Here is a 133,836-nt window from a genome sequence, read left to right as displayed (position 1 = left end):
CCACAGCATAATAATAAATTACATCCCAAATATTATAGTGGTTGAATTTTTGCTCTAATGGAAGAATAATTAACTAGGTAAATAAAAGCTTATAAATTTATCATAGGTGAATTAGGTTAGTTTAACCTTTAACATAAAGTTATGTAATTCTATATTTATCTTTTAAGGTTAAAACAAATTGTATTAACTGTAAAAATGTTTCTTGTGTTATATATAGATTTTTTTTTTATCCATTTATATAAGTATAGTTAAGCTTTCTGATAACTTTTAAAATTGCTATTAATTGCTAATTGTATTTGTGTAAAATAATGAGTTTGTAATAAAAACCATTAAAGAGTTATAAATGAGATCTAAAAAGTAACAATATTAAAACTAAAATTAATTTTAAATGAATATAAAGAATTTGGTTATTATTCTTAGTGTAGGTAAACTATAATCAGTGCATTCATTTAAAATAGTTTCAAGATGTTATTATTGTAATTCAGATTTTTGTGTGTATATCTAATTCATTTTTAACGAATTAACTGTTTTAGTGAATAAAGAAAATAATTTAAATTCATTAGGGGTTAAATACATATTCTAATAATATTATAGTAATAGGTATATAGTTAAAAATAACAATATATAAATATAATTTATATAATGCCTATACTATTTATTATAAGTACTGATGTTAATGTAATATTTCATATTAATTAATAGCCATTTTAAAAATATTAAAATTAAATGTCTTTCTCCCACATATTGTTTAACAATTATAACAATTATTGATGTAGTAATGTAATATAATATTTATGACTTATTTTGTTTTCAAGTACGATGCTATATATAATTTATACTAATGCCGTAGCCAGGAGGAGGGGGCTTTCAGGCTCAACTCCCCTCCCAAAAAAAAAAAAAATGTCAGACGACAATAATTTAATTAATTTAATTACCGTTTGTGGTGATAAAGCAACGCCGCTCTTATCACACTTACTTGATCTTGATTTAATAATATGTATAATTAATATTATATGAATTATATATTTTCAGAAATACAGTGCAAACTTAATTTGTTGTTATAATTGACCTCATGATCATCGAAAATCAATAATAATTGTTTTTTTCTGTATTATTATTTTTTTTTTACTTGTATTTTGTATTATTTTATGTACCATCTTTGTCCGACTGGCCGATATTACTAAAACTAAAGAAATAATTAAAAATATGTTGTTATTATTGCTATATTGTAAACCATAGAGCGTTGAAATATAAAATGTTCGTCGTGTACCTAATATCTGCCAATTGATTTTCGGTATTGTTTCAAAAACCACACATCGAATAATTCGTTAGAGAGTGAACTCGCTTCTTTTGACGTTAATCTTTCAATAATATATTATACGCGTATTCGAAATAAATCATGCAAGATAATATTATGATCGATTGCAAAATCACACCGGTCTCGATGGGAAACATTATGAAAAAATCGCAAAACACTCAGACCACGAAGATTTCGGAAAGCTCGGAATTCTCGGGTTTAATCGCAAAAGCCGTACTTTAAATCGATGCCCAACATATAAATAATGACGTCTGGCGGCGATGGCGATTCAGATGAACCGTGACAGAAACCTAGCTGGCGAGTCACTCCAATATCGTCCATCGCCAGTCCTGCTGGCCAATTGCGCAGGACCGCAGATGCGGCGAATGATCGCGATCGTAAACGCTGCTGTGATGGCGCCAGCCGTAGAAGCTAAAACGCCGGCTCCCTCGTCGTCGTTACGCCAGCATTCTGACGATAATACGCAAATGGATGTTGTGGTGAGCCCCGTTGAAGTCGCTGCAGGTCCTCCAGCGAGGCGCTATGTTTCATTGCCGAATATTTCTATAAGCGTTGCGCCTATCGAAATAGAAATGCAAATTTCGGCCGACGATTCGTATAACGTGGCATATAACAATAGTTAAAAATAAACGCGGATCTTTTTGGAAACGGATAAAAAGATTTTTCCGACGTTTTATTTGCTGCTGCGCTCAATAAATATACGACGTAGCTTAGAATGTTGTATTTGTTCCTATTTTAATAAACATATAGCTTATACAGCTATATTCAGTGTACTAAAAATTATGTTTGATGTGAATAGAGGTTTTGTTAAGTTATTTAATTGTTTATTATTTTATAATTTTTTTTTTTTTTCATTGTAAAATTAGTTTATGTACGGCTTGTGAAAATTGTACATAATATATTGTAGATAGATACTTTTGTATTTTTTTTTTTTTTTTGTACCCAACTGGTTTAAAACTTTAACTAAAACTAACCTGCTGGTAGTTTATGATGACATGGTAACGCTCTCGGATTCTCCGTGTAGCACACATTTATAGAAAGACCCCAACCATGAGACATAAACATAACAAGGCACGAGTGAGAGTAATAACATTTAAATTATTATTAAAAACCCAGTTTGTGGGTTTATTAGAAAAAGTAATAGTTAGGAATTTATTAATATTTGAGGAAAGGCCGTTTGGTTAGCACCTGTTGTTAAAGCTTATTAAATCACTCTGGAGATTTATAAAAGATTTACTAATTATAATTTTAACGAGTATTGTCAAAGTTAAAAGTTCAACGTTTATAAGAAGTTCTGTGACCATACATTTTTTAAATTGCTAAAAGAACAACTTATATGAATTTTTTGTACCGTTTGTTATATACCCATCCAAAACAAGCGATGATTTTTTTTATTAAAAACAAAAATATTTACATCAAATTTCTAATGCATTTTGAGTTGGGTTGGCCAAATGGGTCATATGTGTGTCGAATTTTGGATCTTTTTTCAAGTACTGTAGCATCACGTGGAAAATGACCGCATCGTGCACAGTCGGATCAACTGCAAGGGTTTACCACACCGTTATTATTACAACGGATATACTCGAATGAGCCATCGAACACGGTGGCAATGTGTATAGTACGTCAGTCTGACTCGAGCGACTCGATCGACTCGGACAGCCGTACTGGTGTGCCGTCGCCACGTCGAGGATCATGACACAACGAGGCCCGTCGGTCACGTTTTCGCCATCGACCACCGCGGTCACGGACCCGTCGTCGTCGTCCCTCGTCGCCTCAATCAAACGCCTTTTAACCTCTTGAACGTGTCGATCACGTTCAGGCTACCGGGCGATCTTGACGTCAGTTATTTTGGCGACGCAGCCAAACAGGTCCAGCCATCACACGTATAGGTCGGTGTCCGGTAATCCGCCGAGCACGTCAACTTCATTCAGCGCGCCCTTGAAGAACACGGACAGCAGCGATAAGATCGCGCCGGCTAGCAGTCATCATATTTCCGGAAAGTTCAACACCTGCATCAGGAGCCCTTTGAGCGCATCACGATGATGCTGGACGGCACGCACCTGCGGGGCAACGGTTCGAAGGCGACGCCGGTCCAAACAGCGTCACGACCACTACGATGGCCGTGGACACGATGCTGACGTCTACGTGCCGCTGAGCAGACACGAGAAGAACGGACCGACGACGGCCCAGGCCCTTTGACCAGCAGCAGCTGCTCTTGGTTGGCCGCCAACGGGTACTTGAGTTTTTCCGACACTGGCAGCGCCGGCGACATGGTGCAGATCGTCAAGCGTCCACTAACACGGACGAGAACAGTTTGACGGGAGACACACCCGATTTTCTAGTAAAAATCCCATCTGTAGTATATGATTATCGAATAAAAACGATTATATTTAAGTGTTTCAGGTACGACGATGACATATTTTAACTACCGTGTATACGAAAATGCCGACACGGTAAAGTACTACGCTATTTACACGTTATCGTTAATGCATCTGAACCTATTTCAAGTTTGCATTTACCTATAACCTATTTATTTATTTATTTGCATATTTAAACGGAGTTACAATTATTATAGACGTACGTCTAGGATTTGCGTAATGTTTTGTTATTACATAACTGATTAATCTTAAATATAATACGACAGTACAGTACAGTACAGATAGTAATATAATTGATATGTGTACAGGTTTATGTACAATAAATGTGATGTTGTGACAGTTATGATTAAAATAATTCACCGAAAGAAAAACATTAAAAATACAAAAATAAAAATATATATCAATAAAATTTTAACTTGATAAAATAATAACATAATAATATATGTGGAGATTTTTTTTTTCCCTATTATGTATCTATAAAACGATAATATGTCGAAAAGAATAAACGATAGTGTGAATTATTTTTAAGGTATATTTTATCAGTACCTATATATTAATTAGACTAATATAATATTTTAAATTTAATTGATTTGGTTTTTTAAATCTTTATAATAATAAATAAATAATAAATAGAATATACGCATGAAATGAAATAGTGGATTTTCGATGTATACTATTGAAACGATGTTTAATAGTTTTGTCTTATAAAAACGACTGAATTTTTTTTTCCCCTAATAGACAATAGTGTTTATGAAGCCTTTTTCACTTCACCTATTACATTAAGAGTTGTACTTATAATAAAATGCGACGTATGTACTAATAACGTTTTAAGTTATTATAAAATATCGAAAAAATTAATTTTAATGAGTTCTTGTTGTTATTTACTACAATATTCAATATTAGCATTCTGTTTTTAAAACAAAAATTTATTTTCAAAACAATTTAAATACATGACGAGTGACAACTATACTCGTTATGGTCCAGGAATATAACTATTAAAAGATTTTTATTTCATAATATGAATCCACGAAGGAAGCGTTTTATTTGTTTGTGTCCATTACTTTTATTTGGGGTTATAAATATGGAATGAATTATTAACTGTGCTACTTTTAATTGTATACATAAAACAATATATTATCATAATTTAGTTTTTATTTAAAAATTTTGTTACGGTGTGTACAAGAAATATCTGAGTACGAACAGTACGACGTACGCGCGGTAACCTTGCCGGTCCCCACGGCAATAAATTGTCGCGCGTTGGAAGGGCGATAACAAACAAGTACCATGATTTATGTTATAAACATGAACATACTTGTGTTTTTTTTTATGAATTTTAACAAATTGAGAATTAATTAATTTTGTTACCCTGTAAATGTTTACGACATGGGAAAAGTGATAATTTGTGTAATCCTCTAGTTCTAAATAAAAATAAACCAAAAGTTTTACATTTATTGTTATAATTTTAATTTTTATAGTATTAATTTTTAATTAACAATCACCAAATATGAGAATACGATAGACATTTTTAGGTGGTATTATTTTATTAAAACATACAAATACTTCTTAAATGTATTATTATAATACTACATTATTTTGTATTTACATTATGATAATATTTATGTTCTACAATTTTTTTTTGTAAAGCGATTCAAATAAGTAATCCCATCTGAGCTACGAACACAATAACTGACCAATTACAAAACTAAAAACTATTGAAATGTACGTACTATAAAAGGTAGATAACCCATCGACCACAAGAAACCATTAAATGTTAATTATTTAAAAATATATATATCATTTATAATTTTAAAAAAACATTAGCTTAACTCAATAATATATATTTTTATTCATCAGCATTCAGCAATGATGAATGTGTCATGCTGATACCTTGAGTGTAATATGGTATTAATTATAATTAGAACATAACATTTACAACTATTCGCGACATCATCCTGATTAACTTAATCCATATGGTACGCGCGGCAAAATAAAAGTTACTGTTCAGATGGTTATTAATTTATTATATTGTATAGATTTAAAGCAAACACAAATTTATCAAATTTTATTATTATAATCTTATTAGTTATTAGTCATAGTTGTATCTTCGCATTTATGTATTTATGAAGTAATAAAATCATATTTAAATGATAGGTAATAAATTTTAAATATATAGGTAGAAAATATTATAAATGAGTGGTTAGGTATTTAAAAATATACTAAGTATGTTTACATACTTATTTATGAATTAATATCTTAATTTGAGATTACATCGAATGTTTTGGTTTTGTGTAGTATAGAGTCCCGAAATTAAATTAAATTGTGTTAAAAAGGGAATTAAATCACTATTTATTAAATTACTTCAATATATCTTCTAGATATTTTATTTTTATTTTTCAATAAAATACATATCAATGCCTGCGATACGTCTATATCTGTCTAGCGTCTCCACATATTAGTTTATAATTGAATAGGTACTTAGTTATTTATTCATCCAGTTCATTTAGCTAAATATTAAAATATGATCTAAATTTTCAAAATCATATTTATACATTATGCATGACTTACTTTACTGAATATGTTGGTTGGTCGATGTTAGTTTCTGCATAGTCAGCGATCGTTATAAATATGTTACCAGATTTTGGCCAATTAAATATTATACCTACATATTTTACTAAATTATGTTATAAGGAAACTGTCTACTATGATTTGTTTATGAAGAAGTATATATTTTTAGGGTCAGAATATCTAACAACCCACAAAATTATATAGGAATGGTGTACAATATTAATGAAGTAATTATGCTAACATATAGCCATACAACTATACAAGCACATCATAATCTCGTCGATGATACTTGGTATAAAGACGGTATAAAATTAGTTTTTCTGAAAATCAAAATAATCACTTTTTTAAGGTATTTTTTTATGCACGCACTTATCTTACATAAATCTATTTGTAGTGATTTAATGGATTGGAAATACCCAAATAATATAATATCTTAATATGCTCGCTACATTAATATTTCTATTATGGTATTTTAAACTTTTACTAACTAAAATTCTTTAAATTTATTCAACAAATTTCGATGTTCATAAAAAATACTTGCTTAAATTAACAAACTATAAAAATTATAGTAATAGTTTTTTTTTAATTAAAAAGCATACTTCAAATAATAAGTATTTTTTTTACATATATTTTTGTTGTGATAGATTATATTATCCTCAAAATTTATATTTGTGTTTATTATTTTGCGTTTGTGACCATGGTCATATACTTTAAAAGTTGGCCGATAAAAAATAGGAACTTTAAAATAGCAATGATATAATATATGTTAGTTAATAATATATAAAAATATTATGTTATAATACAGGTATATTATACTTAGTTAACCACCTAGGTAATTTAGGTATTGTAATATTATGTACTTCGTAGAAGTTCGTTGCAGCTAGAGCAGTCGCGCAGTGGTAATAAATGTTTTCAATAGGAAAATTAGTCAAATGGACTTACCAAAATGGATGGGTTGGAGCTGACAAAACGATAACTCAATACTTTAATAGACACGTCTAGTGTCGAAGAACGGTTAGATAAGTTGATATTCTTGTTTGTATTTGTATTTTTTATTTTCTCTCCAATCCCAACCTTTCCCTCCCCGGGCAGGTCACACTAAACAAACACCACATCGCTGGAATAATTTATTAATTATACTTTAAGGTATATAGAAGCGATTGGTTCGAGGAAATAATTTATTCGGAGTTTTGTATTCACCGCATTCATGCGGGTCCCAAACCAATAAACCATTATAATATTGTAGCTATATAGCCTATATCCACTATGCTAACAACTAATACTAACTAGACCGACCAGGGGGACAACAACCACGATACAGTGGCATATTTATGATTATGACACGCGGGCACAGAAGTCGGCGTGCCGTTAGTATAATTCAAACAAGAAAAGTCAATTACCGAATGACGACGACGTGCGTTTGTTTGAACGTATATTAGTTGTATTTAAATTTTCGGTTCCGTTTGTATGTTTATAATAATATATTTTGTATGCAGATAAAAGAGCTTAACACGCGAGCACGTCGATAGTTGTTTTTTACTTTTGTTACTCATTATATAATAATATGTCCAGCCATATTTGTACTATTTATTGATATAGATAACTATAAAATGTACCTAAGTCCTACATATATTATAATATTTACAATCCAACGTGTAGAAATTAATAACAATATATTATAATAATATGCATACGGTGAATATACTAAATAGTGTAGGTACGCATACAGTATATTATCATTATACTCATATTAAATAGGCACGTTTATGGTAATTATTGGTAAAGTAGTGGTCGTCGCGCCCCGGGTTATCTATGTGTCGATACTCGGTTAGTGTGGAATTCTGATTAATTTACTTGCAATAAATAAGTTTTCGGCCCGGGAACTTGTCAAAGAGTTTAATAGTTTTTAATTAAAATAAAAATACAAAACATCGATCGGTTAATGTCATATAATACTTACTTATAATAACCGTATTAATGTATTATATACATATGTATTTATGAGGACATAATATCATTATTTGTATTTTTTGCTAAACCTTGGTTTTTATGAACACACGCATAACGATAAAGTAAAATGTATCATTATCCTGCAAGATATGATATGTTTTACTTTATTATTTGAAATACAATATACTGCGTATAAAGTATTATACCGTAACTCATAAGTAAGAGGTACTTGCTTACACCTTAAATTGAAAATATAATAGCCAAAAATTATAATGATATATACATTTTGTAAACGAATATCATTTATACGCTTATAGGAGTAATCTACAGTATTTGGATTTGATATAAATTTGTAGCTATTAAAAATAAATACCTAATGTTGAACTCTCAAAAAACTGAATAACCGCATCAAAATCTATAAGAATCATAATTATTCATTTATTTATTTTATTTATTTACGGGCGAGACCATTTTTTACATAACTTGTATTAAAAGTAATTAATAATATATTATTATACATATTAAAATAGTTATTTCCAAGTTATATAATATAAAAAAAGCTGTTAAATATTAGAAATATTACAATAATTAATTATTTTCATTTAAATATGATAATTTTAAAAGTACTGTTATGACAATAAATACAATTACGTATTGTATAACATCTAAAATACATGGTTATTTTAGTTTAACAATATTTCAAGTTGTATGCAAATCGTTTTAATTCCACAAAATTAGTACAATATTACTTAGATGATATGAATTTGGATTAAATTTTGGTACACTCGGTACAGACTTCAAATAGTATTATAATACACGACATTACAACATGAATGAATACAAAACAATATAAATACATATATAATATTATATACATTAAATGTATAATAGTCAATAATAATGTCAATAATTGGCTTAATATATTATAAAAAAAAAAACATAAATTTAACATAAAATTAAAGTTTTAATGACAAAGGTCGAAGAATCGAATTTATATTAGGTGGGGCGAAAAATATATTTTGCCTCGCGGCGCTGACGTAGGTAGTTACGCTACTGTTCAAATCTGTTGTAGCATGGGTGTAATTTGTGGGATTCATATTCCATGGTTGTGTATTTTCGTTCCATATAAATGCTCTTTATACCTTACAAATTTGTTGTAAAAAATTGATAGATACTTTTCTAATACAAATAATAATATTTTGGTGGTTTTTAGATATTTTTTTAAAAAAAATTTCTAAACAGCTATATTTATATTTATTTAATATATCAAGTAATATTTATATTAAATATCTTGAATTATCTTTTGTATTTTTTTTCACTTAATCGTATTTAATTTAGAAATAATAAATTGGTCTTTTTACAATTCGTGTACCTATTATACTTACTTATTTTCATTTGTATTAAAAAAAAACGACCAATTGTATTAAAATTTATATTAATATTTAAAATATTTTATTATAATTTTTAAATCTGAAAGTACCTATTTTGCGAGCGGCTCTGATTATAGTTGGTTAGTGAATATAGTGATGAATATTTTTACATTTCGGGTAAAATTCTGAAACGACACCCCGCTTAAATTATAGAAAAGCAGCTACATATACAGGCCATCGGTCAGTTTTCCAGAGATATAGTAATAATTCGTATCTAAAAATAATAGTATAGGTATATTATATAATTTTGAACACATTTCAAATAATAATAAGACGAAGAACCCACAGCTTTGTGTATAGGCAATTATTACAATTATGCGGAAACCAATAGACCCGAATCTAGAAAGCTTTCTCAAAATGTATAACAGCCAATTTCAAAGTGTTAATAGGTATACCCGCTATCATCACGCTGTAGTAATATAGATGAGTGTAATTTTAATGAAAAATCTGGCAGTGCTGAAGAAACCCCCTATTTTTCAGCTAGTAATATAATAACGATATATGATAATATTATGATCATGAAAAAATTAGCGACTTCATCCCCACGCCAGCATTCAATTAGCATATAATATTTAATAATAGCTTTTTAGAATATTGTACATTACCTACTTACTTAGCTAAGTATTAAATATAAAATTTAAAGTAATTATTAACCTATAATATATATCGTAAATAATACGAGGGTGCTAATTTTAAAAGTGAGGGTGGGGGTTACTAACTTCTAAGCACGATTCATTTTTCCTAAACTTTCAGACTATAATATGGTAATATACATTAATATTCAATATTAACATTTAACCACACTTCAGTTCCTAGTAATGCAACCAAAAATGTTCGTAAATACTAAAAATAAATGAATAAATAAATAAAATTCACTACGTAAAAAAAAAAATGGAAATACTAAGGGTAAAAGTTATTAATTAATAAACTATAATAAGAGAAAGGTACGTGAAATCACATTATCTTTCCTTTTTCAAATTAAACTACGATAATAAATAAATACATCTAAGGTCATTATTCACTTCACGTGGGTTGTCAAAAAAGAGATCAAAGATGAAACAATAATATCAATAACGTATCCAACCTCAAAATATTCATACAAAATAGCTCAATCATACTTAAAACGTATTCAAGCTTCAATTGAATACAATATAATAAAATATAGATATTTATAAAGTATTTATAAAATGTAACTTCTACATTATATTTTTTTTTATTTCGACAATAATAATCAAAGCTTTAAGTTTTTGATTGTAAACATTTTCGTCACTCCGATCAATGTATTGGTTTTACAATGCCTTTGTCTGTGTGTGTGTGTGTGTGTGTGTGTGTGTGTGTGTGTGTTTACAGACAATTATATGTATGTTATTATTTTCTATACACAACGCAGAGTTGTAATTAAGGGCGGACGAGGGGGATAGATCGTCCCCAGAGCCTTATTTTACTAATATTTTGCAATATTTATGATTTAACAGTAGTCCAACTATAATATTATAAATAATAATTATCGTGTCATTGTAATACCTTGACGGAACACAATATATTACATTATAATTTATAATTTAGCATTAATCTGTAGCATACCCATTTAAGTATATACCGTTTTAACAGTTACAATCATTCCCAAGAACCATAAAATAAATTACCTATTTATAAAAGTAAAATAAAATACATTTTTTATGACGTCGTGTTCGTATTGAAATATGCTGCGCTATCTGTTCGAAAAAACTATTCAATTTTACATTTGTCCCGCACACGAATACACGATTTACTGTGCGGATAGATCGGAGAAACAATTTTCAGCCCGCGATCGAGCACACGTTGTTTCGTCTTTATATAAATATTTTTTTATCATACTGTGAATCGTTATCAACCAGTGACCACAACTCGCGGCTGGTCTGCTATCCGAGAGGCGCTTGTCTACCGGTCGTCGTCCTATAAAAATAATAAATATTAAATATAAAATCAACTAAAACACTAAGATTTCACGATCTACCGTACGATACAGTCGACAAAAATAAAATATGTCCGCGCTACAAACGGCGCTTCGACGAACGACGGCCGTGATGATGCCTAGTGGTTTCCATCATCCCGTCCGGGTTTGGTGTTCGACCAAAGCTGTCCCTACGGGTGAGTTACTATTAAATAGGTATTATTAATTCATTTATCTCCTTAAGAATCGGAATTAGCGATCCGAGGCAATGTGATGTGACCACGATTGTAAATCGACGGCTTGTGCCGTTTGAAACTGGATCGCCCATTAATTTCGTCGCGGTAATTTTTTGGTCTAAAATTCACCTCAATTATACACCGATGTTTTATTACAGACGGAAAGTTCAGGGTCTTGGACTTGAAGAAAAAAGCATTTGTGCCACACGCTAAAAAGAAGTACAATAAGACCATCACTTTACCGCCCAGGTAACATAATAATGATAACAATTATTTATCAAATTGTGTTTAAATAAATGTCAATTACATAAATCATTTGATTATTTCAGAGCTTTGAGTATGCCTGTCGATCAAGAGTGGTCTAATGTATGGCCTGGTCCTAGAACATTTCATCCAGCTAGTGTGCCATTGGCAGTACGACAAGGATATGATCAGAAAAGAGCATCACCAGGAAAATATGGCAATGCTGAGCTAATGAAAATTCCAAATTTCTTGCATCTTACACCACCGGCAATAAAAAAACATTGCAGTGCTTTAAAACAGTTTTGTACCGAATGGCCCAAGGGTTTAGAAACTGATGAAGATTGTGATAAACATTTTCCAATGACAACAATAACAACAGATTACTGTCATTCATCACCGACGATTAAAGATCCAAAAGCTAGAATAGTTACAATCAAAGTATGTAGCGATTATTGTCATTTTTACTGGAGTGTTTTTGGTGATAATACCACTCGAACCAGGCTTCTTTTTATTTTACAATATTTATTGCATACTGAAATCAGAAAATGAGATTTACCACTCTTGGATTATCTATTTGTTAGTACAGTGAAACCTCACAATAGCAGATCATTTCTTGAGGACGGGGAAATTTTCATTACTTTTCAATGTAAAAACCTTCTAATAGTGGACACTTATATTTAAAAAAAAAATACAGGAATAACAGAAACTTTTATGCATAACCAGTATTTGACAAAATCGATTTTCTTTTTTTAGTATATTTCATAAACAAATCACCGTAGATGCTTGAAATTTTAATAACATTTTTATAATAGCGTTTCTTACTGATCAAATAATTATTTAAATTTTTCTTTTTTTAATTAATTATAGACACTTAAGATTTTCAATCTTTTTTCTTTAAATGTTGATAACATTTTTTTTTGGCTGAAGATGCTTGAAAATTGAATATAAGATTCCTTAAATGTTGTCCATTTACTAAAATCTCATATAAAATGATATAATGATAAATTGAACACATCCATTACAATGGTCCACTTGACACTTGCACACCTTTTTTATCATTTATAATTTCTTTAAAAAGAAACTGGGTATGTTGTATTGATATTATATTATATTTTAAAAATTAAAAGATTTACCGCTCTTAATAGCGGATATTCAGTTTTTTCCACTATTTAGAGATTTCCTTAAAAATTGTTCAATTTTATGATGATTTAATTAATTTTTATTTTGGCTATTATTTACATTTACCCAATACATATTTCATTTAATCTTCTGTCTTGACCTACTAACAATTTTCTCACTCGATGTACTTTTCAAAAAAAAGTACTTACGGTATAGGTACAGAAAATATAAAATAAATTTGTAATGTTCTTAGTCATAGACTCATACATTTATTGTTTTGTATTTGCTAGATCAAACTAAGCACGTTAAATTTAGATAAACATGCCAGAGACAAAATGATCAGATTGGTTGGAGACAGATATGATGAAGAGTCTGATATACTCACTATTGTTACTGATCGTTGTCCGACAAGGAAACAAAACTATGATTATGGAGTTTACGTGCTCACAGCATTGTATCACGAATCTAATGTAAGATATTAGATATTTGTTATTTATACTTTAAAATGATTATAAAAACCATAGGTCCTAAATCCTAAATTTTGTATGACTGATTTTCACTACAGACCTTCGAGGAATGGGAACGACTAAAACAAGAAGCAGATATGGAACATTATATTTGGGAAAACAATCCATCAAAAAAAGCCTATGTTACATTAACTCGATGGCCAGAGAAGATTTCTGATGATGATGTAAAATCACATTCTATTGATGACGATACAGTGGGACAGAAATACAAAGAAGCTGTTACAGAATTATTAAACAATGGTAAAACTAACATTTATTCAAAAGGTAGAACACATTTAATAAAAAATCTTATTTTATAGGCGAAGATACATACACTTTGAATAAATACAAAGAGGCTGTGCTTTCGGTGTTATTACCTCAAAATATACAGTCTTAGAAAATTTGAAATTAGATATTTGTTATTTTGTACAATAAAATTAATTTTGTTCAGACTTGACTTCATCTTCTTCTACTTCATTTTCTTCTTTGATCACTATTGGTAATCTATCGCCCCATTTACTTGATCGTGCACACCAATAAGGAATCCTGTGAAATATAAGAAAACAAATTCAATATTAAAATACAAATACAAATATGATAATAATTATTAACAAATAATACGATAGAAGAACAGTGGGTTCATTAATTTATTATTAACTTGTTTTTAATAAAATTTAATTACAATTACCTTACCATATCACTACCATTACCTCATTGTATGTCCCATACAAAGAATTAAATAAATAGAAGCATTTAGATTTTATATAATGATAAGTCTATAATGTTATATTAATATAAAAAGTATTTAAGTGCTACAGATAGTTTAATAGGACTCTATTCCCGCGTGTATTGTCTCCATCTTACAAATGTACAACATAACAAATTTACATCTAGCAGTTCCAATTTTGAGAAGTAAGCTTTAAAAATAAAGTAAATTTTTTTAAACTCATAAGTAGCTCATAGTACTTTCTAATGGGGTTTTTTCACAATATTTTAATTTGTAAACGAGTTATGGGAAATATTTTATCTACTCATAACAGTAATAACTACTTAATCGATAAAGCCAACACCAAAACAGAAATAATATGCTTACCAATAACTTTGATAATGGATTAATTCACTTTAATATTAAAACTAACAACACAAAATTGGTTCTACTAAACACAAATTTATTATGTTTGTAAGACGGATTAAACATCCTATTAAACAGGTATTACTTTGATATAATTATACACAAAATAAAAAATATTTATATTATCTTAAATATTTAAATAGTACGATTTGAGAGGACATCGTATACGTCTAATGAACATAAAAACATAACAAATTTGCGTTCAGCTGAATCAATTTTATGCTATTAACATGAATATTAGAGTCAATTTACTTATTATTAAACATAATAATATTATCTAGGGCATTTGGTAAGGTTTTATTGATAATTTAATTTTTAAGTGAGTTATAGTTAAGTAAAATACTAAAACTTTAAAATGCTCATAAGTCATAACTCACTTTAAAATTAAAGTATTAATAAAAGCCTATCTATGAAACGCCCTAGATAATATTATAGCCTTAAATTTTGATAATAGGTAAATTAACTCTAACATTAAAGCTAACAGTATAAAATTGAATCCACTTTGAATCCCGCTGAACGCTAATTTGCTGTTATACGTTCGTAAGACGGAGACAACATGTCATGCGGGAATGACGTCCTCTTAAAATATAAAAGACCATAGCAGGTGCACAAAGACTTAATTCTTAAAATATATTTCTTAAATAGTTGAAAATGTTTTTTGTTGATATCAAAATGTGGTTATATGATGGCATTATGTCCTCTGAAGTCTGATGAGTACGATACACGCGGTAACAAAACCCACTAACACCCAACATAAATAAGATTATTAAATGTGCAAAAACACTCAAATTTGGTTAAAAACGTTACATAGATTTTTGAATTTCAGTTGCACTTATTATTATTGAGTAGGTACTAACAAATTATGAAACAAATTACTACTAATTTTTTAATAATATTTAGATTTTTTACGAAATATGAAAATTCTTGATGTTGCTAGTCCTGATTATAAATATTTTTATAAATTGATGCCATAACGGTATCTAAATACTATGATTTATAACCAAATGTACGTATTAGTTTTAAAATGTAACATATATTATAGTACTAAAATTACGTATAACGGAGTGCTTATTTTGATCAATTATTTATTTTTATCCACCAACATACACTAAATGTATGGTCTTATGGGGTAGTTCAAAAACACGTGATGCCGCCGGATTTAGCGTAATACCAGTTCGTCTCTGAATAAATATTTTATTTATAAAATTTATATTTATTTAATTTATATTTATAAATTTATTTAATTGAAATCAAATTTACTTGACTGGTGGTGAGCTCGATAAACGACTTTTGGTACCAGGAATTTATGCGGATGTGTATAGCTTAGAATTAGAGTTTAGTCGTTGCTAAAACACGCATGTGACACGAAAAATGATTTTTAGTACCCGGAACTTATGAAAAGTTGGCGGCCGTCTTATTGCATTACAATAATCTTCCCTTATGAATTCCTAGTACCAGAAATCGTTTTTAGAGACCAAAATCTGGCCAAAGTGTGATCATTTTTTTTTAAATAGTAATCGTGATTCGTGAACAACCCTTGTCCAGTGTTGGAGTAACCATGTTGGTGGTGATATATGTTTAGTAGCCTATCAACAACGCTGTGCTATTTTACTAAAAAAAATGTTGTTTTATTCAAATATTCAATTAAAAATTTGATAATAATTAAATAAACGTATTTAATTTTATATATTTTTTTTTTGCATATTTCATATTATTGTTTTTATTTACAGTAAAAAGATTTTTCCAACGCAAACAACAATTTTAAGACCATAATTATTAAGTTCTATTTGTTTTCTAATTTTAAACACAAACATGTTAAGCCGCGTCCAGACCAAAGAAATATTTGTCGGAAACACATGTTTTCGACTTTGTTGTTGACAATGTTTCCGATTATTTTTATTTTAAAAAAAAATACCTCTATGCCATTACTATCCTCAGGTACAACAATAATACAAGCCACAAGGTTTACTAACAATGTTAGCGTTTTGTTATAATTTGTGTAAATATTGTTGTTCAATATAAAAAAATATATTTCTTGACGTATACTAACATTTTTGGGTATAATTATTTTCTTCAGTGATAATATTTGGCCAGTTAAATCCTAACTAATATTGTCTATAAAAATTAATATAAAGCTTTAAGGTTTCTTAAACAATTCATTTTCACAAGCTATATATGATAACAAAATAAAATGTTGTACAAACACAGCATGATTGAAATTAAGTTTTAAGTTGTATTATAAAAGTATAAATCACAAGAAAATTACTAAGTTTTATAAGTTTCATTTATAGAACATAGTCTTCTATTTTCGTCCAAGTCATAACTATTATTATAAATGTAATAATAAAAAAAAAATAATGAATTATTCTTAAGTACAGAGTTGTGCTGTGGGGGGGCTAGGAGGCATGCGTCTAGGGCACATGATTGAAAGGGGCGCCAAAAAAATTGAAATGCATAATGATAAATAAAATAGGGGGTGAATATTTTTAATTTTGCCCTGGGCGCCAAATCTTAACGGCACAGCTCTATCTAAGCATAACTTTTAAAAAAAAATCTATCAACCCTACATTTTCACTAAAAATATGTTAGTTATAAAATATTAAGCATTCATACGACTATATTAAAAAGGTCACATAAAAAAGCTGTGGAGGCCATATGACTGACTGTAGGTTTCGGAGAAATTTTGTGATACTAATTAGTGATTATACAACTAAACTTTTTACCCTATATATTTATTGTGCCTACCATTAAACCTTTTAATTTTCGATAGCTGGTTTGATAAAGGTTTATAACATTTTTGATTATCTAAGTTACTTCCTAATTTAAAAAAAAATATATTTAAAACAATTTTTTAATATAACAATTTAACAAATCACATTATTCTAAAATCTGATATTCTAATGTTCTAATATTTTTAATTAATATATCATAATTAATAATCTATTAAATTATAGAATTTAGATTACATACTTTCCGTTTTTGGAAGCAGTGAATATAATTTCTTGCAGTTTACCACTGCTTGTGCACATTCGACAGATGGAATGCTTTGAACGTACTAAAACTGGTCTCACTATACGTGGCCACTGTTCGTCTGTTTTTGGCCTCTCTCCTATAATGATTAAAAAATATCAGTTAAAATGGTATTTGCCAAACAAAGTTGAGAAATATTTATTAGCCTTTTTTTATGATAACATATGAAAAATGTTCTCGTTTGATAACAGATTGTTGAGCTATCTTTGGTGTAAAATAAGACACTTCAAAATTACAAGGTGTGTCATCAGTATCATAACGCGGACAAGAATGTTCGTGAGGACACTATAACAAATAAAATGATTAATTATTGTTAGAAATTATAAATCTTATAATAAACAATTATTATAATAATTATGACTATTAATATCTTACTGGTGAAAATACATGACTTTTTGTATTGTTTTGTGAAGATACTTCTAGAAGAAGGTCTCTGGCTTCATTTATCAAACTGAATCCAGCCCTCGTTCCAATCTCAATGAGTACAATATACTTTTTAGTCTTGTTCCATAAATTTAAAAGTGTCTCAAACCGAGTTTTAATATCTGGTAGTTCAAACATGGTATAAGCAGATACGACAAGATCAAACTTCAACTGAGGACAAAAAAATTACACGAGCAATTATTATTTTTAAACACAAAATTAGTGTAATATAATATAGTCCATACGTTTGGTGAAGCTGGTAAAAATTGTCTGTAAAACAGGCCTTTAGGCAATATATCCTCATTATTTGGATTACCCTCTTGCAAAATAAGTTTTGCCAGATCATTCATAGTCGATGAAGTGTCCACACAATAATATTCTTTTAATGAGTTTCCCCAGAATTTTTTTGCATTTCTAAAAATATTTTAAAGAACCAGAATAAAACAATTAAGTCTAAAGAAAATTCTAAGTTAATGTCAGTGTAACATTAGCATCTTTATTTTTCAAATACTTTAATCATTCTTTGCATTTTTACTGAAAGGAGCAACTATATAACCTATTACAATATTTACTAAAAAAGTATTAAAACAGTGTCTAATTTGTTTTTTTTTTCAATATTTCAGTTACAATCAACTGAAGTTATTCTAATAAATATTGAAAAAAATATAAATAAGGCTGTACATTAAGACCTACTAAGTAAATAATTTAATGTATTGTATTTACCTATTTTCTGCTGATTGGCTACTAAATGAATTTTGTTATAAGCAGTATATGATAGATAGACAATAAAATATGTTACGCTGACATCTTCCTTAGTAAAAAAGGTAAAGGAAACATACAAGGTAACTGTACCAATACCAGAACCAAAATCAAAAAGGGACTCTGGTGTAAAATTTGGATCTCTCTGTTGTAATTCACTAAATATTGTTTTCACAACATTATATTCTGGAGCAATACGAGACAGCAGATACTGATGGCATACATGTTTATTATTGTAATCAATTGGTCTCCAATTGTATGTCCTTTGCGCAACAAGTCTTTCTACACGATTGTTTATGAATTTTTCAAATTTTATTTGTTGCTCTTCAGTCATGTTTTCACTGTAATCTGAAACCCCACATTTTATTCTTTATAATTCATATAGAAAATAAATAATAGTGAAACTGTTTTATAAATATATATTAAATATTAATATAAAATATTATGTATCATACCATGGGTTAATAATATTACTATACTCGTTGTAAACATTACTTTTCAGAGTATTGAAAAGAAATTTTAAATACTTTATATTTAGCAATCTATAACTAATAATAGTAATTAATACCCAACAGATAACATTTTTGGTATGATACGTTTCTACCAATTTTATCCAATTTAATATTTATACGGAATATTTTTTATTATTTTCAGCAATTCTGATGAATTCACTTAATGTAGATATTCAAGAGTGGAATTCACTGTTTTATTTAATAAACTAGAATTGTAGAATTAAAATTATACCTATAACTTACTGAACAAATACTGGAAATTAAAATAAAATATGTAATATAAATTACTAATAATCTGTTATAAGGTACAATTGTTAAATAATAATTTCATTTACTCAAAATGTACATACATTTTTTTACCAATTCAACTCTGTTTTGCTGCTTTTTATCCATTAATTCACTTTGTTCTACAGGACTGTGTCTGCTATACAGATAGTTTAATAGTAGCTGCCCATCACTCATCACATTTTTCAATTGTCCACCGGCTAAAATAAAACATAGCAATAGGAGATCCTTCTCAATTATATATTTAAAAAAAAAAAATTGGTACATCATACTATATATGTGTGTATCAAATGTTCTAACCTTTAATAGTTTTTAGGACAGTATTAGTCAAGTCATCTGGAAAAGGTTTGGCGTTAAGGGAACATCTTCCAGGATGTTTCCTAGCTTTGATTTCTTCACGTAATACCATCTGACGTACATCTTCATTGAAAATGGTAGTCAATTTCGTTTTGGTGGCGTACTAAAAACAGTAAAAACGCAAATAAAATTAAAACGATAAAAAAGTCGACGTCAAGTCATCACGGGACTACAGAGTCGTTTCAAATGCTAACATAGTATGATTATTATTCGTAAATCGTTTGTACTTACGGATCTCTTAAAAAAAGCTACGCAGCAACTGGACATCGCTTACCGGGAAGTTCGGGAATTTTTCAAAATTAAGGTCCCCTGCGCGCTGCATGGAACGCTTATCAGTTATCAACCGGCGGCGGCGTTGACGTTTTATCAGTGGCCCCTTCACGGCGGCGTTTCTCCTCCACGGCGTTTGTTCTTTCCTTAATTTTGATTTCCAATCATTTATCAACATTCCCATTCACGACAACTTGTATCGATTGGAGTTTACGCGAGTCGCAAACGGCGGGCAATTCAATTGGCTTTGTAATCGTTCTGGAAACTTATAATTTCGAGTGTCCGGATCCGCGGGCACGCGATTACAGTCGGATCGCGAGAAGAAAAGCAAAAAGATGAAATTCGCCGAGCATTTGGCCGCTCACATCACACCCGAGTGGAGAAAACAATACATCAGTTATGAAGTAGGTCAAAATGTTTTAACAATACATACAAGAATATAATATGTTATGATGCACAACAGCATTGTTTGATTAAAATAAAATTTTTTCTGATCTTGTACGTATTTATAATCTGTTGCGTTTTGCAGGAGATGAAGGAAATGTTGTACGCTGCTATCGAACAGGTGCCAGCGCCCGAACAAGTGGACCCTGATTCGCTTTCTCGATATTATGCCAAATTTGATGAAAAATTTTTCAGTTTTTGTGACAAAGAACTGGCTAAAATCAACACGTTCTATTCAGGTTTCGAACAGCATTTATGATTTCGTTTGACACCTTCCTCTGTGTGTGTTTACCCTAATAATAAAGTTGACTCGATTCCTATCACTTGAAACCTGCTGCTATATATTCATCAATTCACATCATAATATTATATCACTTGTGCATGTTACGGTTGCATGAACATTAGAATAGTGTGTGAGGGTGTACCAATTAACACTCTTCCAAGTACGCAGTATAGTTTTGTGTTCATACAGTATGCCATATGTACATTCATATTATGTTTTTCACCTAATATTGTGAACTAGTACCGATTTACCATGCACAAGTTAGAATTTATTATTTTTCAATTTTAGAGTATAATATTTTTTATACAATCTCTATTAATTGAACTGGATCATTCATTTTTTTTACCAAATAAATAATGACTATTCATTATTAAATTATATAATTTTACTAACTAATTATATAATAGTATAATACATATACCTAGCACTTATGTATCTTTAAATTTAAATAACTTATATAAAAAATTAACCTAAAAGCATATCTCAGTATTTTAGTTACAATTATATCTATTCATAGTTCGTATTTATAATTTTATAGTATGTTGAATTTATTAAGTTTCTTTAAGTAAATATTAAAATTTATAGATTTTTTGTTGTTGTATTTTTATATATTTATATATAATATAATTATTCAATTGTTATTTTTATTAATTATTCATGAATTAATTTTAGTATAATTAATCATTAAATTTTCACAAAAAGTCTGATACACAAATATAGTATTTTTATTGAGTTTTAATTTAAATTTGTATTCATTATTTTATATTTAATTACTTATTTTAGATTACTTGTGCACCATAAATTATTTTTAATATTTAACTCAACATAATTTTTCATCTATCTCTAATTTACTCTTACCAAAAATCATTTACCTAAATTACTCGGAAAATCTAATAACCTTTAATAAATACATTAATTATTATTCATATTATGTATTGATTATCGGTACAAAATTTAACACAAGAACAAGATAGAAAACATCTGTTTAATATTATATTTTTAAATTGCATCAAAAACAGTAAACAATGAAAGTTAATTCAAGTTCATGATAAATTAATAATTTACATATTGAAAGAAGCACTGAATTATCACATTCTTTAAAATTTTGTTATAGAATGTGTTTATATTTTTCAAATCTTTTTGTTATGATTAGTAATTTATTATCAACATTTAGTTGGAGGAACAACAATAATAATATCCCCTTGTTTCTTAACTATCTACTTGTAACAGTGTTACATGTATACATTATGAAACGTAAGTAATAATTTGTTAAAAGTTCCTGAATTCTTACAGTTCATTATGCTCAATTTTTATTATGCTGATTATTTATAAAAAAAAAAAGTATGTTACTACTACTTACTATTTATGTATTAATGAATGCACATGTGATACAACTATAGTTGAGAGTCAATGTTTACAATTTGTGTTTTAAAATTTTTATTTTTATTAACTAAAACAATAAATTAGACATCAAAAGTTTAAATTACACTTTTAAAATATAATTTTGTAGTTTTGTAAAAGTAACATTGGTATAATTTCCATATTTTTGGTTTTTCACCTTGACTAGAATTGATTGACCTCATACTAATATTAAAATTAAAGACTTAATACTAATTAAAAAGATGTATCCACAGTAATTAGCATCCAGTTATATTTATATTAGTTATAGAGAACTCATACCTATTTTATTTGAAACATTCTACTACAATGTAGAAGGATTTATGTTGAAATATTTAAATAGGAAGGTAGGTAAGTAATCATTTCTGTATTAGTATCCACCTACCTACCGCAGAAAATAATATTAACGATATGATAAGTGTTATTAGAACGTACTAAATAGGTATTAAAACTTAAAACAGTTTTATTCTATCGAGTTTTTTTATTTCAGGCACCTAACTATACATTTAATCTATATACTTAAACGAGTAAATGATTAATGATTGCACTGATCAGATTTTTAGTGTCTTATCAAATACTTTTAGATTCTGAGTGATAATAACCTATTGATTTTAAACTAATTTTGAGCTGTTTATATATAATAGGTACTTAGGTATTTAATTATATTCGAGCTAATATACTCATCAATTGTCTATAGAAATTAATCAATATCGAAAATACATAAGTACAATTTTCATAGACATAAAAAATTACAAGACTACTAAACTTGTTTAAGAAGTTACTCAGTAGTAACACTTGGGAGCATAAAATATTTTTAAAAATTAATTCAGCAGTTTTATTTTTAATAAAAAATAAATTAACTATTAAGTAGTAGGTGACTAGTAGTATAAATCGATTATTATATATCCAGGGTATCTTAAAAAGTAGAGGCTGATTCACATCTTTGCAGCTCAGAATAATTTATTATTAAATTCGAATTTAACACAACCATTACAGACTAAATGAATCTACCTATTTAATGGTCTCAATGACGAGGTTTTGACCAACTAGGTATACATAAAAGTGATTTCTCGGATTTTTAAACAAATAGTAATTTATAATTTGAGCAAATGGTTGTAAGTTACTTACAAGTTAAAAGTATACAAAATATTAAAAGTTAAATAACTAAGTAAGTAGGGAACTACTAAACATACTGGCACTTTATTAATTTAAAAATTACCTACAACACATAGCCTTAAACGTAGGTAAGTACATTATCTAATATTAATCAATAGCAAAAAAATGTTTGCCACTAACAATAATATGTCGGTAGCCAACACGGAATTTGTTTATATATGTTTAAATATTCACATAAGTTAGGTACTTAAGTCTTAAAGATACAGCAGTAGGTAATTATAGGTATATGTATTATAGTATAGAATTGTGGATATGAAAATACATTGTTAATAGGAGGTACCTACATTGGTTACATTATTTGTAGTTTAATCGTTATAAATTAAATATTAAAATACGCATCAATGCATTATTATTGATGATTATAGTAGAATTGTTCAATAACGGATGATGAAAATTCAGTGTATCATAGAAATTGTCTTTGTCAAACATGAATTAAACTTAATCAGTTCTTTTTCCATCAAATTTAATTGTTTGATTATTATATATTGAAGCATATATATATATATATATTATCAAATAGTACCTATAATAACCAACGACTTTTATGTTACATTGTTACGTAATACGTTTACAAATAAATGAGTGTAATTATGATCTACATAATATTCTTATGATAAGTAGGTATTTGACCTGGGAAATAAAAAAGACAAACAAAATATTAAAAGGGACGCAGAAGTTTTGTGGTAGGTAACTTATACCTACTTAATTTGCAATTTGTGTCCTAGTTGATTTAAATGGTAAGATAAAATACCTATTTTTAAATTAATTAATGTATTAACAAGTACTACATACTACATATAGGTTATAGTTTATAAGATAGGTATCTATATAGTATATAATATGTATATTGTAGGTATATAATCTTGTGGAATTAGGTACAAATATGTATATAAGGTAGGTAATTTTAAACGAAGTATGTTTGCCACGAATATTTTCAATAGGTTATTAAAAATTATAATACAATTTTCATATTTAATATATCACCACTTGAGATATAGATCTACTATAAAGTCTTTACAAGACACTATAACATTAATTTTCAAAAGCCTAATTAACATGAATAGTATAAATTAAAAATTAATTTTTATTCTTGTTAAAGACAATTCATTAGTACTAGTTGTAAATAATATTATATAATGGTGCATTGATGTATCTATTACTAAATAAGTATGAAATAAATAGTTGTCCTCCTTTCGAATAATAATAATATAAAATAGACAATCCATAGAATTATTATTATAATTAATTGTTTTTTAGTTAGGTATATTTAAACAAGCGGATATCAATCTTAATAATTGTTATTTGTGATTAGTACATATTATGTGCGTTCAATTTAATAAAATATGTACACAGAGGTCTTAATACAATAAACATATTATGACGTGTCGTATATGTGTATATTTTCATAATAGGAACTAATAAAATAGGTAATCATATTACAATGTGGAGTTTTAAACAAATCGTCTAAAAGTGAAAATGAAAATATTATTTTTTTCTGTTTCCTAATTGTTTATTTAAAAAACAACTATACCCAGATAGAACATAGAACGAAAGTTTTTTAACGTAAATGGATATAGGCAAATTAAGAACATAAAAACTGATATCAGTATGTATGTGATTCTCCAAATCTCCATACAAAATATATTTTACAAATATATAGGTATATATACTTACCCGAAGTATTGTGCAACATATAATATGGGTAATGATAATATGTTGAATACCATTTCAACATCTAAAATTACCCTTTAAAGTTTGATCTTTGATATATATATACATACATGCACTTGTATAATTATTCACGAGGAATGATTTTAATGCCAGCTTTTGCTATGCAACTGGCAAGATTTAATTCCATGTTGTTTTTTTCTTGAGACCGATTTTTGGCAAACAAACTTATTCGGTCGCGCTCAAGTATAACATAAATAATATATATATATATATAAATAATATAATATAAAATATATAATAATATTTAAATTAAAAAGAACTACTATATTAATGAAAATACCATAGTAAATTTGATGACCAAAATAATATATTATGTTATAATAACATAATAATAATATGGAGAAAACACAAATCGTTGCCAATAAATTTCAACGTACCAGCTACCTATTCATATATTATGGTTATCTACAGAACATGCCTTCTTGCCAAGATTTTTCAGTGATTCTTTTTTATTACTAAAATAGGAATAAAGATCACAAAAATCTATTTTAATTCCATTTATTCGAAACCGACATAAAGCGCATAGACGTACTTACAGCAGAAATAATACAATACAATACGCATAAAATAATAACTAAGCGCAGAACAACAGTAATATGTGTACAAAACAAATTGTTTTAACTACGTTCTATTAATCTATAATGTATCAATATAACATGCTCTAGCTATATAATATTATATGATTTATTATAAATTAATAATAGTTGGTATAAGCACTATTTTTTTTATTTTTTGAGAGGGGGTCACTATAAATTGCCCACAAATATACATTCTATTTTTTGGATTATATTCAAAATTCAAAATCCTATACTCAGAACTGGGTTCAACTTCGTGAATAGCTATCATTAATTAGTAATAAACACTGTATTTTTAGATACCTATAATAACAGATTGAGTAACAAAATGCTAGATATAGTAGGTACCAGTACCTAGTACAACATTAAAATAATTTAAGAATTATTTCTAAAATATTTTTTTATCTAAACTAATTAATTTTGTTAGATTTTTGATAATATTTGTTTTTGTTTTTATTGGGTAAAACTGTAAATTTTATAATAAACAAAATAATATTTTAAACATTGCGATTTGGTCTAAATAGCGATCTGGTTTCATTTAGAAATCTTACATATATTTCTTTTAAAATAATAATATTATCATATTATATAGTAGGGCATCAGTAGTGTTTGATCGGAGAACGTGTAAAACCAGGGAAGTCGCTCAACTGTATGCTTTATAGTAGTTGAAGATGTACATATTGAGTAGGTTACAGCGTGTGGTTAAATTTGAATTTGATGATAAATTACTGTATATTATAATGAAAAAACAATTCTGAGCTAAGAATGCCAGAGATGGTCTATCCATACGAATGTCAACATTTGAAATTAAAACCATCAAGTTATACCAAAATGTGACTACAATTTTAAGAAATTTTATTTTGGCTTTTCAAATTTTACTACCTCAGGTATAAAAATTAAAAGTCAAATGAATTTTCAACTACCAAATAGCTTGTAAATTTTTGTAATTTTATAGAACTTCATCAAAATGTAATATATATATATTTTTTTATTGATTATTTTGAACAGTACCAAGAAATTTCTACTTTGGTTTTCTCAAAGTACATACTAAAATCAATTTTTATCATAATTTTCCTTCTTGTTTGAAAATTTTAAAGCCGGTTAAATACAAAAAATTTAACTTCTTTATTTAAACTTCTCGTTAAATAAATAATTATGCACACGATCTTTATCGCGATTCTGCCTCTTGTTGGTATTATATTTCTGTTTTCTATAGTCTATAGTATAGTTTTGTATTTGCAATGTTGTAGAAAAATTGGCAGAAGCAACCAGAAAATTTGCCAACCTCCAGAGTGACCTGAGAGAGGCTCAAGATGACAAAATCAAACCTAAAGACGCTAGCGGTAATTTGAAGCCGGTAAAACGAAAAATTCTTCGTAAAAACACCACGACGCGTAAGACTCAAGAACTGAAGTTAGCTTTCAGTGAGTTCTATCTGAGTTTGATTCTACTGCAGAACTACCAAAATTTAAATTACACCGGCTTCCGGAAGATTATGAAAAAACACGACAAGGTACATGCAGATCAATGTGAATTATTTTTTATGACTGTATATTTATACCAATCAACGTTATGATTATGTATTTTGTTTTACATAATATTATTCTAATTAGAGATATTTACCTCCTTGGATTACCAACTTATGCCAATATCAATCAATTTCAATCCCCGCAAACGTATTCTTCTCGTAGTAAACATAATAATTCTGTTTGAATCAGATTTTACTTAGTACATGTAACGTGGCAACTGCGGACACGACGATTAATATAAATTAATAATAAATATATAGTTTAATTTTTTTTGCGTCTTTAAAATGTTATCGTTTTTGAAAAACTAGCTATTACCAAACTACTAAACATTACTCTCGTACACACTTATGAACTCTTGTCCTATACAGTTGTACACTGTTATTATTTAAACCAGCTATTTGTTCAATCATTGCTGTAAAATTAAACGGGCTGTTTTCGCTTAAACTGTATTATAATAATAATATATTATTACAGCGACCAACTATATGATATACACTATGTTATTATTATATTATCTGAACAAATGGTGGTTTGTGTGATAATATAGAGAAAAACCTAAAATGTATAATTTATATACTATGTAAATGGTTACATGAAAAATCAAAATACATTTTTGATCTTCCTTAGACTTTTGAAAAATAATATTTTAATTGAATATTTAGGTAACCCCACGTAACTACAAAAATATTATTAAAGTATTATATTGTAATTATATAGAAAATAAATGAAACGTGATGTTTTTACAGCACGAATAACTTATTTTTCGAGTAAATATTATACCTTTGATAATATTTAGTGGGCATACCTAATTTATATTAGGTATATATTTTTATAACACAAAGTCGATAAACCTTCTTGTTCTTATAAGTATATTATGTGTAGTTTAGATAACCTATTGTTGGCCTATTTAAATTGTGTTACAGAACGTACAGACGCGAACTAGTTTTTGGAATTGTTTTATTTTTTTAAATTTTAGAGCCCGCTATTACATTAGCTGTTAAAATTAATATAGTACCTATATCGAAGAAATATATTATGTTTTCATACCTGGACAGGTGAAAAGAAAATTTTATTTCCCTTACAATATAAAAAAAAAGTAATAAATAATAAACAAAATTAATTAAAATATGCATTGGTGTTATTATTTTGCATCTCGCGCATAATATGCGTGTATAATTTAAGTAGATTTAAGTACATATATAATAAACTAAATAATAATTAATAATTTATAGATTTTATGTTTTAAAAATATTCCAAAATAATTAATAACCAATTGTATGACATAATTATTTCTAAAAAACCTATTTAAGATTTAGTTATGTATCAAATTTTATTTTATTAATATGTACAACTGTGAAAGTATGAAAAGTTTTCAGTATTTTAACGTTGAATTATATTATACCTATTTGTGTGCGTTCGTTTAAGTTACTGGGTTCGGAAGGCGGTTCCGGAGGTCGGTGGAGATCGGAAGTAGTGGAAAACGCCCATTTCTACTGTAACAAAGACATTGACCGGCTGATAAGCGAAACCGAGGCTACCGTAACACAGGGTCTGGAAGGAGGAGACCGACAAAGGGCCATGAAGAGACTGCGAGTGCCACCACTCGGCGAACAGCAATCACCTTGGATCACGTTCAAGGTCGGCCTATTTTCCGGCGCTTTTGTCGTCATGCTGCTCGCGGTTGTCATCACCGGTGAGTGAATTAAAAAAATGTAGCATTTACCTACAAGTTTATATAAACAGAATACCGTGAAAATGTATAATATTATCATTATATTATGTAGGGTATTTACTATACATTTATAAAGTATTTGCGTTAAACTGTTAAATCAAATTTTTTATTATGAATTATGTGGTGACATTATCTCGATGATAAATGTCCAGTTAAGTCTTTTAGTCTGTTGACAATATCATTTTTATTATTTGTAATAATACGACTTACAGTGCCATAGCTAGAGGGGGGGAGTCCCGGGCTCAAGCCTACCCCCCCACCGAAATTTCAGACGACAATAATTTTATTAATTTAATTACCGTTTGTGGTGATAAAGCAACGCCACTCTTATCACACTTAATTAATCTTGATTTGATAATAATTTGAATTATATTGCCAGAAATACAGTGCAAACTTAATTTGTTGTCATAATTGGCTATAAAAAATTAACCCCCCACTCCTCGGAAAAAAATGTCTGGCTATGGCACTAACAATTTGTATCACAACTAGAATTGAAAATTGTATATACATTAACCGAAATCCACTTGGGTAGAAAAATTCATAACTTGCACTTGTGTCCAATCTAGTATAAGTCCCTTATACTATAGGTATCTGATCGGCCCAGTTAGAAAACAATTTCTAGTCACCATTTATCGTTGATTCGTAGGCATCGCTCATAGTAACGAGAACACGGATTGGCGGGTCATGGTTAGACTCTACCGGGGCCCGCTGCTGCTGGTCATATTCCTATTTCTGATGGGCATAAACGTTTACTGCTGGCGTTCGTCGGGCGTCAACCACGTGCTCATCTTCGAGTTAGACCCAAGAAATCATCTCACCGAGCAGCACATTATGGAGTTAGCTACCGTCTTCGGTCTGGTGTGGGCCGGCTCGGCGCTGATATTCCTGTATAGCGAGGCGCTACACATACCACCGTACATAAACCCGCTGATCCTGGCTGTGCTCATGATTGCGTTCCTGTTCAATCCCACCAAGACACTACGGCATGATGCCCGTTTCTGGGTGCTGCGTGTAGCGGTAAGCTATATTCTGTAGTTTTCTATGTATACATAATAGGTTGGTCTTTTTTTGCTTATGCTTTTTTATCGTTCCCACTCTAAAAAAAAAAAATGGTTTAATTATACTAAAGAAAGGTACGAAAAAAAATTCAAACCATTTGATTATTTGTATTGATTTTGTGTTGTAAAAGCTCTGAAATTTTACAAAAAAAAACATTTTTGGAAATCATTATATTTTTTAAATAATCATTATGGCTTAAGAAAAAAAATGTCACCATACTATAATAATACCATAATTTAATAAATACTAATTCTTTTATAAATATTAGAATCTTTTTGAAATAATTGAACTTAGATTGTCAAAAAATTACAATAATAAAAATTTTATACTTATCACTTTGACCAACAATAATTGGGTTTTAAAAATAACCATATGAAAAATAAATACATGCTCATGTTTTATTACGACGTAGGTACGCATACTGTTCGCTCCGTTCTTCTACGTGGGTTTCGCAGACTTTTGGCTGGCCGATCAATTGACTAGCTTGGTGCCTGCGTTGCTAGACTTTCAGTACCTCGTGTGCTTCTATTTGACCAACGACAAATGGATGTCAAATAAAAGTAACGGACTTTGCTCACGAATATTACATATTTATATTAGTATAAAATTAAAATTAGCTACTAAAAAATAAAAACATATACCTGTTATAATAATATTTGTAAAACTTATAGTATTATGTAGACTGTATAGTGTACAGCGTAGTTTCCGGTAAACATGTCCAAATGAATATAGAATAATTTATTTCGGAAGAGATTATAATATGTTTAGAGTGAATGCTTAGTAATATGGTAATGACGAAAGATCAGTTATAAACATTTTCATTGAAATTTTATCTATTTTAAGAAATTATAAATAATCAAGAAATACTTATAAATATTTTATGTACCTATATATATATATTTTTTTTTTTTACAGTTTGTTGATTTGCGCGTTGTAATTTATGTTTAGACATATTTACCAAAATTCATAGATTACCTATTATACATCATATTGGAAGCAATTCGAAACCTAACACACCTTTATTATCTCGTGTCTTATATACAGCAATCGATATAGACGGCAGCAAGTGTGTGGAACGTGTATGGCTATTGCGGCCATTCGTCGCGTGTCTGCCTGCATGGTTCCGATTCATGCAGTGCCTGAGACGGTATCGGGACTCACGGGAGGCGTTCCCTCACCTGGCCAACGCCGCCAAGTACGCAACTACCTTCTTCGTGATAACATTTTCATTTTTAAACCTTCAATACGCAAGTAAGATTTATTCCTTAACGCAGACGTTACGTCGATAACAGATAATAAAAATATTATGTACTTTTTAATATAATATATTGTAAAATTTTAAAGATAGAAATTAAAAATTCAATTTTTAGCCATAATTGAAAACTTAGAAATAGGTTATTGCCTTTTAAAAGCCAAACATTATTAGTATATTTGGCAATATAAAATGAATTTACATTTTTCTCCAAAAGAATTTCAAAACGATTTAATACCTTTTGGAAAAATAATTAGATACTGTTCATTTTTAAAATAATAATCTTGTATATTATGTTCTGAGAAGAAGCTCAAAAACGTTAGCATAGTGTTTTTTTTAAATTGTATTTAAGAAAAAACATTTTATTTAATCTGTTTGTTACAAGTGCTTATTACTATTATAAGACGTATCATTCCCTCTACAATGTAATGTAATATGTTTAATATATAATAATTTTATTATTGGTTAAACGTGTAATTAACAGTAGTTAATTTTTTTTTATTCATATATTATAGAGAACAACCCCAAAGAAGACGCAAGTGTTTTCTTCTACCTGTGGATATCAGCATCCATATTTAGTTCCCTATATTCTTATATTTGGGATATCAAAATGGATTGGGGACTTTTTGATCGGAACGCCGGTGAAAATAGATTCCTTCGTGAAGAAATCGTGTACTCGTCAACAGTAAGTAATACTTAACAAGTGTCAATTTTACAATGCTCACAGTTAACGGATTTAAAGGTATATTTGTGAAAATACGAGTTTGAGTAGGTCTTGATTATTGATAATGCTTTTTTTTGTGTTGTACTAAATAATTTGTATTATATAATCGTATGTAAACTATATATCGTATAGTTTTTGTCTTATAAAAAGTTACGAGTCAGTCAGTACTTATAGTAATTTTTTATTTACATTTTTACATTTACACGATTTTTTGGTGACATATGTAACATTATCAAAAAAATTACCTTATTTCTAATTTATATTGATTATTATAATAATAATATAATCTGTAAACAAAGGTAATCGTTTCTATAAGCAAAAAGATAATTAGTTTTCATGAACCAAAACCTAATGTATGTGTGAGCCACCACATAACAGCATATTATAAGGGTTGAAAAATCTAAGAACACCCCGGGATTTTTAAGGAATTTATTTATATAACTTTTATTGAAGTAGGTCAAATTGTTTTTGAGATTAGCCGAGAAAATGCGCATATTTATATTTAAAAATCAAAAAATAACGGAAATATTTATTGCTGTAAGACCAATACAATATGTTCAACTAAACAATTAAACGAAACTCTAGCCTTAGAATTTAGAATAAATACAATGGCAGGTATTTAAATTATGTACATTTTTGCAAATGGATATCGTCATTATACCCACTTGTTTAATTGCACTAATGTCTTTCCACAAAATACGCCATATATTTGTATATTAAAATAAATTAATGTATTAATGCGTGTTTTTCAGTGTTAGTAAACATATAGTGTAATACCCATACCTACACTGTTCATATTAATGAGTACTTTTGCCTTTTGGTTGTACAAGATAGAACATTATTAACCGATAATGATCATAATTCTAAATAAATAATGGTTTTACGTAATTGTTGAAAATTCCAATTTATTTAAGTCAATAAATACAACACTATACGACAATTCCAATAGAACTAAGTTCTAAACAGAATGTGTATCTATATCTATTATACATTGACTAATGACTTAGTGGTACCATATATAAAGGATTCTCGATTGAGAGGGTCAGAGCAATATCATAATGAACTAAAAATAGTATATTATAGTTTATTACAATTTTTTTTAGTGACTACAAATTGTATAATAGTACTATGAGGTTTATTTTTGATAACGATTTTAATTAAAGGGCTGTGGGTGTTTTATACTACCAAATACTCTTTCCCGTTTCAATGTACCCTATAAATTGATTTGTAACGTAGCATTCATATTTTTGTTTGTAATCGATCAATATTTGTATGCAAATTAGATAACAATATAATTACTGTCATGTCAAGATATCGGTTACGTTTAATGAAAGTCTTATCGTTAAACGAGTATTTACATTTTACAGCGGCCTAATATGTATTATATTTTATTTTCAGGCATTTTACTACATCGCGATTGTCGAAGATTTTGTCTTACGTTTCGGTTGGGCGCTGTCAATGTCTCTAACCGAAATGGGCTATGTTCATGGTGACTTAATGGTATCCATTTTGTCGCCTCTCGAAGTAATGAGGTTAGTTTACCGTGTTGTGACATTTATAAGTTGTATAAAATAAGTATTTTAAATGTTTCAAATATTGTTTACAGTTGAATATTATTGTAATTATAATTAACTGACGTATTCCGAAATAATTTAAAGACCATTACAATTTCTTTTAACGGTAAAACCGATTTTGTGAATACATACACATATCTCAAGTTCCGTAGTAATCTATTAACTTAAAACGTGATTAATTATTGAAGTGTCTCATGATTGATATAATTATGTTTAACTCATCTACTTATATGAATAGACTATAGGATATTAAGAGTATTTAATGGCAATTGAAAATATTTTGAAATTATTAGATGTTATTTGAATTGCTTATTTATTACGTTGAAGTCCAATAATGTACCGCACAAAACTATATTAGAGTAATTTTTTTTTAAATAAACAATACGTATCTACGAATATTAACTGTTGAGATATTATTCATATTATTTTAAATCAATAGAATAAATCAATCGAAATATTAAAATGTATTTATTATAAATTTCCAAGGTAAAATGTATTGTACTCGTATATTTTCATTAATTTCTATTTAAAACACTTAGTATTAATAATTAATAAAATTATACAATATATCATACAAGCGTTTTGGCCTTGAATATGTGCATTGTGTATTTTTGCTCATAATGAATAATTGCCTTTTAAAGTCCAAAATCAAAAGATAAGTATTTTGTTTCACTTTATGTTCCGAAATAATTGATATTTTTATTATATATCATTATTACTTTATTTACTATCTTGCATTGAAAAAAAATATAAGAGTAGGCACTTACTACTGAGATTACAAGGTAAAAAAAAAAGTTAATTAATAAATAAAGATAATTAAATACGAGAAAAACGGGGAGAATTTATTTTTAGGATCTCAAATCATAGACAGATATTATATTATATTACAAAACTTGTATTCATTTAATTATATCAAATATTGTTATTTATAATATATATAATAAATTATTGGTTAAATACTTGAATGTATACTCTATAAGTTTCTAATATGGCTGAAAAGAAGAAAGCCATTAACACGGACAATTATTTTGGCCAGTAAAAAATTAATTGTTCAATAAATTATAATTTAATTTAATCCGTGAAATTAATTGAGTACATACAAATTTCCCATATTGTTTCAATATTTTACAGTAGATTTTAATATTGTTAGAGTACAATTTTGAAATATATTACATAATAAGTACTATAAGTAGGATTAAAAGACAAAATGCTTACTTGTTTCATTTAAAATATTTATTTTAACAAAAAAAAATATTATTAAAGTAGCTTATTATTTTTTAGCGTGCAGTTAATATAATATCAATGCATATGTATTTATTTTACATTCACAGATAAATGCTTAAAATGTTTAAAACATAATTATATAATATTTATTGTACATTTGATTGCTTAAATTAAATTAATTTATGTATTTTTTGATTTGTCGATACGCGAAACCTCTTTTAGGTAGGTAGGTAATATGAAATGTAATTATTTATGTTTAATTTGATTTTAAATAGGTAAACTACTAGCACCAGTAGTATATATCTACCTACCTACACGTCAAGAAATAAAATTAACCATTTATTTCATATACATATTTTTTTGCATTTTTAAGTATCTCTAGAGCAATTAAAAGTATAAATTATGATGAATCTGTAAAAATTAAATTACTAATAATATATTTCCTACTCATTATTTTTAAGCATTTGTATAGTCATCGTGGTTATAATAAATTACATGTTTTTTTTATTTTTCAACTGTTTTATCCGAAACTGTGATTTTAACATATTATAGTTAACTGAGTTTTATTTTTATTTTTATTTAACAATATGCCTATACTTGCTCATTTATTAATTGTATTTCATTACTTTATTAAAAATGTTGTGGTTATGCAGCGATCGTTGTAATCGTGCTAAACGTAATTGTGTATATATAGTACCTACATAATAACAATAATTTTCCAAAACAAAATCACGTCGTAGTTAAAGAATTGACGTTTAAAAAAACATCGATTAGACGCGTGTTACTGCACAAATTAGCAATACCGATGAAAATAATTTTAAAAAAAACCACAATACAATATATAATTGGTATTTAGGTACTATACTCACGATAATATTGCACAACGGATTGTTTATATGAAAAATATAAACAATAAAATCTCCTCCAACGGAAAATTGCAGATAGCGGACGTTCTTCAGAAAATAAAATACAAACTTTTTATAAGATAAATCGTCTGAATAGCGGACACAATTCCGAATATTGTATATAATTTTAATAATTTGAAAGTATCTCACTAGAGATTTCACTATAATATAATATTTTAAAACATCGTGTCTTTTCACTAGATACCTATATCTACTATTTTATTATCATTTATCTTATGCATATTATGAATTAATGAATTTTCACTTGTTACCTATTATTATACATACCCGCCTATACATTATACATTTTAAATTTATATTCTTCTATGTTATATGCACACACAGAAGATTCGTCTGGAATTTTTTTCGACTAGAGAACGAACACCTGAACAACTGCGGCCGATTCCGGGCCGTTAGGGATATTTCGGTAGCACCCATCGACAGCTCGGATCAAACTCACATATTGCGGCTAATGGACGAACCGCTGACACCACATGATCTGAACAGAAACCGGAGGAACAAGATGACCGGTGGTGGTGGTATCGGCAAGAAGATACCGAACCTCACGTTCCAGCCCAGTCGGTCGGTTGACGAACAGGCTTCACTCATATTGGCCAGCTTGGGCACTCGCTGAACTACCCGAACCACCGATACGACTTAGCGCCACCCATCCAGAAACAACATTTTTGAAAAAAAACATAGGTCGTGTACTTTGTATAATTATGAAGTTCTATTGTTATCGATCCAAATGATCTACAAAGAACAGATTTATCGAAGTGCCAGAGTTGATTCCTTATAATATAAGTCGTTTATTTAAAAAAAAGTCATCTGGTGCCCCTCCCCTCGTACTGGGTATAACCCTAAGTGTCAATTTTTATTTTTATTTTCTACGCACCATAATGTATTATGAACTTCATTTCGATGTATTCCTAGCACTATTCATATTATTAAACTTTAAGCCACGGATATTCCGTGAAAATAAGATCTATCTCAGTATCACCCTCCCTTGTTGTAATTAAGTTGGGTTTTCTTTTTTTACCCACCTATTTTATTATTATATTTCATCATAGCGTTAACGATTTTCTATTACTATACAATTTTAAGATGCCAATAATATAAGACGGATCAAAAAAGAAAAAAAAATCTAATTATCATATGATAAATCAAAAGTTTAGTTGTAATTTAATTTAAAATTAAGATATAACTATGTTCTCGTATAGTTGTATATTTAAAAGACGTATTTGTATCCTAAATTATTAAAAGTATTACATTATTGAAAAATGAAGTATAAAATAACATTGGATTGAATTTTTTTCATTAAAATATATAAATTATTAAAAAATAACTAAAAAACATAAATAACTTAAAATAAGACAATACATCAAAGATGCATATAATAAAAAATGAATCATTTTTATCTCAAATATACTATTTTTTCTAGATAAAATACACAGGTATGTTATTTCTATATTTTTTATTCTTAGTTTTAAAAATTAAATTTTTTTCTTTTTAATTTTGTTATTTTAGTAAAAAAAATAATCAAATTTTGTCTAGAAATAATTTTTAAACCAAAATATTTTCGATAAATTTATATTTATTGAAAAAAAAGTGAGAAATTGTAAAAAAAACTGTATAAAGTATAAATTTATATTATTATTGACTTAATAATAGGTATTTCTATTGTGGCAAGCATATATAATAAATACGATAATGTTTTATTGCGAAATTAAAAATCTGTTAGGTAAATATTAATAAATAAAATCAAAATTGATGAAATACGTCCTTCCAATAGGTTTAAAATATACTATACATGTATATTATATAGGCAGTAAGTAATAAAATGTGTTGGTATTTACTAACAGTAAAATTCAAAATTTGTATACCTAATACTATTCGTATGATTTAATCGTGATTATAAAACTATGAGAAATAATTTTAAACTATATATTTTAGCAAAGCAATATAAATATCTAATAATAAAAAGTGTTTCGATTATAATTTAATACTATGTGCGTATACGTGCAGCCATTGTTATACGCACTAAAAATTAGTTTTGGTCATTAATTTTGCATTGTATTCACAAAACCATGGAAATCAAATTTATTGAAACTTTGCAATAAATCGTTCTCAGATTTACCAGCAACTTCAGTAACTACTTAGCAAGTATTTCTTTAAATTTATTTTACCATAGAATGTTTCATTTTAAAAATTTACGATTAAATTAAAACATTAATAGTAATAAATGCTTAGGTACGACTAGACTCTTAATAAATATGATACTTATGTTCATATAACTATTTTTCTATTTTATAAAATAACAAAGTATAAGAATGTCAATTTTTTTATTTTACATTAATTACTTATGAAATTAGGTGATTACCTAGATATGGCATAATTTTTAACATCTTTGTATAAAAAAAAAAATAAATAATTATAATAATAAAGATATATTATAATGTTTACCTTGAAATAATCCTTATAAAATGTAAACATTTAATAGTTAGGTATATCATTGAAATACAATTTATTATATAGTTATTACTTATTATCTATTATTACTATATATTATAACTATTACAAGGTATTGTTAAGTAATAAAACATTTTAAAATTCTGTAAGCCAAATTTTACGGTTATTATTTTTATCATTGGATATAGAAATTTTATGTCATTTTGTTTATTGTTTTTATTATTTATATATTTGTCGGCATATGGCAACACGTTAAGTTTTATTTCAAACAAGATAATGTATTACATATTATATTCTACTTATTACTAATCGTTTTCTGATTAACTATATTTGAGTTCTCAGTTGTATAGTTTTTATTCAATATACTAATGTGTTTAGTGTTCGTTCAAATAAAAGTAAATTACAGAAACGTATTGAATGTAAATAATATATAGCATTATAGCAATAGAAAATTAAATAAATATTGTATTGTCACATTCACAGCATAATGTCATATTAAAGTGATCACGTATAATTTAATTGGTCATCTATATAATTATTAGTTAATTCGCATGCATAATATTTGTATCATCAATGAATAAATTATTATAATTTATAATACGCCATGTATTTCATGGAATTTTCAAAAAACCCTCAGGTCTTTTCATTCACAATGAATAACGTGGTTGGGGATTTATGTAGATGTAAATTGTACTGCATTTTGAAATAAACAGTTTAAAAAATCAATAAAATAATAGATGTTAAAATAATTCTTATAAACGAAATACAAACAAAAACGAATTCATACCACAATATTATTTGTAATATTTGTATTAACTTAAACTTTTTTTTAAAACTACCATAATATTTATCGATACTTAATAAGAAATAAAACAATTAACACACTCACATAATGATAATTTAAATAAAAAATTTAAAAATCTTGCGATGTATTACGTTTAACATGTTACTGTTTAACCTGTTAAAGTCACTGGAATATTTTTAAAAGATTTTCAAATTTTTAAATCTCGCGTAGAGCAATCTTTCAAATACCTAAAAACATCGGGTTTGAAGTAAGTATTATAGATATTTTATTGTTTGCAGAATTTTCCATTCTTCTAATGAGTAATTAGAAATAAATTATAATTTATTCATGTTAATAAAATAAATGCTAAAGTATTAAATTATAAATTATAATATATTAGATAGTAGGTATATTTAGTATACAAATAAAAAAATATGTATTTGGACGTTTTGAACTGATAAGTCGTATATTTAATAATAAGTAGGTTATAACCATACAGCCAAATTATATAATTACATTCATTTGAAAGTTACGACATGTTGCATTTATATAATTTATTATAATAATATACCTTCTTTTATTCAATTGGTGTATTCTATGAAGGTAGATCTAATTTTTCTTCAGGGTTGACAGTAATTAAAATTTCTTATTTTTGGACGTAGCTATTCTATTTATATATTATGGAAATTATTTTGCATTTATGATACCTAGTCTATATTATTTGAATCGCCTATTTAAGTTTTTAAATATTTTACACCTATTTCTGTTACTTATGTACCTAGTCCAGAAAAATGTAAAAATCATAGTACCGATCAATCCCGTTAAAATAGTGCAGAATAACTTTTTTTCTTGCATTTATTATGATTGCATTTTATTTTTAAAGTATACCTAATATCCTTTTAAACCTAGTGTTTTTTTGAAAGTTTTATACTCATCACAAAGAATATTTTTTCCATATCCTTTTGCCAGGTTTCGCCGAAAATCGTTGCGATTAGTGTGTTAAGCGGATGAAATGTTTTTTAACGTCCCTACAATAACGTATTATAAGAAAATATGCCATAGGTACGCAACGCGTAAATAAAATAAAATAACAAGTAACTGGTAAAAAATCTTAAACAAATTAAACTCGATTACACCTGTACACAATATGGTTAAATAGTTACGAGCCGTGTTAATTCGAAGTCGCATTTTAATTTCGTACTACGAATGGCTATATGATACAATCAGATAATAACCGATATTTCACAAGATATTAAATTGTAAATAATGTTAACGTATGGGTATATAAATGGAAATTTAATTATTTTTATTAAACAGCGAAAGGTAGCATGCGTTCACTTTGTTTGTGTCTATATACTTATAACAAACTTATTAGACGTTATGTACTATCCAATTAGTGGACCGCCCCGGAACTACACTCAACTGCAGAAATGTTCACAGATTTTTTTAAAACATCAATGCTATTATAACTATATACTATTATTAGATATAGGATTTGTTTTACAGTACGCACGACAAATGGATTCGTTTATTGTACAATATCAGTGTTTGTAGATTTTTATGTTAAAAATCCATCAGAGATACTCTAAATAGTTAAAATACCAGTAGTATACACCATATAGATTAATTTGCATAGGTACCTATATGCATCATATTTAAAGCGCAGGTACTGGATTAATACATTTTGAGTAATAATTCTTCTGATTTGGTGTATAAATCGAATGATATAATAACTTAAGTAAACAAGCTCCATGGTTTTAAATACATTTTATTGACTTAGACTTTAGAGTATAATAATTGCGAACGTTGACTAGGTATTAAGTAGTTTTTTAAGTACATTTTATCCAATTTATATCGTTTTACCGAGTATTCTAGTTGATTTTACGAACAAATGAATTAAAAGCATAATATAGATTTGATAAAGTTTTAGATTAAGTACCTAATACCTACATATTATAATCGATCGTGAAGTGTTATATTAAATACTTATGATTTTAATAAATATTTTTAGAAATTTTCAAAAATATGACTCACCACTCATCGTTGCCATCAGAATTTCGCGAGTTGATTAGTTACATATTAATCATCGTAATAATATACCTAAGCAACTAACATTTTAATTTATTTAATATAAAATTTAAACTTGTTGTTAAGTGTAATTTATTTTAGGTTGCTTAGTCAGTAGGTAATTTGTAAAAATACATTTCTCATATAAGTATCTAATTGAATTGTGTCCACGGACTGATAAATTATAATATACAGAAACATCATCAAGGGGGAAAGAGTTCGCGTGAAAACTAAGTAGTACTATAGTACTGTGATACACTTTATGTGGTATGAAATACTAAGTGTGTAACACAAAATTAAGAAGTGTCTAAATGCGTAACTGATTTTTACAGTTTTCTTTCATTTTATTTTTGATTGATTGATTGATTGATATATAATAATCATTTAAATTAATTCAATACGTACCCTATAATACTCTAGAATTAAAATAAGGTGTACATTTATACACTTTAATTTTTCATTATTAAATAAAGTTATTTAGGTAATAATATTAAACACATTCCCATACATTCAACTTAAATAATAATAATTTAAAGCACTCATAATTCTGATGACACTTAAAATGAAATGAATTGCCTCACTGCAGGGTGTATTAGATATGCCTAATGCATTTATTCTAACATAACGACACACCCTACCGTCCTTAACTAATTTATTATATATTTGACGGCACCTTAAAAATAATATATAATATACACTATAGCTGCAAATCTATAATATAATAATATGTAGTTATAAGTAAGTTTATAATTTTTTTCAGAATCTAAGTAATTTCTTTGCTTTTGTAATTTTACCAATAAGTTATTTAATTAACATATTAAAAATTAAAATGGATTCAATTTTCACTGAAATAGACATTTTTGTTAATTTATAGATAAAAAAACTATGATAAGAAATATTATAAAAACCAATTATATTCATATTTAACTCCAAATGTTCCTTCTGAAAGATTATATAAGTAGTTCAGTATACTATTATATTATTTGAAACAAAGTATTGCCCAGTTTTACTAGGTATAAGAAAAAATATCTTAAGCCACGAATACAGGATCGGTAACACATTTATTTTACGCAGATATTAAACCGAACGCATCACTTTGAGATTTGATATTTCTTTAAGTTTTTTAACTCAGAGATAAGCATTTACACATATTTTCACTTTCTACTGAACGTATAACCAAACGTATTTTATGGTTGTCTGTATATCGTTTTCATTTTAAGTACGTTGTTAAAATTAGCATCACATGCTAGTCATTATAATAACCATCTGTGTATAATAACACTCTACGTACACTAATAATAGTAGGTAAGGAAATAACTACCATGAATATTACCAATTGCTTATAACTATCAATATTAAAATGTATTTTTATGAAAAATCCTTATTTTTAGCTTACTATCTTAAATCTAGTCTACATTATATTTATAATATTAAGCTTAATTTTTTTTTCTCGACTGTTCTTATATTGTTGTTTATATATTAATACCAAATTGAAAATAAAAACAGGGAATTAACAGTGCCTTATATAGTAGATTTCGAGTGTAATTTGTCATTGAGTAGGTAATGAGTGTGTTCAAATTGAATTCAATGTTAAATCATTGTACCTTAACAAAAAAAAAAATAATTCTGTACCAAGGAGACAGATGGATCGGCATTTATTTTTATCAAAGTAACAACTAGATCAAATTTTTTACTTACAACCACTCCAAAAACCATCATTATTAGGCAGACATATTAACACCTATTGGCTTATAATAGAAATTATATTTTTTTATCAACATTTTAATGTATATGCACTTATAACTGTCTGATTTTGGTATTAAGACTTTGATCTGTTGACAATTTTAATGGATCCCTCATAAAACCAAAATATTACTCCATTTCTCGTTTCGGTCACAATCTATAATATAAAATATAAAATAAAAACTTAGACATGTTATCAATATTTTAAAATTATCAGTTGAAAGAATAATAGTAAGTACAATATAAATAAAATCAACGTATATTGCTGTATATGTATCTAAGTCACGTATTTAAATAAAATATGCCTAAAGAAAAAAATGGAGCGATTTAAAGCCGCAAATTATGCATTTCTATATGAGTAGAGGTTAAGTCCCAGGTTGCATTATATGCAATTATAGAAAGTAATAATCACAAATCACAATACTGCTGCCAATAAATTATAATTATTTCCCTATTTGACGTTACTTTTGTTTGATAGAGAAAAATGAAAGGGGCAAGCGGTTCATTGGCATTTACAGTTGTCAGTTCAACTTACTCAATTGCATAGGCCGAACAATTTTAACACGACATTACCTCTTACTGTATTATGTTTATGTCACGTGCGTTTATTTTTCTTCGATACTTCTACCAGATATAGTAGTATTTTACTATCAATTAGTCTTTTCTAGTTCAAAATAATTATATTCTAGTGACTAGTGTTTAATTTTTCTGGATTCGAAATTAGATTTAGTATTTTCCTGTAAAGTACATAACTCACGGCTCACGAATATTCCATTTTGCTGATTTCGTACTTATCTGTAACATAATATTATCACTTATCAGACATGTTTAAAAATAATTTCTATTGCAAGCATTATTTTTTAGTTTTACCATATTTCATCTTCATTATCAGTCTATAAAAATTATAAGTTATAGATAACAATTATTTATAATAAAACTGTATCTGTTCTTTAAAATTTAAAATTAAATTTTTATTAATGTATAATCTCTTGCTCTGTTACACAAAAAAAGTTTAGAAAAATAATTTTGTAAAATAATTACCATGGCAACCAAAAAGTTTAAGTTAAAGTTCCATTTTCTTAATGTCAGCATCACAGGGAAATCGAGTGCAAATTTGAAAATATAGTGTTTAGTATTAAGTCATTATTGTGTATAATAGTTAATCTAAATTTTTAATAAATGTTTATAGTTTATAAATTTTGTATTATTTTTCATTCAGATTTGTTTTTATATTAATATAATATTATAAGCTCTCAGCTCATAAAATAAAATATTAAAAAGAGGTATTGGCGCAAGTAGAACAAAAGCCTCTAATTTTACTAGAATGATAAAAAAAAATATTTTTTGCTTCCTGAACTTTTTAATATTAAATTTAAGAACTTAGTTGAAAAATATAAAAACCGTAATATTTTTTCTCAGGCAATACAGTTTTTAAATAGGTCTCCACCCCAACAGTATAGTTATTATCATGGTATGTATTATTATAACTTATAAGTAACACTTGTATATTACAATTTAATATGTATTACTGTATACAAATATATTAGCTATATTTGTGTATCTTTAAGTCATGATTTAATGGACAAGTTCCTCAAAATATAAGTTAACTGTAATATTTTTATGAAAATTTAAAATATACATATTTACGAGTCAGATTATCTAAAAACACAATTAACTGTATTAAAAAACCAGAAAAGTTACTCTGCTGCTTATTAAGTTTTCATTGTACTTCGTCATTGAGTAGGTTACTGTAATGGTTACTGTGATAGTTAATGATTATGTGAAAATTAAATTTATTAATAAATAATTGCTTATAGAACACGATTCTGATAATCTGATTAAACGACGAACACGGACCATCCTCTATTTCTAAGGATATTATATAACTATTTTTTTAAAGTTATATTGGTAGGGAATTGAAACTTTTCACCACAGTGTATATCGGTATTTACTTAACATAATTAAATGGCCAAAATATTTGAATCAAATTTAAAATTATTTATACTGCGAAAATATTCACACATGTCAACGATACATTGGTATTTTGTGAATTATAAGTAAATGGCAGCTATTAATATTGTATGAAATATAATTATATGTACATTTCTACATCATAATATTTACGATTTATATAAAAATATTACTTCAATATACTTTATTAATAATAGAAAAATAAATGTTTATAGTAAATTAATATCAATAGTAATTTGGGCAGATCAATTCTGGTTAAAATTGTTTTTTTATAATAGGCAATGATAGAATTCATATTTAACACATCCATTATGCACTGACCTATTTAAAGATGAGGCGTACTCTACACCTATTATGTACAATAAAGTAAAGCAAATTATTTTATTTATTTTTTTGTTGTTTATTTTATGAGAACTTTTTAATTTTAATCCTCCTACACTCCTCAAAAAAAAAGTACGAACTATAACTCATTTTCTATTGGTAACTACTTTCAATGTTGTAGAGTAAATCATTTTTACTGATCCAAAATGTGATAGTAGATTTACTAAACCCTCCTCCCCATTATTGTTTTAGAACCACTTATCACGCTCAACACTCAGAATCTTATTAAATTTATTCCCCAAAATAATTTTTACCAATATTTTCATATGTGTAATAAATACGCGAAAGAAAATTAATACATAATGAAGGTTTTAAATTTTTATCAGTCTGTCTATTTTCAAAAATATATAATATAATAGAATAATACATTATTATATTATTGGACATTTGTGTTAATATTTTATTTTATATTATCTTTTATAAGAAGTTACTGAACACGATCATAATTCATAAGAACTTTTAAAATATTTCGCTAAACATTTGTGAACTTTTTAATGCATTGTTTTGTAGAAATTTAGATGACAAGTACATTTGTAGAGATTCTTATAAGGATTTCCTCAAATTAAATATGATTCATACAATATAAAGAATTATATTATGAAGTACCTAAATAATTATAAATATATTATAATTTAAGTACTTTTTTAAAATGTTGTTGAAGTAGTATTATTTCTTTTATAGTTTAAATTATGTAATTTTGATTAGTTGTTATAAAAGTAATAATACAAAACTTTTTATTTTTAAAATATTTGTTTAAAGATAAGCTTGTTATATTTCAATCTAAAAGTCTTGCATTCATATATATTGGTTGTACATTCAATACCTTCCTATACAATAATTCAAAATACTACAATTTAAGATATATATACACATATTTAACTTCAATAATGATGATATGGCATTATATACATCATACATGTTATATTCTTATCTAAAATCAACATTTACACAGAAATTATGATTTATAAACGACTAAGTATACCTACTATACCTGTTATTATTTTGGTATCAAATAGCCTTTCAAATAGTGTATAGCTGTAATGGTAATATGAATTGTTGTTTAATATACATAATACAACATAATATTATATTTATTCATTTATTATATTTTATCAATATTTATGATAAGAATTTCGGAATTTTACACTTAGTTAAGATATTGTATTTTATTTAAAATATTTTACTTTATTTTATTTTATTGCAACATTTATGTAACTATAACTATAAAACTCACATAAAAATAAAATTAATTTAAACTAATTAATTAATGAACATTTAAGTCACATTGCCCTTATATGTTACCTTATTATAAATGTATACTTACATACTTATTGAACTTATTGTATACAGATTTTAAACATTAACTTAATAATTAATACACAATCGTAATAAATAATAAAAGTACCATTCTAAGAATGTTTCTGAGTTAAGTTAATACTACGATTAAGTTAAGGGTAGGTAATAAAGTATATTACATACTTTCATTGATTGCACCTATGGTTAATGTATAATTACATTGACTATTTTTTTTATTATTATTATTAATTTACTTTCCACTTGTATGCATGTTGATAAGATACATGTCACGTGAAATCATAAAATAAAATAAAACATTTAATAATAGTATCTAACCAATTTATTATATTGTACTGCGATTAAGGCATTAGACGATGTGACTGTTGTTTCGGGAGGCCGTCCATCGGGTATCAAACTTGTGATATCTGCGAGACCCGACATGATAAACATAGTGTTTTTCTAATAATAAATATTAATCGCTCGGTCAAATAATTGTTGTTATCTAATTAGTAATTATGCATTGTGTGTTATAAGTTATCAAACTATTTTATCTAATTTCCCATTTGTTCGTCACTCTTAATGACAGAATATATTGTTATTGAATTAATTTTTACTATACAATAATTTTAAATAAGCAACATACAAAAGGATTCTCTAAGAATGTTTATTATTGTTTTGTGGGTGTTCCTTCTATTAAAATTTAATATTTTAAAATTGAATTATACAACTATTAAGTATTGAACCGTTTAGTAAATTATATATACGTATATACAAGTTCAAAGTTGTATAATACACAAATACTGTAAGCTATTAGTTTAAAATTCATTTTAGATAATATATAATAACTCTTAAGCCAAAGGCTCAGTATCAAAAGTTTTCGTTGTGTTCGTTAGTAAATAATTTATTTGTAACCATTATCAGACCTGAAACAGATAACGATATATTATTATTTGATGAAAAATTCATAAACTTCATATTTAAGATAATTTTTTTATTTGCTTTTCATGATGTATGACTTTTTCCTATTCTAAAACTAAACTATTATTATTTTTTTTTCGATAGCTTATCTTAAAATTGTTGTATACTTAGATATAACTTAATTTCATATAATACAATTTTTAGTTTTTGATATTAAAATTTGAATTTTTTTAAACTTTTTACTCATTTCTACCAGTATAGTACCTATTTTTTATGATATGAAATAAAAATTCTCAATATTTTGAATAAACTTGATTAAATCTATGATTGCCGACTTCTCCTCAACAATTATTAGCGATTGTCAGGATGTTCTTATATTAAAATAAATTGAAAAAATAATTGAAAAAATATATATATATATTATGTATCATATAGCATGTCACAAGTTTGAAATAATCAATTTTATTTATATTAAGTTAAATGTATAAAACACTGAATTAAATAAACTTATATAAAATTAAGAAACTTTAATATAAACTTCACTTTAATTTATAAACTTATTAATGATTCAATTTAATTGTTGTTAAATAAAGTGGCTAAATGAAGAAATATTAATGGAAAAAGATGTAAGTTATAAAAAAAAATATCATCCAATTTATGTCTCACTTCACATTTAATCTAAAAAGTAAAAAATTCATATATCAACATGAGTAAAAAAAATAGTTATTTAAGCTTCATTTAGAATTATTTCATAAATTCGATCATATTTTCTATTTTTTTTTTTGTATAATTTATCAGGCTATGTTTTTATTTATGGTCTAATAACATTTACATCTCACTTATTTATTTCCAATTCAAATTAAAAATACATTGATTACATTAAAAGCTCTAAATTCTTTGTGTGGAGTTTTGATTTTATTTATAAAATTTATATAAATCAAAACAATAACATCTACCTTCTACTCATTGATTACCACTTAATTATTTGTTTTGTTTTATTTGTACGGATAACCTACTAACCTCAAGGTGTTATGATGACATAATTAAAACAATTATAATACAGAATATTATAGAATAAATATTGAGGGATGAATAAAATTAAAATATTTAAAATATTACGGTATGCATCTACAGATGTTTTAAATGAATTATTCATTAATGGTTAACAAGAGTTAATACTAAACTTACTTAATTTACATACACATAAAATATCTGGTTTTGTTGACGTAAAAAGTAAAAATACGATTTTATGTTAATAAGAGAAACAATTTAAAATAAATAACGGAATTAGTTGCACACGCACAGTAGTACATCATATTATAATGTAAAATTAAAATTGTCTTTACCGAAAACAGTGATCAGCAATGGTGCAACTATGGTGGGGGGGGGGGCTTAGGCCACCTGACTATGATTTAGCGCCTCCAAAAATATCCTTCATTGATTTTAAACAATACACGTAAAATTGTAATTTGTCGGTTGAAAAAAAAGAAGTGAATAGCAATATGATGGTTACGGTCAACTATGATACAAGACTTAAGATTTGATGCAAGGTTTTCAATTTTATCCATCACTCATATTGAGAATATGAAACGCACATCAAACAATATTGACAGAGAAGACATTTTAAAAAAATTTGCAAGTGCTAACAAATAACAATACAGTGGCGTTAGTATAAAAATTTAGCCCCAATATGAAAAATTAAAGGGCCTCTTTCTTATTCGGTTTAAAAGAATAAAACTAGGTGTATGTAGTATCTCCTTAATAGTGTATTTTATTATTCTTTTTTATAATTTTATATACATACATTTATAATTCACTGACAATAATAGTTACATATTTTTAGCAGTTAAAAATTAACTTTATGAGCTTTTAAATTTGCAAAGTTATCAACAAGTTGCGAAACTTTCATGAGTTCTGCTTCCCCAGCTTCTAAATTTAACTCAAATGATAATAAAATAAAATATCATTGGTTATTTTTTTTTAATTTTCAACACAAATATTTTTGCTAGTGACAAAAAAAAATAGTATTCTGGAAAAACAGAAAAACCATCTAGGCTTAGGAGCGTTAATGCAGACGCATTCCCTGCATTCCTTTTTTATGCCCCTGTAACGATAGAAAAATATCGTTAATTTATTAAAATGTTACATGCTATAAAAAGTTGACTTCTTTTGTTTTTGATTACTCTCATATTACAGGTAAACAACAAATATAGTTATAATAGTAATACATTTTAAAGACACTAGTAAGATACTACAGCCTATATAGTGATTATTGGTTAGTGTATAAAATGTTGAATAAAGTATACCATTTTTATGATTGGTACATACATTGTTCACAATAGCGTCACATACATAAAAGAATAAATTGTTGGAAATCCAATTCCTCTTGGTCTAGAATCTAAAATGTGTTGTGATTGTATGTAGGGGAGCGGTATGATGGCCCCCTATGGGATATTTTAAGTTCATAGTTTTGTTTGGGGGGGGGGGGGAATATTAACCTCAGTTGCGCCTATGGTAATCAGCGGTGATGTATTTCAATTTTCAAAAATGAAAATACGGATTTCAATTAGTTCGAAAAGTGCTTAAATTGTTGGTGCATTATTTGCGTATAATATTGCTTCCAAATGCCTCCCCAGTTTAATTGTATATTATAAAAATTAAACTTTTCAAAACACCTAAACTTGTTCATGAGTATAAAAATATTATGAATATTTTCTTTCGATTTTACTCAGACAGATTTTTAATATTATACATTTTTTTAAATAAATTGCTTCTTCCTATATTTCACGATATGAATTAAAAAACAATCATGTACTGACGTAACACGCTATACAGGTATAATGTGTATAGGTACCTACTGGATTTTAGCACTTGTGGTTTGCAATTTATTATAATCGTCGCTGATACACGTTGAATATATAATGTACCTATACACCGACAGGTAATAACCATTGTTCACATTCTTTATCGTGGCCGTTTAGAATTCCGAAGCTCATCTCAATCCAACAATTATTCGTTAGCACATCATGGATTACCATCGCAATAATATGATACTATACAAATACGCTTATATATACACTTTGACTGGAATTTACCTAACCTCAGTTCCTACTCGTGTAGTTTTCTTTGTACATGATATGAGTGATATGTCTATTATACGCGTACGTATAGTGTATACATAATATTATACTGTTCATATTATACAATATAATATTATATAGGTACTATAATTTTTCTATATTACTTCGAAATTAAATGTTATCGATAACGAGACAATATGTCAAATGCCAGGCTACGTGAGAATCTAAAATTAAGTTCGTTTGATAAGCTTACAATAATTATGCATTTATTATGATCGTATTTAACTCATTTATATTTATATTTTATAGGTACGTTTATAAATATGTTTTTTAAGCTTTTTGTGATGTATATATTTTTGTTTAATTTATTAACACTCAAAATTTATGGTAAATTAACATATTCTTGATATACACAAATATTATTTATATGATCCAATAAAATACCAAAATAAAGTTTTAATTAACCATATACTGATGGAAGCCGGAAGAATCGAGAAATAATAATGAAAATCTATAACGATGTATAATAAAATTATTTGTATAAATAGTAGGTATGTAAGGTACTACATTCTGTTTATAAGAATTTATTGTGGTTTATTACTCGTATGATTGCTATATTAAATCATTTAAAAATACCAGAAGAGTGTTGGTGTATATTAGCACTTAATTAAATAAAAACATATACGTTAAGTATATTATATATATACACTTTGTATAGTATATTAATTTAAGTAGATGTGTACTAATATTTTCTTAAGCAATCACTACCTATTTCAAAATATTTATCTTTTTAGAAATATAAAATGCATGTAATTCTAGCATTTAAATTAACTAATTTTTTTCATCCTTATTTTAATTGGTATACTTACTATAGTTACTATAAAGTTTTAATTTTTAAACAATACATTTTAAATTTATAATCTGAAGTAGAATATTTTTCTGAAAATATTGAACAAATAATTTACATTTAATAAATAATAATTATAGTAAGTTTAGATATAAGGGGTGATATAGCAAGAAGTAATTAGAAAATTGAATGAATATTATATTAAAAAAGAACAACCTTATGAAACCAATTAAAAATATCCTTCTATTCAAAAACGTCAAATTGTGTTCCCAATAACAATCTCAATTATCTTACCAAAATATTAATTATTTATTATCAATATTACTTATGTTATTTATAAATTTTAAAATTGTCAAAATACTTTTAATAACACCCAGTGTGTTGAAACATTTTAAGTTATAATAAATGAAAAAAAAAATATCTTAAATTTTCAAAAGTAAAAATTTCAAAAAAATGTTTAATTTTTTTTATAGATTAAGATATACTCGTATAATATATATCTTAGTCTAGCACGTCTGTACAATAGTTTTCATGTATATAGTATAATCAGTATATACGATATATATTATTACTTTCGTCATCGTGTTAGCTTTTATTAAAATGTCCAGTTCATCTCTATTCATGTAAGTCATCATATTAAATAAATATATTGAAGTGTTTAAACTTAAAAAAGTGGAATGGATAGTCATTTTTTCAAAGTAACTATGTCTTAAAATTAGTTACCTACCTTGGGTATGGTAAATGTTGTACCTATCAAATCAAGGGTGTGCGGATACATTTAAACATATTAAATTACGTAAAGGTTCATTTACTCCCAAGGACCAATTATTAAAATAAAAAGCCAAAAAATTTATTTTTTATTTACAGTTTAAATGAAACAAATAAATTAAATTATTTTTTTTTAAATTTTAGACCTACAAATGATTACACAGCACTGATATATTCATATACATATATCATATAAATAATGTGTGATTAATTTTAATTGATGGCATAAATTATTATTAATCAGATATTTTTGACATTCATTGCATACAAATTTCTAATAAGTTTTGTCTTAAAGAGTTATTCAATTTCAAGTATTTTTTTATGTATACTTAAATTTAAAATATATATATAAACGCATTCGACTTAAAATATAAACAGTTAAATCATACAAACAAATATAAATATATTTACAAGTATATAGGAAAATATCCAGGTCAATATTAAAGTACAGAGTAAAAAAAATTGTCTTTATCATTTTTCTTAAAAAAATTCTACATAATAAATATGCCATTGATGTCTAAGTAATGGCACATAGGCATGCATTTTGTAATCGTCACAAATAGTTTATTTTAATTTTTTCCCTTTTTACCTGAAAAATTTTGATTTATACCTAAAAATAAATAAATTATGTTTATATTATTCATGTTGATCGCTATTAATGGTGACATATCGATTTTTTTTTTAAAATTATGTGAATTTATGAACCAAAATGCGTACAATCTCTCGACCCACAAATAAATGTATTATTATGATACAACATACGTCGTAACCATATTGCAAAGAATGACCGTGAGGGTTCTTAAGTTCAAGAACGTTCAACGATTCATTAATATTTTAATATAATAAATACTGTCATTTACATGTGTACATTATAGATAGAATACAATTTCATACAATTAAATGCCATCAATATTAATCATTACTTTTTGTGAATATACGTTATGAATAATCAAAAATAATCTGTCTATTGAATGAACGAGGTATCCATAAATATAAATCTTCTTTTGATGTCCGAATATCATTTAATATAATTTTAAAGAAGAAAAACATTTATTTAAGACTTATCATGCTTTAATATATCTTTGTTATTATTATATCATTTACACACTATTCGTTAACTAAATTATTATCATCAAAATGTACATTTATACAATATAGTATTTAAATTTGATAACAGATAATAATTCAATATAATATTAGTATACCTATTGAAATTATAGTATTGTATTTAAAAACAAAACCTAGTAAAAATAAATAAATAGGAAAAATTAAATTTACTCTACCATATGCATTGTACAAATCATAAAATCGTATTATTTTTTAAATTGTTTTAATTTTAAGTTTTAAACTTTATTATATTTGTTATTATTTAAAATTAGTGATGTCTCTAATGTAAATTTGAATGTGTAGATCTTGAATCAAAAAACCTAGCTTTACTTAGAAGTTAGAATAATAAATTAAAGTAAAAACAGTTGGTTTTTATTTGAAAAATGTGTTATTAAGTGGCACTTTTAAAATAGTGTAAAAATCTAACATTTACGCATTGGATAGTAATAGTAGTGAAATATACATACGAATTTCAATAACTACAATTTTAATAATTGTATCAAAGGAAAAAACAAGAGTGAGCATAAATGATGAATCACCTTGCTGTGTAGCCAGTGTATATCTTAAAAATATAGTTCAATTTTAGTTTAATATTAAATATATTATGTATAGACAACTATATCGAGGATAACTATTTTAAATATGAAATCAATTGCACATAATCATATTTATAAGCATAATTACTAATACGTATATTAAAAAATTATTGATAACGCAAGATAGACGATAATTAATTAATTTTAAATGATATGCCGTTCTATGAGCTTTTGAATTTAAACTTATTAAATTTTTCAACGCCGTGGTATAAGTTTGAATTTTATATTGCATTTTAAGCTAAATACTAAAAGACTAATCAGAGTTATTTTTATAATATGGTTGATAGCATTGTTCTACTGATAAAAATAGATAGACAACAAATGGCTTATTGTACGACATTGAGAACTTCCTGTATTTACCAATACATATTAAGATAAATCATAAAATCGATGTCGAACGATATCGTAATATCGTATAACATTGTTCATATTGATTTGTATATACATGTATATTGTGTGTATCGCATAATATGTTTATTATACTATATAATATTCAATATGATGTTTAAAATCAAAATAAATATCGTTTTAAAAAATAGGTCTAGAATTTTTAAAAGAAAATTATGATTTAACGTTTAATAGTGAAGTATGCACATTATACTTATTTTAAAAATATTAGCTATTTAAAAAAGTTTTTTTCTTTTACTCACATCACACATTTATTGCTATAAACTTCATTTTCAGTGAAATACATAATAATATATTCTTTCAAAAATAATGTCGAATGTCTCTATCTGTTTCGTAATTATTATGACTATAGAGCAGTGAATTTGTAAGAAAGTACATTTCTTTTGATAATTGTGAAACTTAACTTTGTTAGTACATAATTTGAGTTATGTAATAACAAATCCATTTATGAAACTTTTATTTTGCATTTTTTGACATTTTAATTTTTTAGGTAATTTTTTGCCTTTTTAGGTCATATTTTCCTTTTTAAGATCATTTTCCAATATTTTTAATTGAATTTCATCAATTAACATCTTTAAAAATCTTAAAAAAAAAATGTTTCAGCCGTTTCAGATAAATAAAATTATTAAAGAATCAATCAACTTCAAAATAAAAATTCAAATAAAATCAACTTTTTTATAATTTTTTTTTTTTTTATTAAATAAATACATTTTTATGCCTATAATATACTAATATCAACATAAATGTTAAATTAAAAACCATTTTATACCATGATTTTTGGCACTTTAAGTGCATTAAATTCAGAGCCGTCATTATAACATAATACAATATATTATATTAATATTTTATGAAATTTTAATTACAAAATAAATAAACACTAAAACTATATGCAAATATTCTTAAGTATTTGATTTGAAAAGTTTCACTATCTTAAAATGTATACAATAAGCATAATGTATGCTACATGCATTATATAGTGCATATCAATATATCATTGTACTTAGACATTCTCTTCCCTATATTAGCTTCCAAATTTTGATAAGATATTATATCTTAAATCCAGTAATATTTTCATGGTAATTAATTTATGTATTGTAATTATTTGAGTTAAATACTTATTATATTAAATACAAATTATGTGTTTGTACCTTTTATATTGTATTTGAGTCTAACAATTATATATTTAGTGCCATAGGCGCCGCCAGGAATTTTATCAGGGGGGCACATCCTGCAAGAAGGTATACGCTAATTTTTAAATAATGCTTAAATACGTAATAATAATAATATTAGTTAAATACGTAATATAATGTAGATAATTTAATTACATTTTTTGTAAAGCCATGAGGGTGCAAATGAACCCCCTTGCACCCCCCTCGCGCCGCCCGTGTATTAGTGCCTTTCATATTATATTAAAACTGGCGCAAGCGTATATATTATCCTTACGTTTTGAATGGAAAACATATAAATCTATCGATATCACGATTTTAATCAGTTCTAAGAAGAATGTTTTAAAGTGAATACGTATTGTTATGCAATGTTATCATTGATTATCTAACAATTCAAATCGCTTATGGTTTTTTAATCGTACTTAACGCATTAGGTACAGAGATATTAAAAACAGCCGGACATGATATTTGGTCAATATATGTTCCTTAGAGTATGAGTAGGGGACCTTGTTAGGCAATACGTGTGAAGTTTATATAACAATTTTTGTGTTTTAGATTATTATAATAGGTATAGTCTACCGATTTAACTTATGTGAAAATTATACTTTGTTTATAGTCAGAAATATAACAGTAGTAATTATTTACCTATATAGCGTATAACAAGCAACTGGTTTTTATTTTTAAGTTGAAATTTGTTGAATATAGCAGCTATATTTTCGGTTGACGCATCTTTTAAATAATTACATAAATGTGTAAAATAGAAAGATACATTTTTTACTATTGAATTATAATCTGTTTATACCAATTATAAAATTAAAACCTTTTGGTTATAATTTTGAATAACGTACGAAAACCAAAACACAACGATTATAATCGTGTTAGCTAGGACGATATAATTAATTAAATTTAAATTGTCTTCTATTATTAAAATATCTTACCAATTCAATTAGAAATCAATATTCACTATTAAAAATCGTTATATGTATGGAATAAAATATTTCATACTGTTTTGTTATGCATATTATACATAATATTATATTATTTTATGTTTTTTTTTTAATCCGATTGACCCAGATCGTATAGGTTCTTGTACACAAAAGTTTTCGATTGTTTTGTGTCTTTCGCCATATCTTGAATATTGTCACCTTATCTTATCATATTAATTTTAATTTTATTTTCAATAGAATTTTTATTAGCCCACTTTCAAGTATCATTTCGAAGATCTTCTGTTCAATAAAGTATAAACATAAAACGTGTTCTAACCATTGTAATATATTTTGTGTAATCGTTAAATAGCTTTCTTTAGCAATTTCAGACATTGCTTTATTGTATTATTTACAGTATATATTTTTTGTTATAAAATATTCGTTTAATACTAATCCAATATATTATCAATAGATTTCATAATGTATTTTGAAATGTATTGTTTTTAACTTAATATATTAAACATTAAGTACGCCTCTTAATTTTATTTTTATTTATTATATAGTATCCAATATTATGGTATAAGTAATACTAAGATTTAAGGTTGTATAGCACTTAAGTATAGCCAAATACCCCAAATAGATATTGGTAATAATTAAAATTGTTTGTAAACATTTCATAGTTATTTTTTTCTTATTATATAATAATAGATACATACCTACTTTTTAAATTTTAAACAGACTTACAACTGACTTTTATACCAAGCCACTAAGAATTCATGTATTATATTAACTAATCTCTATAATAGCTATACAATAGTAATACACTAGCCATGTATGTTCAGAAAAATTAATTAATCGCTCTGTTTCCAATTCATACACAATTATATTAACTTTGATAACAGAATTTTCATTATATATGGTTTTTGTTGTTATCTTAAATTTTAATATGATGTGTAAGGAATAAGGGAACCATCATGAGACTGCAAACATTTAAGCTTTAAAAATAGGTATTTACTTAACCATATTGTAATAATCAAAATTGTATTGTTATTTTATGCTCTATTTTAATTAGATGAGATAAATGGTTATACAAGTCATTTAATGACGATGAAAAAAAATCGAATACGTTAAAAAAAAAAAAAAATAAACGTTTAATGAATTAGATATATTGGAATTGTATTTGTTACATAATATTATATATTATATTTCAGACCTTCGCATAAACTCTTCCAATGTAGGAATACAGAGATTTAAAAAAAATAAGTATTCTAGATTGTCAAAACATTTTTCTCGATCAATTATATTGCAGCATAGGCAAAATTTTAACGATTCTACAGCCGAACAATTTAATTTAATTTTCATTCTTAGTTCCATATTTCCATGTATATAGACTATAAAGTATAACATTAATAAATTCATGTACATATATGTTATTTGAATTCAGTACTTTTGTCAGCAAATGATGTACGTAAAGTGTTTTTAATGAAATATGAATAACTGTCTAATGAATATTGTCACAATTAAAAATAACCTTAAACTCCAGTCTTCGATGTTTAAATGTTTGAATGTCTTAAAAATATTTATTATAAAAAAAACACCAATCATAGTTACATTTTATCAATTGAAAATTATTTTAAATAAATTTTATGTTTTTAAATTAAAATATTGATAAAATTAAATAAAAACAACTTAGAATGACCTCAGTGGTATTAAAGCCGATTGATAAATTATCCAATTATTTCAATTTATTGGTCGTTTTATACAAACTGATTATAATTAATTCTATACATTTTACACTCAGCTCTTGTTACTATTTGATAAAAATAATTATTATAAGCATTAGGCACTATATAGTTTATTTATTTAAATTTAATGTATAAGGTAATATTCAGTTTATAACTTATATCAATACAAATTATTAATAACAATATGTACATTTTTTTTTTATTAAATTAATTTAAGTTTGTATTACTAAAATGCGTTAATAACTTAATATTAATTTTTCATTTGACATAACAATCGTTAGTAATAATAATAATTTATAAATCAATTTGAACCTTTTATAAGATAATTATTGAAATCAAAATCATCAGTGGTAACAAAGCATTTTTGGTTAAAATGTCATACAACTAATCCTAATCAAATCATATATTATCTATTTTGTATGATAAATAATTTTTATCATAACTCTTATTTTTCTAAATTTAAGTTATTTATTTGTGTTAAATACTTAAGTGTAATTATTATTGACAGTTTAAACTCTAGATGACTAAGCTTATATAATTCTTTTCATTTATTATTATATGTTGTTCATTACTATTCATTATATTTTTAAACCATAATCATTTTTAAAGAAACAAGGCCACATTTTTTGTACTACCTTTCTATGCTAATAACGATTCTGGATTATTTCTACGTTTTTCACGTGACCTACTGTTATTCGAATTCTAAGAATTAATTGTATTAATTTGTTTAATGTTATTGATCATAATATTATAAGTACAAATAGAAAAATACTATTTAAAAAAAATTCTGTAAAGCAGTTTATTTGTTAGTCATGAGTGAGATTTTAAAATCAACTTAAAATATTCATTTTAGCAACGTAATAGGTGAATTTAAATATAAATTCAATTACTAACTTTGTTTTGTTTACAATATTTTTTTGTTTTTATACATATTTACTTACAATGGCAAGTATTAGCAATTATTTTATGCATATGGGTATAATGTTTACTTATTAAAAACAATTAGGAAGTTCAATGTTTTTCATTATTTTTGTGTTTCTAAGTAATTTAAATAATCAAATTTTAATTTTTTTTTTAGATTTTTACTCTTTCCACATTTGAAGCATATTCGTATTATTTAAGCATAATTATTAAAATGAACATAAGTTAAACGAATACTTTGCGATTACAATTTAATTGTATATCAAAAAATATGAATAGGTATGTATTATTAAAATCATAGAAATATGAAAATTATTATATAATTAAATATTTAGTATTAACGCCAAATATTTGAAAATGAAATGCAAGGTTTTGCATAGATTGTTCTAACAACGATATTTAAAAACACGATCAACATTTTTAATTCATATTTGAAGTTACCATTTTTAGGAAGTTGGATATTTAAATGAAATATAAGGATACCTGATCTGACCACACCTATCCTAACCTATCGTATTGCTCATATAAAAATAAATTACTGTAATATAAATATCTTACAAATTATTTGACGCTGATCCATCCGTATAGTTTGTTCAAAATCGATTTTATAATATACATCGGTTTATTATTGAATTTAAATTCAACACATTAATTACAGTAACATACTCAACGGAGAGGTAAAATAGAAATCTAATATACAACAAAGTGAATACCGAGTGCAAAAGTTATTTTCTGATTTTCATTTGTAAAATATTGATGTTACACTATGTAATTAATAATTGTATGTACCTATTATATCTTTAGATATAATCGTTATCGTTGGTCACTTGATCGGATGATAGATGTGTGTAGATGAAAGAACTTGATCTGATATAATAGTAGCATGTCGTTTAAAATATGAAATACCAATCACTGTTAAACATTTATTTCTAGGAGAATTTTAACCATTTATAATTATAATTTTTATTTATTGTTTAAGAAATATATATGTTGTAGTTTTTATTATTATTTTTAACTCATTGCTTATTAGAAGAAATTTGATATTTTCACAAAAAAAAAAAAAATGCTTTAAATAAGTTTATGATATAAATGACACTAATAAATGTACTTTATAGTTAGTCCGACCAAGCATTATGAGGATGTGAATTTTTTAACTCAAAATTTCAAATCTATATTTCATATTCTCGTTTTGCTTATACTGGCGAAGCACAAAATTATCAAGTCAATATTTATTATTTCATGATTCCATATATAATTTGGTTCAAGTTATGCAAATTTAAATATAATTGAATAGGTACTTTACAGTGTTCATGTATGTATTCTCAAACTGTTGGTGACAAACAATTTTACTTACGGCCTCTACTCGTAACACATATAGTTTAGTAGAACAGTATATTGTTTCCTTGTAGCTCTTCTTGTTCGTTTTTTTTTTTTATTTGTCTATCAATATTTCGATTTAAAGCTGTGTTTCAATTGTATACTCGGGAAGCTATTAATAATTATTATATTAATTTGATTTACTCCTACAAAATATAACCTTAGGAATAATAGGAATGTATTAAGGATGATACCGATTAATCACATTTCCTATACTGGAAACCCAAATATATTACACGGCTCTTATCCGTCGATTTTTTTGCCTTGAAAAATCATAGTTAGAGAACTTTCACCTTCGGTCGAGTTTTTTTTTTTATTACTATTACACGAGCGTTTTTACCGGTTTATTCCGTTTTGATTACGTGATGCCTGACCATTTATATCCTGTGTGTTTTTACCATTCAATTCCTATAAATATAATGTAGGTAGTAGGTGCTTACGATACATACGATCCGAATTGTTAATATTAATATTTCTACATTACCTACTTCATAAATCTGTAATCATTCTTTCATAACTTAAAATAGTTAGTTCGCAGAAATACAATACACATATTCAATATTTACTCGTGATTATAATATTATTATTAAAGATGTGTCACACCTATACTCAAATTACATCGATAAAATGTTCAATCATATATAATTGATTTATTTATTTTCTTTATTATACATATACCTAGAAATCATTGTACTACGAAATTGATTTCGCGAATATATTATAGTGTGTTGTTTGCATTTTTGTCGATACTTACGATAGTACTTCTAAATATTTTTATCAAGTATGAAAATTCACAGAAACTTGTATACGTAACTACACTTGTGCTTTATATTTGTGTAGGTATATTATATGAAATTAGATAATGGCAAGTAACTATAGTGTGTTAAGAACGGGTCAAGAACACAGTAGAGTGAAAGGAGGAGAGTGAAGGATAGGCAGAGTGAGGTTTTTATTTTTCTTTCATTCTCACCACTAATCTGTTGCACTTCATTACTCCAACATGGATTGTCACATCTATTTAAGATTAAATTAATTGTCAATTATATAGTATGTTAAAACTAACAAGATATAAATATATAACATAAATAAATATTCAAAAAGTTCCAAACATCAAAATAAAAAACTATGTATGTTCATGGTTGGTATTTTTTTTTTCTAATAACAAATAATCAACCAACTGATGAAGAATATGTTCAGTATAATAGGTACCAGGTACCTATTGTAACAGAAAAAAAATATAATAATATCAATATTACACACATAGTAGGTATATTATAGTACATATTATTACATATTACCTATATAAGCTTAAACATTTCTATTAGAAAAATACACGTTTGATTATGTTATCCCGTTATCCGTATTTCATCATAATTGATAATATATACTCCTGTTTTAAATAAAATATATTGGATATCATCATCGATAATAAATTATTTTATATATTTGTCATTTTTAATTGGGTGTATTAAGGTTAAATTTGGTAAATTTTTTGATTGAAATCAATGTATATGACTATTAAATAAATTATCGATCACTTAAAACTTACAAGTGATAAATCATCATTTCCATTGATAACGTGATATATGACATTTAACGTGTAAGTATATATCTAAACGTTTAATCATATTATATTATAAAACTTTCCAAATATTCATAGTAAAAGCAGTTTAACCAATGTAATGCTAATTATAATTTGTAATCTAAGACTCAGGATAATCATTAGACTGATTTATGGCCTTATGTTTTAAATTTTTTACCCATTTCTTATTTTACAAAGATAATTAAGAGTATTTGCTTAAAGAATTTAATTAATTTATATACATATATTGGATATATATTTTTTATAAATAATACAATGATGTATTAAAAATATGTTTTAGGTTTGTATTGAATATTTCAAAGGAATATAAATATTAAAATACATTACTTTCTCTTTCAATATTACAGAAAATAGATTACCTATCACATACTATAAAAGAATAAAAGAAAAATAGTAATAAAATAAATTTTACATAGGCACCTAATTGAATTTTAATTGTTCTTGTAATATAATGAAGACATACTCGAGTATTTAAATTCTTTTGGAACTGTTTATCGAGGCAACATATTATCATAGTAATATTCTTCAATAAATTAATATAAGTACTATTATAACGTTAACTAAGTGTTTAATATACACGATAGTATATTATACGCATAATTTAAATTTTTAAATGGAATATAATATAACAAATTTTGATTATTAGTACAATAATAAAATACAATTAGGTCAAACATCTATAATAAAGTACTTACAAATACGTATAATAAACTTATTATAAATTTGAACAAAGTGGGTGAAATATGTACTTACATAATATATATATATTAACTGATAACTATTGTTAACAATAAAAAAATAATAATAATAATACCTATATTATAATAGTCATTTGTGTTATATAATTAGGGCAGATTTAATATCGTAATAATTTATTTATATTGTTTCCTTCGAGAATATTTTAATTATTTAACACGAATTATTTAAGTATTGCAATAAACACACACAATTACATTGTGATTATTTAAAATATATAAATTAAAATCGTACCTAACAAATAACAAATAATACACATTTTGTTCAAACGTCCTATTATAACATTTCTTCATGATATATAGCCATATATATTGTGTTTATAGGTGCACAGTGTATAATTAAGTAGGTACTGTTTTTGTAAGTGATTCTTTATAAAAAAAAAAAATAATAATAAAGAAGGTTATATTCAATATAACGGTTTAACATTTTATTACAATTATTTTTTATTTAAATATGATATTATTAAATAAATAGTTTCTAGTAAAATTAAAAACATTAATAATATAATATATTAATATATTATCTTATATTAACATTATTATTTTATTATGTATTGTATGATATGTATATACCCATTTTATATAGTTGGTAAATGTTTCATTGTGATAAGCCATGACCGTTGTACTTCATTAACATAAACCATTATATTAATAATATAAATATAATAATTTAAACGAATAGAAGTAAAACATTTTAACGCCGTGTTGCTTAACTACTTAAGTAAAAACTGCAACAGATTGATATTTTTGGATGGTTATGGATAAAATATCACTCATGGGTATAAAAGTATAATAGTTAATAATTAAAAAGTAACAATCCATAAAGGAAAACTTTTCAACATATTTTTTTGTCGTCTGTGCAATTTATATATTTTAAAATGCGTATATAAGTTATAATACTTTAATGTGTAAGTATGGTTATGGTTATATAAATACAACAACACAAATTACATTAGTTTACTCATAGTGCATATTTAAGATAGTACCTATGTGTACAAAATGTAAAACAAACTTTGATTAATTCAAAGGTTTTACATAATAGTGTCATATTATACCTAACGTTAAAAAAAAGCTGTACACACAATATTCAGTGTTATAATAATATTAATAATAAAAATTGAGTATAACATTCGTTTCCTTGGTTTTAAAATTGGTTTTATCATATTCAACATGTATAGCACCACCATGATGCTGTTTACATGGAATAAATAATACATAATACGCAAACAAGTTTTGTGTTATTCGCCTTAACTAGAAGATTTTTGTCAAAACCAGTTTACCGCGAATAGACGTGCTAATTTTTCCTTTACAATACACGACGACGACGATGATCATTTTGTCGTTACTCATATCGCTTCGCACGAAAATATAAATACGATTTTCGTCTCTATAGCCAACGATGCTGTTGGTTTGATCTGCCTGGGAAATGTAAACAAATACTACTTATGCGCCTACTAAAAATATCGTGGCATTGACGGACGAGATAATATGGACCGCGGGGATGAGCATCTCCGTTCCGTTTAATCCGCTCGCCCTGTATATAATAATAACATGTCTGTTGTACGACTGTGCGTAAACGCCATACTAATATACTATAATACGTTAAACAGGAAGTTGACATCAAATTAAATTCCATTCGAGACCGCTTTTGAACTACCGGCCGTTAATAACATCGAAGCAGTGCAACGGCCTGCGGGTAAAACCGACGACGACGACTCGTTGCAAAATATTATATTGTACACATAATATAATATTATAATAATACACGCGTGCATATGTGTGTTGTACGAATGTTGTATTTTATGGTATAGTTCCATATAGCCGTATGTATAGGTACTGTATAGTGTTTATAATGTGTATGTTTATATAGCATATTATTATTATGTGTGTTTCTAGTACGATCGGCTTCGAGGTCGCAAATATTAGATGGGTATACAAATATCTAAATACATATAAGCGTATCCACGTTTAATACACTTAATAGTAGTTATAATGGACACTCGGTGTCCTCAGATTGTCGTTGTCCAAGGCGATATCAGATATTTCTCAGTTCGATTCCTCGTCCGAATCGCGAGACAAGTGCTTTTTTTGTTTTTTTATTTTATTAACGTACCTACTTACCTACTTACTAATTATTTATTACTCGTTTATTAATTTTCATCAAAAAATTTGTTTATGATTTCGACGCGTTTATCACGTATACACTGCGAGACTGTAACATTATTGTAATAATGTAATCGTACTTCAATATTGAATCCGATAAACGAGAACGGTAATGATTTTGATACTGCGGTGAAACGTTTCTTCAAGACTCTAAACAATCACGGAACCTGCTATTAATTACAGTAATTTTTTCAGAAATAATAATAATATACTCTAATAATTCAATCTAACCACAAAACGTTGATTGTCATTCCAAATATATTAGCGCATAAAATTCATAACAATACGTATTACATATGAGTTCAAATTAAATAATTGTAAATAAATTAAAATTCATAAGCTCATCTACAGTAGATTTATACATGACTACGTGAATACATAATATTTTATCATTTATTGCTAATTTAAGTTTTAAAAACGGTTTTGATTGCAAAACAGTAAGTATATAAAAATACATTTTACGTGCAATATATATACCATTTATATTAACCACACTAAGGACAGATAGTTTCATTATTATTATTATTATATCATTCAATATACATATAATTTAAAATGGGTACATTTTTCTCCGTAGATCTATAATTAAAACGTGTTTAATTGGATATTGGCCCTAAGCGTAAATATATATAAAAAAAAGGTAATTCTATTAAAATCATAGTTATTATTAATCGAGATTTTATAGTGATCTTAAAATTATTATATATAATCACACTAGATGTTTTTTTATAAAAGAAAAATACATTTGAATGGTGTATTTATTTAATATTTATTGTTCAGTAGTTTTATCTATAAAAATAATGATACTGATAACTAATAATATTTAATATTAACATTTTTATCAAATTAAAAAAAATTAGTCATAATATACAACTATAATCTTTACAGTAGATATACACGACTAATATTATATACATTTTAAACAGAACAATCCAGCAAGTATACATTGTACACACCCTTTTTATATCATTTAATAGTGAATTAATTCAAATTCCGAATTCAGAAATAATTATTAGTTGTAATTATATATGACATGATTTCAAATACTTATGTTTTTTTTATGTTAGGGTGTATCCTATGGTGACAGAGACTTCTGTTTTCAAATAATGACCACTTATTTTTTGTTAAAAATTGTTAAGTAGATGATAAAAATGTGCATTTTGATGCAACTAAATTTAAATACAAAAGAGTAGTTTCTCAGTAATCGAATTGTATTTTTCTGTTTCAAAGAATACGCAACAAATATTTTATATAAATATAAAATATATGTACTATTAATCCTACTTATTATAATAGCACATTTTTCATAAAATTATAAAATTTTGATATATTAATATTAATTAATGTAATTTTCAAATAATCATAGTGATATAACTATAGGTACCTTTAAATATATATTACCGTAGACAAAAAATACTATTATCTTTGTTCGTATAAATTTACAAAAAATCTGATAATTCAAATTTTGATTTGTATACATAAAAATGCTTTTAAATAAAGTTATTTTATTATTTGCTTAATAATTTACATTATAAAATAGTGGTTCTCTTAAAAAAAAGTCTGAATCGTCACAACACTCTTCTTAAATGGTATATGAATCTAAGTATCTGAAAATATGCTCATTAAGATATATTAAGTATACAAGAAGATAATTTAGAAAATCAGAATTTTAAATAAAATGGCGACGAGTTTTCCTTAGATTAGCCATATACTCACCTAAACTGTTTTGTGCTTACATTATTACGTAAAAAACGGCAGAAAACAACAAACACAGTATATTTTTGTTACCTATCGGCTATCGATATATACTATTATCTATATAATCTATCTAAAAAATATTTACGTTGTAATAAATTCATTCAAATGACATTTACATTTTATCAACCACTGGAAAGGTCATTCGCCTAGTTGCATAGTCCCCACTTCATTAATCATAGATCAGTGTATGCTATACGAAAAAATCGTCTAAATAAAAATACATGTTAGAAAAAATTGATCCAATTATTCTGCTCTTACCTATTCCAATGTGAACATTAAACAATAAAAATACAAATTAGTCATAATTTAAATGTATACTAAGTTCATAGATTCAAAAATTCTATCAATTATTTTTTTATAGTTTTAAATTTATTAAAAAAGTTCTGGATTTTCTTTTTTTTATAATAATAGAAACGAATGTATTAACAAATTTTCAGTTAAATCGAAGTTTTCTTTCAAAAGATAATTGTTTAATAATTATTGTTGATTGGAGGAATCATTTTTCTAGTGTTGAAAAATATCGTTTAACATTATTCTCAGTTCTCACTTACTTTTCTTTTTCCCGTGTCTTAATTTTAAATATTTCATCGTAGACTAATCAATGTAATTCTCTACTATAATATTTTATCAATATTTTGGAGTCAAACATATTTAACTTTTTTTCATTCTTTTTTATAGTTTGTTTTCCACTTTGTACTCTGTTTTATATTGTTTACATTTTGTTTTACGAAATATAGTATATACATTATTATTGGTTTTTAGTTTTTACCCTTTGATCCTTACCACGTATTTGTAATCAAAAAACAAATAGTGTATATGATTTATTTTAACTCGTATTAGATGATTTTTTTTTCTAACGTAAAATACTTATAAATTATCTTAATTAATTATCGTTTAAACATATTATTATTATAAATTACTTATTCAATATACCTACTTAAAACAAAAGTTAAAGTTAAATTATTTTTAACGCCCTGTATGACGAAATCTTTTTTTGAAGGGGAGGGAGAATGTATCGGTCACTGATTGGAAGGTCCAGTATTAAGTGACTGCCAATAACCTTGACATTCCTCTAGACCCTTGTCTGTAGTGTATCATCCCGCCGATGTGTTATTGCTGATGGGGTGCAGAGAGAAACAGAGGAAAAGAGGGGAAAAGAGTTCTTTCACCTGTTCGGAGAGTTTGTATGATAGGTTTTAATGATCTTCTCAGTTGGCAACAAAAGGTAAAAAAAATTTAACAAAAAACGATAAATCTTACTACCTGTTAAACACCTGGACTGACGTACATCTAATTCTTATTCCATGGTTGAAATTTAGGGAAGATTTTATTTAGTGGGTAAGGACTGAGAAGCATAATAAACTATATATTATATTCTACATAAATAATAAACTACATAATATTATCTCTGAAAAAAATAGTAGCACCGTCGCGTATATCTGTTCAAGTAATTATGCAAAATAGGAAATATACTGCAGGTATTTTGTGGAAAGCAATTAATTTTGTTATTCGTACAAATTTTTAAACATATGCTCTGAATTGTAAAACTTATTGAGACAACAAAAAAAAAAATGTATAAGTAGATATTATACGCACATGTTTTATTATGTGTAAGTCCTCGTACGTTAAAATATACGTATTAGTTAAAAAAAAGTTTCAAAAATAAAACTTATATAATATAATATATTGCATTATATTTGGATGTTACCATGTTGGTTATATTACAAAATATCAAATAAATAAAAATTATAATTATAAATTTATAATGATCACGTATAGCATCGTAATATCACATGATGCGTGCTATACACATTATTATGTATATCACATTTATATTATATTATTATTTAATGTTATGTTTCCAAATATTAATGTCATAATTTGTTTTAGTAGTTTGCAACAATTAAAAAATTTAAAAACTTAAAAAACTATTTAGTTAACATATTTAATGATCAGTGTTCAACTAACCACATTATTCTTATTTTTAGCATAGTAAAGAGAAAACAAATTAAATATTAATAAGTAACTATAAATATTTAATGTAAATTATCCATATTCAGTTTAAAAGTACTTAACCGTATAATGTCAAAATTCTCTATAAGTACCAAACCAATTTTATTTAAGTCCAAGTCCAAGTCTAACACGAAAAACATTATTCCTAATTTTTTTTAATTATTTCAGCAGCGAATTTATTTATCTTAAATATCAATCCAAAAGTTTAAGACTTGGCTAATATTAGTTTTATTATAAAACAATTTAAGGTTTAATCTACAATAATTACTAAGGATTTATTTGTAAAAAAAAATTGATAGATTAGGTTTTTAAAAAAACCTAACCTGGTTAGTATAAACATACATGCCATAGGTTATAAACCATAAACATATAATAGACATAATTTTAATCAATATATAAATATTTAATCAAAACTACGAAGTACCCTTTATAATTATATTAAAATGTTAAGAACCAAAGGTTTCGATTTTAATACAATTTCAACATAATTAAGAAATATTATTACATGTTTGAAATATAATTTTCATAATCTGAAATATTTAATACAGATATATTTATAAGTTTTCTCAATATATTTTATTTAAAATAAATATCATCGTATTGATAAACGTTCTTGAGATATTTTTAGTTATATCAAGTATTAAATGATATAATAATTCTATAAAACTATTTGTATCAATAAATAAATAAATTGTTATGTTAAATTAATAAACGGTTTAAAAAAATAAGCACATCTCCTATCTTTTCTGACTCATAGAATATTATCTAACAATAACAATCTGTACTTGTAGGGTATTCTAGCATTATAAGAATTAACAAACAAGTTATCTTCATCTATCAAGTTAAATTAAGATAACTTAGTTTTTGGTAATTCTTATTTATAAATTAATGTACAAATATTGGTTTTATAATTAATTATATAGGTTTTCATAAATGTATTGTTTTTACTCTTCTGTTTTAAATTATACATATGTAAAAATTAAAATTAATGATCTAAAAATATAAACTTTGACATTTATTTTGGCACAAATCAGTGAGAACTTTAAACTCCCAATAATAATAATAATAATAATTAAACTATACACAATAGATTTAGAAATGGTTTTGTAAATAATCTGCGCATTAACGAAAATGATAGAACCCTATTGGCTATTATGTTTATTACGTTTAACAAATCCACTTGTAACAACCGTTTTATTTGTTATTCTATTAAGAATAGGGGTTCTCAAAAGCTAAATTTGACTTTTTAGTAAGTAAAGTACACAATTTAAATACTATTGGTAATTTATTGCTAAAATGTACATTATTAAATATGTTTTATTTTAACGATGTAAAATTATAGTTTTACACAAAATAAAATAAAAAGATTACGAATGAGAGATATAAAATATAAATAAAATATTATCTGATTAAAAAACATAAAATATAAATTCAAATTATACCTAATCACTGTAGTAGATAAAAGGTATAGCTAGTATAGTATCGTTGTAAATCTGTTAAACCATTAGCAAAATTGATATAGTAAAAACATCATAACTCATAAGCATAAATTAATTTGAAATGAAAGTTGTTCTTCTTTTATTTGATAAATTAAAAACTTATTTGTGGATGGTTAGATTTTACTCCACTAAAATAGATATGTTTAAACTAATATAAAAACTAGATTTTATGGTTGATCCATTGATCAGGTGTACTCGTATTTAATAATATTTAAAAGTAACAAATTGTTATCAAAATAATTGAACGTAAGCAAAGAATTAACCAATTTTTGAACTTTAATATTTTTTTCTAATGATATATAGTGGTATACATTCATTTATTTAATGGTTTCATCATATTTTTAATAACTACCAGATAAATAACTAAATTATCATGGTTTAAGTTTAACATTTGTATCAAATTTCAAATCCAAATCGGTACTATTCTAATAATATTTTTGTATCTTTTAATTACCGTAAAAAGTATATACAAATACATTCACAGAAATTGAAATATATACTTATATTTTGATGAGTTAATAAAAAAAAAGTTTATTTTGTAATAAATATGATTTTTTAAGTATGATAAATTATTTTAATTTCAGTAATTTGTGTTATATATTGAACTTTGAATATTTTCTGTATTAAAAAATATTATTCCTTAAAACAATTTATATTTTAATTAATCTTTTTTAATGCTTTCCAATAGGTGTTCAGCATTTATGAAAAAAATTAAATATATTATTAAAATTATCAATGTTTAGTTAGGTACCAAGTTTTTTAAGCTTACTAATAATGATAAAAAAAAATTAATTTTTTATCTATAAATTATTGTTACAAGTCAAACCAAATTAGCCAGGAAACTTAATATTTATAAGTTAATTAGTGAATATTAGCTAAGCAATACTAAACTAAGCTTTATACTAACATGAATAAGTTTATAAGCTATAAATTAAAATGCAATTTTATCATTAAAAATAATTTACTTGAATACTATTGTTTATATGTAAATATATTTGGATTAGTAGAAAACATACTGATACAAAATGTAAATTGCTTATTAAATTAATAATGGCTTGAAGGTTGTACTAGCTATAGGAATCATATATATATATTTAATATTATATTACATTTTGTACTGTAAAATATATAATACCTATTTGTTATGTCTTATACTTAAACTATACAAATATATTGTTTATAATTTAATATTTAACAATTAAATAATTTCTATCGGTTATAAATAATACTTGTAAAATCATTATGACCTCATCATTATATTTAAATAAAATTTTATATTGTTTTATAATAAAATAATAATAATATTTTCCATTGTCAATTGTTATAATCCACATTGACTATTGATAACACACAATGTGATACATAACGATACATATTTTATAAAACAGATATTTTTGACATCGAGACGTGAGCCGTAAACACGATATATTTTTTATTTATTAATTATTATTTTTTAGTGTCTTATATGTATGGGATCTTTGACTAAATTCGATTATTTGATTTAATTCTCGAAATCGGTTTATTTACTAGTTTTGTATCACCGAATTCCCGATGTTGTTAAATATTAATTAACTATTTTGTTTGACTGTACTCAAAATGATAAGACTCAACTTGGTATTTATTCTAGTAGTCAGCTTATAAATTGTCCGTTGTTATGCAACAATATTACATTATCTATGTTTAATAAATGTATATTATTTTATATTGAGTATAAACTCTCATATAATAATGTTTACTGTGAATACGCATATAAAACAGGAGCCATATATATATTTTTTATCATTTAAGTATTTTGAGGATTACTTATTGAATAATTATTAACGATTAATGTGTATATTTAATATATAATATTATAATATCTAAGTTATTTTTAAATTGCATAATGTATAAGTGTAAAACGGGCATTTTTATATAATACTTTTATGTATTGAATAATACGGTTATATTTCTTCAAGACATATTTGACAGATTTCTAACTAAAACGCCCGGGGACGTTTTAATGAAATGTAGATATATTGGTAGCTCGTTATTAAAAATCGACGTTTACGATATAATTATGATCCTCGTGATTTATAGATAAAACAAAATACTACATTAAGTATTACCATACATATTGTATTGTTATGATATTGAAAACATACGTTCGTATTAATGTAATAAAGTATCATTCGTATGTTTAAGTAACATGACATGATGTAAGATTACATAACGTTGGCTCACATGTAGGTATGTATAATGTATACATGCTATATAATGTATAATAATAATAATAATAATAATAATACGCAGGGCCAAGTAGTCTGAAAACAGTAGTATTGTAACTCTTTAACACGTCGGAAAAATCAATTAGCACATACATGCGACAACGTTGGCTCATTGTGACAGTATAATAATTATTGTGCGCGTGCATTATAATTTTATTGTCACCGTGTGCACAATAATTTTACTAATACGTATATAGTATTATAATATTACTACATGATCGGAGCGAATCGTTTTGTACATAGTACATTCGTCTTATTGTCCGGATTCTGTTTTTCGCGCGGGAATCCCTCTGCAGAGGCGGTTTGGGAACGAAAAAAAAAATCAAAAAATTTAGCCGACGCGGCGACACTATACATTTATGTAGTTGGCGTGTGCGGCGGTATAACGGAAAACGTTTCGGTCGTCGAACGAGGCAGATTATATTATCGTGTGCGAGATTTTTTTCCTACCCACTGCAGTTTTTCGTCTATTCTACGCTTCGTTTGACGCACGAGCGTGCCAATTGCAACGGCGAACGTATATTATTATAACATTGTAAAATCAGTCGCACTCGCGGAAAAAAAAAAAACAAAAATCCCATGGACCGCCGATGCGTTTCGGCCGTTCCGAGGAGTGAATCTTGTATACGTGGGCCCGCGAGTGGGAGACGATGACGGCGCGCTGGGTACGCGTTCGCAGTACACATCCCCACAACCCTCGTGGCACATCACACGCGCAATCGCCGTAATTCGTAACCAAATGGCAACAAATACCACTAAACTACTACCGGTGTCATCGTCACATCTCGTTTTTGAATACCACACGACACACGACGGCGTACACAGTCACCCGCCACGCTCGGACCGCGACAGTCTTCTCTCTCAATAACTCTATTTTTCTCCGTCTCTCACTCTCTCTTATAATTTTATATCATTCTATCTCCTATCCCTCGCCGCCTCCGTACCGCATAATATACAATACGCACGCGACGTATTATCATTATACACACACTCACGCGTATATTCATTTATATTTATGTGTATATTTTTTATTTTTTTTTTTTCCATCCATACGATATAATAATATAATAATAATAATACATACAACACACGTCCGTCCGTCCGTCCGTCCGTCTCGCGACGCGCGCGCGCTCGTGTGTGTGTGTGTGTGCGCGTGTGTGTGCGTGACGGAGTGTGCGCGTGTGCGTGTGTGTGCGTACCGGTTGCGCCGCCGCCGCATCGCGAGTTCACCGTCAGATCTCATTTCTGTAGAGACGGTATGAGTTCCGTTGCGCGGGCACGTCGTCAACACGTTACCGCCGCTGCCGCCGCCACCGCCAACGCCGCCGCCGCCGCTAGCCGTCGTACGTCGTGTAGTCGCAGGCGAATAAGCAGTAGTCGTTCCGCGCAAGGTTCGCGCTCTCTTCGCAAACACGACATGCACCCGCTCGCGTTTACATTTATGTATATTATTAATAATTACTGTAACTGATATCGTCGTTATAATATTAGATTATACGTATTCAAAAAACAAAAAAATTTATATATCGTTATTCGTTTTGTGCCGCTTGTGATTTATTTTTATTATTTTTTTATAATTATTGTTTAACCGCGGATTTTTTATTTAAGTAAATTTATATAATATCGTTTTTTTGTTCTCGTCTATTTTTTCTTCTCGTTCAAACATTTTATTTATTTATTTTTTTTTTTTGTCATACCCGTCGTTTATTATTTCGCATTCCATCAACCGCACGCACCCCGGCCCACGACGCATTTTTTAAAGTTCTTTTTTTAATTTTTACTTCCGTCTTGATGTCAGAATAACAGCCAACCGCCGCAACCACGTACGCACAGGAATAATCGTTTTATTGTCACTTCACCACCGGACTGCATCGAACAACAACAACTTTATAGGTGAATATAATATAAAGATTCTTATCAAGTATATTGTAGCTTAATATACAGTCATAGTACACACAATATAATGTAGTAGAATAGATTACGATTCTGGAATCGAGTATGTTAATCGTTGGCACGAGGGCTGCTGTTCTCGATGAAACATAGCGTCCATGACGTAGGTACTCGTTATCGCTGAATTATTCACTTTTTCACTTTTTTTTTTAAACATTTTCTTCTTTTTTTTGTCCTATAATGACATTTGTTCTCGTAAAATATTTGTCTAAATTATGTGTAGGTCGGTAGTACCTTACAGGAAATTATTTTCAAAAATGGTACGTCATATTATTTCGCTATATCGCTATAGTAACAGTTCAAATTTTAATCATAAGCGTATGCAGAGTCAAAATAACTTAAAGCATTTATTCTCTCTTATTATATTATACTTATTTCATTTTTTTATTTATCGCAAATTATGTCCGAGAGGATTTGTATGCGTGTCGTAAAAGCGTCCAAATATTATAACGACTCTTTTCTATTAACATCGTACTTGGTAACCGGACCACGGTTTCTGTAAGGTTTAGCTCTATTGTTATACACTGTATTGTCTGCTAATTTTTCCCTTTATCCCCTCGTTACCATTTAATACGCACTCTGTAAGCTGCATGTATAAAGAGTGTAGATTTAAGGCTACTATTAATCGAAATTATTATGCGATATTATATTGCTTAAAATAATAGGTTTTCAATATAATTTAATGAACGATATTATTTTAATAGCCTGATAAATAATTATTAAGTACGTCGTGATAAATTAATTGAATGCATTTAAGTTTTTGTCGATAAAAAAAAATTACATATTTATTTGACTGTTTGCTTATATTGGTTGGTTGAATCTTATTTGTTTAGATTTAATTTTGGCCATAGAATCACATCGTGTAATGTACACAGAAAACATTTTTTTCCTCAAGCCATACTGCACTAATAATGATTAATAATCTAGTGTATAATATAGATATATCTACCTCTCCTGTAGCAGTTGTATAGGTATTACATATAAATTATGCGTTTTTATATAATTAACATCTGACTGTAGTATGGAATTTCAAATAATGAATTATTGGCTAGGGGATTTAATCGACGACGACAAACGTAAAAATTACATAGGTATTAGATTTTTTAATTTTTATAAATTATGATGTCGGTAGAGTTGGTGTTGACATTTTCACAGAAAAGTTAATTGTGCGAATAATAAAAAAATGACAATAATAACAAACAAATTAAAAAAAAAATCTAAAACATCTCGGGGCCATCTCTGCAGGACAATTTTCTGTACGGGAAAACAAAAGGGCTATAATTGTTGGCTCGCGCGCCAGTAGGTAGGTCTACTCAACTACGATCTGGCGGCGGGTTCCACGTAGTAGATATTAATATTATGTTATTATTATTTTTTTTTTTTTTGTCTTTTTCGCCCATTGTAATATTATTCGGTTTGACTTTGACACGATACGCTTTCACTGCAGCGATCGCTCATTGATGTTCATTAAAAATGCTGAATGCCTATATTATATTATAATATGTAAAATTATTACACTATACATATATCTACACTGCATACGCATACCCCAGCTGGTCGTTAATGTGCACGTCATTAATTTATTGATTTCGCCAAAATCCGAAACGATTAGTGTGGCCCAAACATAATCGTTCCACTTCACTTTCTGCAATTAACTGTCGTCTCGCGCGCGCGCACACACAAAGGAACATTCAGCGCTCTCGCACACACGCACTTGAACATTTACACGTACGCCTCCCGTGAGTATAGTATAATATGAATACTGCAGCAGTGACACGTGGTCATATTAATGAACGGCGATCATAGTAAAATCAGGAGAAAGACTACACAATGAAAAGTGTTTACTTTTCTCCCTCGAGTCTCTGTCCCGCGGACGCGGTTTTTCGAGTACTTGAAGACGATTTTTACTAGTTGTCATAAGACCCCGGCGCGCGTGTCAAGACCAATGGGTTTTTATCGTCGTTCGTCGACCATGTGAATAAACTGCGATAAATAGACGCGGGCACTGGGTGTTATTTCAAGCACCCCGGATCCGGTTGGCGCACGGGGAATAAAAGCACCCCTAGGAAGCTGTTCGTGATCAGTACGACAAAAAAAAAAAAAAAATGCCTTCTATGACATAAATATGCATATATAAGCATATATTATTTGTGCGTATAATATTACGTCGTACCCTGCGCGTGTGTGGCATTTCGAAGATTGAATATTAGAGGTTTGAGAATGTGGTACGGAATTGCTGAAGCATTTCATGAATAATTTTGATTTAAAATAAAAAAAATGCACTATCGTGATTTCATAATACTATAGCTGAAGAACGGTTAAAATATTAAAAATGTTAACTATGGGCAAAATCCGTCGGTGCATCGGGTGTGTGCAACATATTAGGTAGGTACTCGCAGAGCCCCGCGAAAGTTATCGAGAAAAAATAAAATATTAAGATTTTCCGGATGCGGACTGACTTATGGCATGTAAATGTAATATGCATAGATACCGTCCGAAAAAAGTTGTGCATTATATTACAACGCGCACATTCCCTTTTTCGACGAAATGATGTACCGTGTAGTGGCTATTGCGTATGCGTATGTTACGACGGCATAACAATATTATGCATAATATAATATTATTATTATTATTATCATTATTATTTCCTTAACACGCTCCGACGTATTCGCACACGTATGTATAATGCACATTATATGGTAGCACGAATCCCGGCGTACGCTCATACTACTACCGGACACGGTGGAAATTTTAATTGCGTCTGATATTGAATGTAATTCGTTGAGATGATCGGACGCAAGAAACGAGTTTACTTCTACAGTATTATACATACTACTACTACATTATATTGCGGTAATAATTTTACTATTATTACAATAATTAATTTATTTTCGTACGCGGAAGTCTCGTTGAACGCCAGGGCGTTTGTATGTATAATAATACGCGATTTAATATATACCTGGTACCTGCCTATATTACCGATGGTTTACTACACATAATATTGTAATATTTTACTATAATATTTTTATTGCACAGGACGAACCGTACGCGGTACAAACGATAATAATTCCGCGTATTTATATTATATATCATTATATCTGTATCCACCCATTGTTTCGTTCGCCAAACTTTTCTACGATTGCGTGTTTAATTGCGGTTTTATCGTCATAATATACTCGTATAATATAATATTATGATATGTAACTGTGTTATAATATCGACACAGTCGTTGATCGAAATTACAATAATCGCTCGAACAAATTGTCCGCCCGATCGTTGGTTCAATCTGTGTAGAAATTAATAAATAAATACTAAATTGCCGTTTTTATCTATTTGGACAATAATTATCAAAGCCAGGTCTACTGCGATTTCTCTGACAAATGTCGTAGAATATTCTCTGAACCGATTTCGAACCGATGTCCAATACGTGTTTACCTACTTGACGAGTTTTCAAATTTGGACTTTATAAGTACTTAACTCATACATAGTATCTTAGAGTGATCGACAAGTTTTGGGTACTTGTAATAAGTCTGGCTTGGTGTGATTTTGAATGCCGATTTTACTTTTCTGTGTCTTAAGTCTAAAAAAAAAAAAAAACATATTTTGTAACGTAATATCGGATTCGAAATGTTATTATTTTTTCGTTTGTACATAAACTGATAAAATATACTCGGCTATACTTAAGCGTTACACTTTATCCCAAATTGTTTTTATGAAATAGATAATAATTAATTATTTGTTAATCTTAATCTTAAATTGTTCGAAACTTCTAGATTGTTATGCGCAGTAAAAAATCGCTATAAAATACAAATAATGATAATGCTTGTACCTATATAGGGTTCAAAATTTCGAAACCTTGGATTTTTAAACATGTTGACTTATAATTGACATTATATATATATATGTATAAGCCTACTGTATCACACACATATTATTGTCCGAAAGGCACAATGTGTTTTAAAAAATTTTAGAAAATGTCTGTCAAATAAATGGTCTATTAACGTGATTAACGTTATGGTTTGTTATTTTTTTTCGTTTTTATTTTTATATTGTTAAAATATAAAAAAAATATTATCGATTATTATATTCTACTGCATGTTAAAACATTATTAAAAAGTGTGTCCGATACATATGTAGTAAACATATTATTTACTTGCACTATATAGATGTAAAAATATGTTTGGCTTTACTACTTCAAGTGTAATAATTATAGGTCTATCACAAGAGATGACAAAATTTAGACTAGCCCCCTTAGGTCTGTCTCGTAACATAAAAAACAACTTAAACACATTTTTATTTTCATTTGTGAATCCACGCTCTTCGAAATCATTACAGCTGTGTGTGTAATGTATTAGATATTTAGTTGTATTCAACTATTATTATTTTTGATATCTTATTAATGTCAAATTATTTGTAATTTAAATTAAAAAAAAAATACAATGTGATTAAAAATAATTGCCAGGCAATTATACTTTTGATCACGATGTAATCACAATAATGTTTCATACGACGTTAAAACACTATAAATACATACAACCAAGTGTAATGATACTGACTTTACATTGTCATAAAAAAATTTAAATTTTCTTTTCAAAACATTTAAATAACTGTTAGTTTGTGCGTTCAGCCACCTCGATCTATTACAATTTACAAAATTAATATTTGTTGAAGTACATTATTATTAGTTCTAAAATATCTTTTTAAGAAATCAAGTATAAGCATTTAAAATATATATATATATAATAGATATGAACTACCTTAAATGATTTTGGACTGAAATTAATTTGTTAATTCTTAAGCTAAAACCAATTAGGAGTCAGAACTATTATTTTCTTGGTAGGTATAATTATTATATAGTGCATATTCAACATAATATTTTTAATTAGTTTATGAATGACGATATTCGATTTATTTAAAGTTTTTATTTCTGAATAAAATAGTAATAGTTTAACATATTGACAAGTCCTAGTCGTAATATTTCAAAAGGTTACATTATGCCAACATTCGATTAATCGGTGCATTTAGGTGGATGAGGATGATAATCATAATTATTTAATAAATCTTTAAAATAACTCCTGGCTATTTTTAATTTTTTATAAGTAAATAATTTTATACACAAGTGTGTGTATAAAACTTTTATGGTGCTCAATAGTTAGTGGTTAGAATTTGTTACGAACGAATATTTATAGATAGATATCGAAGACGCATACGTGTTTGGTGAACTGATTAAGTCCCCGTGACTAGGCAAATAGGGTCATTAGGTTGTTATTTTGGAACTATTTTTTTCTTTTTTTAATACATTTATTATTTATGACGTTATATTAAATAGGTATAAACTAAACAAAATTGGAGCATGAAAAATCGTTAACTAAAATATATGGTATGCCAAATCGAATAAGCAAACTTAAAGAGTGTTGTTTGTTTTTAAACTACAGTATAAAAAATTAAAGTCGATATTTTTTTACATAAATTTATTCTACATATTTTTTAGGTGATTTATATATATTAGGTATACTATATTTAGTTAGAATGTAAATAATAGTATGATTGAAAATTTATTAGGATGGTAAATTTATTGAAATGTATGCATATGCTATTCGTACGGCCGTTATATTAACTTTGATGAGTTATACATTTAAAGAAAAAATAATTACATATAAATGATTCATGTAAAGGTTTTAAATATAATTCTGACATATTATCTATTATAGATAACAAGGATTTACCAAAATGTAAAAAAATCAATGATTTTTAGTGTACTAAGTTCAACGTTCGATATATGTACACGTCTTTTTTTAACATAGATAGGAACTTACTTCACATGAATAATAATTAAGAATACATATTCGTTAACAACTATCGTTTGTTCGTTTATTTATTAAATTTCCGTTTATGATTTATCGAATAGTCAATTAGTTATTTCGCCATGATAAGTTTGACCTAAAGTTATAAATACTGTAATATTATTCATTATTTTATCAAATGTCACGTCGACGTATACTCGAGGTGTACAATCTGCAGAGCGTTTAGTCCAATATATTCGACATATGTCTTTGAACTTTAACACATGTTATTATTTCATATCAGCGTGTAAAACAATATAAAATGTAATATATATATATATATATTAATGTAAACGAAATTAAATTGATTTAATTGTTAATATCATATTATTATTTTACGACGGATGCATAATGCGTCTAATAATATTACGTACTGTATGATATCGAATGGATATTATATTATAATACGCTGACGGTCGGAGCGTTTAACCTCAACTATGTTGTACGTTTGCGTCTAGCGCTCAAATTCCGTTATACGCACACGCAAGAATAATATATCATAATAATATCTAAACGACCGACAAAACGAAAAACATAAAAAATATATATATATATATATTTATATATCATATAGGTATAGGTACAGTATTGAGCAATAGTGTTTATAATGTTATGCGAACTGGCGATCCGGACGGCCCTGACATTAGCCTTTGACTATATAATACGACGTACAATATATTATATGCGCCGAGTGGATCAAGAGACACGTCAGTCACAATATTGCGCCCGCAGCCGCTGCGACTTGTCCTCGATTCGCACTCCGGCGGACGGCCAAACGGTTGTTTTCGGCCCCCCCTTCCCGCGCACGCTTCTTCACCGACGACAATCTCAAAACTTTTCGTCCTTCGTATTTTCCACAGGTACGCTATACTCGCGCCGGCCATTGTCTCGAGTGTGTACAACTGCACGAGTACGTAATAATGGTTCCCCGGTATATTATATTATAATAATAATATGTGTATAACTGCCTGCTACTCCATGGCTGTGTATCGATAGTTTCGCAAGCGAGTCAGCTAACTGTAGCGGCATTTGTTTCTGTTTCTTAAAAAAAAATATATTCGTTTTTTTTATTTTCATAGATTTTCGAAAACTATACATTATTTTGTTTTAATCGTTTGACGGATGACAACAATAATATTATAATACTAAATAATCAGTGATTTAATTGAACAATAGATGAGCTGATGCCGCGTTTGTTACACGCACATTATTCATTAAACCTACTCATATCAAGCACACAACGTATAACATTGACGTGATGACGAATATCTGACCGATTATTATTAATATAAGACTTCTCGTAGTACATCATCATTGAAACTGAGCCTCACAAATGCGCCTTCAGTAAACTAATTATGATATTAATAACAATAAATTAAATTGCTTTTTCAATAAATAATATCAATACTGTAAAAATAATCATACACAATAATTTATATTTTATTGTGTTATCTTTATATTAGTTATTAAGTTCACTTCATTTCAATAATACAATTATGTTGTTCACACATGTAAAGAAATTTATTTCGATTAAACTCGTATATATTATTTAAAATATTATACATCATCACTCATCACATATAAATCGTACAAGGCTGAAATAGCTACATCACGGTTCATCGTATAACCATATTGCGCGGCGTTACAACGTTAAAAAGAAATAATTTATTGGAAAGGTCTGAGATAAAAGAAATGGATGCTGTTATAATATTATAATAATATGTGTTATTTACCAAAGTGTTTTTTTTTTTTTTTTTGTATCGTAAATGTTACAGTATTAGCGGCCGAGAACGATGTCTATTAAATATGTTTCTATATAATAATTCATATATACGATTGTTTTATCAAATAAGTAGTCTTCAACGATTTCCTTACGTTTCGAATATATGCATTATTATTATTTAACAGGAAGGCGTTTTATAAAATACTGATTTTACCTAAAACTTTATCGAGTTTGGTGTTTTTTAATCCGGACTTTAATTGCGCACTTTCTATAGAATTTACGAGGTACCTAGCTGGTAATGACCATACATGACGCATTTTATAGTTTACGGTTTTTCGTTTTACATAGGATTCCGCTGCACGGTGGAAGATATATGATATACATTTTAAAGTAACGACATGCATTTACACGGAAAACGGTGACGCATACGTATATATATATAAATATAAATAAATTACATTATATTATTTCAGTTATTTCATCGTTTTTCATTGTTTAAAAATAGGTCCATTTAACAATATCAAACTGTAATCACTAATTGTGTATTGTAGTGGTTTATTTAGAAGCTCGCGGTGACGTTATATTGTTATAACCTTCGTATAACCGTATAAACTATATATTTGGGTTTTGAGTTGATCTCGTCAATTGCCTCTTGTTTATATAGTCGTCTGTCTTAGAACAACAACTTTTAGCGTTTTGCCATTATTTACACAAATGGTTAGCCTAGGTTGAGGAATTAAAATTAAAAAAAAAATAAACTAAACCTTGTTATGATTTTGCATTTGAACCAAGATAACGTAAAATTTTAATGTATTACATACCAATCTGATTCGAAGCACTCGAGTTTTACAATTATAACAGCATAATCATAAATACAATTTCAAAATAATATTAAAACAGTTTTCACTTCAACCATAATCCCGTTAATATAATATCATTATTATTATTATTCATTGTGGGTTCAACTTGTTAATTCATCTTAGAATTAAAAGAGGTCATTTTAAGAAGGGATACAACACTTGTCATCAATTACTTACTAGTTAGAGGTAGTGCATTATTTGATTTAGTCATTTTAGTCACGTGATAATGCGTGTACTCGTGTACATAATATTTTGATTGATGATGCTCGGGATCGTGGGAAAACCGTAATTATCTTTTTTAATAACCAAATAGGAAAATAATAAAGATAATACTATGTAGATAAATTTTAAGAAAATCTCATATGACATTGTATTGGCAAGTGTTGAGCTGTCATTCAATATTTAAGTCAGTGAAATGGAAAAGATTAAAATTTGTACAATACATATAATATTATATAATATAATCTAAAAATTTCCAAACAGACAGTTTATGTATGCAAAACTATTTTTTTTAATATAAATAATGACCAAATAGTAAAATAAAACGCAATTATACGCAATTTAATTTATATTTAGCAATACCAATACAAGTATCAATATCATTATAAACAAATTAGGAAGATAGTTATAATAACTATTAAAACTATAACATTATATATATTCAAATAGTTAAATAGTTAACATTTTACTTGTTAATAGTCTCTTTATAGTGTATAATATATTAAATATTATAAAGCTAATAAACTACTAGCTTAAATTTAAAAATGTTTGCACAATTAATAATATATTAATTAATATACATCACTTCCATATTAAAAATTGAAATATAATGTGTATTATGTATCCCTTTCCAAGAAAAAATGTGCTAATACAAAATAACTCAATAATACAAGTAAAGTATATGTGATAAAGCTCTTAAGATTTATTATAACGTTAAAAAATTGTATGATAATGATTAAAAAACTTTCAAAAATTGAAACCTAAGTCTAAATGTTATATAAGTATTAATTTTTTTCTTGAGTATTAGACATATATATATATATATATTTAATAAATTATGATTTTATATATTTTGTTTTGGAAATAATATTATACTTGACAAAAGTTTTATTTTATTTATTGTGATTATTATACATATCAAATATTAAGTACATAAAATACTTATATTGTGTTTTGAAATCTATATTCTTATCTTTTTTTTTTTTATCGATTTTATATATTTTTCATTGCGAGTCGCACCACACATTTTATATCAGGTAGAATGTTTGATGCAGACAACTCATGAAATTTCATTTATCTACAAACTGTATACATTTCTAATAAACTAAAGTATACTAACTTAACTATTATCTATTATTGAACTTCATTGTAAAGTGTGTATGTACATATAATATAAGGTACCAATGTATTTTTTAGCGTAAGTCTATTTCACAATATTTAAGGTCAACAGCATAACATACACGACGTACTTAATTGTACTAAACTATTAAACCGATTTTAAATGATTTATTATTTTTTAGTACTGTCACGGGCCATAGCATTATGTAAGAAAAAATTCTATTGATTTTTAACGATTTCGATCACAATAAAATTAATGAATAATAATGATATACTCGAAAAAAATCATTCAGATTTATTATTACCATATTTCGATAATACTCATAAAATGATAATATGTATAATATATTATGTAAAACTCCAAAATTGTGGAAGTTATTTTATTATAATATTATATTTTGTATCGCAACCATTATTTTCGATTTAATCGATTCCGTAAACTTTGTTTAGAAATTCATTGATTGAATTCAAATAGTTGTTTTCCCAAATCGTTTTGTAACTATATAATACAATATTATGGTAATGTTGTTAATTATAATTATAATTCTAAATGATTAAAAGTAAATTATTGATAATACGTTTATAAACTGAATTGGTCATATTTTATACGTTGAAATATACATTAACCCGCACGTACATACACTGTATTATATTATTATTATTTAACATATATTTTTATTCTGCTTTACAATAAACTCCATATATTGATAGGTGGAACAAAATGCCTTTTAATGATCGCTATCATAATACGTGACAGTTCGTCCAGTGTGGTCAGCGGGATAGACGTTGACGTTGGGCGTTAAAATCTCCATTCGCCTTCATAAATGTATATTATATTATGCCTATACACCTGCAAATAAACACACAATATAATTTTTTTTTTTTTATAAATATTATATACTCGGACACTTTTAGTGGCATTCCGTTGTTGACCTCGAGTTTGTCGTTCGGAAATAACTTTACCGTTGTGTTATCCCGTCACGGAAACTCATATTTTATCGTTGGCGTGGACCCGGGTGGACATGGCCCAGATACGACCTGTCCATAACTTAACATCAATCGGCCTAGGATCAAAATGAAACTGATACGCATAGTTAAATGCATTAGTATAGCGCGCTTATCATAATATATGAAATATTATTTATACATTATAACTCTATAATATAGACTAGTTAATAAAATAAATGAAAATTATTATTTTCAACTGTGAAAGAAGAGGAATATCTTATTATTTACGGATAAGTATGTTTTTTGGGATAATAGAATATTATTATGTACAAAGTGGTCAGAAGTATAATATAATGACCGCTTTTCATCTATAGTTTTTGGTTAAATTATTGTAAACAAAATGCACCACACCTGCTTGAACTATTCAATTAGAATAATATGGGAGTGTGTGTGTGTGTGTATGTACACATTTACTTATGTGTATCGTTTGCATGTCATTTTTAAATTTCTCAAATAGTTTATTTGACTTTTTTTCAAAACCTTCAAACAATATTATTGTCGTCGCGATCATTCAACGAATATATTATTTATATTATAATTGTATTCATCTACGAGTCCGTGATAAATAAATTCTTATTTTAAAACTGATCAGTGATCACAATTAATAATTCTATTAGTATTAATTATAATCTAACCATTCTAACCCGATAAATATTTAAAGTCGATGTTAAGAGTCACAAGACTATAAGTAAATATTATTATTTAAATAAACAAATAAATAAATATGTATGTATTGTATAACACACCAGTACGATAGTACACTTTCGTAACAGCATTACAGCTATTTCACTAAAAACTTTAGCCTAGGTGTAAGGTATACATGTGTAATCAATGTAAGATAGTTTAACAACTGTAATCGATAGTTTTGTTTAGACAAAATTTTAACAATTGTAATTTAATATACGTAGTATATGGTTATATGGTCATAAAATATTTAAATTAGGCATACTATCTTGGAGTCATATAAAATATTCCAATACAATTAGTGTCAATACATTTTCTTTATCCTATAATTATATAATCTTCACAGTTTTCATAATCAAACTATTTAAACTCGTCGCACTCAATTTAAATTTATTTGGAAGTCTTTTAATCGATCGTAGGTTGCTTTTTTATAGTTCTGCTATAAATTAATATTATTATTTACTATAAAATGATATTAAAAAATATAATTTTAACACCATTGATTAATGGCTTTGTTTAAATATTAGATTTTTATGTACCTGTATCCGTGAAAAATAATATAACATGCTTCGTAAAAATCATAAATTTTATTGTATGGTAAATATATATATATCTCAATTATAATAATTTTTTATTGCATAAATTACTTGGATTATTGTACGTGATTAGATATTTATTCATAAAAAAAAAAATAATAATAATAACAGCTAGTTATATATAATAATAATAAGTATAATGATGTATTGCACAGTCAAAAACAAAAATTTCACCAATAATAGAAAAAAAATATAGTTTTATGACACATTATATACCACCGTTTTAGTTATGCAATTTCGCACCAAATCATAGTAGATATATACATACATTTCATAATTTCATCTGAAAAAGACTTTGGATTACCGATAAAAACTATTTAATATTATTATGCATATAGGTTGAAATATTGCAGTTGTTGTTATATTATATTATTATGTATAATATAATGCAATGTGGTCTTTATAGGCTTGCAAACCACAATAATATGTTTAATACATAATATTGTGTTATTGATACTTAATAAGCATTTATTTTATAATAATTACGTGTTAACACCAGTTCGCAAGAAATGATTTTTAAATGAAAATATGTTCGCTAATAGATTATTGAAGTGATAAAACACTAAAAACTTCACGGCTTTATCGCGTGCTGCTGTGTTCTGTAATTGTATGTGTTATTGAATACATTCTTCGTACTATTATAGTATACAATACATTTTAATATTGATTACTCATCATTTTACAAAAAGTAAATAATGAAGACTGCGTTCAAATGTTCTATATAAATGCGCATGTATATAATAATGCATATACTTGTATAAATTTGGTTTTGTTACTGATCATGAGAGATACTGCAATAATAACATAATGATAATTACGTTAATTATAATATATACTGTTGTTATATTATAATCACGTAGAACTGAAATATATAGAAGCAAATCGACGTATAATAATGTTCAACCATTTTAGCAAGCTCTTGTCGCCGAGCGCTTATCGTTTCGATGGATTTATCGAGTTTTCATAGATTTATATATATGAAATCGTATGTGCCGTGGTAGGTGTAGGATGTTATCTGTTCAAAGTTTTTCATCGATTTCTTTAAATTTTTTTTTATACGACACCTCTCATCCCACCCGACCACAAACACAACATCTCTCTCGAAAAAAAATAAACATTGATATTTGAGCGTATAGGACCTGTTGTACTTCGTTATCCGTGAAACATGCTTGGACGTTATTAATTTATTGTTTTTAAGCTTCAAGGAGATACGCATATTAAAATATTAAATTACATTATTTCATTTTTATAATAATGCGAAATTGTACACTCAATTATTTTTTCAAACTGTAAATAATAATTTTACTACCGAATCTGTTTTATATCTGTTTGACCTTACCTTGGGATATTTTAATTTTGACCGACTTGATCGGAGCCCGCCGTGCCGTTATACCTAAGCAGTGCCGCGCGGGTCCAACGTCAGTGGACGAACTGGATCGACAACGGAATTATTCGCCTTGTACGATTTTTTGCGATGAGGACACCGATGTATAGCTGAATATCTCGTTAAATCAATATTAAACACTTATAGTCGTCACAATATACAAACACGTGTTATAATATATTATCGTGTTCGCGATTTGCATTTTTATACATAACGCGACGCGTAGTAATAAATTAAAATAATTTCTCGTCTCGAAATTCTCTTCATCGGCCGGATGGACGATTTCGATTTTTGTTTGCATCACACCGTGTTATGATATATGATGATATTTTCATATCGACTGTGTAAGACAAATAAAGTAGTACTTATAATTTCAAGTTTTTTTTTTTTTTTACGTGTTAGCTTTATTAGACCTTTCGTGAACGTAAGTATGTTATTATATTGTATTCGTAACGGTAACGGTCTCCTCCGAACTCGCATTTCCGCCTCAGAAACTGGTTCGGTTGTGCGCACAAATGCACATACACACGATTTTTTTTCGATTACCGCAACTATTATGTATAATATAATATAACGTATGCTATAATACAGATACCCGCTAATGTTGTAGTTGTGCGATTGGATAATACGCGTAATAACGCGCGGGTTTAATATTATGAAGTACGGTACGCAGAACTCGCGAAGTCGCGTGTCACATTCACTGCAGCCCACTTATTATATTATTACTCGTATTATTGTTACACCTAACGAACTCGCGTAAAATCGGTCAATATATCAGAAATAACGGCTGTTTCACAACAATTGGAAAATAAAAAGTCGTCGATAAACCTCGAAGTGTCACGATTTATTCGTCACCGGTGCATATTATTTTATAAATGGATAATATTAAGATATCTGAATCTACATAAAAACGGTAACTGCAACTTTATGGTACGCGAAGATGGGCAAATCGTGTACTCTGACGAGATATTATTATGACGAGGCGAAAAAAAAAACAAATATAAAAATCACTACCTATTTATTCGTACACGTGCGCTATTTGGCCTAACGATATCGCGTTATAGTCGCGTTTAATGTCTTACACCGGCGATATAATAATAGTTAATTACGAACATTTACTTAGGTTAATGCACAGTAAATATTATTATAACGACCACATATCTCTGTTATATAAAAAGGTTTTAAAATTGTTCAATGTTTGATAATAACCGCTGTCACGGCAACCGAAAAAAAAGAAGAAAGTTATGAGCGTTAAGCTATGAAAATATTTGTAGATAAAACATCCGGTTTGCATAATTTGGGGAATTTATTAGAATAGCGTGTAGGGGTTGAAGTCTGTTATTTAGTAAATATTATAGTGTGTCAGTGGTGCAACTTGGGCAACGATCGTGTACGGACCTTCTCTTCCCCTTGGGCCGCATACGATTATTCATTAAGTATGTTTATATTTATAACTAGGATATAATATCATGGGCAAATTATCAACCAATAATAACGATTTTGTAATAGTTTCGCATTAAGATAACAGCAATAATTATAACACAACTATGAAGAACGTTTCGTAACGATCGGCACGTCAAACGAAGGCCCCTGTTGAAAACATTTCGGTTGCGCTACTGTAATGTGTACCTACTAACGTGTCATGATTTGTCAGAGGTTACGAGTGAATCACAAAACAATGCGTTATGACAATATAATATTTAACATTCCCTATAGTCTTATATAATAAAATATATTATAAAATAATACAGTTGTGTACGATATGATATTGTGTTTCGAAATCACACACAACTTATCGCCGCTACGCGCGCGGACAGTATACCTACCTCGACGTGTGATTTCACACGTAGTTTGACACGACGACACGACAATATCGACGACGGCGGAGGCGGTGGCTCACTCTCGCCCGGACCCATCGTAACAGTTCACTCGTCGTAAAAACGGTCTCCCCATCACTCCTCCTCTCGCCACTTAAATACCTAACCCGAAATGTCTTTCTTTTTGTTCGCGTCGTTTCGCGTTTAATAAAACGTTCAAGACCGTGTTTTATTAATCGTATTGAATCGATCGGTGATATCGCGCCGAGACGTATGCATATATTTACCTGCACACACGAACATTATAAAATTTTATATTTATAGTTTATAATACCTACATACATGCAGTTTTTATTGTCCGTTCAACGTCGATGACCGAAGGTCAACTGGTGACTAGCGCAAAATTGAACGGTGCTTATGTCGCGCCGCGGCCGGACCTAATGACCGTGAAGGAAAATTAGATAGGTACGTTTGACTTAACCCTTTACAAACCTATGTAACATTATAATATACAATGCATTACATTTCGATGACGACGCGGGCAATCGCAAAACAAGCACTCTGACTTTGCGTGGTTTCCTTTGCACGGCAACTTATTCGATTCGATATCTGATTTCGTATTGGAAAATATGTGACGACGGTAGTCGGTGATTAGTACCCATAAGTAGTGTACACGATACATTTTATACTCGGTATATTATTTATTTTATATGTATGTGGTATAGGTACTGTATATACGAATGATTCGAATGCACGAACCTGTGTATGTTGTGGTACGAGGAAGACGGTAATATATAGACAGGTAGTTCTTACACAACACCTGAACTGTAGGCTAGGCTTGTATTATAGTGTGTTCGGCTTGGATTGACGATTCCACGTCAAAATCGAAAACTTGTTTTCGACTGTAGCTGGCAATTATTAAATTGTGTTATTACACGTTCGGGTGAATGAATCGTATTTCCTAAATATTTTTTTTTTTTTTTTAGTATATTACCTTTTATCATTTCCATTTTCGTCCAAAAAGTATAGATTAGAAAAATTTGATTAAAAACCTAGCGATAACCGCTTATATATTATAAAAAATAACTATAATCCATTACCATATTATATTATTATATAAAGCACCTATACAATTGGTATATCTACAGTAATAAAATAAATTATCGCGTTTCTGAGAAATTAAAATCCTATTTAAGATAAAACTATGGCATTGGTATATTTTATAAAAAAAAAAATCGTGTTAGTGCATATCGTACAGTAATATAAGTACATTAGTACATATTATAATAAAATAAATTATACAATTATGGTTGTCGAAAAACGTGATTCGATAAAATGCTTCTGAGAGTACCTACTGCAGCAGACAAAAAATCGTACTCGGGAGAGCTTTGAGAGGTCAAACACTCGTTACGTTTACACTAATTACCTACGTAGTAATTAGAACGCACCGAGTTTATGTTCCAAAAAATGACATAGAATATATATATATATATATAATTACCTACCTAAAGATACCAAACATGCTACCACAGTATCATATAGAAGAAAAGCGAAACTTTGTGTTCTCGTGCAAAACGACTTGAGACACGCAGCGTTGACGTAATACGTATTATGCGATAACAGAAAAAATAACAATATAATATTTAATATCGTAAATTATTGTATCCATAATATTATCATCGTTAATACGCGTCTTCCGATTCAACACCGGATTGATTACCATACGTGGTTTCTGGTAGGAGTCGAGAGAGTGTAGTTTATCATTATTATTATTATTACGATGCAGAAGTGAACGTCTTAAGTAAAAAATATCGAATAAAAACTAAAAAGTTGTATTATTTCCTGTAATATATTCATACGAGGCGGTTCACTAAGCATGTTCACCCTTATTTTTTCATATTTAAATTCTAATTTTTGGAATGTTTATATGTATTTAAAGACTATATTATTTTCAAATTATTGAGTTTTTTGTACTTACTCTATAAGATGTGGTTTATTTTAATTGTTTATCAAATAATAACTCCTTTGCTTCTATAAATTACTTAATGCATAATTTTTATGCACATTTTGACGTACTAAAATCAAAAATCATGTGAATAACTTTCAATTTATTTAATTATAAAAATATATGATTTCTAAGTTTATTATTTAAAACGTACGAAAATCAGAACTTGAATAAATTAATTATTAAATGGAAAATAGGGGTGAGCATGCTTGGTGAATTCGCCTTACAAGTATATTATTATGCCTATATTAGTATTACGTATTCAGGCGTCCCAGACCAATTATTTATTGTAGACGGATTGAACAAATGCATTTGTCCTCGTATTATGCAGTCGTCCGTGCAGAGTGCGGTCCACCTCGTTTTCCGGTATTCCAACTGTTACCCACCCATTCCCACTCGCATATGCCTATAGTAAGATATCTCACCTACCAGTATAATAAAATAACCTATATATATATATATATATATATATAATGTATAATGTAATATAATACAACAGACGCGTAATACTCGGTTCGTCGGCCGGAAAACCGGTCGAGATCGGCGCTGACGATGACTGCTATACGTATGTCGTAGGTAAATAATATAATATACGCACGTGGAGTCTAACGTCTTCACTGGCTGCTGGTGCAGTCGTTCGTTATGTGTCCACGGGCGACGGACGTAATACAACCGCCGTCGCCGCCTCGATCTGACGTAACGCTAAGCCGATACCCATAATAATATTATAATAATATCATAAGAGTCATGCTTACATAATATGTGTATGCATTCGTGTCTGAGGAAGTAAAATTCCGATCGTGATAGTTGTAATGGTAGGTAAGCAGGTAGGTAGGTACCTACATAATAAAATTAAACGTGGTAAAAGTGAGGTCTAGGCGCGTGTGGTATCTACCTGTTGCGGTGTTCGAGCAATGCATCGTAACACAACTAAAATGTTTACGTCCTACATCGTAATAATGTGTATGTGACATTTTATATATGTACGGCGTGGCTTCGTTATTGTTTTTCTACACCGGGAGTTTCGAGGCGACCTTGATCGGGAGTAGGCCAAAACTGAATCCCAAAACGGTCGTTGCGCAGTATCGTACCCATCACGTCCATCATAATAATATAGGACATAATAATATTATGGTATGCCAATAATCCGTGTTATGATATATGCGTACATTACGCTATAGACGGTTTTATAGCGTTCTACTGCTGCAGTATTACCGCGGCGGTCTGGATCGGCCAAAAGTGAAAGAAAAATATGTGTGTAAACGAAAAAACCCGCGTCCAATGTTATTTGGTTCAATAATATATGTCTTATACATATTATTCTTTCTCGATGCTTGTGATGACGGTGATAATAATAATCAACGATATGCGCATACGTAATAAACTAAATAAACTAATAATATTATTATTATTAAAAAAACTCGGGCGTGCGCGCGCCCAGGGCTAGTGTGCACGTGTGACGGTGAAGTGCGCCGCGGTCGTTTAAGTATTTATTCTTCGGAAGTCTTGGATACGGCTTCGTGTACCTGTTGGAGAGAGCGAGTAAGACGGAGCGAGAGAGAGGACGAGTGAGAGAAGAGTGTGAGCGGCTGACGGGGTACGACGGCCTTGATCGGAATCGGCCACTCGAACATCTTGAGGTGCAACGCGACTTATCATTATCGCGGTGCGTTTTACTGCGTCAACTGTGTTATTATAATATACAAATAATAATAATAATAATAATAATAATAATTGCTCACCGGACGGGCCCGTCTAAATTTTTAAAAATTTTACGCTTGTCAAACGAGTGGTTTGTCGTATGCGTTATTATCACATTATCGTCATAATATTTTTTAATCGATCGTCCTCGATTCTCGTCAAACTTCCGCCGCCCGAAAACTATATAGAACCCGCGCATTGGTACGACAATAAAAAATTGTTAAGTTATAACAGTAATGATAATGACGTTAATAATTTATTGTTGTTTTTTTTTATTATTTTACCTATCCCTACTAACTGTCATCGCGACAAGCATCGTATATTTTGTGGTGTTTGTTTGATTCGCGCGGATATTCGCTTATCGAGTCGAGACGACAGCTGTCTGTATCTATGCGTGCAGTTGTGCAGTTATAATATAAACGATGATAAACAAATACGATTGTTGATGTCGCGTCAATGTTTTTTTTTCACCGGTTATAATCCCACTCAGCACTCATATTATATTATTATGGTGTTGTAAAATACAGGGCGATTCATCGAGCAAGCTCACCCTTATTTTTCCATTTAATAATACATTTATTCAAGTTCTGAATTTAAATTTATTTGAAAATTTCATATTTTTTTCTACTAAAGGAATATGCTGCGGTGATACAAACTTGAAACTTATATTTTTTCAAATAAGAAGCTGTTGATGTATATCTAATTCAATATTCATATGAATATAATTTTTTAGTTATCAACATTTTCATACTAAATAAAGATAATGTTCCTTAAAAATAGTTTTACAAAAACATAAAATAGATGTAATATTAGATCTAGTAGTGTTTTTTTTATACTTAGATCATTTATACACATTATAAATGTTGACAGATTAACATTTTTAACTCACTTTAGCCTCAATATCTTCAAAGTATATTACCATAGTCTTAGTACATAAAGTTAAATAATTCAAAAACTGGTCATTTGAATTTTGATTTTGATACGTTAAATGTTCCGATAAATAATTTTCTGTAGAAATTTGAGGAGGTTCTTAATTTGGAAAAATAAAAGCTTGTATATCCATAGATCACTCGTTAAGTAGTACAGACATTTTCAAGAACTTGTTAACGTGTTCTTTAATTATGTATAATTAAGAATTTTAATAATCGTATTTTGAATAACTGAATTTTTGAAAAAAAAAAGGGTGAGTATGCTCGATGAATCACTCGTTAATACAATATACATATTATTATAGACACGCGACCGTTGTTCGACGATTTACTGTCCGTTTACAAAAACTCAACGACGTTTTTATGCGCATACGTTTATTATTAACGTCGACTTCGAAACGGTCCGATTTATTAAAATACGATCATATAACGGTTGATTCGGTTCTTTTTTTTCTATATTCGCAGTTTCCATCCGTTCGTCGAACCGTTGGTTTTGAGTCGGCCTGCGTGAAGACGCGTCTCATCCGACTTACGGGCGTTTACAAATAGGTACATAGTATAGGTTACGTGTTTGTCAATATTTTTTTTTCAGTTATTGAATCTTCAGACCAGCAACACGTAGAACTGCATACAATAATCGAAATCACGAGATGATATTTAGTAGTTATTCGGTGTCTGGTGATCCATATATAGGTCCGTTGTCGTGTATTGGTAGACTTCCGGGCCCCGAACGGAAATAACGGTGTTATTTTAATTCATCGAAATAATTTTTTTTTCACATTTCAATCAATAATTTAACGCGCTGTTCGTTCTTAGATATATTCGTTCTCGTATTCTATAATATTTTATAATCTATCAGGTCTACGACGACGAAACTACCGTTGAGCCTTCAAACTGGGAACCACTGTCCTGCCACATGTTCATCCCCTTCGTCTGATAATTAACGGTCGTCGCGGGATGTTATCCGTATATGTGTATACCTACACATCACAATCAAAATATAATCTCGTCGAGTTTTTTTTTCGCCCATCAGCGTATAGGTTGAAAACTGAAATAATATAATAATAAAATCTCCACGTGTACTACAGTGTGTATAAACACGAGATTTTTTCACGTCAAACAATATCTTGGGGGGAAAAAAAAAAACTTAAAAACAGGTATAATATGTAGGTATACTTCCTGCTGTTGTAGATATATAGTAGATATATTTTATTATTAGTTCGCTTCGAATATTATTCCTTTATTATTATTCAGTGTTTCGATCACGACCGCGTGTACAGTCGCAGTGTTATTTTCTCACGGCGTTTCCGACCAAGCGCTGAGACGCGCGTGCTCGAGGTAATTTTTTTAAGCTGTGTAATATTATTATAATTAATAATTTTTTTTATGGTTCCCGCATGAGTGTATTTTTTTATTCTCAATTTTTTTTTCGTTTTTATTGCACGATGGCACCTCGACATCTACTAGACTAGAACACTCTATATTTACACACTAAATATTAACTTGTATTGATCGATTATTCTTTGTTTAATGGGCCAAATTTGTTATATTGACGTTCTTCCAAATATTTCTCGAATATTTTTTTTTCTTTATTATACGCTATTGCGTCAATCAAGAAGAAAATGTTTTATTCGTGTAGGTACGTGTCATAAATATTATCGAAGTGTAATTATTTAAAAACAAAATAATCGTGTGTTAATAATATACTACATTTTGGTTTGTCTAGAATTTTTATTTTATTCTTCTTCATACAAGCTTGATATATTAGACTGTATAGAGTAAAACATTTGAGCGCCCGTGAATTCAAATAAGCATTATATTATACAACCAGCTGTCTAATATCATATAAGTATTGTGAAACATTTTTGAAAATACAATTATCAAGTTCATAGAAATAAATTCATATTATGTTCTGTCATTAGTTATACTTATTATTTGTAATGAGTTTAAAAAATACATATTATGCTTTTGCCGAGTCTATTTTTATCGGATAATATTACCTACCCAAAAATTTAAAAAATGTATTGCATGCAATTAAAATATACTTCTATGTTATATATTATATGTTACACACTTTAGTAGACATGTATTTTTTTAATCAAGTAATGATATAGACAGAAAAAAAAAATATTTCACCTTTAAATAATAACGGGAAAATATTAAAGTAAAAATTGTTAATAGCGAATAATTCTTTCAAATCGCATTTTATTAAATATAAAAATTATCTGCAATTAAGTAAAATGTAAATTTGTTATAGTTTATAAAATAAGTAAAACTTGTATTCTCTATTTAAACGTATTTATAATTAAAATATATTAATCTTTAATACTCATTTCGATAATTATTTTTGTTTTCTTATTTAGACTAACTGCCTCCGCATCAGTAGTTATGTGGAAAGACTTCAAGAAGTTAAAACTTCTACTATGGAAGAATCTACTGATACAGAAGCGACATCCCATCCAGTCGTTCATAGAGCTACTATTACCGGCCATCATGGCGTGCGTGATGGTCATGTTCAGATCGTGGGTACAGCCGGTGGAGTTCAACAATGTCACCAGATTCGAACCTTTTTCCATATCAGTACCACCATTAATATTGGGATACAGACACGGGTAAGTCGTATGATTTTTTTTTTTTTTGTGCGAGTTTACAAATGATATATTTTTTGAGAATTTGGATTACACTTATTGTATTTAAAATCGATTTCAACGGTGATAATAAATAAGTAAATTATTAATTACAGTTATAGGTTAAATATTATATATATACACGATTTTAACTTAATGTCCATTCTTTAATTTAACTGTAAAAAGTTAAGTTATTGAAATTAATACTTTAACTATTCGAGTTAAACAATTTAAAATTTTTTTTTTAATTTAGCTTTTACTTGTTTACTTGGAAATGCCCACCTTTGCGTGGATGTAAGTTTATTCCAAAGACCTATATACTACCTAGGTATTTACATATATTATAATATATAGGAAAATAGCCAAATATGTTATTTTATGCAAAAATAGACAAAAAATAATGGATACATAAATGGATAAATGCTTATATAAACTATAAACACCAATTACACTTAAATTAGATTATTACCAGTTAGGTATGTATAGTTTATGTGGTTAAAATTAATCAATATTTTGTGTTGGTGCTAATGTTTATCTCAGTATTATTATAGTTAAAGTATTAAAACTACCATAACATTTTGTATGTTACTATTATTATAATATTGTTGTTACTATCACATAACATAATGTACATTTAACCACATTTTTCAAACGTTTACTACGTAATAACCACAAATCATGTTAGATTAAAATCAGTTATATTATCACGTGTACGAATTTTGATATATTATTATGGGTGGTCTATTCCTGATATGGTATTTTGTAGGAACTTAACATCTCATATCAACACAAATCCTTCCCCCCACACCCCATCACTGAGACAATAAAAAATTTGACGTCGACCCCCTGGCGTGGCACTCGCCGCGTTTTGCAATAATAATAATTCCATTAAACGCCAAAGGCGAAAGAAAAAAAAATCGGAATGCTACAATAGGAGTTCGGTAATATGAGGAAATGAAATTCGGTGTGATGACTGAATGTATTAGCGTCTCGACGGTGAAAATCATACTGTGAACACAAATAATACTTAATAATAATAATTTTGTTGTTGATTTATTCGTCGTCAATACGACGATGTCTCTAATAAATAATCCGCAATACCCTTGAACACAAATATTAATTCAATCATCACACATAATATATGTACAAGGTAACTGTAGTACTGTAAATAATAGATGATTCGTTTTACGAGAAAAATACTTTGCAATTGTTTTAGATGGTCCATAGCATGGGCTCCGCATGACCCGGAATTGGAAAAAATCATGAGCGACGCTTTCTCGCACACTCCCAATACGAAGCGTAAGTCGTACCGTACAAAGTCCGTAACGGAATAAAGAAATAAAATGTATTTTTCAGTTGTATCGTTCGAAACCGGTGATATGATGGAGGAACATCTGAATCAAGACAACGCAATGAAAAAATTTCTGGTCGGCGTTCGTTTCGATAATATTAAGCCGAACTCTACGTTACCAAAAAGTACAACTGTAAGTACAATGAAAATAAAACGACAATTTTACGCATTTATATTGCGTAATAATACTTATCGTATTAAATATTTATATATACGTATATTATGGGATACTTATGTGACTGTTTTGCTTGTTTTGTTTCATTCTATGCTACAGGTAAAGCTGAGATACCCGTGTCATCTCCGTGTAACAAAAAAGAGTCTGATGAGCTTCGACACGATCGAAGCGAACTGGCGGACTTACTTAATGTTCCCTCTGTATCAGACGTTCGGTCCTAGGCATAAATCAGAAAACGACGGAGGAGAACCAGGTATAAATTCATAACTACCGTGCACATAACAGTTCGATATATGCGTGCACAAACAATCATTATTGGTAATACTGGGTCTTAAACATTCTCACGTTTTTAGGTTATTTGTCCGAATCGTTTTTGTACTTGCAAAACCAGATCTCCAAAGCCTTAATACGATACTGGGCTCCCGGCGAGTACTTGCCGGAAATCGAGCTACAGAGGTTCCCATATCCGAAGTACATCGAAGATCCATTGCTACCAGCACTTACGTCGTTCATATCCACGGTGGTGTTACTCAGTTATATTTATACCGCTATCAATACCATCAAAGTGATCTCAGCTGAAAAAGAAATGAAAATGAAGGTATGTAATTGGATAAACATGATTTTAGTATAATGTCCAAGTGTATATCAGTTCCGGAATCTATTATTGATCTATTGTTGATCTGTCGAGTTTATCTATTGACGTTTACCATTACTCTAAATTTCAACGGAGGTTATAAGCATAAGTACAAAGTACAATACATTTTTAATGGATATATTATATAATTTTTATAATTTATGATACATGTAACACGCAGTCATACACGATATTTTTTCAATAAAAATAAATATTTTGTTAACCACTATTGTAGAGTTAAAGCCTCTATAACCTCTTCACCCCCATTATTACTCTACTGCCCTTAGTATTTTCAGTTCCGTCGCAGAAAAGTCTGAAGACTATGAATATTTTTGTCGATAATAATATATCGAGACTTTTTTGTTTTTTCAGGAAGCTATGATGCTCATGGGCTTAGATAATTGGTTGCACGCGTGCGCGTGGTACTTAAAAAGTTTCGTCGTATGGATAGTACCGCTGTTGATATTGGTGTTTTTCATTACGTTTGATTGGCCTACGGGCGCGGTGTTTCAATATTCCGATCCGCTGGTACTGATGGCGATACTAACACTGTATGTGACTGCCGGGATATCCTATTGCTTCTTGATATCCGCCTGCTTTAAAAAAGGTAAAACCCAATAATGAGCTAAAGGTTTTTGGGCATATACACATATTATTATATTATAATATTGTGGGATTTGTTAGCAATTATATTATGACTACAATAACTGTAATGTAACTTTCAGGACATTGAGGGATCTGTATATTTTTTATTACTTATCCGAAATACATTGATATATTATAAGAATGTGTTTCTTAATATCTATTAAATACAACATGATAATGTTAATACTTTAATTTTTTAATTAATGTGCGTATTTTATACATATAATGTGAAATGTACACATATTTTAATATTTTTATTTTAAATGTGCATTTAAGGTTATAAAGCAACATTAGTGGGTACTTGTTATTTTTAAACTTCTTGGATTTTTGAGCATATTTATGCAATTTTTTGTAATTTTAGAACCTATTTTTTTTTTTTTTTTTTTAAGGGCAATAAATGTATATATTTTCGGGTTTTTTTTTAAAAATAAATTAGAACTATGGCCCTAGATTATATTACTAACACATGTGGGAATTACTAGTTGTCATGAATCGTCATTGTGCATATAATTTAACAGTCCGTAAACAAAATAACAATTACTGTTTCATTAACATATTGTCAAGGTATCACGTCGTACCTAATAATACTTATATAAAAATATATATTAATAATTATACTATACGATATACGTATAATTATATATGTATATACATTCACATATGACATATTTTAACATGTACTACATTTTTAGACCTTCAAATTTGCGTATGTTGTCTATAATATGTGTGTGTGTGTGTATACATAGCAAGATTGAATTTATTGAATTTCTTTGTATACAACTTTTTTTTTTTTTGTTTCAGCTAATACAGCGGCGACCGTCGGTGGCGTATTATGGTTTGGGACTTACGCACCATTTATGATCTTCCAACCTAAGTACTCGTCTATGACCAACAGAGAAATCTTAGCGTCGACTATATTGCCAAACACGGCGTTAGGATACATATTCCAGAGTCTCATCATGTTCGAAGGAATCGGCAGCGGTCTGACGTGGGAAAATATCACGGTAACGGTATCTCCGGACGACAAGATGTGTATTGCAGACATAATGCTCATGTTGGTGTTCGATTCGGTCTTGTACCTGTTGATCGCCATATACCTGGAAACAGCTTTCCCGCGCAACAGCGGTTTTCACCCTCCGTGGTATTTCCCGATAATGGTGAGTTCCGCTCGCCCAATTTAATTCTCCTTCGACTACTTCTTCGTTGAATCTAAATTCGGTCGTTTTTTTCTGCTCGTTTATAATAAACCTTTTGTTATTAACGAGTTGTCTTGTCATTTATGTTACAGCCGTCGTTCTGGTTTGAGAAAAAAGTTAACCCCAAACACATCACCGAAAAATCTGGCATACATATTCAATCGCTCAGCAAAAGTTTCACGCCCGGCAAAAACGTCGTTAACAAGCTTTCTGTGGATATGCACCCTAATCAAATAACTGTTTTGTTGGGTCACAACGGCGCTGGAAAATCTACCACCATGTCTATGTTGACCGGACTGATCAGTCCAACATCCGGCACAGCGTTGATAGAGGGATATGATATCAAAACTCACATGAAAACCATACGACATTCCTTGGGGCTCTGCCCTCAATACAATCTGCTCATACCGGACTTGACTGTAGTAGAGCATTTGTACTTTTTCGGAATGGTTAGTATACCTGCTCGGTTGTAGTAATATTATATTATTATTTATCATAAATTATAATAGTCAACCCGTATAATTGTATAAAATATTATTTTTATTTATTTATTTTTTAAACAATTTATACTCACCCACTGACGGGAAAAATTATAATATCTAACTAGTTTAGTATACAATGTATACTTATTTAAATTATATAATATAATGACCACTGTTTGTTGACGTGTTATTTAGTTGAAAGATTTAAGCGAACACGATTTGAAAAACGAAATCGATAAATATACAGTAAAATTCGAACTGGAGTCAATGATTAACACAAAGTCGAAACATCTGAGCGGAGGAATGAAAAGAAAACTGTCAGTTGCCATAGCATTAATTGGAAAATCGAAGGTATGCGCACACGGTGTGATTGACTCGGTGGCTTCCGTTCGTTAATCATTTAAAAACATAACGATTAATTGATCTTGCGTAGGTGGTATTGATGGATGAACCGACATCGGGAATGGACCCGGCGGCCAGACGCACTCTGTGGAATATTTTACAATCGGAACGGGAAGGAAGAACAATGGTGATGACAACGCATTTAATGGACGAAGCAGATTTGCTAGGTGACCGTGTCGCTATTATGAAAGCTGGCACTCTTTGTTGTGTCGGAACACCGTTTTCGTTGAAAAAAGAATATGGTAAGGATATTATATTACAGTATTAAAATGTTAGAAAAAAAAAATTTAGAAGTAATCTCAGGGTCTTGAATATAATTTTAATTAATTTGTTATCACACGTCATAAACAAGCACGTATGAAACAATATAACAAGTAATTTCGACTCCAAAGATTGCGTAGGTTATTAGTTTTAATATAAAATGTTTCGATTCTATGAAAAACTAATATTGGAATGATTTAAATTAATATAATATTTACAAAATTCAATATACAACTATCAAATATTATGGAATAACATTTTTAATATTTTATGAAATACGATTATTATTAACTTTAGATATTTTGTTCGTCTTATTACACAAAACGTAATGTTGATCAAGCACCCACAAAATATACATACAACAATTATAGATATTGACTATTGTTTAAAGATAATTTTACTTTAATGTCATTTTTGTATTTTTTAGGTGGTGGTTATACCTTAACTCTCGTAAAAGATGTAGTCGGTTTCAGTTTGACTAAAGTGACAAATTTCGTTCGCAAATATTACCCGCATTCGGTGCCAAGTAACCTGACCGTCATGGAAGTCACGTATCAACTAGAAGACTCATCGCTGTTTCCAGATCTGCTTAACTCCTTGGAGCAAACTAAACAGTCGTTAGGAATCAAAGAATACGGAATAACTTTGACTACGTTGCAAGACGTATTCATGCGGTATGTGGGCGGGACACGAGTAGCAAAACATACAATACGAGTTTATTTAATACGCGTTATTTTGTTATTATTGCAGAGTCGGCCAAGAAGACAACAAGAAGTTATCAGATTATCAGATGAACGCGATAAAACAGAAATCAATGGAACTGAAGAACCGTTTCGACACGTTGTTCTACGACGCCGAGTGCGATTCTACCGATTTTAAATCTGAAAGTAAGCATCTACGAAAAACGACAACCAATGTACGTATCGTGTGACTTTGATAATAATATCGTGTATGATCAGGGGCCAGAGGATGGAAATTGTTTTGGATACAAGTCGGGGCGATTATGGAAAAGAAATGCTTGCAGTCTTATCGTTCTCTGATATTGCACTCGTTACAAATAACGCTAACGCTATTTTTCATATTCTTGGCACTACTGGTCGTCAACGCCTGGCAGGGTATGAAAGACTTGCCGGCTCTAGCAGCTGAACTGGCGGTAAGTAATAACGACTGTCAGTCGAAGATTTCGATTACTATGTTTTCTATAATAATCGTTTATTTTTCAGAACTATTGGGAGCCCATCAGCACGGTCATGTTGTCCACTAATAACACGAAAATTGGCAATTTCTACGAGTCGTACAAAAACGCTTGTGCACCTAACCCGGTTTTGGATTTGAATTACCGTACCACGTACAATTATTTCGAAGACTTTTTACTGCAAGTGGTGAGTTTTTTCCCCACCCGGTTAATAATAATTTATGTACCGACCGCGTGCGAGAGCACCACGACAAATACCTATGTATATACCGTCATCGTGTCGACCGGAAACAACGTTTATTATAACATCGATTATTTATCCTTAGGCCGCCGAAAAGATATCACCGTTCACACAAAAGTATATTGTTGGCGCGATTTTCGGCGAAGATAGGATTACAGCGTATTTCAATAACCAACCGTACCACGGTCCCCCGTTGGCACTTAGCATGGTTCACAATGCTATACTGAAAAGTTACAAAGGAGAAGAGTACGGAATACATATAGTGAATCATCCGCTGCCTTACCAAGGAGTGGACAAGGTGAGGAAACTGTTCATTTCAATATTAATAATGTCCTAAGTCTATATAATATTATACGGATGGATTTTTATCATTTTCGTCGAATAACTAGTTTTTTTTTTTCGATAATAAAATAAACATCAGCTATTAGTTCTCGACAAAAAAAAATGTCTCAATTCCAATAATTTCCGGCAGAAAATATCGAACACTTTCTAATTATTAATATCTTTCGTGAGTGACAATATCAACAACCGATCTATTGATTTAGATCACCCGAATGCATTGCAGTGCCCCGCAAAATGTCTGTCCACTACGAGTACCCACTAACTGTTTTAAACCAACTTAATTCGTAACACCAATTTTGTTGTTGTTTTTTTTTACTATCTCGCAGCTGATGAAATTGACCGGAGGCAGCAACCTGGGCTATCAGGTGGCGTTCAACTGTGCCATTTCCCAAGCGTTCGTGTGCGCCGTGTACGTGCTGTTCGCCGTCAACGAACGGCAGACCGGCGCCAAGCACATGCAACAGATCGCCGGCGTCAAACCACTGGCCTACTGGGGCGCGTCTCTGCTGTGGGACTGGATAAGTTATCTGACCGTCATATTCTCCATTCTGCTGTTGCTCTTCTGGCACGGCGACCCGGGATACTCGAGCTTGAAGCAAATGGGTCAGTATTTTGCATTATAACAAGTTGTCATACTGTATTAAGAGGACGTTATTATACCCCCCCCCCCCAAATCTAATTAAGTATTTAAACTCTAATATCAACAACAGAATAACAGAATATATATTTTTGGTTTTTCTTAATTAAATTCTACTATAATATATTTAAACAAATGACGAATGTTCTACAAATGCCTTATAACGTCCTTTCAACAACAGAAATATTATAATCTAATTTACGTTAGATTAAATTGTGTATTTTTAATTTTTTTTTTGGTTGTTACTAACTCTTTACTATATATATATATTTTTATTCGATTTCAGGATTGATGTTGAGTCTACTGGTGGCTTTCTCGTGGGCGACGCTGCCACTGATGAGTCTGTTCTCATACCTGTTCCAAAACCCGTCCACTAGTTTCACGAGAATATCTATGTTTAGCGTTATGACTGGTAAGAATAAAAAAATCGATACAATTATCAATATATATTATATGAAGTGTTTAATAAGTTTCGAAACGATCATCATTAGAATAATTTGGACTGATATACGATGATATAATTAATGATGTTATAAAATATTTTGCATTGTAAATGTATTGCAGCAGTGTCATCTATTATATGTGTTATTACTTCATATAGGTATTAAAATATTTATACAGCAATTTTGAGAGTTTCAAAAATATTGAACACTTTGTATATTATTATTGTTTTTATCATTACGCTTAGTACCTTGCAATGGGTTGACCATTTTTAGAATAATAAAATGCAGGACTAAAAATGTTCATCATACCCTTTTTAACCATTAAATATAATTATCGCAAGTATTAAAAATGTTATAGCTTATATAAGAAATCATGTCAAATCAAATAGTTAAAAAATTTAAAAACAAATTTTATATTGATACAATGAATATTATATACCTATATAAATTGTTTTTTAATAACTTTATAATAGAAAATTAACCAAATAAAATTACAATTTACAAATTGTGTTTCAAAGAAATATATAAAATAGGTTAAGTCACAATCGATTGAAAACTTGTATTTTTAATTGATCCGTAATAATAATAATTAAAAATACGAGTACCATCACAATTTTTAATATGTCATTAAAAATATAAATTTCTTAAAATTATTAAAGTGTAGTATAAAATTTGTAGTCTAATATTTTGAATAATTTATTTTAGCAAAAATAATAAATACAATTTTAAACAATAATTACATAATATCGAACTATATATTGTTATTATTATTATTATGTTGTTTAATAAAGGCAAGTCACTCAAAGCAATTAAAATTTCTAATAAAATCTACGAATTCGATTAAAATTATATTGAATTAATCGAGATTAATATGAAAATTCGTTTTATGAAAAATTAAAAATAAATATGTATTTTTTCCTCGAAAGTAAAAATGATATAATATATGTCATTATGTATAATAAATTATTATGCAAGCGAACGTGTTTCGATTGATTGATGGCTCTGCTTAAAAAATAATATTTTTTTATTCATCCATTTTGTATGATCATGATACAGGTGCCATGTGCTTCATGCTGGTGCTTATTTTGGACATGCAACCACTATGTTTGAAAGATCAATCCAAGTTTATTGACAACATGATGATTTTCTTCCCACATTACGCTCTCGGGAGCGGTATGAAAAACATATACTCTTCATATGAGTACAACGAAATTTGTGACTTCCAAAAGAACGGTAAGTCACGTGCTGCAATTATCACGAAACATAAAAATATTATCGATAAACAAATAAGTATAATGAGATTATATTACGTTTACACTTTTCTTATCGGTTGCGCCGTCATTTCAATTAGCCGTGGACGAACAAATTTTAAGCAATTTCTTATTTTTTAATATGAACTATGATTTAACTACCATTTTAGCCACGTGTTTTGGATGGGATGGCGACAATCTGTCGTGGACCAGCCCCGGAATTGGTAGAAACATGACGCACCTTTTCTGGTTGGGATTCGTGTGCGTGACATTACTACTGTCGTGCGAATACCTTACGTACTACGGAAACAAAGTGCACTGCACGCTTATGAAACTATACAGCCATGTCATGTGCAAGAACTCTGTCAAAGAAGATAAGTATGACTTAAACTGTTACGAATCGGACGTGTCTCATGAGAAGCAAGTGGTCAACAGCGCCGACCCGCACAACTATTGTCTATACCTCAAGTGAGTGTGCACCACCTAAATCATCGAGACCTATTAAACATTTATTGGTTTTTATATTATAATAAGTACATAAAATATTATCACACAAGACTTGCACAGTACTCAGTTATAGGCGCTCGAATGTTTTTAACGTATTCGTCAACAATTTATCAAATATACCCATAATATATACACAATATATTTGTATTTACTAAATTCTTGTGATAATATTATTAACGATTATTGGCGTTTAATCAACTAATTGAATACAAAGTAAAGAAAATATTAAAGCAAATTCACGAAACAGTATAAAAATATCAATATTTTTGTACATAAAATATTATTAAAAAATTATTTGTGGAAACTTAAAACGTTTGCATAATATATTATTGATATATGATATATTATTATAAATTTTACTACACACAAATGGCGTTTTTAATTTCATTAAAATATTAATATGTTATTATCTATTTATATTATGAACCTATTTTTACTGTCTTTCGATATTTATAAAAAGATGTTATTACATTTTGAGTTATATAAGTTGATATAGTATGATATACATATCATATATTATTACAAAAATTAAATATTAATAATACGAGTAACGAGCATAATAGATTACTTTAATAACTATATCAAAAACCATGTAACGAAGTATACTTCTTAGTGATATAGGCTGACAGACCGTCTCTGAAAAATCGTTTTTAGTATACAATGATATATCGTTTCAAATTGAACAGACCCATAATAGTATCCCTCTCGATACCTAGTTCAAAACAGAGCGGTATTCACTTGACTATTTTTTTAAACATTAAAAACACTTGTGTAGGTATTCACTTGTACAATAATTTGATATGATTTGAATATAATTTAGATTTTATTTGTGTGGTTTACCAGTAGCTTTTTTTCCACTTAGTATTGCGAACCGTTTAATTTTATTTGCAAAAAACATTATCGTCTCTCGTCTTGCAGCAACGTCTGGAAGAAGTATGGAAACAAGGAAGCCGTCAGGGGACTGAATCTGGCTCTAAAGGCCAACGAGTGTTTTGGTTTGCTGGGGTCGAATGGTGCCGGAAAGACGACCACATTCAAGATGCTGACGGGCGACATAAAAAACACCGCCGGCGACATTTACGTGTGCGGCGTGAACGTCAACAACAACCGCGAGAAGATCCACGAGGTGGGTGGCTACTGTCCGCAATTCAACGGTCTCATCGAAGAGCTCACTGGCTATGAGACGCTCCATTTCTTCTGCAAGCTCAGGGGTATGTCCTATAAAGAAGCGTCCACTGTGCCGTTCCAATTGGCCTCCAGGTTGGCGTTCATGGCTCACTTGAACGTTCAAGCGAAAAACTACAGGTGAGATCTTCGGTCTACAATCGTACAATTATTATAATATTGTATATTGTATTTTTAAGTAGTCTTAGATTTTTCAGTAATTCGTACACTATTTAATATACGTTGTACGGCTGTGGTAATCAATGAAGCATACAAACGATATATTTATATATATTTTTTTATGGTATACTCCATTTGATATTTCCGCGTTTAATCGAATCGACTTTAATCTTAAATTTGTGGTGTTTGTTTTCGTGCGTCTAGTGGCGGAAACAAGAGGAAACTCAGCACAGCCATAGCTATGATCGGTGATCCGAGCATCCTATTCTTGGACGAACCAACTTCCGGCCTAGATCCTGCAGCTCGGAAACATCTCTGGGATACGGTGAGCGAGGAGAGGGATCGCGGAAAATGCGTTTTCATCACGTCTCACAGGTACTATTATCTTGTTGTAACAACTGTCGTAGATTTTCAGTGATTTAATTAGTAACTACATACAATTTTCAGTCTGATAAATAATAGCAATAATATGGGAATAGGTACAAAAAATTATTTGGCTAACTGTTAAATAATGAGAATCAACATGCGTGTTTTTTAACTAAACGTAATGGATGATCAAATAAAAGTTAAACAAGTAATGATTATTTAAAATACTTTGAAATTACGAAAACACTCAAATTTGTACTGTTTAGGTGCACTGTTGTTGTTCCTATTTATTTTATCACTCTTACAACTAAATGATAGAAATATTGTTTTCCGAAAATCGATAGAGACTTAATAGATTATTTCTCGTTGAAAAATATAAATGCAGACATCTGTTAAATTTTGTTATTATAAGTGTTTTTATTACGTATTAACACCATTAACGTAGCATCGAATAAAATAAACAAGACATCACTATTGTTTTTTAACAGTCTCGAGGAATGCGAAGCCCTGTGCACTCGTTTGGCCATCATGGTGGACGGCCGCCTGTGCTGTATCGGGTCTGTGCAGCATCTAAAAAACAAATTCTCCGTCGGATACCAGCTGCACATAAAATTCCACCCTGACAACCATACGAGAGCTAAAGATTACGTGATGAAATCGTTTGTCGGTAAGTGCACTAAATATATTATGATGTGAGCAATATGCTATTGTAAAACGACAGGCTGTACAATAATTTTCTTAGCCAATTTCATGTTTATCATGTACAACTTTTGTATATTTCTAATTAGATTACAAATGATTTTTATTTTCCACATACATGAGTATATATATATTATACTACTATTTTATATTACTATTACTAAAATTATTTTAATGCAATCTGCATTTGTAGTTAAATTATCAAGAAAAAAATATTTTCAGAAAATATTGATGCATAAATATCGAATAGTATGAAATTCAGATAACATTTAATAAACCATAAATACGAATTTTCCAATAGACGTAATAAACATATATTCATAATTCGTGAAATATGGTACATATTCATTCTGAAATCCGATTTATGCCCACGTGTTTCATCTTATATACACGAGTACATATGCATAGAACAAAATAATAAAATAGTTATATAATAGCCTCGTTCAGCTAACGAGCTTCATAGTTTAGTCGCTGCTCGAACGCCGTGGTACAAAGACACATATTATAGTCTTACGTTTCAATTCACATTGGATTAGAGCTATAATCTAGATAATATTATATGCGTGTAAATATAAATGTTTAAAATTGTTGTTTTTTTACAACTTAAAACTGTTGTGAAAAATATTTTCAACAATGTTAATGGCTTATAAGATTACAAGTTTTTTACATTGAGTGGATTACCCAGTAAACATAAATAATGAAATACCTAATTAATTATATTATGATCATCGTTATAGGCGCCAACTTACGTGAAGAATTCGAAATCACGGCGCTGTTCCACATTCCAAAGAAGTATCCGTGTTCGTACGCTTTCGCTCAAATGGAACAAGCCAAGAAAGAGCTGCTGATCGACGATTATTCGATAACGCAGACTAGTTTAGAACAGGTATATACCAGTGACCGTTTTCGGAATCTTATTATCATTGCTTTAGTTCCTTATTGGTATTGACATTGAATGTTGTGTTCGATTCGATACTACCACGCGTTGTAATGACTACTTAATAATGATAATATATTATTATTATTATTATTATTATTACAATAACAATAACTGTAATAATACTTGTAATAACTAAGTCGTGTGTTTCACAGGTATTTTTGAGCTTCACCAGAAATCGTCAACAAGCAATTGCATAACGTACATCGTCCATGCGCAGCCGACAGGGTGCCGACCTCGTTTCATCCTACGTTCGTTCCCCGCCCCCCGTCTCAATCCCATCCCAATCCCAATTTTTAAATATAAGTTTATGAGTGCCATGTCAATGAAAAAAAAAAAATAAAACAACGAAAGAAAGGAAAACCAAATATCACTAATAATATCATATTGTCTTCCCCTCGGAACGTAGTTTAACACAACATTCCGATAAACTGTTGTTGTTGTGGTTGTCATCGTTTTTTTTTTTTTTCGTACGAAGGCTGACTAATTGTATATTTTAAGAAAGAATGAGATAATATTTTTTAATAATAAGAAAAAGAAGAGGAAGAAAGAAAATGAGAAGAAAATGAAAAAGTAGAAAATTCATTTTGTAATATATATATAATATATAAAAATATATGTATATTTATGTGATAATTTATATTGTGCGAGCAATTTTTTTTTTTACTCGCACTCTGAAGCCGAATTAAGTACATTATATATATATATATATATAAATGTATAATAAATGTGTATGTATATATGTACGTTACTATAGTAGTTTCGGTTCTTTTGTAATATGTTTTAATTTTCCTTAAACGTAATACTATATATATATATATATATATATATATGCGTAATACTATTGTTTAAACGCTCAATGTACAGATATATATTTTTGGAAATTCTCTATATATATATATATTTATATATATCGGGTTCAAGACAATGTACCTACCTATTGTTCTTTTTTTTTTTTTTGTTTACTCTAGTTACTATATTATATAAATATATTTTAATAATTATCTGTAATTACCATTTAGAGTAGAAACTATTTAATTTATTAAGTATAATCTGTTCAATAGGTTTAAGAAAAATATACCAAAATGTACAGTTACGTTTCTGTTTTATTTCGTTGTAATAGTATCCATACCTTTCCACCGCATCTATTATAATTTATAGTACCAATTTAGACTAAGACGTTACAGCTTTGTTATGATAATTATAGTGAGGAAAAAAATAAACCCATTCACAGAAACACACAGTTTTGATAATAATAGTGAATAAAGTAATTTTTCAATGATTTAATTTTATAATGTATTTGTTTTCTGTTGTATTACAATATGTTCAACTAGGTATAAAAAAAATTAGGTTATCGTAATCAGAAATTTGAAAGAAAAAAAAACACTTGAAGGTTATTGATTCTGTTGAGCGTTTTATGAGTATGTATTTTATGTCACATAACTTAGAAAAGTATATGCGATACTTTTAAAGACTAGAATACTAGATTCTACGAACAGTGTAAATTAATATTAAACCGTTGAAACTGGACATTATCGATCCACTTTTTGAGGTCAACCATAAATATCACAAATTATAATTTTTTTTTTTTTATAAATTTATTGTTACAGGTACTTTATTATTGTTTTCAAAGCATAATCTAGCTATTTTCTTGAACTTTGTATGGAATAAAATTAAAAATCCGTCATGAAACATTATTAGAAAATCTTTGTTTTAAAGTTTTTAAGTTTTGGATACATTTTTTGAACACAACAATATTACAATTTATGTTTGGCGTAAATTAAATTTGCAATAAGTTATACTCGGTGTTATAGTTTTTCAATACATTTTTTAAATTCAATAATACATGTTAATATGTAATTATTTAATCTACCATGTATTTAAAAAATAATTTTGATTTTGTTTTAAACAAATGGGATTTCAAAATATGAACCACATTGATTTTATAGATTTTAATTTAAAAACTTTAAAAAATTTTGATTCATACTAAATATGTGTACCTAGGTACTTCAATAGATGGATATGATTTAACACTTAATTTATGCGAATTTCAATATACATATTTATTAATAATACCCATCTACCTATTGTAACGATTTAGAAATTACTGACTTGTTGTTTACGTTTTACTCAGTAAAGTTGCTTACAGATATGTCAGGAATGTCAGGTAAAAATTGCGATTTTGATGAGTCTATATGTTATGAATCATATACCCGCATTTGTAATAAAATTAATAATGTTAATTTACTACAGGTACAATAGTCAATAACCTACCTTAAACATAAATCATAATTATTCAATTGTTTCCACTTGTATTCCACTACTCGAGTTTTATTCAATATATTATACTTCCCTTAAGAACAGGGTTACTCAAATTATAGCCTACCGTTTTTATAATATATTGACATTATTACCATTCCAAATACCTTGTATACGTTAATAAATCATCTTCGGACCTGGAAAACAAAACATAGAAAACTTTATTTCTATCGCTCCAACAACCCGATTCTCTAGACTAGGTCATGTAGTGGGTATAGCTAACCAATTGCTCCTTAACTGGACAGGATAAGGTATAAATATCGACAGCCACTTAGTCAAAAGGAACGAATGAGGAGCGTTGCGCCATCGTATTACCAAACCATTCTTGGTTTTACCTGATTTGAAACCAAGTTCTAATAAACTCTAAATAGTAAATATACTAACAATATTGGCTGTAGAATTACTACACTCTTGCAGCAGTAGTATTATCACAGATAATTTTATTCTAGTGTACCTTTAAATTCTAAACCTTAGGTACAAAAATACCATATTGACATCATAATATGTCCAATAAAAATTTCGTGTCATAATCTTTAATTTTTTGATTTGAATTTTGGTTATAACAATATAGCAATTTGTTAAGAAAAAAAAAGTATTTTGTAAACAACAGTGTTGTATATCGGATCTTGAACCACGACATATTGTACAAAGGTTTACCGTGATTCGTTATGAAGTTACCCGCACAAACTGCACACGTGACCAAACGTTATACGATTGAGGTCGTCAAAGAGGGAAAATGTAAAATAATTTTCAATATATTACATACGCGAACGATATGCAGACAGGCAATAGACACACTACCTATATAATATCGTATCACTTTTATTATAAAAAGATAAAAATAAGATTATCATATATTACACAAAGCGCGCGGACAATTAAAATAATAACAATAATAATTATAATAATAATAATCGAGTACGTGGATAGCGGACGTCGATGGTGTAGTTTTTAGCATTCACCACATGGAGCATTTATAGGAAGGATTCATAGGACTTCCGGCTGGACATTTCCAAGCTTCTGAAAACTCGGGGCTGTTTCTCAACGAACCTAACACCCGAGCGGTACTGGGACTGTGCTCATCGTTGATTATATACGTGATCTGTTCGTCGTTCTTTTTGTTTGGCTTTCGGCACCACACCTGTACGATAAATTAAACCGTTATCGACAACGTTTCAACGTTTCACACAACTTATTAGTGTACTATTATTAGTGTTTAGTCTAACGAGTTAGTATCATATTATATTTTAAGTACTTAACGGTCTGATACACTTTACCAAACATCACTTATACAACGACTATTAATATTGTTATAACGATAAAAAAAATGTACACTCACCACTCAGATGTAGCTAAATAGCCTATCTGAAACGCCGTGTTGTCATAATTATATTTTAAATATCGAAACCGACGACATTTTCGTTGTTTTAGTACCTATGTTTGTCTAGAATTACGTATCATGTATATGGTATTTAAACCAAAGCTAAGAAAAAAAGATGATATTGACAATCGAAAATTAAAAATAATAATTATTTTATGATTTTTTTTTTTCTAACAGGGCAACGAAAATGTGGTATTTGATATTCATTAAACACTATATAGTCATTAAAATTGTAAACAGCACCGAAAAATGTTATAACATAAATTCGATATAATAGAAAATATAATAAATTATAATTTTTATTATAGTAATCAGCCCACGATTTCGTTATAAAATGGTTATAGGTTAAATCTTATGCCGTTTACAATAGTTAAAGATTTAAGAAAAATCTATGGGTATCAATAAATATATTATTTATCATTATCATTCTCTTCAACTAATTTGTCAACTGTTAAGATGTATACCAAAAAGATAACTATTCGATCTAATATAAGTGATTTATGGAGTACTGTGTGAAAACCGTGATAAATAATGATTGATCGATTCTAATCTCGCACAACCGTTTTTCCAGAACACTCACATTTGCGTAGGACAAGAAGAATAGTTGGTCGTTAGAGTATTCAGTGAGCCCTGGTAGATGGAAGCCTTCGCCGATGTTATTTGATTTATACGCCTTCCACGACTGCTTCAGTCCTACATTATCGGCCATGTTTTCTCCAAGAGTGTGCGTACCGTTTAACTGTAAAAAAAAAATTTGAACCGCGGTCAATCAGGACAATCCAAATTATAAGAATATTCTGCGGATCGCGGTAACAGTAACTATTATGGTCAAATATGGTTGTAGAGGAGGCTATGGAAACGATAGCACCCCTTACCCTTGCCAAAAAAATAACTTTATATGTTGTAAATATAATATAATAATAAAATAATTATATAATATTTCATTCTTATCTGTTGCGCCAAATACATTATTTTATTAATATTTCAATTCAATAAATGTCTCATCGTAACAACTGAAGTGTTTCTTTTATTGTACCTATCGAGTTTTATAATTGGTTGACGAAATATTTATTTATTCAATGTAAAATCATAATAATAATAATAAAAGTGCTTACTTGGATATTTGAGCCTATCTTGAACTTATCGTATTGATTGACGAAACACAGTGCCCGAAACAAGTACTCTCGCTCAGCGTTCAACGTCCATTGTGGCGACTTATGACCATGGGAGTCGTAATTTTTACCTAAACCACGACCAGTGTATTGTTATAATATTATAATTTATGTATATTATTGTAGTTATAATATCACTGTATCCTCAGTGATACAGAAATCCTAAATATTGGAAGATTAAGAATACAAAAAACAAATATTGAATTTTATTTATAAGTCAATAACTGATAATTAGTTATATATAATATGGTGTGGGTCATTTTTTTAAATGCTTTTATATTTATCAATATTATTTAATATTCTATGTATTTTTTCACCGTATAAAATAAGAAAACCTAAGACATCGACTTAAGGTCCCTAACACAAACTCAGCCTTGAGACTTTAATGAATTGCACCATAGCTAAATCCGTGATAAATTATCAGTTAAAAGTTAGGATAGAACCGCAACGGTTTCGATATGTGCACCTACCTTCGATATCGAATCCATGCGTGATTTCATGTCCGATGATCGAACCAATGGCACCGTAGTTTACGACACTGCAGCAACGGATAGTATAGACATTAATAGTATAATGCAAATCATACGGAAAAACAATAAGTAAATAATAATTATATTTATATATATATATAAAAAGAAAAAAAAATTTTATTTTTGAGAAATCTAAAAATTCTGTCAGTCACGTGACTTACTCGACTCCTTTGTTGAAAAACGGTACCCGTAGAATCCCAGCTGGAATATCTGCGAGGCGGCAAACATGCAATAAACAATAATAGCACATTCAAACAATAAGTACCAAAAAATTACACTATAATTTAATCAATATTCTCACTAATGGAATTCTCCAATCTGTTGTAAAATGCGTTAACTTCCAATGGGTCTGTCATGATTCTGCAACAAAGTCGATCGTTCGAAAATGTTCAAACATAAATTGTTATTAATTTTTAATAATAAAATATGTTGTATGTACTTACTGCTTAGGGGCATTATTTTCTGGTTTGCCCAACTGGTCCAGTGTCATAATGAGTTCCTCGACATTGATGTTTACAATGGTTTGAAGATACTCGTTTTCTATGATTTTGACCTAATTAGGATGTCGAACATTTTAATAAATATTATTATGTTTTTAATCCCGAAACGGATAGTGATGAAAAAACCTTAACAGTGCTTAACGGAGAGAGGGAATTTAATCCAATACATCTTCACCATATATTTACCCCGTATAGTAAATTGCGTCAAATGACTTTTTTTTTTAAGAAATATTGAAAACCATTTTATGAAAAAATTTGTCGTCGTTATTTTGACACATCAACTGATTCATGATAATGATTTATATGTTTTTTAGTAATTTATTATAATAGTGCGTTTTTCCCAAAAGCTTATAAAAATATTTTTCAATTATCTTATACTACATCACCACTACATTTCCAAGACCTTACCTGACCTAACCTTACAGACCCAATCCACGTTTTAATTTTGAAAATTTATTATTTTTATACATTTTAATTTCGTTTTGGTTTTAGCCAAATCAACTTAGTAGGATTCCTACCCATAGTGTTGCACGAACAACTGACTCATTAAATTGTTGATTGTAAACAGTGATAGCAATAAATTATCAGATTTTAATATATGTAATATGTATAGCAAGTGGCAAAACTTGGAAAAAAACAAGGACGGGTGAGTTTAAATACATATTATTAGTAAGAATACATTATAAAAAAAAGTTTCTATAACTTATTTGAAAAAAATAATCCTGTAATAAAAATACTTAAATAATAATACTGGGTTATTTTTCTAACCCTTCTATTGCATAGAAGTTTTAAGGATTTCTACTTTTGAAATATCTGGGGGAGGATGATACATTTAACCCACACGAAAAAAATTTAGGGTGGGAGCGTTCCGCTTGCTACCAACAATAATTATGTCCAATAACACTGTTTAAAATGTATATCAATGAATTCACGATCACTTAGATGCTGTGTGTTGTTTACTATACGTATATGTATAGTTTTCACTACCTGTTCATTCATGGTGGATAACGATTTACAAACGTCCAACTGCGCGGTTGCAAATACATCGTAGCTTAGATTTTTAAGACAACAATAATTCGTATAAATATAATAAACTGTCGTGTGTATACTATAGTGGGAGCCGAGATGAGAGAGTAAGAGAAGTGCTATCATAATGAATCATAATTTGTTCATACAAGAATGTTGTCCCATAACAATTGTATTGCATGTTATGACTACAGCAGATAGTAAATATTGATTCAACGATATTTATTTTTTAAAAAAATTTCTCTCGTTTAGATTACAATATTATACATTGATTATACAAACATATCAGTATTTCAGTATTTGTGAATTTGTATTTAAATTATTTACGCACATATTACTTACTAATATAAACTTATTTAATTTTTATTAGTGTTTTTCGTAAAACATGTCTCTGAATTTTTTTGTCGACATTTTAATAGTATAATGAGCTGCAGTGCATTTTCATTACGATAATTGCTCTTAGGCGCTACGTATATTTTTAACTTAGTTTTAGGTAACAAATGCATGCATATTATACATTCTAAAAACTGTTTTAGAGCATCAGACCCCTAGTAGGCCTATTTCAACTGACTTAGATATATATGCATAAATTATATTTATAATAATAATATATATAATTATTTACAATATTCTTACGTAGTCGAATTGTTTGTCCAACAGGTCCGGCGTCTCGAATATTTTTGGATAACCGACTCCAACTTTCAAGGCATCCAACTTAATAAAAATAGCGCGTTTAGTCTCCTCGTCCATCCAATCGGATTCACTGATCATATTTTTGAATACATATTGCAGTTGACTGATCATTTCAAAGACCTTGTACGAGAGATAAAAAAAGTTACTATCCGTTGCATCCACCGGTCTATATATATATATATATATATCTGCGTATAATACCTAATAATATAATTACCTTCTTTGTAGTATCTTTCAGATCATGGCGAGAATAGAACTCATAAGCCACGGGATATTTTAAGATAGACTTAGTTACTGTTGTACAAAATTCCTGTCTTAAGAAAAACGATATGGGTGAATACGTTTTAAACGGCCGTTTAAATATTTCGTAAAAGTATGAGTATTAAGTACCTGGTCAATCTTTTCGGCGACGGTAGTATGACATCAAAAAATTTTTCTCTTAGCTGTATCATTGTAGTAGTAGTGTGAATAGCTAGAGATTCCACAACTCTCCACCAAAGAAATTGTTCTAAAATAGTTTGGCACAGATATAATCAACAATAATAGAAAGTATATTGTTATTATTATTACTATTAATACGGATTTATTTTTCACACATGTTTCAATAAAGAATCTATGTTATTTTGATTAAACTTATTTACTGAAGTCTCACATTCATTGTGTTTAATAGACAATTTTTTCATCATACTAATTATTATTATTATTTATGACATCTATTGATATAAATGTTAATTTTTTTTTTATTTGAAGGAAATTTAAAATCTGTACTCAATTAATACAATAAGAAAATTAGATATTTACAATAATAATAAAAAAAAAAAATAACACGAGTAATGAATTAGGTAAGAAACATATTGGTAATACCTCTATTTTTAATTAATAGTTGAAAAATTAATAAAAATATTATTAGTAAACTCTGTATTTATTTATTTGTCAACGATAGTTTATATATATATTATATATAATAATACAATATACATACATCACATAGTGATTCTCAATGTTTTTGGGACTTTTACACATAAAATAGGTTAGATATTAGCAAATACCCCTTCTCCTCCACAGCAAAATTATTTTTTAAAACAAATAAATAAATAATACATTTAATTTATTAAAATTCTCAATTTATATCAAAAACATTTTTTTTTTTTTGCAATCAATAAGTAGGTAATCGAAAAAAATATCTTATATTTACCGCTCAGAAATTCAGAAAAATATTTGATAACTAAATATCATGATAAATAATGGTAATATTAATATTTAATAATATAATATACAAATCGATTCATTTCTATTTTCATCGTTTATTCTGTTCATAAAAAAGATAAAATTACGTAATTTTTGCTTTTAGTTTATGAAGTTATCTCTTTCTTAGCAATAGTAGGTGCGCCTATATTGGCAATTGGAACGTGATGCGCGGCTTTTTCTCGCTTCAACCAGTCGACAATAAACCGGACACACATATATACTCAATTGTATACTTAAACTATGCAGGTATGAAAATTTCATGAACTCAGTCTCGCAATTACTGCTTTAGTGGTCAGAAGTACAACGATTAAACGTGAATGGTTCTTAATAAGTATTATTTCCTTCTTGTATTCGTCGATTTAATGTGAATTTTTGAGATAGATAAAATATACTACTCGTTTCATATCGTAATTCGTGAATTGTTTCTTTTTTTTTTAAATAAAAACATATAAATATATAACTTATTTCTATGTTTTCTATATTTTATAGACCACAATAATACAGCCAAATGAGCGCCTTAATCCGAATTAATAACATTTAAACGATGTCGCATAAAATTATGTACATAATATTATATGTAAATTGTTTTGCATTTCTAAAATAACGTAAAATTAATAATTTTCATTTTTATTTTTATATGTTTCAAGACATACTGTAACTTAAAATAATATACTTCATTTAAAAAAAATATAGATGTACTTACGAATTTCTTCTAGAGGAGTGTCTATTAATTTCGATTGGAGTTCCAAAAAATATTCCGGATTCCGAACTAATATTGTATCGCTCATCGTCCATGTAACATTTGTGTCCGTGGTAAAATGATCCACAAACGATTGCCAGTCAAACTATATCGTATGGAAGTAATACAAATACAATTTAGTCACGTGCTTAAAGAAATAAAGAACACAACAATTTAGTGCATGTTAATAGTACTAGTCATGTATCGATATCTGCATAAAACTCAATGTAAGGTTATTATTTCAAATTATTATAAGCTTTATAACGAAAATGAATCATATCGTATTCGATAAACGATTCAAAGGAGAGCTCGACTTTCTATGTTAACCCTAAAGTTTGTCTTTTCAATATTCAAATAGTGATCGTAAAAAAAAATATGTATTTGACTTTTTAAAGTATTGGTTTAGGTAGAATAAAATATTTATAATTAATCTTGTTTTCGACTTTAAAGTTTTAGAATCTTCATCACATCATATTGATCGTATTAGACTAAATTAAGTTCTTAAAAATTGAAGTCGCTGTAGATTTTAAAATTAAAAATTAAAATCATTGTAACTGCAGTATTACGCTACATTCAAAATCCATACAATTATGTAGTACCAAATTGTCTCCAAATGTGTCTGTCGTATTTGAGTACATGTAATCCCTTAGGCCTCCGGTTGTGAATTCTTCTCCTTTTTTTTCGTAGTCTACGTCTTTCTGTAAAAATAATATACCAGAGAATAAAATATTATAAAGTTTAATAAAAATATTTGAAAATATAATGAACATTGTAATAAAAACGTTTGTTCAAATCAATATTTAACATTTTTTTATTTCAAATATAATTATTTTTAATTTTTTAATAAATTAATAAAATATTCCTATACATATTATTTAGTTATATTTTCCAGTTTTTCTGTAATCGTACCTTTAGTAGTATATTCTTATCAAGAAAAACACGAGCACATGTTGACATTAAATCATTATTTGTTTTTCATATGAAATATGCATGTCACGTAATAAATGACAGTGACCGTATAATTAATGCCTACTAGAAATTATGATAATAGAATTTAGAATTAAGAATAATAGTTGGAGCTAAACTTATGTGTAATTGGTGACTTTTGTATTCCTATAATTGGAAAAAATATGTGTGACTGTGAAAATATTATATCGGTCTATAACCATCATATTGAACAATTAAATAATATAATAGTATTATGCTATGATATTATGTTATATTAATTCTTAAAACAAAGAGTGAGCAAAATTTAAAAATTTAAATTTATTTCGATGGAAAACGGAAAAATATATTTGTGTACTAGCGGTAAACGAAAAAGTCGATTTTGGTAAAAAACGGCAACCCCCAAAAACACGAAACTGTAAAAAAAAAAAATAACTGGGAAAATATTATATGTAAATGTTTGAATAAATCATTCTCTATAATGAATTATTCTTCATTGAACGATTTATTAATATTATACCTTCAATAAGTTCGCTTCAAAAGTGAGGACTATTACGCAAAACCTAGCCAACGCAGTGGTGTTGAATAATTCTTCGGGGAACATAGATATGATGATCTTCATCATGTACTCGACTTTGGCCATCGCAATTTTTTTGTTAAATTCCTCATCATCGAAGATGGTGCGGATGTCAAATGGACGCTGTTGACCAATTTTTTTAGGGCGGTGATAGTCGTACAACGGTTCTGGTAATTTTGAAGTATAAGCCGACACAGGCCCAACCTGCAGTCAAAAAAAAACAATTTGTTGGTAAAACCAAAAACCAAATAATAACATTGAGATAAAAATAATAATAACTAAAATAACCTTTTTTCAAAAAAAAGACACTTAAGTCCACCTTCAAGAAACTACAACTCTTTGTAACAGTTAATTTTATTTTTATACAACATGCACAAATTACTATATTTTAATTGAATGTATTTCGTTGATATTATAAAAGGTTAATGAGAGAAAACCACAATCTATACGAGTATGAAAAAACAGCTTAAAATTAATTTTATTATATTATTATTATGTTTCATATGTTACAAAATATAATAATATATACAATAATATTTAATAATAATTTGTGTTTATATTTACAGTCATGGTCGTTAGGTTGTTTTTTGGGTTCGCTTCCATGCTTAACTGCACCATGATATCCATTCCGAGGTATCGCTGGATCAGCCCTAAGGTTCGTGCCACATTGAACCGGACCCCGTTGACGTATCTGGCGGCCGTAAAATCTGGAAATTTTCGCGGCAGACCAACCATATCTAGGATCTTGAACACCGGTTCATATCCTATATCGTTTAATGTATCTACGGGTACAACCAAATACACAATCAATCTACTTAATTAAATAACATCAACCAAAATATCATCGTTTTTAAACTACTTAAACGACACCTGTATATACATTTTATTTATTATTAGTTATTTATAACTTACAACTCACATTCACCAATAGCGACTCGGTACCCCTACCTAGAATGGGAGGAGAACGCGAAGGAAGATTCGCGATGACATTGCATTTGCTGGACGAATAATGATTCATTTTATTCTTTATAATTTTACTTTTTCCTATTTTATGTATAAGTCAGGGGTTTTCCTAAACTCACTAAAGAAAAAGGGAGAATTAAAGATCTAATTCCTCAGTCTTTGCATAGATATTATAGTTTTAAATTACTTACTATAAAATATTTATTTATTTTTATAAATACATGTTAAGGTCATTATAAAAGTACACTGTACATTTGGTGTCTTCGTCTTTCTAACACAAAAGATGGAAAATTATACGTTCAAAATATTCTATTCACCTGACTATTTTATTTAATATTTGAAATAATTGAACCATTATCAGATTTATAAGTAAGAATATTATTTAGAAGTTATTTTTAGGTGTGTGTGAGTGTTTTTTAATATTTCAATTCTTAATGTTCTGTAAATGTACAAACTTCTATTTTTCAGAGAAACCCCTTTCTTCTATTGTTAAATATTTAGCGGATAACTTTTATGAAAAATTTGAGGAAACAAAATTCAAATTCAAATGAGCAGTTTTTGAGTTATTTGATTTTATATATTAAGAAAAATAGCAGATATGAAGGCTATGATGTCTTAAATATTTTATCAATTAATATTAATCTATTAACATTTATAACTTGTAAAATAGTCAAAGTATTAGATCCAATATTACATAATATATCTTATACTTTTTTTTATATATTTTAAAAACTTGTTTACTTGGTATAAACATTTTAACAATGAAAAATTATCCAATTGTATTTTAAATGAAGTACATCGGCATTTTCAAAATTATTACCTATTCATTAATTTAAAGAAAAATGGGATAACTTATTTACGATAAAATAATATTTTGGTACATTAGCGCGGTATAGATGCACTTTTTTCGTCAAACTAAAACTACATATGTTAAAAAAAGAAAAATCCATTTATTTAAAAAGTATTAAATGTATTTAATATGCATATAGAAATCAATGAATTATCCACCTTTTCCCTAAAGTTGACGAAATATACAAAATATGAAATTTAAATTTTTGATTTTTAATCTTATCATTGTACAGGTCAGATTTCTAGCTTGGTCTACTCTCCACTATAAATCGAGAATGTATTATGAAACAATACACAACTCTTACAATTTCCGAGCTTTATTCATCGATATACAATTTATATTAATATATTATTTAACTTTATTAATATAAAATCAACTGTTATTGTAAGATACGCTTTTATTGTAATACAATATTAAACATTTTATATTTTATTACTGTACGGAAAAAGACATACACGCACGCTAGTAGAAAAAATATGATATTTCTATTGCGATAACAATAATTAGGTATATTTTAGTAAAATATTATTATAATAAACGCCGCATAATGCGTACCCAACTGTTGTTCGGTCATTCAACCATTTCTACCCTCTCTACACACGATACGTATTGAAATCTATAAAGTATTTAAACGCGCCTTCGAAAAATACTTCTCATTCCGTTTTTTTATTTTGTAAACTCCCGCGTAAGACTGCGCTTACCTATCAAACGTGTCATTATTCATTGCGTATCCCGCTGCATATACATATATATTCGTTATTGTAATATTTTTTGATGAGACAGTTTTCGTTATTTTCAGTGGACTTTTTTGGGTGGATTAGGTACCGCCACAGCTGCAGTTGTAGAATGAGCGTTGCTAGTTCCGAGACCGTTAAATTAAATAGCCGTAATAAACCCGGAGACGAAAAGAATACGATCCGAAATCGGCGGCCGAGGCGGCGTCTTTTATATCTATATAATATATTGATATAAAAGGCGTGTATACTATATAGTATACGCTTTTATGGACAGCATTATATTTTACCATAAATATCACGTGTCAAGCGAATCTCTGTTACCCTCCAATCGTTTTGAGGCGCCGCCGCCGTCGCGTTATACATTTATCAAAGTGAAAAGGGGATGATTCCTGCACTCATGCTCGTTGAACTGTATTATATCTTTTAAATAATAGAATATATTTCTCTTACCTGTATCCAAACACGATTTATATAAACGTCTCGCTTTTTTTAGGGACCGCAGATCTTTTGTACGATCCATTTCTTCTAAGATCTCTGAAACAAAAAATATTATTTGTAGTATTGTATATCGTTATCTGCTTAACAGGCACGACGATAAAAGATAATAACAATAACGGTGAAAAATATAATAAATAATAATTAACATCATTATTAACGAAGATTAAGTGATGGCGTACGGAAGGTTATTTCTAATGAAAAACAATAATGTTATAATGTTTATTTGTAATCTACGATTTGAGACCTAGGAATAACAATTAGTACCTACCTATATATAAATTAGATTAAAAAAACAATATTATTTAAAATAACAGTAATTATAAATGTTTAACGACATTATAAAAATTTGAAAACAGTTTTAACAAATTGGTGATAGACGTCATAATAATTTTATATTATACGAAAATGTATTAGTTATGGTGTATAATAATTGTCTATAGTATATTATAGAAATCATTTTTTTTCAACTAAGTATAATTATTATAATTTTTATAGACGATTCAAATCAAAATAATTCGTTTAATAATATAGTACATATTTTTATTATCTAATTAAATTTAATTTAATACACGCTTCGTTTTCAGTTTATATTTGATCATTGGTGCTACATCATGATTAAATATTCGTGTGGACTTACGTTTAACAATGATTCTGTGCTCGGAAAAAAGTGTTATTACTGTTGAATCGGAATTTATGAAAAAAATAATTTAGAACTTTTAACTGTTTAAAAAAAAAACGATCAGAACATTGACGGATATTAACAAACGCCATTTCTTTGAGATATAAAATGTAATCGACTTATCGAAAAAAATTGAAATAACATAAAAGCCTTGTACTTTAATTGCTCCTAATTTTAAAATTATGTTTTCATGAGAATTTACGAGGTGAGCTTTGCTTTTATGAAATACAATCAAAATGTGGATGGATCAAACGTGTTTGATTTTCAGTAGTAAGATGAAAAAGTTAACAATCATTACAGCTAAACACAAAAAAAATGAGTACTTATACATTAAGTATAAAGTATACCGAGTGATTCATTCAACGTAATACAGTGACTACTTCAAAAAATGTCTTTTTTTAATGAAAACATACATTTTTAATAAGCTAAAACAAAACGTCAATTAATATTTTCAATTTATACATCTTTTATAATTTATTACTACAAAAATATTAAAACGAGAAAGGAAAAATGTTTTTTTTTGGCAGAACCGCTGCTCGTAACTCGACTTATCTATGATTTTGATTCTTGCCCCGTCACGGTTATTATATTTTATTTGACGCCCACTTATGTAATCGTCGCATAGCATTGCCGTTACAATAAAATAGTCCTAAAAACCTAGACATATTATTATATGTCACGTTCATATTATTATTATTATAATTATAATCACTTGTTATTTCCTCAGAAATGTTTTTTGTTTTTTCATTAAACCAATTAGTGGGTTTATCAGGTTCCAGCTCTTCAATGTATTTTCCACACGCAAATTCGTAAAAGTCGTCGCAAGGTTCAACGGCCACATTCATGGATCTCGTAATAGTACTAGCTGCGTGTTCATCGTGAACGAGGTGAACAACAATGACCATAATATTTGCAAAAATAAAAAAATAATCATCAAATTTAATATTATCGAAAACCATAAAAAAACCGCAAGTGACACGATTTATCATATAAAATTAGTGTACATATCTATAGCTTAATCCAAAATAATAATTATTATGAGTCACGTTTTTTTGGATTAAAATATCATAATCTATTTTATATTTTGTATCACAGTTTACTGTGTCTAAATAATATGGTTCTGTAATATATTATATATAAGTAGGTAATACAAACCTGAAATTAGACATTCATCGCTTGTACACGTCGTACTCTTGACAGCAAATATACCAACTATACAATAATAACAAAAACACACGTACGGTTAAATTTTTAACTGCACTAGGTATATTATAATCAAGACTGTGAATTTATTGCATTAAAAAATCTTTAAAAATGCACTAAAAACACTAGTGCATTAAATATTAGCATAAATATCAGCATAAAATACATTATGAGTATACAAATCTTTCAGTTATAAAATGTTGTAAGTTAAATAAATTATTAATAGAGAGTAAGATACGTACGCATAAAAGTCTTAAATATAATAAATATTAATACTTATATGAATATATAATCATGTGTGTGTAAAATTAATATTTATAAGACAAAAATAAAAAAAATAAACTTAGTAAAATGTGTGTAAAAATATTCAATTTACGGAATTATTTTATATTATAATTATTTATTTATTAAAAATAGTGAAAAATTTAAAAAAATACCAAAATTCCTGTATAAATAAAAATAAATATTCAAAATAGAATTTATCAATTTAAATCTTGGAAGCTTTACAATAAGCCAAAAATAATACACTTTTCTACTAATTCATGGGTCTAATAATATTATTATTATTATAAGATGGATTATATTATATGCAAAGAATATTCAATTATCTACTTACTACCTCGAATTTTCATGACTGCCAGCACCAAAAAAGCACAGGACAGAACGGCGGCAAAGATAATTATCCATTTTTCTAGAACGGTCCTGCCGCGCAACAGATCTTGGAATTTCCTGTCAAAAAGATGCATCGGATAGTATCTTATTACCAGAGAAAAAATAATGACTTGACCACCAAACGTAACCACCACAGCCGATGGTAAAAAAATATGATATTATATACAGCTATTAATTACAACTGAATGCGTGTGTGCTATCGTAGAAAAGAAACGATGATTTTTTTTCCACACGATGTAATTTTCGTGTTAATCAGTTATAATATATATTTGGTATGAAAATAAACTAATTTCGTCTTTGACATTACGACTAACGATAATCTTCTGCACGTTATTATAATATCAATTAACCAAATTAATTTTTTATCGACATTAACGAATAATAACCGTCATATTATGTATACAGTATGATTAACCGAGCATACTCACCCCACCAATTTTATTCTGTTAATTTTATGCAGTTAATCAAATTCTGATTTTATGATTTTTTTTTTTTCTAGTATCTTTAATGACTACATTTTAAAATAATTTGATGTTTTATTTCATTAAAGAAGTGTTTCTCAATAGTGAACTGGCCTTTTTTATTTTAAATTATTACAGATGACTTTTTCGTATATATCCACTCTTTTGATTTTAAATTTAAAATAGTTTCTAAGTTATTTAAATTAATATAACAGGTCGATATTATAATTTTATAATTTTACATCAAAAGTACAATAAATGTATTATTTTGATTGATTAATAAAACTTACTATTGTTATTAACGTTGAGACCATTTTCACAAATTATAAAATTCCACTATAATATACTGCTATTAATTACTATAATTGTCATATTATCATAGCCCAATAATATATTACGTATCATGGAACTATTACCCTCAGTAGATAAAATTAAATATTTCAGAAATTGTTTATTCCAATTTCGATTAATATACTTACATCAATAATTTTTTCTTTCTTTAAATCATATACTTTGTCTCGGCTTACTGTAAAATGTATTTTATTTAAACAAAAGATGATTATACAACCACTTATTAACACTCCTTTAATGGTAACAAAAAATATGTATATTTAAATATTTAATTCTTATAAGTAAAGATTAACTTCAAAGTCAAATATTCTAAAAACCCTAAGTTTAATAAATTTTCTATTGAAGAAAAAACAGCGGTAAGTATGACCAGTGGCATAGACATGATTTCTGAAAGGGTGGAGGATCGAAAAAAAAAAAGCTAAATGGGAGGGGGAAATTTAAAAATCCCCCGCCCTCCCAAAACTTTTTACTTTGGTAGTAAAATATAAGAACAAATGATGAAATTTGAATGAATATAATTTGAATTGATTCAAAATTCACATTAAACACAATATGGTAGATTATTCACTCCAATACTCCATAAAGTCAAAATGTCTGTATTATAAAATGCTACATCATTAAATGTATAAATAAAATAAATAATAATTAAATCAACAAATCTAGTTTTCTATTTTTTTTTTTTTTTTTGCTAGTTAGTCTAAAACTTCTGTTGTTATTAAATATTTCTATAAACTGGCATAAGTGTTAGGCCATTTAGCCGTTCCTGTAACAAATACATTTTCACACATTTTCAACAACCCCGAGAGTGTCTTTTTTTAGATTTCAGATAAACAAATGGTAGGTACGTAGTGCGTACTATGTACTAGTGTACTACGTATACGCGGTGAACTAAACCCATAGCGATAATGATCTCATTAGTTATTTCCCATAATGTAATAACAACGATAATATCTGATAACATTTTAAACACAGGCTCACAGTGAAAGCATAGCCCTTTTAGTCGAGCATACATACATATTATTACGTATAAAGTATTGTCTTTATAAATAATAAGATATGCTATAATAAAGTATGAACATAGTCGTTATCGAACATGTCGACTAAATAAACATTGCTTTGCTACAAATAAAATATAATAAAATTATAACGGTATTTAGTATCGAGAACGTTTTCATAATGCAATAGCTCGATAGATTATAATATCACAAAGTATCGCATTTTAGTGCATACTGCATAATGTAAGCAAGAACAAAAAAAATGATAAAAATCCAATTGGGGGATCTGACCCCCACGTCCCCCCTTGTATACGCCCCCGAGTATGACTAGTGAACGCACAGTGACCTGTAATATATAATATTGTGAATATTGTGGCATTGGAAAGAGAATTATTCGACAAATAACTAATAACAACAAATCTTGTATCAGTTGTATCTGACTATTCTTTGTTTCAACTCAATCTCAACTAATTCTCATGGAATGGTATATTATTTTATTCTATTTATTAATCATTATATTATGTCCTGGTAAGGTATAAGATAAAAAAAAAAAATCAACCAGTATTGTAACGATATAATCATAAAATAGAATATTTTATATTAGTATGATATTGTTTCCAAAGTGTGTGTACATATCTATTTTAAATGTTTTCACCTACGTCGCGTCGATCTGACATGGAAAACGATTTACGAATTTGTTTCGATATATTATTATAATACGCTTTTCGAATATTAATATGAAGTTATATAGGACATCAGATCATAATTATTTAATATTTATTTTCTGTTGACGCGTATTGTAATGATGATTATTAATTATTATATTCATTATCGATTAAAAATATGATGTCATTTTTACGACTGAATATACAAAATTGTTTTATTTTTTTATCCGCGTATTATTAATGCGTTATTAGTTTTGTAACTATCATAACATTTTATAATAAGTGCATGGCAGTATAATCTTCAATTAAATCCGATATTTCTGTTGTCATTGCTGCAACAGCTTTTTACAGAGATAAGAATCATTTAACTAAATTGTTCTCATACACATATTTACAAGTGGGACATCGGGTATTTGTGGTAACCATGCCATTTCACTCATGTCCGCGTCTTCGAACGCTGATAAATTAATAAATAAATAAGAAACAATCGTTCTACGCTCGACATTATTTGTATATATTATATACGTTTAATGACAATCGAAAAAGTCGCTTTCGACCATTACTATAATAAATTATAATAACAATAATATAAATAAAATGGTAAAATACTTGTGAAATTTTAAATTATAAAATTGTGAACAAAATATTTTTGTTTATTGTCCGATGTACCGAAATCTCGGCATATAGCCTTTAAACTTTTATTCAGATTTCTAAGTCATTTTTACATTTAAAATCGCAATGTTAGCCTTTTAAAGTCATTCTTAATTTTTAATCCAACTTAACACATTTTTCTGCAAATTGAATTATTTTTTATGTATGCTCTTTAAAAATCTATTTTGATTAAGTGCAAAGATGTTGCGAAGTGGACTGTAAACGAAATGGTCTACGGAAAACTTGTTATGCATAAGAAATTATACATTTATTATTTTAGATATGTCAACCAAAACGTTTCATAAAATCCTACATGAACGGCAATAAAATATTTTATATCCCTTAAGTCCAAAAAAAGTCATCGTGGTCATCACGGGAAAACCTCGACGGGAGGGGGGGTCTGGAACCTGATCAGGACCAATAATATTTTTAATGACTCGCCGAATAATCGTTTGCGAACGTGTTTAATATATAATAATAAAATGTGCTGCAGTTATCATCCTTCACATAGGTACCTGTACTTCCGAGACGATACGGCAACGAAATCTGCACCGTCACCGCCAGGCTGCTGTTGACGATGCCGCTGTTGCAAGGCCGGCGGCGCCATGAGGTGCAATGCCTGTTGCACTTCCGGTCCTGTTGCAGCGGTTGGCTCGTAGTTTCCGGCGTTAACTACGGCGGTCTGCTGCTGCTGCTCCGCCGACCTGTGATAGTCACGTAGATAGTGATTATTGGCGATCACATACACGCCGTCATACTCGCTGTCGGCAACCGGCATTTTAACGTGAAATAATATATTTGATATTTAAACGATATCACTATATTGTATTGCAGATGGCATCATTGCCAATAATAATTATTGTGCATATACGCGTCATGGTCTTTACGGCCGCTACAAAAGTCGGGACATACGAATTCAAACCACTCGCCGACCACATGAGGATTGCTGCACAATATGTCGGCGGGATTTTATGCATGCTGTAATATGCAATACAATTGTCCAGCAGTAAAACGTGTCGCTACTATGTCACGCGCGTACGTTAAATATAAAAATGGCAAAAAAACTACCCTCTGCGTGTGTGAAATATCAATCAATCGCCCACTCACACGCTCTCGTACGCTCACACCCACCCTTTTACATCCTCCCAGACCTCACCACGCCGACCGTGACCGCTGCAAAACTTGGACTTTCGAGGCACGTAACAAAATTACACATACAAAAAATAGTAGAATATAATGTAAGGCTAGAATTTAAAATAATAATATTAAATGAAAAAAACATAGTGAAATACGTATTTGATTTTGTTAAAATATTTAGTAAAATATAAATAATATGAGATTATCAAGTGGAAAAGCTAAAGTTAATTTTTTATGGTACTTATACGAGTAAGTGTGTAAATAATTTTTTATTTGAATTATATATTTCATATTACTTTCATTAAAATGTGTTGTTAAAAACAATTATTTTTACTATTAGAGTTTGCAATAATAATGTAATGGTTTAAATTATATTAAGAATTTTATGCAAAAATATGAAAAATAAAAATTAGATAATTGAAATGAAAACAAGCGATTCTTGTGGGTATTACTAACCCATTTTTAAAGACGGTACAGCGGAAAAAACATACTAAAATGCATACTCGTAAGACGAATGCTAAACCTACGTATATAGGCATGTCTTGGTGCTGAACAAATACTCGATAATAATATGCGAATTTCCGATAATAATAATATTGTAATAGATCTCTCCGCAGGATAGACCCATCTTCGCTAAGACTAAATTACGCCTTAAACACAATGGTATTAATATTATTATTGTTGACTTTTGTTCAATGATGAGTATTTTATCTCAAGGAGAGAAGATCACAGTCGAGATTGTATACGACTACGAAAGTGCAATATTATTCTAATGTGACTGTGCATTATTACATGTAATAACACAATTTCGATGAAGGTAGCGTGTTCTTAAACACCCCTATTTTTATCTCCGTCTTATTTTCCTGCAATAAAATTTATATTCGCAATTGAAATTTCAATTAGGGATCATACGGTATTTTATTTAATCGGAAATTTAGTAATAAATCACTTCATATAGTGCGAACAGTTAAGTGAAATTTTTTTTTTTTTATGTAATTTATAAAACTTATAAGTATACACATAATATAATATGACATTATAACATGGTAAAAGAAAGGACAAATCAGTCATATTATATTCGTTTATAGTGTTATTAGATAATTTGTTATCATATTGATATTTAACCAAGTTTAATCAGAGCTACTGACTGACTTTCCAATTCATAAAACACACTGCAGTATATATTGATTTCACGATGATGTCTTATTCCACCTTTTTTTGTTGACAAAATTATATTCACGTTATAAGTATAAAATATAACAACTAATAACCCTTTAATGGACGACAGTGAATCGAACATAGACAAGGCCTTGTGAACCTCAATGAAATATCAACCATTTTTAGGAAAGCCAAACTCCATTCACAATCGTTTTCCGATCGTATTATTTTTTTCGTTAACCACTACTTCAACGTTTTAAACAAAATTAATTCATTAACGGTGTGAATCGAATTCCAATAATTTTTTGCATTTTCTATAACTAATTTTCTATGTTAAGTAATACACACGTTTACACATTCAATTTATTTCAGATTTCGCGTTGTGTATATACTCGAGAAAAACAACATACATATGGCCAAAACGACTGTTAATAAACTGTCGGCTTTATCTTTATTTATTTTTCAATTGAAGTCCACCGTAGGTCATTGACGTTATTCTATAGGTACCTGCCACATGTGTATAGTTAGTCGTGAAATCAAAAAAAAAAAACTCCCCGATTGAATAATATAATAAAAGGCATATACAATATGTATTGAACTTGTTGACATGACAACGTATTATTCAACCATGTATACTATACCTATGGATTTTAGTAATATTAATTTTAATTGTTGCATTAATTTTTTTATAGATGTATTAAATTGATTAACAACAAATGCGTTTATGTAAATAATGCTGTATGTTTATTAATTACATATTTTGAAATTAATCGATTCACATAATAAATTTATTTTTATTTAACCTTGAACTAATCAGTTTAAGAAGATAATGATTTGATATTTGAGTGCCTGAAAATTAAAAAAAATATAATATATATGTTGATAAAAATATGCACACCAACCCAAACAAAATAAATAATAGTTTTTTATTCGTCTTTAAAATGATATGTTTTTCGTATAAGAGATTATTATTTTAGACGCAAATACCTTAAAATTAAAATAACATTAATATGTTTATATTTTTAACAATCAGTGAAACAGTGCGTTCGACAGTTCACCATTATAATTTGAATTTAACGTAATTCATTGAGTACCTATGTGTATATTTTTTATTTAAAAACTTAAATAAATGAATGTATGATAATATTGAATTATCGTTACACAAAGCAAATATTTGTCATTATTAAATTAAACTTGAATAAACAATGGGTAAACGTTAAAGTTATGTGAATGCGGAAAAAAATACGTAATAATCAAGTCAGTTTTTTTTATTTTTTAATATCTTACGAACTTACACTTATTGACTTATTGTGATGGCAGTGGCGGATCCAGGGAGGGGCTATCTGGGCGATCGCCCTCCCTCCTCCGTTCTCTCAAAAAAAAAAAATAGTTTGAAGTCCCTGGTTTTAGTTTTTGACGTAATTATACTTCAAGAGT

The 133,836-nt window shown here is 28.1% G+C and overlaps 5 protein-coding genes across 7 annotated transcripts; 3 read left to right on the top strand and 2 right to left on the bottom strand.

Annotated features, from left to right (window-relative positions):
* The first annotated feature begins 11,523 nt into the window (after positions 1-11,523).
* On the top strand, positions 11,524-14,135 carry LOC113550461 (28S ribosomal protein S35, mitochondrial). Its single transcript, XM_026952291.1, has 6 exons — positions 11,524-11,771; positions 11,969-12,059; positions 12,140-12,491; positions 13,463-13,642; positions 13,738-13,939; positions 13,999-14,135. The coding sequence occupies exons 1-6, from the start codon at positions 11,666-11,668 to the stop codon at positions 14,073-14,075; spliced, it is 1,008 nt and encodes a 335-aa protein (XP_026808092.1). The 5' UTR covers positions 11,524-11,665; the 3' UTR covers positions 14,076-14,135.
* On the bottom strand, positions 13,930-20,549 carry LOC113550460 (methyltransferase-like protein 17, mitochondrial). Its single transcript, XM_026952290.1, has 9 exons — positions 20,408-20,549; positions 20,120-20,279; positions 19,885-20,019; positions 19,103-19,370; positions 18,509-18,677; positions 18,216-18,434; positions 17,987-18,125; positions 17,781-17,919; positions 13,930-14,224 (listed from the first exon to the last, which is right to left on the bottom strand). The coding sequence occupies exons 1-9, from the start codon at positions 20,441-20,443 to the stop codon at positions 14,116-14,118; spliced, it is 1,374 nt and encodes a 457-aa protein (XP_026808091.1). The 5' UTR covers positions 20,444-20,549; the 3' UTR covers positions 13,930-14,115.
* Positions 20,550-20,620: 71 nt separating this feature from the next.
* Positions 20,621-37,256, top strand: LOC113550458 (xenotropic and polytropic retrovirus receptor 1-like). The gene is made up of 10 exons (XM_026952289.1): positions 20,621-20,850; positions 20,976-21,129; positions 27,304-27,566; positions 29,008-29,275; positions 29,961-30,331; positions 30,786-30,933; positions 31,418-31,624; positions 32,141-32,310; positions 33,748-33,881; positions 36,398-37,256. The coding sequence occupies exons 1-10, from the start codon at positions 20,782-20,784 to the stop codon at positions 36,684-36,686; spliced, it is 2,073 nt and encodes a 690-aa protein (XP_026808090.1). The 5' UTR covers positions 20,621-20,781; the 3' UTR covers positions 36,687-37,256.
* A 36,679-nt stretch (positions 37,257-73,935) lies between these two features.
* Positions 73,936-110,629, top strand: LOC113552892 (ATP-binding cassette sub-family A member 1). Of its 2 annotated transcripts, XM_026955913.1 has the most exons (25): positions 73,936-74,570; positions 96,879-97,127; positions 98,359-98,441; positions 98,499-98,626; positions 98,768-98,921; positions 99,022-99,266; positions 99,675-99,909; positions 100,749-101,104; positions 101,236-101,592; positions 101,821-101,976; positions 102,059-102,269; positions 102,716-102,962; positions 103,039-103,175; positions 103,248-103,441; positions 103,512-103,670; positions 103,810-104,022; positions 104,393-104,669; positions 104,990-105,115; positions 106,203-106,379; positions 106,567-106,864; positions 107,822-108,208; positions 108,452-108,622; positions 109,102-109,280; positions 110,050-110,198; positions 110,405-110,449. In XM_026955913.1, exons 2-25 carry the CDS (start codon positions 96,904-96,906, stop codon positions 110,447-110,449), a joined length of 4,908 nt encoding a protein of 1,635 aa, XP_026811714.1. In that variant the 5' UTR covers positions 73,936-74,570; positions 96,879-96,903. The 2 variants fall into 2 exon arrangements, with proteins under 2 accessions (XP_026811714.1, XP_026811705.1); XM_026955904.1 differs by lacking the exon at positions 73,936-74,570 and having other exon boundaries at positions 96,904-97,127; positions 110,405-110,629.
* Positions 110,630-113,374: 2,745 nt separating this feature from the next.
* On the bottom strand, positions 113,375-127,231 carry LOC113559634 (endothelin-converting enzyme 2-like). Of its 2 annotated transcripts, none has more exons than XM_026965387.1 (18): positions 126,926-127,231; positions 126,262-126,318; positions 125,819-125,971; positions 124,380-124,463; positions 121,944-122,161; positions 121,323-121,583; positions 120,457-120,555; positions 119,822-119,963; positions 118,261-118,378; positions 118,088-118,184; positions 117,814-117,990; positions 116,095-116,204; positions 115,953-116,011; positions 115,813-115,861; positions 115,592-115,659; positions 115,065-115,192; positions 114,530-114,688; positions 113,375-113,709 (listed from the first exon to the last, which is right to left on the bottom strand). In XM_026965387.1, exons 1-18 carry the CDS (start codon positions 127,053-127,055, stop codon positions 113,527-113,529), a joined length of 2,292 nt encoding a protein of 763 aa, XP_026821188.1. In that variant the 5' UTR covers positions 127,056-127,231; the 3' UTR covers positions 113,375-113,526. The 2 variants fall into 2 exon arrangements, with proteins under 2 accessions (XP_026821188.1, XP_026821197.1); XM_026965396.1 differs by having other exon boundaries at positions 126,929-127,231.
* Between the last annotated feature and the right edge of the window lie 6,605 nt (positions 127,232-133,836).

This window comes from Rhopalosiphum maidis, chromosome 1 (assembly GCF_003676215.2).
Source record: "Rhopalosiphum maidis isolate BTI-1 chromosome 1, ASM367621v3, whole genome shotgun sequence".
NCBI classification, from domain to species: Eukaryota; Metazoa; Arthropoda; class Insecta; order Hemiptera; family Aphididae; genus Rhopalosiphum; species Rhopalosiphum maidis.
The sequence above is the reverse complement of the archived record's forward strand: the minus strand, read 5'-3'. Positions and strand labels throughout refer to the sequence as shown.

Coding starts and splice junctions, on each gene's coding strand:
- LOC113550461 (XM_026952291.1), top strand. CDS start 11,666: ATGTCCGCGCTACAAACGGCGCTTCGACGAACGACGGCCGTGATGATG. Junction 12,060..12,139: donor ACCATCACTTTACCGCCCAG/GTAACATAATAA, acceptor TGATTATTTCAG/AGCTTTGAGTATGCCTGTCG. Junction 13,643..13,737: donor CATTGTATCACGAATCTAAT/GTAAGATATTAG, acceptor TTTTCACTACAG/ACCTTCGAGGAATGGGAACG.
- LOC113550458 (XM_026952289.1), top strand. CDS start 20,782: ATGAAATTCGCCGAGCATTTGGCCGCTCACATCACACCCGAGTGGAGA. Junction 30,934..31,417: donor CAAATGGATGTCAAATAAAA/GTAACGGACTTT, acceptor TCTTATATACAG/CAATCGATATAGACGGCAGC. Junction 32,311..33,747: donor AAATCGTGTACTCGTCAACA/GTAAGTAATACT, acceptor TTTTATTTTCAG/GCATTTTACTACATCGCGAT.
- LOC113550460 (XM_026952290.1), bottom strand. CDS start 20,443: ATGTCCAGTTGCTGCGTAGCTTTTTTTAAGAGATCC. Junction 19,371..19,884: donor AGTTGAATTGGTAAAAAAAT/GTATGTACATTT, acceptor GTGGGGTTTCAG/ATTACAGTGAAAACATGACT. Junction 17,920..17,986: donor ATATGTTATCATAAAAAAAG/GCTAATAAATAT, acceptor TAATCATTATAG/GAGAGAGGCCAAAAACAGAC.
- LOC113559634 (XM_026965387.1), bottom strand. CDS start 127,055: ATGCATCTTTTTGACAGGAAATTCCAAGATCTGTTGCGCGGCAGGACC. Junction 124,464..125,818: donor CATTTCTGAGGAAATAACAA/GTGATTATAATT, acceptor TTTTTGTTTCAG/AGATCTTAGAAGAAATGGAT. Junction 118,185..118,260: donor TCGCCGAAAAGATTGACCAG/GTACTTAATACT, acceptor GTTTTTCTTAAG/ACAGGAATTTTGTACAACAG.
- LOC113552892 (XM_026955904.1), top strand. CDS start 96,904: ATGTGGAAAGACTTCAAGAAGTTAAAACTTCTACTATGGAAGAATCTA. Junction 98,627..98,767: donor CGTTACCAAAAAGTACAACT/GTAAGTACAATG, acceptor TCTATGCTACAG/GTAAAGCTGAGATACCCGTG. Junction 98,922..99,021: donor AAACGACGGAGGAGAACCAG/GTATAAATTCAT, acceptor TCACGTTTTTAG/GTTATTTGTCCGAATCGTTT.